Raw genomic sequence first — 131,166 nt, forward strand, 5'->3', positions numbered from 1 at the left:
AGTATTAAGTTCCGCCAGTGATAAGTAAAAACCTCGGTAAAGAGGGTGGCGATGCGCCGATAGTAGTTGTATTGATCGAGATATAGTTTACAATGACCCCGAGTGTACATATTTGTACCCATAGGTAGATACTAGTCCTTCTTGGACAAGAAAGAAACTTTCCTAAAGATAAAAGAAAAATATAAAGTCCTTATTTTATATAAACACTAAACACACTTTTCTAAAGATAAAAGGAAACTAACAAACTCTTCCTAGTTGATAGATAAACCGCCATGCTGCATTCTCCTTGAACTCGGTCTCTTCTGGATAAACTTCCTTTAATTAATTAATTTCCTCAACCGAATCTACCAAGAATCTGACTGCTGGCGACTTGATAACTCCCTTCGGCTGATTCCAGAACTCTGAAACTGGTACTAACTTATTGATGAAAAATCTGCGCTCGGTGGTGTTGGTCTGTGTTGGCGCGAACTAAGTCGACGAACAGAACAGCCTAGAAGATCTGCTTAGCTCCAATGCAGGTCCAAAGGTTAATGAGATGCTGGCGTGCCAGTCAGTTTGATCCTGCAACTGACAAGATATACAAATAGCATATCAATGAGTCGATCGGTTGACAAGCCGATGTCGATACAGAGTCTGACAATGAAAGGATTTTGAGCTATCGACTATATGTTTGATGAAGAGTCTGACACTTGATGCAAATAATAATGTAAAGACAATCGGCTAATGATGATGTAATAAAATAACAATATAATCCATTGAACCAATCGGCTAATAATGATTTGATAGAACAAGCGTCGATCCGAAGGTTAAAGCATACATCGGCTGAAAGTCCAATGTTATAAAATCCACAAGATTAGATAAACAATGAAACCTTTGTTGCAATCGACTAAATCCAACTTGTATGCAATCCTTGTAAGCCGATGCAACGTCCAGATAACTCATCGGCTGAAACCCTGATGAAACCCTTATTGGCAATCAAGAAGAAGGCTAGAGATTATGGTACTAAGCACGACTTAGTAGATCAAATATAACTAATGCAACATTAAGTATGAAAAGAAACATAATATCTAGACAATCAATCCCTTGACTGATTTTCAGGGTGGTGGATAATGTTGACGGTCATTATCAATCAGTTTCGACCGTCAATATTACCAAAATAGGAGAGAACTAGTGATGCTTGCATGCATAAATATGTTAGAACAATAATATTCCACTAGTATTAGGTTTACTAACCTTTTGCAGAGAATGACCATAAAGTGGAGGAGAATCGACATCAACACAAATGATAAATCAATCGGACGATGTTGAGAAATAGACTTATGTATGAATGGGCCAAGAACTCAGAATTGACACGACACAATAGGCCAAAATTCACAAGTCTACGGAGGAGAATAACAGAGGAGGCCACCTGCCGATTTTGGGCCAGGTTGGGCCGGCCCCTGGTTCGGCCGAACTAGGAGGTTCGGCCAAACCTCCCTCTCCACCATTGGATGTGGGGTTTGGCAGGGGCGCTCCAGATCCTCTCCTGATGGCGGTTGCGGTGTACTTCAGACATTTCGCAGCAGTTACAACCGTCATACCTACCTATAAAAGGACTTCACCTTCTCACTTCACTCACACACCTCAAGCAAGAGCTCTCTCATCTCTCTCAAGTTTAGTTTAGTAGTATCTAGTTGGTGGAATAGAATTAGAATAGGAATCAGGAGTCCGGAAGTCTTCGGAAGAGTTCAGGTATGGTTCTAGCAGCTTTCCTTTCCTCTTTTGTAAGCTTTGTACTTTTATTAGAATACTCTTCTATATACATTTATGGTATTGAAATACTTTCCGAGTATATGAGTACCTACTTTATATTATGTTCTTGTTATACTGAATATACGGCTAGCTTATCTGGGAGATGCTTTGGTGCGGGTATAGTGTTTGCTTATGTAATTACTCTATGTCATGACGATGATATTATTCTCAAAGTTCTTCCCGATGGGCAAAACCGACGCCCTTCGTGGACGAATTTCCAGTTTCCAGCAGACAAGGGACGAGTCCATTCCGGAAGCATGGGAACTACTACAGGAGTACGTGGCCGCCTGTCCTCATCATGGGATGGACGACTGGCTGATCCTGCAGAACTTTTACAATGGGCTCACCCCAATGTCCCGCGATCACCTAGACGCGGCAGCTGGAGGAGCCTTCTTCTCTAAAACGGTTCAAGGAGCCGTTGAACTCATAGAGAAGATGGTCTCCAATATGGGTTGGAGCGAGGAACGACTCCAGACCCGTCAGCGAGGCATGCACACCGTCAAGGAGATGGAGTTACTTGCTGCCAAGCTGGACCTCCTCATGAAACGATTGGACGACCATGAGAAACAGCCACAAGGCACCGTCAAGGCCTTAGACTCACACATCACGTGTGAAGTCTGCGGTGGCACGGGTCATTCTGGGAACGACTGCCTGGAAACCCGTGAGGAGGCGATGTACATGGGCAACAACAACAATGGTTATCGTCCACAAGGAGTTCAGGGGTGGAACCAACCACGCCCATATTATCAAGGAGGAAATAATAACGGTAACTTCTCTAACCAACCCTCCTTGAAAGATCTTGTTTTTGCGCAAGCTAAAGCCACTGATGCGCTAAGCAAAAAGCTTACTGCCAATGATAAGATCTTAGAGAACATAAATGTCAAGCTAGATGGCTTTGCTTCCACATTTCAAAACCAGCTGAGCTTTAATAAGATGATAGAAACCCAGTTAGCTCAGTTAGCATCTTTAGTCCCTGCAAATGAAACTGGGAGGATTCCGGGGCAACCCGACTCCTCCATTGAAAATGTTAAGGCGATCACGACAAGGGGAGGTAAGTCCACTCGTGATCCGCCGTATCCTAACCCTGCAGGAACTAATGGGATGTCAAAAGAAACGCCATCTAATGACTCGGCTGACAAGGAGATTCAGCCAGAAAAGACGGTGCCGCAGGAGTACTGCGACACGCGGTTGCTGCCATTTCCTCAATGGAGTAGGAAACCGTCAGTGGATGAGCAATTCACTCGTTTTGTTGAAGTGATCCAGAGGATTCACATCAACGTGCTGTTGTTGGATGCAATGCAAGTGCCAATATACACCCGTTATCTCAAGGACATACTCCACAACAAGAGACCGCTCCCAACAACGGAGGTGGTCAAGCTGACGGAACACTGCAGCAACGTCATACTCCACAAGCTCCCGGAGAAGAAGAAAGATTCGGAGTGTCCCATGATCACCTGCTCGATCGGGGCACAACAATTCGTCCAGGCCTTGTGCGACATTGGAGCCAGCGTCAGCGTCATGCCAAAGGACGTCTTCGACAGACTCAACTTCACGGTGTTGGCACCAACGCCGATGCGCCTCCAAATGGCTGACTCATCAGTCTGTTACCAAGCAGGGATAGCGGAGGATGTGCCAGTTAAGATACGGGATTTCTTCATCCCGGTTGACTTTGTGGTGCTAGACATGGACACGAGGAAGGAGACGCCGCTCATCCTGGGGCGTCCGTTCCTTAGCACCGTAGGAGCCAACATTGATGTGGAAACTGGGAGTATATGTTTCCATATTAACGGGAAGGAGGAAAAGTTTGAGTTTCAACCGAGGACGGAACAATGCTCCATGGTCAGAATCAAGTACGGGCCAAACCCGCAGAACATTCAAGAGGTCAAAATGGAGCCACCCAAGACGGATAGCCTGGTAAGGTTTATGCAGAACTTCCTGGAGAAGGAAACAACAATGCCCAGGAACCGTTATTGGAGGAAGCCGGTAAAATCACCTGTACCGGCCAAGAAGTTTGAGCAGCCGGCTCAGAAGAAGCCGGTAAAATCAAAGAAGGTGTGGAAGGAGAAGCCAAAGACGCCCGCTCCATCACCTCCTGAGACGGGTGGAAAATCCATGAACTGAATCGAAAGGAGGTGCGGTCTTGCATGTCGGACTTTAAATGACGCGACCTTCACCAACAGGTAAATTGGTATGTATCCGCATATTTGTTTTCAAAATTTGAATTTTTGCATCACCACATGTTTGAATTTCAAAATTGCATTTAGGGTTTTTGAATTTTGAGGAAGTTCTTCAAATGAAAATTTTCAAAGCAAACTAAAATAAATTTTTCAACGAAAATTCACTGTGCCACGACCGCACTAACCGTTGGATTCCAACGGCCGAAAGTGGGGCCGGTTGGGCCCACCAGGCGTTCGGCCGAACCCACTGGTTCAGCCGAACCGGCTAGGCAACAATTACATGCTATTTTTGGTAGGGTAATGGCTAGTGGGTCCGACATGTCATTTCTGACTGTTGTGGGTACCCTATAAAAGCCAGCCGGCCGAGAGAGGGAATTCCACCCCATTTCAACACATTTTCATTCCCTCTCCAAAGTTTGCTCTCAAGTTCTTTCAAGCTTTGATAGTTTTCCTCAAGTTCAAATCATTTAGTTGCATATATACAAGTTGCTTTGGTGAAACTAACCGGCGGGTGAAACTCTTATCATTTCTAACCCCCGCCGAGTTAGCCCGTTCTTGCTCCATTGTGCATTATGAGGAGGCGACTGTCTCATCTGTTCAAGGGGTCGGGCTCTCCATCAAGTCGTCGTGACGAGTCTAGCACTCGCTCATCAGCTAATGTCTCGATGGAAGACGCTGACGTTCCGCGACAACTCCTGAGCGACGCTGACCTTGACCTTGTCAGTGATCGGGAGAGACAAGCCTACTACATGCTGAGCGATTGGGAGTATGCTCATACGCGAGAACACTCACCGGAGTTGCTAAAAAAGATAGGTATGGATGTTGAATTTCGTTCTATTTGGAAAGCTGTTGGTTGGCAGAGATTTGTTGTGGTAGATGAGCCCGGTTCTCGTTTGCTTACTTTGCAATTTCTGTGCACCTTGAAAGAAATGGAAGATGGTATTTCTTTTCGCTTTTTCCGTAAGGAGTTCATGCTCACATGGAAAGGCTTGAGTACACTTCTTGGTTTTCACGATTACTGTAAAATCGATCTCCAGAAAGGAATTTATGGATTCGAGAAAAATAGGTTTTGGGAAGATATTTCTGGTGCTCCAATTTGCAAGAAACCTAGAGCAAATGATATCCATAATCCTACACTTAGGCTCATGCACAAATGGATTGCTATGACTTTGTTTCCTAGAAGTGATCTGAGACCCATTAGGGGAGATGAATTAATTATCATGTTTGCCATGGTTAGAAAGATCAAAATTTCTCCTGTGAAATGTATGATAAGGCAATGGTTAGAAAGTATAAAGTTCTCTGCTCCTGTTGAATGCACTTCTCTGATTAGTCGGATAGCAAAAGGGCTAGGGGTCGTTAGTGACCAAATTGCTTTTATCTCAGCCGCTCGTCCGCTTATTGATGAGGCTTATCTAGTGCAAGGGCATATTTTGAAACATGGAGTAGATGGATCTTTGATATACCTTTTCCCCAGTTGTACAAATGAAATCCCGTTGCCAAATGCGGGGTATCATTTGTACAACTGCCATGAACTAACCATTCCCCTGTAGACCATAGAAGAATCTCGTGCAGGTGGAACATACAAGGAGACGCACAACATGACAAGGAACGAACAAGGAAGTTCATCATCCTCGACACCCGTGCAGATGTATGAGGTAGGTTGGGCACCAACTAGGGATGCACCTGGATGGACCCAAGCTCCACGCCATAGCATTGGAGTCTCAACCTGGGCAAGCGCCAGTGAGGACCGGTGGCATACGCCTTATGACATCCACTAGGGGGACAATCAACCTCCCAAATCAAGTGGTGTGCCTCCATCTCCAAATGAATGGCGCTCAAGTTCCTCTCGTTGGGACTTGGGTGAAATTACTTGGAGAATGGACACCCTTAATGTGCAGACGGGGGAGATCCAGTACAACCTCACGGAACACATAGCTCAAACGCAAGAAATGGCAACAATCTGCTGATGCTCACATCAATAACATGATGCAGCAACAGCATGATGACCTTCAGGCGTACTTTCGATTTCAGGGGTTCAATCCTTATTAAGGACCCTGAGCGAAAGCCAAGCTTGGGGGGAGATACCTCTCCCCCCACTGAGGTAACTTGTATCACATTGCATATTTCCCTTTCCAACTGCATATTTGCTTTCCAATTGCATCTTATAAAACTTGAAAACAACATAAAAATTTGCAAAATAGAAAATACCAAAAATATAGGATAGGTTTGAGTCATGCTAGGTAAGACAAGCTAGTTCTCTTTGTTGAAATGATGAATAGTTGCTCTGTTTTATATCTCTGATATATGGGTTCTTGGTAAATACTCTCTCAAGGATTAAATATAAGTAGCCACTAATTATCCGGGAACCGGAGGTAAATAGGCTGCACTTGCTGATCTAAGTCTAGGTTGTTGCGAGATATGAGATAGTAAATATGAGTAGTTATGATCCTAATACTAGTTTGACTTGAATTCCGGATGTTTTTTTTTTCAAAATGATAAATTGAAAGTTCCTCATTTGATATAAATTCCTACCAGAGCCCAAAAAAAATGTGCTATCATGATTAAAACATATACATTTTGGTTGCTTGCCATTCCATTGAACTTTGTCAAATTCTTGTGACTTGTGTAGATACTTCTCAAGCTCTATGATCAAGATCATACACCCACATATATGCACATGCTAAACTCCTACACTGGGAGCGAAGCAATATTCCATTCCATTTGCATTTTTCCACTAAAATAAATTATCCATGCTTTCATGTGCTTTCTTCTCCTAAAAAGAAAAAAAATCTTTTTGAAAAAAAAAGAGAGGAGGGAAAGGCATGGTTATGAAAAAAAAATAAAGTTATGCTCCATCAAGCATGAGCATGATGTTGAAAAATAAAGTTGCGGGGTACTTCAGACATTTCGCAGCAGTTACAACCGTCATACCTGCCTATAAAAGGACTTCACCTTCTCACTTCACTCACACACCTCAAGTAAGAGCTCTCTCATCTCTCTCAAGTTTAGTTTAGTAGTATCTAGTTGGTGGAATAGAATTAGAATAGGAATCAGGAGTCCGGAAGTCTTCGGAAGAGTTCGGATATGGCTCTAGCAGCTTTCCATTCCTCTTTTGTAAGCTTTGTACTTTTATTAGAATACTCTTCTATATACATTTATGGTATTGAAATACTTTTCGAGTATATGAATACCTACTTTACATTATGTTCTTATTATACTGAATGTACGGCTAGCTTATCTGGGAGATGCTTTGGTGCAGGTATAGTGTTTGCTTATGCAATTACTCTATGTCATGACGATGATATTAGAGTAGTATCAGGTAGTTTAGACGTGGTGTCTAGATTACGGGATATCATTATTTGGGGTTATATATTGCGGATGAGAGGTGGGCCGCTGATGGTGGCAGCTCAGTACGGGTATTCCTCCGCGCCTATATATAATCCTAAGTTAATTTCCTGGGGAGGGTATTCCTCCGTATTTAGCCCTGGTTAGATGGTCATGACGGGCTGTTGTAAGGAACTCGGTAGTCAGGGGTGGCTTCTCGAAGTACTAGGAGGGCATCGGATAGAGGGTATTAACTAGTATATCAGTTAACTAGAATGTATGTATACTATGTATATTAGAAGTATAGGAATAGATTTCCTTTCTCTTTTCTTTCCACCTAGCTTAGATAAATTATTATGAGGATAAGTAGAAATGCTTGTGTGTCACTCTACCCTTGGATTATCTTAACCCCTTCTTAGAATATGATTATCACAAGTAATATATAAATTATTAGTTAAGTTCTCTCTACGTGATCTTCCCACGGGATAAAATAAATACGATACCCTTGGAATACTCTCGGGTGAAATGCTACAATGGTATATCCGTGCGCTTGCGGATGAACTCTGTAACCATAATATACCAGAAGTATTTCTGCGCCATTGCTGGGCATTATGTTTCTAGTAATGTCGTTAAGAAATGCCAACAGATAACTTAGCCAATCTAATCTAGTAAAGCGTTTTAGCCGATACCGGCATAAACCCTAAACCGAAACTTAGTCGATACATGTAAATAGAACTACCAAACAACTAGATTAACTAAGATATATATGATAGATAGGTGCTTACATTAACAAGATCAGAGTGTCGAAGCCCTAGTCCTACCGATGCAAACAACCATGACAAGTATAAACTCGTCGAAAAAGTAGAAAAGTAAAAGGGGTGGCGATGCGCCGAAGTTTATTGATCTGTGGAGATAGTTTACAATGACCCAGGTGTACATATTTATACCCATGGGTAGATACTAGTCCTTCTTGGACAAGAAAGAAACTTACCTAAAGATAAAAAGGGAAAACATAAAGTCCTTATGGGGCACTAAACACATTTTCCTAAAGATAAAAGGAAACAAACAGACTCTTCCTAATTAATAGATAAACTGTCACGCCGCATCCTCCTTTAACTCAGTCACTTCTAGATAAGCTTCCTTTAATTGATTAATTTCCTTAACCGAATATAGAAAGAATGCGACTATTGGCGACTTGATAATTCTCATCGGCCGATTCCAAAACTCTGAAGCTGATACTGACTCTAGGCCAATAATGACTTCGGGGCTTACCAAATTTCACTGTTAACATGACTAGGCCGATGATGTCTTCGGGGCTTACCAAATTTCACTGTTAACAAGATCAAATAAACGAAACATGGTGAATGTGTATCAGGGGTTCAGATTTTACTATGGATCAGGTTGACGAGGAGCAGCGCACACCCCAAGAACAACGCTCAGTACTGGACGTTATCGTCAGCACGCAGCCCTCGAGCATAGAGGAAGACAAGCCGTTGTAGTAGACCAATCAGCGATCACGCAAAGCGCTTACCAAGAACCTTATTGGTACCTTCTTCCAGGGCAGGACGTCAAGGGCGATGGTTCGGGAGACCTCCTCTCCTGATCACAGGTACACATCGGCAAGAGGAACAGAGTAGACTACGAGCGATGACATAATACAGAGAAGGAGACAAACCCTAGATTGGTTTTCGCGTATATTGCGAGGAGGCGGTGGCTCGGTTTATGTACATATAACAGGACGTGTGATCAGGGTGTCTACATGATCTCCAAAACATGTAACCGAACCGAATAATCCGCGTGTAACTTATCTGGACTCCACGCCGCTCCATGCATCGTTTTATTTGGTGCGTTTCCAAAAACAAACACCGAATTTTACAGCAAAAGGAAGCCACGTCCACGCAAGGATGAGGAACCAATTTGGTGGACCATTCACGCGCAGCCCTGTCATGTGAGGCGAGCAAGGGCGCACGTATTTCTCTAGTTCTCTCCATCACACATACCTCAAGTGGTTACGAGAGCACTCTCCCTTTTAAGGAGATATCTCTTCTAGAATGAATGTACGTCCTCGTGCATGCCTTTTCATGATGTGGGCTTCTATGATTGAATTAAACTACAAATGAGCTAAGACCAATCTATTAATTCCAACATATTCTGATCACATTCGATTTGACCACATTAGGATATTATATAATTTTGTTCATTCCAAGTTTCAAACTTCACAGTGAAACGAAATTATGATATCTATGCTTTAATTTATTTCATTTTAATGTCATAAATACTACTTTCTGTTTTAAAATATAATATAATGATTTCTAGAATACAAATTATGTACCACAATATAAACATTACTGCACTGATATCCATGACTCTTATCATTTCAATGATTCTACAACCAATCAGATGCTTGCAAAGGCAATTGATCGAAGCAATTCAAAATTTAAAAATTGACAACTGAATGACTTTTTGACCTAACATTAGTATTTGCTAAATAATGTAGAAATTTTTATATTTTGGAATGGAGAAAGTAGTTAATTTGCCCATGTGTTACTACGAAATCTTTAAAAAGAAAAACCTTTGGTATTCATTTTAATGCCTAAAACTAAGTACTACTAAATGAATGGATGAATCCCTATGATGGGCGAAGTGAATCCATGCAATGGTAGCCAGCTGAGGTCACAAGGTGGTCATGGGAACTGCAACGGATCCGCCGGTCTCTCGCAGCTGCAATTGCATCTGCTTTAGACACAGATCATCACGAGCGTGGGCGTGCCAACGATCAGCCACGCGCTCGTCCGCCGTCTTTGGCATATGCAAAGGCCCATTTGGGATGTTAGGCTTCTTAGTCCAACTATTCACAAGATGCCGAAGAGGGCTGAATTTACTCATTTGGGCTAGGAGGGCGCAATTGCATGTGCATCTATCATCGGCAGAAACAAGAAGTCAATATTTACTCTCTCAACTATTGGCAGAATATGCTTCGCCATCACTCAACCACAAAACCAGATATATCGCCTACCCCAACTATCAAACTGGTTCATTTCACCTCTCTATGTGGTTTGTCTTACGTGATGCTTGCGTTGTATTACAATATATGGTTCTGATGTGGCGTTATAGTATATGGTACTGATGTGGCATTGCAACACGACCCACCGATCAGCAGGTCCAAAGAGATAAGGGAGGCAAAATATATTTTGTTTCAGTCATATAAGACACAGCGCAAAGAGAGGAGGTAAATATACATATTCCAACCATGCAAGGCACGGCCTGAAGAGATGAGGGATGCAATGTAAACTTATTCAAGGATGAGCACGGCGGGCTGATCGTGCCTTCGGGTCGGCATGACATGGTATGGCCCGATTCTTATTGGATCATGCCTGAGCCGTAGGTGCAACCTGTGGGCGAGCACAGCATAACACAACGAGTTGGTCAGGGCGTGCCTTGGTTGGCAGCCCATTTGGCCATTTTATGGGTGCATGGATGATGGATTCTTTTGTGTTGGTGCAATAATAGGCTATGAGAAGGCATGCGATAGAGCAGGAGCTCGATGAGAGCACCGCCAGTGCAGGACCTCGATGAGGCTCAGCAGGATGGGGGCGAAAAGGAAGAGGATGCCAGCCTCTGACCTTGGAGGTCGCTTGACGGCTTGCCACGAATGCCAGGCTTTGACCTTGGAGGTTACTTTTGGGGTGGGGGGGGGGGGGGGGGGCCTGCCACCCACAGTGGTGAAGCTATATAGTGTTTTGGGGGGGGGGGGTGCACATGAACCCCCCAAATTCCTAATTTCTCACTTAAAAAGACTAGAATATATAATATTGTACTTAAATTTTTTAGATTCTCAATGGTAGCACACCCCCTTGTTTTGATGCTAGCTTCGCCCCTGGCCGGCCATGGCGCGTCCAGGAGAGAAGGGAGAGATGTGGATGAAGAAGATAAAGACATAGCCAGTTATATGTGTCTCATATCTTATTTATTTATTTGATAACTAGGCAACCACGTAGACGTCATGTCAGCTAAAACCACCTCTAAATTAGCCGATGTAATTATTTTATATTGGTTTTAATACTTAATGAAGATGATATATACAATTTTATGACTAAAGATTACAAATTATATTTGGCCAATAGTTGTGATCGTCAGCTAAAACCACCTGTAAAACAGGCGAGGTAATTACTTTACACTGGTTTTAATACTTAATGAAGATGAAGATGATATATACAATTTTACAATTAAAGGGTAAAATCATATTCGGGTAATAGTTGTGGGAGTTAAAATGCACCTTTTCCATCGGCGCTCATAAAATATCCTGAGTGCTGCTATACATACGAACTTCTGTCTACGATGTTTGTACGATGAAACACCCTTCTCTCTCTGCATCAGAACGAGACAAGAAGACTGACATGCTCCATAAGTCCACGTTAGCCGTCCGTTTGATCGTAGGAAGATCGTACTCAAACGTATAGCAATTTCCATAAAATATCTTGTCTAGCCCAAATTGTCTTTGACGTACTACCAGTCTTACCTCTGCTCCGGGTAACCAGCCAAAAGCTCTTCAAACGCAGTGGCAAAAGACTAAAAACACTTGGACAATCCAACAATGCATCCGGTAGTACTACTAGAAGTGGAATGTCGCGTCATTTAATTGGTTTTCAACATCACCGCAAATCAGAAATCAGGAGACAACAAAATAAAGGGAGCGCTAATAGCAGAAAACAAACCCTAACTTTACAACACTTATGGCACATAAACGCATAGCGAGAACACACATTAAGGGTAGACTTATGTTGCATATCATTGAAAAAAACACGCTGCCTGAGAAAACTGATAAGACGTCCAACACTTGCATTACGAGAATATTAGGGGAGAAGGTTAAACAAATCAACCAGTTCTGTATTGAAAACATATGTGAAGTTGTAAAGGTACGGAAGAAAATGCCAAATAGAAAAAGTCTATCCGTTGCAATTTGTTTACAGCTTCAACACTTCCAGTAAAAGAGAGTATAAAAGAAGTTACAGGAGTGTTGAAAATGGGCATCAATGGTCATCATTTGATCAGTGCCAGTACTTAAAAAATTACAGACGTAAAAGGAGAACTTAGAAACCTGAACAGCAGACATTCTTCAATTGAAGCTAATTTAAGAGAGCACTCACCTTAAGCTTGCTGTTGCTTCTTCTCAAGAATCTTCTTCCAGCGCTTTTGATCGAGCATCATTGTCATGTCTTGCCAGCTGATATAAATAAGTCAATGGGCAGGAAATATGTCATCCAACTTGAATTGCACAATGAATCAACTGAGTGATATGAGCACATATGGATGCACAATGGCCAGGTTTCCATAGATTAACATATGATTGGCATGCTCACATGGGAAAAAACAAAAACAACTGTTCCAAAAAGTATGCTAAAATAATCAACTGGTGAATATATATGATACTAAATTAAGATGCTCAACAATGTAAAACATGAAAAATAATAGCATTCTAGTTCATAATCCATGGCCACACGTGCATTTTCAGCCTAAAATTTGTGAGGTTTCATAGAATACTTATGCCTTATAACCCAAACCTGAACAGACTCAAGTAATGCTTTATACTCCATCCGTTCCAAAATATAAGGCACAACCACCCTTAACCCAAAGATCAAGAAATAATTATTATCATCTCATAGTTTGGATCACCCTAATAAATATAATGCATGCATCCAATAGAATTAGAGATCTTGAGAGTGGAGGACTTAAAAAAGCAATAATTTAATGGAGAAGAGGTCCTAATTAATTGTATGCATGCATGCATGCATGCCTTATATTATGGAACATAAAAAAAAGTAGTTGTGCCTTATATTATGGAACGGAGGGAGTACATGAGAAACAAATGGTAGGAGTTTGTTTGAAATCATGTGACCAATAAGTATATAAATAACCATGTTAGAGTCATGTAGAGATTACAGAAGTCATTTAACTTATTGACATATTTTTAACTTTTTAGTGTAAAATGGTCAAGTAATGCCAAGTTAATTGACCACCTTAACAGTGGAGTACCCACGAACATATGTACCTCCTTAAAAAAGGTGAATCTACATTCTAGATATCCCCTCATGCATCCTTGGCCAAGACATCATTGACGTGAACTGATTTGAACTGTCAAGTCAGCCAGGCCAGGTCAACAAGTTTCGGCTAAGATGCGAATCACGTCTCACAGCCCTGAATTCCCAGCTAGGTGCAACTAGTCAATTGACCAATTCCAACTTCCCAAACATTGGTTGGACCGGCACACTAGCTAAGGTAGATGGCCAGGCTCCAACCACAACATGGGAGTAAGAGACCACAGGAAGAAAAAAGTTATTCACACATTGTGAACATCTGAATATAAATTACCCTCGTGACCTCTGTGGACGCATCAAAAAATAGTGGATATTTCACCGACTTGTAGACTAATAGAAGGAAAATGTTATTCCTTAGCTATACAGAAATTTAATAGGAAATATGCTATCTGAATTATTCACTTAATAGTTGTTTTAAGTGGCATTATGACAATGCACTTGGGCCCACAAATTTGAAACATGACATGCTAATCTTAACTATGAAGTTATCATAATTGCCTGCTATGGCTAACGTCTGCTAGCTACTGTTAAAATGCTACACACCGCAATGCTTGACTGATGCACTCTTCTCTATGTTACCCGGAGCCAATCCACCTCACATTGTTATACCAGCAAAGAAATGCCAACCCTGGTAATGTCACTACTTCTCAATTGGATTTACAGAAGTGTTATGCCCATGTTACCCTGCTGTCAAGTCATAAAGTTGAGTCAAGGTACCCCTGGACTGACTTGGCAACTTGGTCGACTAGTCCACGACGACGACTCGGTCATGTGAAAACAGGGGATTCACTTATCACCTTTACTACTATTATACTGTACTAAGCACTATGTGTTGTATAAACTATGGACTATTGAGTAGCCAGCAAGACAATGAGTTAACAAGAAATAAAACTAAAGTACTAAACAAAATGTGCCAATTAGCATGGTAAATTGATGATTTGCTATGACTAATCACGACTAATCGCACAACTTGCTATTTGGTCGAGTCGTAGCCCTCTAGTCATGTGGCTTGACCAACTTTACAACTAATCTATGACTAACCAGGCAACTTGATTATGCACGTCACAAACATGTGTAATAATTCAAGTGTTACTCAGTTCACAACAGTGAAGGTTGTTGATGGGGGTGGTGGAGGAACGCGACTAATGCCCTCCAATTCTGATGTAATTGGTTGGCCAGTTAGGTCACACTGTGACATAAATCACTAAAAGTGTGGGAGGACCAAACAGTACCATCTACAAGAGTTTATAAAAACAATGTTCAAACCGGAAGAAATCATAAATTTGATCCCAAAGATGGACCCTTTAATCAGTAGATTGAACTGAATTTCAGCTAGTGAAGATCATATTTACTTGTAAAAATATCACATATAACACACACCAACACAAACACCTTATGTTGATATATGCACGGGATCAAATAAGCACAGGGCATTTAATAATGGCTGAGGCTCTATCTGTTCGCAACAGCTTACTCAATACTAAAGAGTTTTGCAGAAGCTTCATAATTTATATATTGTGGGTATAAAAAACAAACTTTTTGTCAAAGAAAACACTGCTGAGCAGAACCCAATAAACATTTGGTAATTATTAAGAGGTTCCAATACATATACTCTCAATACTTAAATTCATTCAAATGCATTGTGTTCCTTGATTCACATTAACTTAATTGCTTTCCTTTCCTGTGCATCTTCAATTCAGAATGAATTTGTTTTTTCCTTGAATACACAAAAGAATTGCACGCCATCTCATTAAGAGAAGTTACAAAGGAAGAGGAACACATCCAAAAACAATCACGCCACGCTTAAAAACTAAAAAAAGGATCAAACCAACACCACAAGGATGGACTAGGTGCCTATTGCTAGTGACCGAACAAGGAACTCACGAAGCGCAGAGGCAACAAGCCCAGCACCACAGGCTGCTCTCTTCCACAGTAGAACCTGAACATTGGGGCTTGCCCCCTCGAATACACATTCATTACAGTGCTTCCATATTTTCCAGCTTACTAGAATGATCATGGAGTTGAGCCCCTTATTTTGGTCTTCAGGAACACGTCTAGTAGCACCACCAGTTAGAGAGACGCGCGGTAGACTTAGGGCCTGTTTGGGGGAGATTAAGATTCCGAGAAGCTGCTGCTGAGAAGCTAGCTGGTGAGAATCTAGAGAAGCTGGGAAAGCTTCTAGTTCATTTTGCAGATTCTACAATTACAGATTCTCAGAATCTGGGTAAAAAGTTGGACTGTTTGGGGGAGCTTCTGGCATCTGGAGATTCTAGGAGAAGCTGCAGCTGCTAGAAGCTCCCCCAAACAGGCCCTTAGGCTTCATTCGGCAGAGAGCTTTTCCAGCTTATACCCCTCGTTTTCCATGCGCACTGCTAAATGGTATTGTTTTTTGCAAAAAAAAACATCTATATGAAAGTTACTTAAAAAAATCGTACTAATCCATTTTTTTAGTTTTTTTAAAGCTAATACTTAATTAATCATGCGCTATAAGTTGCTCTGTTTTGCGTGCATAGGGGATTAGTTCCCAACAAGCTTTGCTGAACACAGCCTTAGGCATGGAAACCAACAAATTCAGAATGAATTTATATTAGGGCAATCTACTGTAGTATATCTCTTTCCATACAAAAAATGAGGTCGAACAGAACAAAAACGCATGGCACATTTATACCGACCAAACAATAATTATGGAGCCCCATCCTGGAAACTAGAACAAGAAAGCATAAGCATTTGATTTCATATGTTGGAGCTCCAAAATTTAAGTGCCAGATTTTATATTATTGAGTTGTAAACACAAGAGTTGAACAATTTTCTTAGTAGTTTTTAACAGAGGAAAAAAAACAATAAGGCTCAACTATGTAGTATATTCCATTATTCCTTACCATATTTCATAATCATCTATTGCTGTTATCTTGGGGTAATTTTACTACATGCATTTTGATTTTAGCACTGTTTGGTTCCTGAAACTTTTCCCTGTGTTGTGTTTACATTAAGAAATATAATGGGGGTAAACAGGAAGCAGGGAAAAACATTGTTTGTCACCTCATTCATGTGATTGCCATATTTATACCCATGATCCAATTTTACGCTTTGCACGCATCTGTAATAACGGTTATCTGCTAGCAACTAGCATGCCAAGCAAGTTACGTAATCTGGGTTAATCATTTATTAAGAAAAGAATAATGTATGATTATATATCTAAATAAACTTTCATTTTTCATTTGCTAGCTATATCAGCATGATTTATGCATCACATGTACAGCGGTAGTTGTTTTTCACCTCCAAAACCTTTTTTAAAAAAAGATAATTCACTTAAAAAACATATTAGCTCCTAATGCATATGCTTTTGCAATTAAAAGAAGTCCATAATTTCTATTATTTGATCAATTGCTTAGATTGATGTTGAGCATCTTGAAATTTGGATTAAAATTCCTTTTGGTTGAAGTCAACTAAATAGTTGCATATGTGCTGCCACAATGTTTCATCTAGTAATGACAGATTTCCTAGGTCCATTGCACTACATTAGGTAGCACAAAATTAGGTCACATAGCAAGAACATGCATGGGAACAACTTTCACCAAATTAAACTATATACTTGTCCATGTAACCTTTAAGAAAGTTCACTTTAAGACACAATTGCATCAATCACAACCAACCTTTTGCAAACGTGATATTGCATCCAATAAAGATTGAAATACACAGTTGACAGCCACAATAGGGCAGGAAAACGATTTAGTGGCAATGGCTAGGCAAAGCAAACCATAATGTATGCCACTTATAGTGACCTTCCCATAGCACACGATAGTACACACACGTTGCCAGAATAGAAGGTAGTTTACAAGATAAAGATTGAATGGATTTATTTATTACTCATGCATTGGATGAGAAGAAGAAATTTCAGGGAAATTTTTGTCTTGGATGGAAGGTTTTGCTATGGATGAGGAATACCACCAAAAAAAATAAAAAATCTACTATTCCCTGTACAAATATACCTAACTGGACAAACACCTAGATCCAATACGATGCATCCACGAGGGGTATCAAGCACGCAAAGGGAAATTATCTATCTACACACACACAGTAGCACCCACCTAGGGAGTACATGGCAATCAATCGAAAGAAGACGATAAAATTCAGATGAATCAAGACGTCGGTGGGGGAGGAGCGGGGGATGGAGGAGTTGGAAGAGCTTACTAGTGGGGGAGGGACTTGATGTTGGAGGCGAGGGCGGAGGCGTGGTGGTGGACGCAGGCGGCGGCGCCGAGGGCGAAGGCGCCGGTCCAGGTGGTGACCAGCCGCTGCGGGTCGGAGTGCGGCACCCCGGAGTCGCCCCTGTACGCCCGCGCCCAGTAGTCGTCGAACTCGCCCATCCTCCTCACCGGAAAACCTCGGCCTCTCTCTCTCTCTTCTCCTCCTCCGGCCGGCGGCGGCGCTAGCTCCGGGAAGGGATTGGGTTACCACGCTTCAGGAGAGGATGTCCTCTCCTATGGAAGATCGCCTTGGGCCCACGAGAACGTCCCCGAGCCCCGGCCTCATGCTCATGGGCCCATTGGGCCCATGTGGATATGGCTGAATAGTGAATATATCTATTTGATTTTTGAAAAGACTAGCTAAATACACGTGCTTTGCTATGGATAAAATGCATTTTTTGTGAAATGTTCTACCCATTGTTCTGCTATGGAAAATATTCACCTTGATTTGATTATATAGATCGCTATCCATTTAGATTGATTATTAGTTTTTAATATAAAGAAGCTCAGGGGTGATTTGTAAAATTTATAATGGGAGTAGTTGGGGTGGTAGATTTACCGTCACCACCACCAGAGCCTTTTAAAGTAGTACAGATTTTGAATAGGGTTTACAAGTCGAGTAGGAATTCATACTAGAGAGATTTTCTTCAAGCAAAAGTTTTAAATACAAATAATTTTCCTAGAGAAGGGTTTCAATTTTCACACGAGAGTTTTGAATATATAATGGTTTATTAGTTTTAATTGATTTTTCTATTTGTATTTTTTCCAAAATATTTTCATTCCCAGTTTATAGTGAAATTCATCTGTAGATGTTTTACTTTAGAACCTCCTATTTAAAAAAAGCGGGAAACTCATCTTCAAAATTCATGCTAAAAGGAAAGTTAGTAATATGAATTCAAACTCTAATCAAGAAAATAATATTAATTCTTGAACTTGAATTTAATCACTGACATGTTACCAACATACTCCCTTCATATGATAATATGATATTATAAGGTGTTTTGATTTTTTTCTAAGTCAAACTTAAGTCCATCTATGTTTATAGAAAAACGTAGCAATATCTACAATATCAAATTAGTCTATTTAAATATATCATTGAATATATTTTTTATACTATCTTTGTTATGTGTTGAAAATGTTGTGGCATTTTCTCTATAAACATGGTCAAAACTTAAAAAAAGTTTAATAATAAAAAAGGGTAGAACATTATATAATATAAAACAAAGGGAGAGGGAGTACTTTGATTCCTCGTCTTACCTTTGTAAACCATGAGCCAACATTCTCCTGTCATCCAGTCATCCTCTTTAGCTATCATCCAGTCATCCTCTTTAGCGACATTGACTATGCTGGAATTGTATTTGGGCTTTTGGCCCATACGGAGAGTAGTTAAAAGAAAATTCTCAAAGGTCCACCTTGTGGGAGGTATGCATGTGAACTTCGGTATTACCTTGCTAGTTCAAAGATAGTGGTACAATTTTAAAAGAGGTGGTGTCTCCTCACCACTTGATTAATGTGTGTGGTTGAGAACTAGATAACATGCACTGCTTGCTCACCTCACCTCATTGCGATGGGGGCGCTCAGCACTTGCATGGATGGTGCGCTAAATTTTGACTCCTAGTAATGGTCACAATCTATCTAGGAGTAGTTCGGTTATGAGTTGTGGAGATCATATATGTCTTGATCAGATGCTCTAATATCTTTATCATTTTGAGCTTGAGCCAAGCTTCAAGCAAGTTAACAAACCTGAGCTAAAATTTTAGCCATGTCAATCATGTATGCCACCTCGCTCTGCTCACTGCTTGTGCTTCGCTCCACCCTATGCTTCATTTATGATAGGAGAGGAAAGGTCCTATTGTGTGGCAACTGTACCCAATTCTTTTGTTCGCCTGCTAGTGACGTCATCCCTCTTAATGCGCAAACAAATCGATGTTTTATCCCTCTTAATAGTATGTCATTCCTATACTCAAATGCAAATAGAAGGGAATTATGCCAATAGGAAAACCTTCATGTCATCTTCTATATATGTCTTGAGCAAGGTTTTAAATAGCTGGCTAAGGCTCTTAGCGGTTGAGCCTTGAAACAGCTAAGGGCAGCTTTAGCTGGCTATAGCTACAGTTAAAGCATTTAGCAGTTTTGTAAAATATGAGAAAAAATTCAAAAATTTGATAGAATTTGAGCTAAAAGTTGACATATCACTTATTTCATTGCACATAGAGTTCATCACCAATTCAAAGTTCATCACAAATTCATACTTCATACATAGAGTTCATAGTTCCTAACTCATACAATCATACTTTCATAGTTCATACTAGAACATACAGATACCGGGCACTTGAGTTCATACTTCATAGTTATAAATTTAACGGTTTATAGTAAACAAATAAACATGCCACTTGAGTTCTTGACACAAATAAGAAACAGTTCATCACAAGAAGTCAGGAACATGACCATTAATTAACAAAATAAGAACAACAAGTTCGTAGATTAGAATATTGCATTCCACTAATCAGATTCAAAGACACCATGAGACTTATCAGAATCAGAGGATCCCTCTGAAACATCTCCAGCGCCATTGCCATCACCATCTTCTGAGTCAGATGATGAAGGTCCGGGCTGCATTGTAACATCATTCATCAAAGAGTGCACACTCCTGATTTTCTTCTTTTTAGGGCGCACATGCCTCTTCCTTTTTCCTTGAGCCTGTGATGTTTCTCCCTGTGATGCTCCATCTTGTGGATCATGTTCAGCAAGCTCATTAGAAAGAGGTACAATACCAGTAATGAACTCATTCTCATTATCAGCCACAACATCATTTACTTCCTTCTCTAAAGGATCCCTGTCTTTGCTGCCTCTCTTGTTTCTTATAGTTTGGAGTTAAATTTCACAAAGACAAGATCTCTCATCCTATCATGAAGTAGCTTGTTGCGCCTCTTTGTATGGACCTATGAATACAAATTATAGATAGATAATTTAAATTACTAGAGTAGCAATGTCAATGTTTTGGGGCAATAAGTAGCAGGTAACTCAATTCTCAAGCAATCATACCAATCTGAAATTATTTCTCAAACATATAAACAGCTAAACTATCAACAAATCTAAATGTCATGTCATGGTGAGTTCTAAGCTTTTACCTGTTCAAATACAAACCAATTCCTCTCACAACCTGAGGAGCTACATGTCAAATTCAAAATCCTTGATGCCAATATCCTCAAATTGGGAATGCTTGTGCCATGGTTCAACCACCACTTTGCTGCACAACAAGTTAAAGTTAAACAACGAAGACAAAAAAGAAGATGATTTCCGGCAATCATATTAGGTTCAGTTCTTCACTTGGATTAAAATTCTTGTTTCTCCTCTGCCTCATGGCAATTTCCTTTCCAAATGTCCCTTGTTGTTCTTGATACATGTTGAGTTCTTTAATTATAATGTCTTGGGTTGCCTCATCCTTAACCATCTTTGAAACACATGTAATCACACTTTCTCTAAAGGATCCATCATGCTCAATATCTGACTTATTTGGGTAGTAAAAGTATGGGTTGGGGGTAGGAGTCGCCGCTGCTGCTTGGGGGCAAGAGCCGCTACCGTCGCTGGTCGCAATAGCCCCGCCGTCGCCGGTCGCAATCACTGCCCCTGCCGCCACTCTATGTCACAGCCACCGGGAGAAGTGGAGACTGCACGAGTGGGGAATGGGGATGGAGGATTTAGGGTTTAGGTATGGTCTTTGGACCTTGTGGGCTTCATAGGCCACACATGTCAAAAGCCCATTTTCATTTTATCTCTTTAGCCACCGCTAAGTGCGGCTAAATTCCGGTGTTTTAGCGGCTATCTCCGGCTAAATGCAACTATTAGCGGCCGATAATATGTAGCATCAAACTCCGCTATAGCTGGAGATTTAGAACATTGGTCTTGAGGGATGTCAGTGCTAAAACCATTTTGCTTTGTATTCTTCAAATGATTGATACGGTTACTTGTAGTTTTAAAAGGCCTCACATTGTCCATCACGACAAAGCCTTCACTCACTATTTATTATCGTATTTGGTCCTTTAGTGCTAAGCACCTTGGCTGTCAGCTTGTCCTTCACCACCGCATGGTCCACTATGACCGAGCGACCGAGCATTGCCTGCTCTTCACTATCTTGCCATAGTACAGTGAAGTTGTTAGTTCCAACGATCCAGTTGTCAACCTCCACTTGTTACAAATCGATAGTATATATGAAAATCTATGAATAAATCAATGAGTATTAATCAACACCACAAGTGGTATATACTTAAATATAAGCTCAAATGGAAAGGTCCCAATTAAGTGTATGTGAATAACCTGAATCAAATACATGCATAAATAAGGTATAGGATTTGCTCTACGTAAATCTATGCATACAAAATATTTGTGTGAAGTAAGAGTATGCATAAATAGAGATGAGATATTGGGAGTTTATTGTCATGACCAAAAAATTTAGCCAATTTTCATATTATTTTGTGTATTAAATGTCTATCCATGAATCAAGCCAGGGTAGACAAAATGGTAAATTAATAAGCAGATCGAAACGTAAATAAAACATAAATATTTATAGAAGAGGCACTTAGTCCTCACACTTAAAAGAAATTAGCAACGGAAAGATGATCCTACTGTGACTTCAGCTCCATTCTACATTAGGGTATAAGTCTTAGCCCTCTAATTCTGTCTTTAAAATTTAGGCACTTAACTTCTAAAAGGGAGGAAATATATTAAGGTTGAGTACCAATCACTATACTCAGCAAGTCACACCAATAATATAGTTGTGCAAGGGAAGAGAAAGGGAGGTTTATGGATATTTTGTATAAAGACAGTTGTGTACATTTGTAGTTTAAAACAGTAAAATTTGATAATTAAGGCAAGATTAATCTCTACTAAACTACATTACACCACGTTGAATAAGCCCAACCAACAACCTGAACTACACCGGTTCATTATGTCAAGTTAATTAAGGAGCAGGACTAATCATGGTGAAACTGGTCGATCGCTCATAACTATTCGACTAGTTTTACTTTGGCCAGCGATGTATAGTTGTACTCACAAGACACAATCCCCCGTCATGTCACCATGCTTGGCCTGACACATCACCATGTGAGTGATTGTGACAAGACCCTTCACACAACTTACCTCAAGCCATTTACATCACACTGTAGGTTTCGCCCCTACCCTTGGCGCCACTAAGGGATGGCAGTGCCAGGGGCCACCCCTATCTCTTCGGCTCGACGAAGCCTGATGATTGGGAGGCAGGGAGGTGGAATCCCTGGCACCGAACTCACCTTCCATGGCCAACGCATCTGGTGGCAGCACCAACAACCATAAAGAAAACAAGAGGAAAGGCAAGGTTGCAGTTGGTTTCCGATAGGGGTAAAAACAGATCGGATAATATCCGATCCGATCCGCTCTGAATTCGTCCGAAACAAGGATATAGTATAGGCTTTTAGAAATCCGGTGGATATGGATGTGGATGCGGATAGTATGATGCGGATATGGTATCTCTAAAATCCGGCAGATGTGGATTATCCGACATTTTGGTCGAATTATCCGATAGGTTGTTTGCCAAATAATCCGAAATTATCAACATATGCAACCACTCTATCTATTATATATAACATAAGTTGGTACATCCAATGGGCTAATTCATCAATTAACATAGTTTTTTTTAGTCTAAGGCTTTTATCGTCTCATATCACACTCACGTAGCTACTCCCTCCAGGTTGATAATACTTGTCGTTTTGGACAAGGACACGGTCTCCAAAAAGCAACTTTGACAATTATTTTCCATTATAATATGTATAAAAGTGTTAACAAATATATGATTTTATTAAAGTACATTTTAAGACTAATCTATACAAGTAGTCACCATATTTGAAAGACAAATATTTTGAAAATGATTCATAATCAAAGATTATAAAGTTTGACCTCACCCTTATCTAAAACTACAAGTATTATCAGCCCGGAGGGAGTATATTTTATATTATGGACATCGTGCATGTTGTTTAGCACTTAATCATATAATTATTACGATGGGTCATTTATTGATTATAGTATTATTGTTCCTTGCATTGCTAACTCGATGTTGCATTGATTGCATATACACGTAACATCAGATAAATTTAATCCATTTCCCAAATTGGATCTTGGCCTCAACCGGGGGACCGCACCAAAGATGTCATGTGTGTTGAACACCATGCACCACAAGAAAAATGCTTTGTAGAAACATTTTTCAAGTACTATAGACACACTTTTCAAATTCCTTTACAATACTGTAGAGGCATTTTAAAAATGCCCAATAAGTGCCTTATGGTGAATTGTCTCTACAAATGAAGATGCATTTTATAAAATGTTTATAACATTGTAGAGGCATTTTCTAGAGACATTAAATTGTATCACAACCATATGAAACCAATGTAAAAATGAGAATAAAATAGTTTCCCTTGTTTTTGCCAATCCTTGAACTCATGACCCGTTAAACAAATCATTCTTATCTTCAAGGCATTAACCAACTCAACCCCATGTCATTCATTGTATGTTTGTGCCTTAACTTACTTATATATTTAGTCATTTAGTATATATTTTTATTCTAAGAAGTATCTCTACATAGTTTAAAGTGTCTCAAGCAAATGTCTTTACATGTTAGGCACATTTTAAAGTGCCGAAAGAATGCGTCTACAAGATAAAATCTAATAAAATGTGCTGAAAATATTTCTAAAGTGTCTCTAGAGTAAAAGTTTTCTAGACAATTTTTAAAGTGTCTCTACACTATAAAACTCCTGATCTTAGAGGCAATATGCAAAACACCTCTACAAAAGTGTCTTTATATAAGGTTTTTTGTTGTAGTGATGGCCACCAGCGCAACCTCTTGGCCCTTGCCACCGCCACTTCCAGATGTCATCATCATCGTACATCATGGCCACCAGCACAGCCTTGACCCTTGCCGTCACCATTGCCACTGAGAAGGAGGAATTGGGAGTGTGTTGAGGTTGCCTGCTTTTCCCCCGTCAGATCTAGATAACAACCTCATCTCCTGCACGTCCATGATGAACTGGGGCTGCCACTCCAAAGAGGGGCTTAGTGACTGGTGCTACCGTCAGGAGAGAAGCTCGCTATCCATGATTGCCGGTGTAGCCATGGCCCTCGCCGCTGTCATTGACAAGGAGGAGAAAGTGAGAGGTCTTCGAGGTTGTTGGCTTTGCCCCCACCAGATTTGGATGTTGAGCTTGCCCACGACGATCTCGGGTCATCGCTCTTGACAAGGGCTCACCGCCTAGGGCTAAGGAGAGGACGACGATCTCATCCAGAAAGGAGAGAGAGGGTGTGGAAGGTGACCTCGACAAGAAAAGAAAGAAAAAGGAAGGGTGTGGATTGTAACATCTTGTTTGTGTTACTTAAAAATGTTGTAACACTTTTTGGCACGCTAAACACTGGTTATGTACTACTAGATACTCTTGCAGTAACATGACCTATAAGAATACTTATTGGTTGTGTTACTGGAAACTACAATAACACCTTTTTAGTTATATATATAGTAGCATAAACTACAATAACACTTTTTTAGTTATATATATAGTAGCACATGCTTAGCCCATCCCCAATCCAGAAACTATCAAGTAGTTTTCATACTTACCATGTTATATAGACACTACATAAAAACTATATATCTAATGGATGGTGTCTCCAAATTAAATTATCATCCAATCATCTCTCTTCTCTCTCCTTTTATCCATCTATCCCCTTGTTTTCATTCTTGGTTCTTGTGTAGAGATGGTTTCTTCATCTTTTTATCTCTCTTCTCATTAACTCTTTTGCTGTATTAGATTTTTGCTTATATGACAATGTATTTAATACTATGGGCACTATATGACATCGAGGGTTGGGATGACCTTATGTTACTACAACCCAGTCCTAGGGTAGAGACCCTTAAGCCTTAAAGCAAGTTTAATAGTATAGCTAACTAAAGCTAACATATATAATGGGTTAACTATAAGGTTCACTCTATTTTTTTCCCTCTCCTCTCTCTTTTTTTCACTATGAATTTAATATAAATTTCTTGGAGTAAGTGCATAGCTAATTTCTGCATGAGATTTCAAGTTTAATAGTATAGCCAACTACTAGCTCCAAATCATCTATAGCCAATTTAATAGCCCATTAATACAATAGTTTCCTACAAATATATACTACACCAATAATATATAGTCATGTCTCATACACACACAACGTTTAGAATCCCTGTTACAGCTGGCTATAAATCTGTTGCCCGCTTTCCTTCCTTCTCTTCTCTTCTCTCCTCTACATGTGCTTACAGCCGACTTGTAGCTTGCTATTGTACTCGCTTTGAGAGCCAACACTATTCACTTTTCTTTATCTTTCCCTTCCACATAAGTTTATACTAGTTGGCTTATGGTAAGTACTATAAAATATCTTTGTCGGAGGCGTAGTTGGATATGGCCAGAGAAGAGAATTGAGGTGGTCCAAAGTGAAAAAAAAAGAGAGAGTAAATTTAACTAGTCCAAAGCGATAATATTGAGAAAGAAGATGAAAGAAAAAGGGGATTGGAGAAACAAATAAAATAAAATCATTTGGATTAGTATGCTAGAGATAGTGTAGATGTGGTGTATCGTTTATATCACCTCTTATCTTACATTACATATAGAAAATTAGGGATTTTTTAAGAGTACCTTTGAGTGGATGTTGGCTGTCTATGAGATGAGATCGTACAGAGGAGATCAATTTGTACTACAGGTGGTAGCAAGTGTAGTAGGTGTAGTAAAAGGGTAAATGTGGAAAAGGAATTCGTGGGACTGTTTAACTTCGCAGTTAATGAGGGTGTAATCCGTAATTTAATCACGGGAGCAAGCCTGGCACTTGGCCCAGTTGGTTCAGGGGCGGATGCTAGGTTTCCGTCAAGACGCCGTCGTGATGTGGAGGCCATAGATCACTCCCGCCGCCGCCGTCCTCTTCATCGAGCAAAGCGTGAGACACAGAAATCACCATGTCCCATGCCATCACTGGCCGCCCTTGCCTTCCTGCAGTCGCGCTCGCTTGCCTCTCCCCTGTGGGCTGCGACCAGAAAGCTCCTATGACTCTCCTCTCAAATACTAGATATCTTAAAGCTCCTAGCTTTGCCGCAACCAGGGCGATTTGGACTCCATCGACTAATCGTCTCGTGACACGTATCTGCAAACCTAATTGATCCACGCCATTAATTTTTGCAGAAAAGCCCTTATAATTTTGGTATTTACGATTGAGTCCATCGAATCAGAGCCGTTCGATCTCACCCGTGGACATAATCTGATCGTCCGTCTCCTATCTAGATGGTTCTGTCCTTACCCAGACGTGGAATCCACGATCTCTCGTCTCTCCACGTCGCATCCCAATCCCCATCTCCCTTCTCGCTTCATTGACCGGCGGCGCCGATGCTCCTCCGCCGCGGCGCCGCCTCCTCCTCCTCTTCCATGGCCTTTCCAGCGCCGTCGTTTTACCCGTCCTCCAACAGTGCTTCCCTGAAGTGTACGGTGGTGGCTGCGCTCGATGGAGGGGCTCAACGGCGGTTTCAACATAGCCTTGAGGTCGGGGACCTGGCGGCGGCGTCGGAGCCTCTAGCACAGGGGTTTGGCAGCGGCGGCTGCTGCTGGAGGTCCCAGCGATTTGAGGTCGCTGCGGCTCCCCCAACAGTTTTTTGGAGGTCTTCGACGTGGTGACGACGCATCGAGTTCGACGGGTCACTGTCGCCGCCGGCGGTTAGGTGCCTGATTAGCAGCTCCCTGTGTTTTCCCCTTTCATCAATGGGCGTGTGATTCGAGCGATTACATTGATTTAAATGTGGATTTCGAGTTTCTACTGTCTACTGGGTAGGCCAATGGCATAGAGGAGGATTAGGACGAGAAGAAGCTGTCCTCTCTGTTGCCTCTCCTGTACAGCCCAACATACTACTATCATATTGTCTGTAGGTGAGTTTTTGGAGCAAATAATGAGTTCTCTTTGATTGATTTTTTTGCAAATAGGTGTGTGCCAAACAGGATCTCTTTGCACTGAAAATTTGTTCTATCTCAGAGCAAACATGGTGCCTAATGAAATGATTTATGTATGCTGTCATGCAGCTAGCACATGCAGAAGATAGACTGGCAGGATGAGGTGGTGGTGGTTCTTCCCCAGACCCGTCATTGCTCTGGTTGCATTTATTACCTTTTGGGTTGTTGTCCTATGAATTGAGCCTAATTAGTTGATATTCAACAGCTGGAGGTTATATTTCCTTTTTATATTGCATCTTCTTGGTTGTTCAACAGCAGTGATAGCATTTGTTCCCTTAGTGAAACAGCTATCTTGTTGTAGCAGTGATAGCTTTTGTTCCCTTAGTGAAATAGCTTTTGGCAAATTGTACTATCTTGTTGTATTGGCTAGATGAGTGTCCTAGATGTTTAATATGGCCCGAGGAGTTTGCTAAGATGTGTGACAGAATTCAAAAATATATTTCAATAGAATTTTTGTTGTTACCTCTAAATAAAAGAATAATGTTCTAAATGATAACTATATTATGTTGAATCATCTCTAAAGAGTTCCTTCTGTTTTTGTTCCCACTGGTTCCATTTACATGGTCATGAAGCAGTTTGCTTGCTGGACCTTTTGCGTCGCTTACATGGCTCCTCCCATTATATCTGGCTTTTAGGTAAAGACTATTTATTTCTTTGATTGTTGGATAACTAAGCCAGGGTGATGTGAATTGCTTCTTGCTGATTCTACTGTATTTAATACAAATTTTTCCTATCTTTTTAACAGTGCTTCAGAGGGCAATGAATTCTTCTGAAGTTTTCCATTGTTACCTGTTTTCAGTTTCAGTAAAAAACTAAGCTCTTCAATGTAAATGGGACAACAATTTGAATAGTTACTATAAGATCTTTTGGGATCAAAAGATTTACTTGTTGCAGGCTTAACTTTCATTTACATTGCAGAAACTTATCATTGGTAGATAAGGATGTGTTAAAAGGGGCTTGCTTAGTACAACTCAAGGCGAGGCTAATACTAAGGTGAGTATGAATTTAAAATTACAATATCTGAGTTCAAACTATTTGGTATAAGATTGTAGTTTAAGATGTTGACTGCTAATAATTTTAAAGTTGTAATTGCATAGCTCACTGGCCAACCACGTGCTATAATGGAATATTTTTTTTAAAAAAAATTGTAAGCAAGTACTATTAAATTGAACTCTATGTTGTTTTGCAAATCATCCTACCATGTAATTTATGATGATTCTCATGATCACTAGGCCAAGTAGCTCTACAATGATGCACTACAAAGAATCCTTTTACACAAATTATTTGTGGGTTTTCAGCATATGGGTGAACAGATGGCTAGACTTGCCCTATTTTTAGAGTTCAACATTTACTAGCTTTGTAAAATATTAGTGTTGCTTATTAATGAAATTATTATATACCCAAATTAAGAGCAATCATTTCATACTTTTATCCATCGCATGAGCTTCTTGTGCTACTTCCTTGCCAACCTCTGATTCATGTTCTTATGTAGCCATTCAGAACACGATAGCCATGACAGCCAGGCAAAGGCAACAGAAAAAGGTAAGCTGCAGGAATTTCTGTTTTTACCTCACCATTAAACATTTGCCTTTCATTGTTTGTACCTTTTTATGATATGCCATTTGCATGTCTGATGGCCACAGATGGTTCTGAAATTCAATTATATTTTTGTGTAACTTTGCAAACAGATCGCCATATGCCCATATATTGCCATTCTTTGTAAATGGCAGGCGTAGACATCAATCACTCAGTCCAGTAATTGTATAATAGTAGTATTTCCTTGTTTTTATCTTATCATGTGAAAAGTCCCCTATAAAATTTGGCTTTCTCACTATTATTGCTTTGCAGAATTAACATGGCAAGTTTTGTACAGGAACTACATATGCTTGCATTGAAGTTTCTTTGGGGAACCAGGAGATGCTTTAATCTTTATTGATGTATTGTCCTATGGTTTGTTGGATAGTCGATCTACAAAATTAATCCTAGCACTCCCAATTTACCTACAAGAGGTATTCTTGGATGGGTACAACATGTTAGTTTGGTTCGGTTTTGTCAATACAAAATCATGAGGATTTCTAGATGTGTATATTCTGTGATATTATCTATAATTTGATATATATTAAATTTATCTGATTATACATGAGTTTATATATGCGACACCATTACGAACTGCTACTATAGTCTCCCCGTGTTCTCTTCATACACATGAATAACATATATGGTACAATAAAAGAGAATTGTAGTTTTACAGCCTCTGTGCAAGTAGCTTTTTAAGTTTAAATGGTAAATATTTAGTTTTCCCTTAAGAGAAGTTTACCAAAAAAAAGTTCTTTCAACTGAGATGCTTATGATGTGTGCTTGATGTCGCCTTAGTCAATCTTGATAGGCCCAAGATCCCCGCTCAATCTTCAAGGAATAGGTTTACTTCATGATAATTCATGTCTCATGTTAATATTGGGAGAGGCAACCCACTATGCTCAGCTCATGGATCTTCAGGAATGGAGCTGCCAGCATCTTATTGACAAACAAATACAAGGTAAATATGCATTGGAGATCCTTTCTGTGATTTGCTCTCTGATGTTCTCCTTAGAGAGAAAGAGAAAAAAAAAGGTTAATCCTTCCTATTATTTCTTTTTATTCATTAATTATATGTAATTACCATTTTGACCAAAAAAAAGAGCACTCCATCTGATCATTTTCTAAACCATACAGGAAAAATACTCCATGCACATCAACGGTTAATGCTTTTCTATGAGCTGGTCTTAATATCTCAAGGCTGCACTGTGTTAGGCTGGAGCACCCCGGTCCAATTCTTTTGCCTACCAAATAAACTTACCAACACCAGGCCAGTTGAGTGCTGCAATGTGCAAATTAAACAATATGGTCTCTGTAGCCTGCTCAGCAGGAAAACCATTTGAAATACCTGTGGAAATATCCCTAAACATGCGTTAACCATGATGATCTTTTTTTTTTAAATACTGTACGGTAGGTAGATCGATATTTGTCAACGCCTTAGCTATACTAGAATACGAGGGGCATCTAAGAGAAAAATACAAATATTGAAGGCTCTCATGGTAGTTTGGTAGCTAATTAATCACATAGGTGATGTATATTTGTTTCTAGCATTTATATCAGTCCATTGATTCACAGTGGATACTCAGTTATTGCATTTAGATGTCTCTTTTCAGGAACCTTTATATTTAAGTTCCTTTACATGGCTATTTTAAGAGTCCGCTGATTTGATTAGTAGCATAACATAGACTGAAGTGAGGATCTGTTCATTAATTTGAGTTCCTTCTACTGATTTAGTAACATCTCTCTATGTGCTGACTTAAGTCTCCAAACTTTTGAGTTCTACTTAGTAACATCTCTAATATGCTGAGTTAATTCTCCAAACTCTTAACTTTAAGAATGATTTTAGCAGATGCTGGGTATTGCATTTGGTGATCTGAATTGCCGAGGGGGATATGTTTCTTGAGTAGAAAGTTCTCATAGTGAAGAGTCAAGTCCCTACTTAAAACTAATGAATCTGAAATGTAGTTGGTTTTTCGTACCATAGTTGATCAATGCAATACTATTGTCTCATCTGACTGGGTTTTTGGCCAATGCTAGAGTTTACAGATACTATTTTAATACTGCAGTCCTCGCAAACAAGATTATGAGAAACTTAACCATGTACTATTTTCAGTTAGTTTTACATAACAAACTGCATCTTGTGCCCATAGATGTTGGATGAATCATACTATGCTTGCCATCCCTACTATGCGTAGTGAAATTGTTGTATAAATTATCATCTATCCGGAACTGCTTCTGGGGACTTTGGTTATAAAAAGAACTATTTAGGTTAAATATTGTTCTTATCACGCTGTAGGTACATGAGGAATTAAGTATTGTTATGTAATCTTCTTGGACAAACCTTTTTCTGTGAGTTATAGCCTTACATGCTACAATACCGGGCAGCGTAGCGCGCGAACTCACTCTAGTTAAAAAAAAAGCTCCTATGACTCTACACCACCAGACGCCATATATACGAGAAACAATTCATTCTCGCCGTATTGAGTTGGTGGCAGAAAACTCACCATATATGGTCGACTATTGATGACTAATTAGTTGAAAAATATGATCTATACACAAAGATGCATATATATCAAAGAAAGGCTATATATATACGCAGAAGAACCTATAGCAACGCATGTCAGTCTAGTATATACGCATGCAGAAGAACCTCTGGGTGTGTTTAGTTCACTCCAAATTGGAAGTTTGGTTAAAATTGGAACGATGTGATGGAAAAGTTAGAAGTTTGTGTGTGTAGAAAAGTTTTGATGAGATGGAAAAGCTAGAAGTTTGAAGAAAAATTTTGCAACTAAACACGGCCTCTACAAGGGCCATGTTTAGTTACTTGTCAAATTTTTTTTTGACGTGTACGGACATACATTTGAAGTATTAAACGTAGACTAATAACAAAATAAATTATAGATTCCGCCTGTAAACTGCGAGACGAATATATTGAACCTAATTAATCCGTCATTAGCAAATGTTTACTATAGCACCACATTGTCAAATTATGGCGCAATTAGGCTCAAAAGATTCGTCTCGTAATTTACATACAAACTGTACAATTAGTTTTTTTTCGTCCATAATTAATGCCCTATGCATATTTCAAACATTTAATGTGACGAAAAAGTTGGAAGTTTGAAGGGGACTGCACACAGCCAAGAACACAAATGCAGGCCTGTCTAGTAGATAGCCTCAAATACAACTTAACCAATAAGAGCATGTGGGAAAGCACAGTCCATATATACAAATATATATATGCCATCCAGTGTTGTTAATGTACATGGAGCAAGAGAAACTGATTTCATATACAAATGTATATGCAGTAAAACTAAGTCTGATTATAAGTTGCATGCAAATTATGCAGCGGCAACTGCCACGCCATCGGTAGCAACAACGATGCACGCACAACGGCACAATTCTGCACAATTCCTGATTATATATGAAATACATCAGGAAGCACTCCTAGCTCGAATACTTGAAAGAACAAGGTAAACAAAATCATTTCTTTAGAATACATTCAAGAATATATATGATTCTCAGCATCATATTGCACATACAAGTGAAACCAAAAACTCAAAACTAGAGCCTAAACTAACGCTTGTAAATACAACCACATAGGAGTCAGAACATCTGCAGGCATCCCCTCCACGAAATATCCTGTCTTTCTCTAATTAATAGCAATTAGGAAATCCTTAAACTAGTTAAGTAACTAAACGTGAAGAGAAATAGAAAATCTAGCTCTAGAAGATCCTAACGGGTGCTCGTGCTGGAAGGTAGCAGCGGCGACGACGACGGGGCGTTCCTCCCGATCAAATGCAGAGGCGGCCGCGTTTCTGAATCAAAAGCAAGAGGGGCGGCGACTTCACACACAAGGGTTCGTGTAAGACGGCCAGTGGCCGGTGGGAGCGCAGCGGGGTCGCCAGACTGAGGCGCCGCTGCACAGGACGTCGATTCGCCGCTGCATGTGGAATCGCCGATTAGAGCGAGGGGACGACGGCAGAAGGCGCGGCCCGGCGGCGGCAGTCTTGCATCCCTTGTTTTTTCAGAGGACGCTTGGGCCAATCGAACGAGTCAACATGCAAGACTGCCTTGCCTCTCGGGATCATCGGAATAGACTAAACTGCCCCTCCACGTCAATCAATTAAAAGTCTAAAATACCCATAGCAATGGATGGTTAGAGTTGATTCCTAGTACTACACTATTAGGGGTAAAACGGTTACAGAAATTTCCGATCGACTGGACGCCGTTTCTGTTTAAGGGGTACCATTTCCGACCGTAACTTTTTTTTGGCTATTTTTAAATTTTTGCTTTTTCTAATTTCTTTCTGCATCATATTAATGTCGATACTGAGTTGTTTAAATAATAAATATGGTCAATCACCGGCCGATCGAGCATCGCTTCCGAAGAGATGCTACCGATTCCGACCGTTTCCGATCGTTTTCACCCCTATACACTACTACCAAACCCAGTGGGGGTATGGTAAAATGGCCCAAAATTAGATGTGGTAACTACCCCTACTATAAAACTCAAGGTGCCTACAAATCAGGCATCCGATTTTTGTTTGAAAAAAATAAGCGCTGTTACAACAAGTAGATCAGAATTGTTTCACTAAGTAGATCGAAAATGTTTCAATCGTTTGAAAAGTTGAAACACAATCAAATCACCTCATGGAATATTTTGCTACAACGTATGAAACAAACGGTTTCCAAAAAAACGGGTGTTGTTTCACCATATATAAAAATAATGTTTCAGCAAATAGCGAAATGATGTTTCAATTTCACTGCAACATTTGATCTATACTTAGTGAAACGTCATGAGTACACTTGCTGACATTGTTGCTGGAACAAAAATAGAAACGAATTCCCTTAATAGATCGTTTCCATAATATGTGGATAATTTGTTGCAACGGTGCATATGGTGGGGACAGCGTGGGAAGCGGCGGGCGCTCGATTTTTTTGGCGCTGATCGGGCGCCCGATCGCTGGCATTTTCCTATAAAACTTGCCCTTATAGCTTAATTATATTATCCTTGCTGTTAAGGAAGTCTTGGATCCCCCTCTTCACGATGCTAAAGTTCACAGCTGATCTATATATACCGTAGTACTAGTATATATTTGAAACAAGAGATATGTTACCCAGCAGACAGGGCAATGAAACGTGTAGGCGATGGAAGGGGAACTGTGGAAGTCCAACAAACACGGGGGCCACATCTTAATGAATTGGAGCAGATGCAGATCGAGATAGTAGAGCCCTAGAGATTAATTTGTGGCAGAGGGGGGGAGTTCGATCGTATCCAGGGGAATCAATGATGGCCATCAATACCTACCGTGCCAGGCCCGGCCAGGCCAACACCACACCCCCTGTGGCAGGCGAGACACACGCATGCTTTCCCCCTGCACCCCGGCCGGCCGGAGCTCCGCCGGGCCACCATCCACCACAAAGTACCTAGTTATTGCAACCCCCCACCGACGCCATTATAATGGCCGCAGCTGCAGCAGACCGCGCTACCTTTGGCTTTGCACATATATCACGGTATGATCGTCGATCGATATCTGCGTGCATATGCATATGGATGGAGGAGAGAGATGGACGGACCGGGGCTGGAGTCCCTGGACCCAACCACCAGCCGGCATGGCACCATGCAGGCATGCATGCAGCAATTAAGCCAACCACCTCTCCTTTATCATCTTCATCATGGATGCACGGCCGGCACCCAATTCAATTCGGTCGTAGCTAGCATAGCAGCTCACCCCCTCTCTTGCATTACCATTCTACTCAAATACCCAGTAAAGGTGGTGTTTGAATCTTCTAAAGATAAGCATTAAATGTTTCACGCAAAAAAAAATTAAATTGAGTTTAAATTTTTCGCACGAAACGTGCCATTTAGCAGCTTGAAAAGCATGCCATTTATTAAGGGTTTCACCCATTGTTCCCAACATATGCTGGGCGCACGGAAAACAGAACAGTCCGTTAGCGCATAATTAATTAATTATTTGCTAATTTTGTTATAAAAATGGATCATTATGATTTTTTTAAAGCAACTTTCGTATAGAAACTTTTTTAAAAAATACACCATTTAGCAGTTTAAAAAGCGTACACGTGAAAAAGCGAGAAGTGGTAGTTGGGAACACAAGGTTTCGAACGCAGCCTTAGATGCATAAATACTATAAATATATCCATCCTCATTTGAAAAAAAGAACTAGAAAATGAAATATGCTCAAGACTTTTGGATTGAGCGAGTACTAATTTGTCTAGCAACCTCTAGAAATAAACTCTTTAGAGCAGGTACAATAGCAGGCTATAAGCCAGCTATAACCACGTAACGAGAAGAAAAGAGAAGAGAGAGAAAAAAGCGGGCTACTGATTTGTAGCCAGCTGTAACACGGACCCCAAGACGTTATGTGTGTATGAGAGGTGGGACCGGGTATTAATGGTGTAGTATATTTTTATAGTTAACTCTTGTATGAATGAGCTACTTCCTCCGTTTCATAATGTAAGACTTTCTAGCATCACTACTAGAAAAAGTATTTTTCCACGCGGCCAAAAGTGATTTTTGCAGGCAGGGGGTTGGACTGCCTGTAGCCCAACGACTGCGAAAATCGGTAATTTTCATAGTCAGGTCAACAGCCCGCCTGCGAAAATCCATTCAGAAAAACAAAAAAAAAATCACGGGCGGCGGCTTCGCCACAGCCGCTGCCCTCCTCCGGCGTCGCCGCGCCGGGCGTCGTCGTCGCTGCCGCCCCACGCCGTTGTCGTAGCCGCCGCCACCGCCCCGCGCCGTAGTTGCCGCCGCCGGCCTCCCCCCTCCCTCCTCCGGCCAGATCTGGGAGGGAGGGGGTGAAGAGAGGCCGCCGCCGCGGCCCTGCACGTCGTCGTCGCCGCCGCCCCGCGCCGTCGTCGCCGCCGCTGCCCCGTGCCGTAGCCGCCGCCGCTGCCCCCGCCGGCCTCCCCCCTCCCTCCTCCGGCCAGATCTGGGAGGGAGGGGGGAGGGGAGCCGCCGCCGCCGCCGCCCTGCGCCGTACTCGCCGCCGCTGCCCCCGCCGGCCTCCCCCCTCCCTCCTCCAGCCAGATCAGGGAGGGGAGGGAGGGAGGGGAGCCACGCCGCCCCGCGTTGTAGCCGCCGTGGGAGAGGCCGGCCTTGGAGAGGTGAGGTGAGGAGAGGGCTGGCCGTGGGTGAGGGAAGGGGTGAGGTTTTGAGACTTAGAAAAAATCTAGGGCTCCTATCCAAGTCTATTTATATTCAAGTCTATTTTCGCAGGCGGACCACTGAAGTGGCGCCTGCGAAAATCGCAGGTGCCGCTTAAGAGGTCCGCATGTGAAAATAGATTTTCGGGCTGGCACATTCACCCCGATTTATATTTTTGTAGGCGGTCATTTGGCTCTAAGGTATGTCCGCCTGCGAAAATGAGACCCCCCACGTCGGGAAAAATGCTTTTTCAGTGCATCGCCCTTATTCATATAGATACTAATAAATCTAGACACATATTAGCATCTCTATGAATGTGGGCAATGCTAAAAAGTCTTACATTATGAAACGGATGGAGTATTAAATCAGCTATAGATGATTTGGAGCCAATATTTGGCTATACTGTTAAACTTGCTCTTATTATTAGAGAGATTTTTTTCGTTTGTGGGGGTATATAAAATTATACTCCACTTGTGTATAGTGTATTCATTCATTCATGTAGTTGTTTTAATTTACGCATTTATATATATGTGCTTCCCAGCAACAAAAGAGGACACTATTAAATATGCTAATTCATTGCTTGACCTGGCCGGCGGATGACATGGAGGTAGTTGACAACATAATGGCATATAGTAAAAGATTTCAATAGAGAAATTAATAAACCATGCATGGCATGCAATAGTTTGCATGATATATAATTCTAATATATATATAAACTGTATAGAATAGTATGTTGGGGAACTCTACTTGGCAAGAATTTAGAAACTAATTTTGTGACAAACTGCATATAGCATAATATAATTTGCTCTAAAAAGAGCAGCACTTACTTTAATATGTTTATAGTAGAACCATGACAATAGTAGTAGTAGCTTTTATCCGTCACACATTGAGGTCTTAAACTAGTAGTAGTAGCTTTTATTTATTTGGCACTTGTCTTAATTTGACCTGTTTCCATCTGAAACTTCTCCTGCTCCCAGCTGAACCAGAATTATATAGGACGACTAGCATATACTCTTTGCCGGCCCGTTCCGGAACTCGGAGAGAAAAATGTTTTGGAAACAAAATGAGATCATGATGAATAATCTCCGGCAGCAGGCATCAACGGCACCAACCGAGGTTGCTGTAGCACTCCCAAACAACATCTCCCTCGATTGCATCCTGCCCTTCCTTTTCTGCCCCCTTTTGGGGGCTAAGTGAAAAAAAAAGGTCGCATCATGGTGTGGCATAGATCAATAATACTTCCTCTGTCTCAAAATAAAATCATTTTTAAGGTTGGCATGGGTATTAAGAAAGTAGGTGAGAATGATTAGAGGACGTGTGTGATTGGTTGAAAAGAGAAAGTAGGTGAAGAAGAATGGTTGTGATTGGTTGAGAGGAGGAGGTAGGTGAAGAAATAGCTTTATTTTGGGACAAGACACTGTGCTAGAAATAGCTATATTTTATGACGGAGAGAGTAGATAAGCTAGTCCCGACCCCCCTCCTCTCCTCTCTTGCCCCGCCCATATAATCCCCAAACATCGCTTTCTCTTGGAGTAGGAGAAGGGTAGTAGTTTAAGCTATAGCTCTAAAGACATCACCATGCAACATTACATGCGTTATTACTATACCTATCCACCACCTACACATTTTGTCATCTCCCTCTCTCTTTCTCTCTGATCTGTCTCTGATGTTTATGCACATATACAAGTTAATAGTTCTGTGGATCTAGCAATCCCGGCTTGTTTGTTTTTGCTGCTTTGGTTTGATGATAGCTAGATATATCGAGAGGGAGATGACCAGTAAGCTTGGAAGAGGAAGAAAGAGAGCTGCTAGGCTTGTTGCGGTCTTTTTGCTTGGGTAAAAAGAGGTATTGGCGTGCCTCAATCCGAAGGCATGGCTGATTACAGGCACCTCGACCGATCTAGCGCATGCAGCCATGTTTCTTGGATTGAGCCGCGTCAATATCTCTCCTTGCATCCTTACTTCATGTACTGTGTCATGCTCAAGCATATGTCCCCTCTCCGATCTTCCTACCTCGTCGAGTTCGTCGGATCAGTTCCCAAATTAAAGGTGTGTTTTGATAATTACTCTGGATTGCTACTTAATTTAATTGCTATATATATATATATATATATATATATATATATATATATATATATATATATGCTTCATCTTTTCTGGGGTTCACGAGTCACACAGACTAGCTGCTTTAGAAGTAGTACTATGTATTGTGCATGATGTTCACAATTAAATCTGCAATTTTTTCCATGCTGGAGTGTTTTTATAGGTTTGCGGAAGGAATTAAGTTGAATATATATAGCTATATAATTATATATATATTTATCTTGCGATCCTGAGTCTTCTGACATTTTCCATCCAAGTTGTAGGTCTGATGCATGGCTTATTTCAAGATGTAGTTTCTGGTTTGCTTACTAATAACATCTCTACAGGTATTCATTAATTAGGAACTACTATACTTTACCTACTGGAAGGAGGATTTGTTTAAATCTATAAATTTGTGCTGGTTGCATCCTCAACAATAAGTTACACTGATCTCTCTGAACCAAGTACTTCCTCTAGCAGATAATATATGAAGTTAGATTTTTTTTTCAAGGTCCAATGCATGGCTTAAATCATAATTTTATATTAGATAAATATTATAAGATCTAATAAGTTTATGAGATTACAACAGTACTTATTGGTGACGGTCAAAATTTGAAAAAAATCTTATTAGAAATGTTAAATTAATATTTGTGACCGGTGGGAGCATGTATCTATCTTAATTATGTGTTTTGGGATGCTTTTATTATATTTTTCTGCATAATAAAATATTTTTTGAGCTCTTTTCATTCTAATCCCCCCTCCCCCCCCCCCCAACCTGTGTGTGCTCCTAAAAAGATTGTTCCCTCTTATGATAAGTAATACTCCATTATTTCAAAATTAAACTAACGTATGCCATGTAAAGAAAAATAGAGGGATTATATATACGGTTATGCTTCTAACTTCACACAAGTTTATAACTATACTAGTTAGGCACTTCGTAGTAGCTCACGCATAATTAGACGGGAAGATCTTGGATGAATTGTATTGTTATGGCTGTAGATTTGCATTTAACATCGTTCTGCATATTAAAAACCCAACTGTTCTGAATGTTGGGTAATTTAGAGCTCATCTATTATAAGCTATGGGCTTAATTATGACAAGTTGGCATATATTAACTATGAACTATTAAAACATAAAAAAAATCTGTAACTGATAGTCTATACTGAAGTAGAACAAAATAATTACAATTTTCAATTTTATAAAATTATTAAAACAAGAAAAATGATGTAATTGAGACCCCAAAACCGCGTACAACTACGTATTATTAACAATTTTTTTATTAAATAATGCAAACTCTATAATTGAGTCTCCAAACACGAAACAATTCAATTTTTATTAATTTCGAATTTTAGACTCCTCGAAGCCCTTGTAGAGCAAAAGAGCTGCACGTTAACTCCTCACACTACTTAAAAAACCATTTTTTCCAAACGGTCAGATCCTATTTTTGCGTGTGGTTGAGCCGCTCGTCTGCCCTAAAGTGTCTGCAAAAATCGTTATTTTTTCATGCAGGTGGCGCAACCGCATGCAGTAATTTGATTTTCGCGTGTGGGTGCTTATGTCGTCCTCACGCAAAAATAAAAAACAAAAAAAAACAAAAATCTCAAAAATCAAAACATCTTGCCGTCGACGCTCGTTGTCGTCGGTGCTGCCGCCCGCCGTCACTGTCGCCAAGTCTGTGTGGGGTTGGGCGCCTCTCGTCGTCACCGCCAGATCCATGCGGAGCCAGGTGAGGGACAGCCCCCGCCATGCCCGTCGCCTGCTGTCGAGCCGATCGTCGTCCACTGCCGCAAGCTGTCGCCATCACCAAGTCCGCGTGGGGCCCTGCTTCTTCCACCGCCGCTGGATCCGTGCGAGGCTAGGTGGGGGACAACCGCCGTCGCCAAATCCGAGTGGGCGATGGCACCACCGAGCCCGGGCGTCGCCCGCTGCCGAGCCACCAGCCGCTACCCACTATCGAGTCGTCGCTGCCGCTTTGGAATGAGAGAGGGGAGGAATGAGAAATGAGAGAGAGAGGAGGTGTGAATGATTGAGAGGAGGTTGGAGAAGAGGGGAGATAATAAGGGACTTGGAAAAAATTGTAGTGTTGAGAGGGAAAAGAAGGCAAGTCAGAATTCTAGCGGATCCCCTTAAGAGGCCTGCCCACGAAAATATATTTCTCATGCGGTCCTTTAAAAGATCCATATGTGAAAATATGCTCATTTTTTCATGTGGGTAAGTTAAGAGGTCCGCTTGCGAAAATCGATTTTTGCATACATACATTTTAAGGAGCCGTATATGACACGGTTAATTATGGTCCACTTGCAATTTAAAGGGGTCTCATTCACAAAAATCATTTCTATAGTAGTGTCACTAGCTGTCGTCGTTGATAATTCATGTTTTATTTGTGGTTTCTCTCTTTTCTATATATTTAATATGCTCTATGGAGAACTCTTTAATTATGGGAAAATAAGATCGATACTTGAATAAAGATATATATAGATAGAGAGAGTGAGTTTTCCATTCTTTTAGGTTGACGGAAGGATTGCTATTTTTTTCTACAACTAGCAGAAAGACCAAAATGGAAACGAATGGACATCAGGATATACAATTTGGCTTGGTAGTGGTACGAGTTATCTCTTGGTGTAGCAAGAAGGAATTTTTTTATATTTATATTTATTTTTTAAAAATATTTAAAAAATAAATTACCATTTTAAAGTTTGGCAAAAATATACTCCTCCCGCCCACCCTAATAGAGGGAGAGAAGGGTCTAAATGTAAAATTTTCTGCAACACATAGCATGCAGTATTTGTATGATTGTAAAATTCTCGTATGATGTCGGATTAAGTTAAAGTTTACATGAAAATTATATAGCTCGACAAGATCTACAACTTTGTAGTTGATAACTTTTTCATTAAAATAATTTATGGGTCCAAATATTCCTTAGAATGTCTTAGATTTATTTTTACAAATTCTCATATCTACATTTTAAATCCGATGGAGACAAGCTCTATAGCAAAGATGTAGAGCTCGACGAGATCTGTAATTTTGTACTTAGCCATTCATTCATTTAAAACTATTTACAGCATCAAATAATCAATATTAATTTTCAGATTAGTGAAAACCCATGAGAGGGGGCTAAATACAAATATAAATATAAATATTAGGACCCATAAATTATTTTAATGGAAAAGTTGTCAACTACAAAGTTGTAAATATCGTCGAGCTCTACAATTTTTATATAAACTTTTAACTTCATCCGACATCATACGAGAATTTTACAATTAGTACAAAACTACGTCTTATGTGTTGCAGAAAATTTTACATTTAGATGGTGAGAAGGATCTAAATGCAAATATTTTTGAACCCCGTGCTGCTACATCAAATAAATCGCTCTCTATTAGAGGGCGGGAGGAGTATATTTTTGCAAATATTTGAAACGGTAATTTATTTTTGTAAATCTTTTAAAAATAAATATAAATATAAAAAGGTTCTAGCAAGAAGCAGCTGTATGGGTGGTGTGGGTCAATTGGGTTGGGCTGCAAGGAGGAGGGGTTGGGTTGGAAGAGGTCTATAATAGTTGAATTGGATACATCTGCTTTACGCATTTTTACATATATCTTATTGAATTGAATTCCTTTTTGATGAAAAAATAAAGAGCAACCATGCTTCTACGGTAGTTGTGACTAGGGGTGAAAATGGTACGGAAACGGACGGAAATCATCTTTTATCGGTTTCGTTTTCATATTTTTTTCGGAATCGAAAACCCCGGATACAAAAACGGTATTGAATATTATCGAAACCAAAAACGAACCGGCGCGAATACGGTAACGAAAATTTATCGGAAAAAAACCCCTCAAACTGATAAATCCAATTGTCAAGTCTCAACGGTCAACAATTCATCGTAAAACACAATCATATAAGTCCAATTGTTAAGTATCAACAGTACATCACAAAACACAATCTATGGAATAAATTATCTATCTTTAAAAGAGTAATGCTATTGATAAATTCTAATGCAGGAAAAAATATTCTTATGTAATTTTAGATTTGCATAACAAATATTTTTTGAAAAAATAACAGCCAAACACCATGGTATTCAATATTCAATGCTTAAAAAAAAAGAATCCAGGGTATTTCAGTCACAAAAATTCTAGTAATTCCGAGAAAATTTCCGAAAAGTTTCCGACCAATTCTGAGTTCCGATGGAAACTGCCCTTCTCATTTTTTAGTCTGTTACCGAGAAAATATTTCTGAATTCATTTCCGTTTCCGGAAAATTCTGACCGATAGATTCCATTTTCGAAAATAGGTTCGGAATTCTGAAAGTTTTCGTACAGTTTTCACCCCTAGTTGTGACCATATGGTGCCATCAGATCTGGCCTGCATTCATCTTGGCGATTAAGGCCTCGCAAGACCAAGCAAAGTAGCATGCATCCCAATAAAAGTAAATACCAATGTGATCTTGACATCCGGTGATTTCCGGCGAAGCGGCGTACTAGATTCCGGCCCCCATCATTTGGCTTTTAGATGGAACAAGCCAAACGGCATATTTAAAAAAAAATTATGAATAAAACTTTTATATACATGTGCTAAGCGATTTAAAAGCAAAATCTGAAAAATAAACTTCAATAAAAAAACATCAAAATCAATTTCAAATTTATGGTTGAAAATTTAAATTTTGGCTGATAAGCATAAGCGAAAAGATGAGGCTGTCGATACGACGGCGGGTTTCAGATTGATGAGTGTTGATCCCAACTGTAGGACCAAGCAACGTAATTGAGAAGAGTTATTGTTCCACATAGTATGTGGTATTGAAACCTTGGAAACTGAAGCATATAAGTAGATGATAGTATAAACAAACTGAATATAAATGTTGTTAGAATGCATTTTGTCGGACCAAAATGCTGCAGTTTGGTGGGAAGGAAATTGGAGGAAATGACTGATTCATGTACATCAATACAAATTGATGGGGGTAGAGCCGTAGAGGGATCATCAGACTGCAGGAGAATTTTTGGGAGGAGGATACATGGGGCAAGAGAAATAAATCTACTCATTTATTGGTTCAAAACATAACTGGAAATGTAAACCGAATTTATTCAAGAAGGGTACAATCTATTTGTGCAAGTACCCTATATATACTACTTAGATAGCTTTTCAGACTGAAAATGTAATAGACAACCTTATCAGAGTGCTTAAATTCAGAGCACAAATGGTAAAAGAGAATAGGCAAATAGGCATTCCTTCCCTACTCCTTCAGAAACATTTTTCTCAAAAAGAGAAATAGCAAATTGAAAATTGTAGTATCCGGAAGAAAGTTTACCATCACTACCATGCAGGAACAATGCGCCATTCTGCTATTTTTCTTAAATTCTTCGTGCTTCCCAATTTTTACTTGAATTTTCGAAGCAAACTTAATAGTTTTAAAGCAACGAAAACCAATTTCCGAGTTTATAAAAATGATAAACCTAAATATAATCCTCTCCTTATCTTTGGGCCGAATCTGACCCAAAGCTCTTACTCTTTCAGCCTGTGCAAAAGCGTCCACTTCTTATACCCCTCCACTCTTCTTCCGAAAAAAATGCATACGAGGTCCCTTATTTTTACATCGGATTACAAAGTCATCCCTCAACTTAGGGTGTGTTTAGTTCACGCTAAAATTAGAAGTTTGGTTGAAATTGGAGCGATGTAACGGAAAAGTTGGAAGTTTATGTGCGTAGGAAAGTTTTGATGTGATGGAAAAGTTAGAAATTTTTTTTTAAAAAAAATTACAACTAAACACGGTGTTACAAAACCAAGTCACTCTAGATAGTTTTGACCGGTTTTATCCGATATGGCAGCTAAGTCAGCGTGAGACCATATAAACCCCACATGTGAGAGTACCCTCTCTCTCCCTTCCTCCTTCCCCATCTCTCTCTCTCCCACTTTTCTCATTTCAAGAAAATTTCATCTGGGCAGGCCAGCCGACGGGGCGATCGAGGCGGGAGAGGAGGAGGTCCGGCGGCACGGCAATGCGGGAGAAGGGGCAACGCGGTGGTGGCGGCAGCGACGCGGGAGAAGGAGTAACGTGGCGGCGGTGGCGGTGGCGGTGGCCGCGACGGGGCGCGGAGGAGGAGGCGGGGCCACCTGCTGGAGCGTGCGGATGCGGCTCCGTCGTCACCGCCGGCTGTAGAGCGTCGGCGCGGCTCTGTCGGCCAGGCGCTGCAAGAACTAGCGGGAGTGCGCAGGAGGAGGAGCCAGACGATGAGGTGGCGGCGACGATGATGTCCGGACAGGTTGGTTCAAACATGAACCTAGACGGCGAGCTCCGGAAGATCAAGGACCGATTCGCGACATGGAAGAAAGACTACAAGTCTCGGTTGAAGGAGACCAAGGTAAATCTTCAGAAGGTTGGTGAGGAGAAATGCCGGAAAAGATGGCGGGGGAAGAAGAGCTCAAAGTGAATGCATTTAATCTAAATCCGAGTGCATTTCGCTTCATTCCCTGCTACTGCATCAATGAAGAGACAATGGAAAAGACTGGGGAGTGAAAAGATTGCAGCCTCGATGTTGAGGTTCTTGTCTTCCTCATCACAAGGCTGACAAGATGACGACGACGATGAGCTCCATCGTCAATGGCGGTGCTGGTACTCGTCCGGAGTTCAGCTTATCGAAGAAAGGATTATATATGTGAAAGCAAGAAGTCTGTACATGCATATTAGTTCTTCGTTGTCAGTGCATGTATGCCATCTTGTATGTAGAGAGATGAACCTGAGATATGGAAGGGTAATTAAATACAGATTATCCGCCATGAGCGAATAGAGATAATGTAACATCAGTCCTGTAATATGTGTACAGTAAAAAATCATCGAATTTGCAAGGTGTTTTTACTCCATTCCTGCCTTGTCTGCAAATATCTTGTCTCTGTCGCAACTGAAGTCTGCAAAAAGATTGTTCCTTCAGAAATCTGAATGATGAACTCTGGTGTACTTTTTCCCTCTTCTCCCATCCCTCGTGGGTCTCCTTCTCCCCGTTGGGCCGCAGCCGCCCCTAGGCCTCCTCGGCCCGCAGCCGCAGTGGCCCAGCTCCCCTTCCCCCCTCCTCTCCCGCACGTGGTCTGCGTCCACCCTGTCGGCCCACGCCGCTCGCCCCTGCACGGACCAGCCGGCCCAAGAAGGCGACGCGTCATCGTCTTCCTCCAGCCGCGCCTGTTCCTCTCTCCCCCGGCCGAACCCGAGTGCCGCCACCACGCCCATCCGCCTCCTCGCTCGTTTCCACTTCCGATTGATTGCAAAAATCGTTTCCTGGCATCGTGGTCGTGGGCATTATTACCCCCATAAAATCCCTTTCAGCGGAGCTTTCAATCGTCGGTTTCAAGTGCAACAACTCCACCACGGCCGGCCGGCCGGCAAGCTTCTCCCTGCCGTTCCCGTCCTCCTCGGCCTATAAGGCCTTGGTAGGCACGTGGGGAGGATTTTCCCGGGAAACGCCACCAGGGAGGGATTGGGTGGATCCCCTCCCATCACCATAATCCCCTCTACCCTTCCGTCCAGATATTTATTCCTTCGGTCATTCTGATTACAAAGGAAAATTTAACTATTTGCCACTTTTAGGTTTACCAATTATTTAAAAATCCTTCAAAAGGTTTGTACTTAAATTTTTTTTTTGCCCTGCTTAATTTTTTTCCCCTCTAAAATGGTGGCATCTTAATTATTTGCCACTTTTGTCTATCTGGCATGCCAACACCGTGTAAAAATCGACGTGGGACCCACTTATCAACCGCACAATTCTCCCCTTCCTCTCTCTCCGGTCTGCTTGTCGGCGTGCTCCTCTCTTTCCCGGCGGCGGTGGTGGAGCGCCGGCTTGCGGTTGCGGAGGAAGAGGGGGAGCCAAGCGCTGCTCCTTTCTTTCCCGGCGGAGAACCATCTCGGCGGCAGCGACGGCGTGCTGGCTCGCGGCGGCGGAGGTGGGGGAGCCATGGGAGGGAGAGCTGAGCGCCGCCGCAGTCGAGGATGGGTGTACGCGCTGTACCAGACGTGCGAGATCGTGCTCGCGTTGTTTGCGCCGACGATGGTTGCCGTCCTCGCCGAACGCCTGCCTACCTTCCTCGCCGGCAAGCCATGGAAGGAGGAGGGGGAGCCGAGTGCTGCCGCGAGTCCGACCTCCGCCTCGCCGTGCTCAGCCGCAATCACGGCCTCCAATCGGCCGATGTGGCGTCCCTCTCTCGCCGGCCGTCCACCGACGACGTTGACGGCTCCGCATATCTGGTCGACCCGTCCCCGCCGCCAACGACTCCATCCCCCGCAGCTCTGAGCTTGCCGCGCTCTTGGCGAATCGCGCGGCGAAGCGAAGGTCGGACTCCCGGCAGGGCTCGGCTCCCCCCTCCTCCTCCGCAATCGTGAGCCAGCACGCCGCCGCCGTCGCCGGGAAAGAGAGGAGCAGCGCCGGCAACCGATGGGCAGACCGGAGAGCGAGAGGAATGGAAGAGTTGTGTGGCTGACAAATGGGTCCCACGTTGATTTTTGAACTGTGTTGCCATATAGGCATACCACATAGGCAAAAGTGGCAAATAGTTAAGATGCCACTACCTTAGAGGGAAAAAAAAAAGAGCAAATCTAATAAGAGTATTTGGATAATTGACAAATCTAAAAGTGGAAAGCTAATGTTCGCTTCAGACTTCAAACTTAGGCCAAAGAACATTCAACACTGCTACTTAATCTTCATATCATAGAAAGTGCCATGATAACTAGAAAACATATAGTCTTGAAATTTAAAAATAGCTTTACCGAAAATTTGAAATATCGTAAATAAAAAAGTAAAACTTCCGGAGAAAAAAAGAAAAATCTGAAGACTGCCTCAAAAGATTCTAAAAATTCTCAATACCACATAAAAAGATCTAAAAATTGCTTGATATAAGGGAGAGTGTCGAAAAAATCAATGTACTGAACTGGAAAACTAAAACATTATAAGGGTTACTTTGCATCTTTGTTACTTGCATACATTGCCAACCTGACGCGCTCACGTGGCATTCACGTTGGCATAAATAATATGTGACATGTTTTTTTACCAGATTTGCACCCTCAAACAAATTGAATGATTAATTTGAGCAATTTACAAAATGAGTGACTAAACTATACCCACCTTACAAGTTGTTGTACATGTGGGTGTATTTTCCTAAAAATAATGGTGAGCTGCTAACAAAATGTCAATCAAAATGTCAATGGAGACCAATCATTCACCCATTCGCAACACCTGATTTACTCATTTTTAACATCATATCCATCAGCACGATCAACTAGGATAAGTACACTGAAGACTAATTACATTGCATACAAACAGAAACTAAGAGTTCCAAAAATCCAAATTCTCCATAAGTGCAAGAACAAAAGCACATTACTGCAAGGCTATTAGTAGCTCCATTACCTGCGAGAGGGAGAAATGCATTATTGGCAGTGCTCTGCATTGGGCACTAATCCACGCTATGAATAGGTAGCCTTCAAGCAAGGAAAATAAGGCTGCAAGAGTTACAGAACCAATTTTGACATGCAAATCCACTATCACGCACATGTCCAGACTGAAATTACCGGAGCTAATGGTTAAAGATTAATCAGTAACTTTCTGAAGTTATTAGATGTATGTCGTACCTCATTGTGCACATGTATGATCTAGGACTAAATATCACAAGAAGTTGAAGTCAGTACTGCAGAAGTGCATATCATTAGCACAACAAATCAACAATATGAGTACAAAGGACTATCTAAATGTAGACCGCACCTTTCTACGCTAACATATAGAGAGCAATTGATTTATGCCCTAGTATAAATTCCGAACAGGGCATGTCAGTCCTCACTCAAGTTTGTTTCCTCTTTTGAATGTGAGGTGAGTAAAATGCATAGCTCTCAAAAATGAAATAGCTTACAAAAATCAAGCAAATTTTAGAACTTTCTATGTGGTATTCAGAATTTTCAGAATCTTTTTAGGCAGTCTACAGAATTTCTTATTTTCTCCAGAATTTTTTTATTAGCTCATAATGATTAATTCATTTACTGAAAACAGGGCATGGCAGTATCAATTGATTGAGGCCATGTCCTGTTTGGACTTTTCTCTATATGTTTGTAAAATTATGAACTCTTTTCAGTAAATGAATTAATCAAGAACACACAGAAACGTATTTTTGAGCTTCCATTTTTATGAAAACAACATTATCTACAATTTTTTTTATGAAAACAAAGACAATCAGTTTTCATTTGGATGTTTAGCAGCAAACATAATAGAGAAAATTCTATTTATGCACTTATAAAAATTCCAAACAGAACATGGCCTCATTCAAACCTGCTTCCTCTTTTGAAGGTAAGTGAGTAAAATATAGCTATAAAACATGAAATTTCTTTTAAAAGATTCAAGTTCTTTAATATTTTTTTCTGACTTTACTAACTCAATTGGACCTTTGAAAGGTAAGGTGTAATCTGTTATATGAACGCAAACAAACTTGATTGCATTCTGCGCCCTAGTGCAATTCAACTACAAGCAATCACCAAAAATTATAACGTTAACTCACCCATAATACACACATACTGCTTGGTGAATGGAATAAAAAATAGAAGCAGTAGCTGATTCACGAGGAACAAATTAAGCAGCCACCTTACCAATAGAAACGAGCTTGGCAGCTAAGTGAGCTAGGTTGGCGAACAAGCCCTTCGGCCTCTGGATCCCCCGAACTGCTTCAACTAGACAGAAGAGAAGATCATGTGAGAAGACGAGAGCGGCAGGGACAAACCACCAACTGCTTCAACAAGCAATGATGTAACATCAGTAAATCTTTTTTAAAAATAATGAATTTAAACATATTTCCAACTTATTTTCAAACTTGAAATGCAATGCTTGGATAATAAAATTTGTGCATGGTTTGTTTATTTATACACGTCTAAAAATTCTAGGCATGATTACGATTAAATCTTCATTTATAATATCTCATCTCTTTTCTTTCTATAAAGCTAATGTCCACTAAACACCTAAAGCTCAACATGCAAGCATATAGTAACTATATCTACAATTTATTTCATTTTAAAACTAAACATATACATGCTAAATCATCATTTTCAAACCATTTTCATAATATTTTAATCCAAATATTTTCATCATTTCTCTATTATCTAAAATATATCCCACAACAAAGCATAGGGCATCATCTAGTTTATATTAACTCTTCTGTCCACACGAACAGCAACGAGGAGAGGAGCAAGGGGTGTACTGGTGCCGTGGATCTGGGCTTGAAGAAGACTGCTTGGACTCTATGCAGCACGTACAACGGGCAGGAAGGGAGGAGGCTCTGGCACCATGGAAGAAAAGGAGGTGGCGCCGGCACAGGGGAGGAAGGAAGGCGGTGCTAGCACAAGGGAAAGAAGGCAGCGCCCGCACCAGCCACCAGGGAAGGAAGGTGACGCCTGCGGATGAGTCTACAAGCGACGGGAGGAGAAGGCCTCTGCAATGAGAGGAGAAGACATTATTTATGGCGACAGGAGGATGCTGCAGCGACGGTGGGATGCGGTGCAGTGGGGGAGGCTGGAGGGTACGGTGGGAGGCACCGGCACGGTGGCGCACAAAGAGAGGAGGAGGAGAAGGTGCGCGACAAGACGATGAGAGGCGGAGCGGGCGCCGCTCGAGTTGAGAAGAAAGGAGGCAGAGGAGTGGTAGATTTCCACTGGTTAGGGTAGTAGATCGATTTCCCTAGGGTTTGGGGTGTAATGGGTCGGTATATCCACCTTCCTGGGGCAAGCCGAATGTATTTTTTAGCAACACAGGTCTTCCTCCCCCTCGTGGTGGGCTTCCCCGAAGGGGCCGGGATAACGGCCTTTTACACCCAGCTGAACGAGGTCTAAAGGGGCAACCTCCTCCCCTCCCTAGCCTTTGACATTTCTGGGCTCTCGTGCCCCACAAGCACACCTCCTCGCTCTCTCTCTCTGTCTCTATCTCTCTCTATCTCTTTCTCTCTCTCTCTCTCTCTCTCCACCATGACCACGAGCTCCGGCCACCCCTCCCCTTCGACCGGAGGAAACGCAGCACCCCGGCGCTGCCACCCTTGGTGTTGCAGTCACCTCCTGTTCCCCGGGCTCCCCTTCGTCGAGCCCAAAACAAGCTAGAAAACCGTTCTCGCTAGTGACCAGTGGTGACGCCATCGCCTTCCTCCTCCGGCAACCTTTCCCGACTCACCGAAGCATTGTCCCGCTGCATCGTCGTCGCCGTCAATTACGCCTCGTCGATCTCTTCCTCGAGCATGCCTCCATATCAAGTTATCGTGTGTATTCAATTCCTATGAGCAATTCAGATTACCTTTTTTTTTTATCTTGTTCTTGCTTGTTTATTTGATTTGCTTGCAGTCATAAGGTTGATTTGTACCAGCAAGATCAACAACCCACGGAGTGGTGTATCGATCGCTAAGGCACAACACAATAGCGTCTCGTACGGTTGTAGTAAGTTCTCCCAAATTGGAGTTATCATCAACTCCCCAAAAGATCGGGCCAATCATAGCCGTGAGTGTATTGAGTGCAGCTCAGGGTTTATCAAGACCTCAGGAACACCATCCCCTCCGTTGAGCACGTCGTTCGATGAAGTTGCGTCGCCCTCACCGACTCGAAGAATGTTCTCATCTCTGCTTTTACCACGGACCATCTCGGGGAACCCGGTCCTTGGTGAACTACCTGTTTTACCCATGGGTCTCGACAATCAGTTGCTCGATCCTTTCTCTCCTCGAGCGCTGATGTATTACACATAATTTAATAGTACAATAATGATTAAATAATTTGGAAGTCTCCATTTAAATTATAGCTAAATTTTGGATGGTCGTATCTTGGCCATACGAGGTCCAAATTGACCCGTTTAAATTGCTTAATTTTTTATAACTTAAAGGGCCCAAGCATGTTATTTTTATGTAATGTGATCATTTCTTTCTTAGAGTTTTAGTCTTGTTTTGTTATCGGTGTAGTTGCTATCATTTTAGAGGTTCCCATCTCGCAATTTAGGTCCATCGTTTGTGGCAGCAGAAATCTGTTCGTTGACTAAGGTCAGTCACGCTCACCTTGAGCATATTGAAACATAATTTGCGAAATGCATTTTGACTTAAATTATTACATTCGCTTTATTAAATTTGTTGTGTTATAACTATTTTGTTGTCGAGAGATCGTAGCCGATGCCCCGACTTGAAACAAGAACTCGTCGAAAAGTAAAAGAAAAGGGTGGCGATACGCTGAAAGTTGTATTGATTGGATTGTCTCCCCTATTACAATGGTCTGGGGTTTATATTTTTACCCCGAGTACAAAACTTGTCCATTACGGACACGACTCGAGCTTTCCTAAAGATAAAATACAAACAAGTCCATACTACGGACTCTTACCATATCTCTAACTCAAACCGATATAAATATCCTAATTAATAGATACAATTGCCTTAAATGAGCTCTATCTCTAAACGACAATGACGGTCATCTCAATCGAGGCCCAAACCGAGCCCAAGTCAGGCTAGTCGGCTACTTGTCAAATCGGCTAAATCAGACTCCGACTCTATTTCCAACCGATGCAACGCCCAACCGATGCGCAATCCATATTTGGCAAGATCCAATCTTTTTTGATTCCCCTTCAATTCCAACTCAAAATCCGAGTCTATCTTGCCAAATTTCGCTGTTAACACCTGTTGGTATTTCTTAACGATATTACTAGAAATATGAATGTCTAGCAATGACGCTAGAAATGGTCCTGGTATATATATGGTTTACAGAAAGGATCCGCAAGCGCACGGATATACCATTGTAGCATTTCGCCCGAAAGTATTCTAAGGTATCATATTTATTTAATCCTAAGGGAAGATGTAAGATAGAACTATTCTAATAATATATATATACATGCCACTTACATAATCAAAGTCTAAGTAGGGGTTAAGATATTTATTTGGGTAGAGTGACATGAAGCAAAGCATTCATATATCTCATTTAATCATTTCTAAACTAAGCATAAGAAGAAATAGAAAAACAATCATTTCCTATAATTCTAATATACACTCAATTTTAGTCTACATCTGTTAGTATACAACCATATAGCCAATACCCCTAATAGTGCACTCCTGGTGCTTCGAGAGACCACCCCGGATTGCCGAGTTTCTTACGACAACCTGTCATGGCCGTCCATCCGGGGCTAAATACGGATGAGTACCCTCCCCAGGAAAGTTTCTTAGGATCGTACTGAGCTGTCACCATCAGCGGCCCATCTCGACTGACTCGTAGCATATAAACACAGATAATGATACCTAATAATCTAGACACCATGTGTACATTATAAATACTACACTATATCCCTCAAGATGACATAGAGCAACTGAATAATCAGACATTAAACCCACACAACTGCACCTCTCTGGTAGGCTAACTATACGACTGTACCGATACAGACATAAAGTAAAGACAATACTTAGATAAACTAAAGTATCGAGAGCATATGAAGAAGAATATTTCATTAATTCCAAAAGTCTTACAAAAGAAAGGAAGAATGCTATTATAACCTTACCGAAATTCCTCCGAAGACTCCGAGAACTCCGAGATGCTATTCTATTCTACTCCACTTAGCACTAGAATACTAAACTAAAGTGTAGAAGAGATATTTGAGCTTGCTTGAGTGTGTTGAGAGAGTGAATGAGCTCCTCCTTTTATAGGGTTGTTATGACGGTTGTAGCCTATGCGAAATGACCAATATGCCTGCAACCATCATTGGGGAGCGATCAAGAGCGTCTAGGTGTAAGGCCAGCCAGAGCCGGCGTCACCAGGGTTCGCAGCAGGCCTCCAAACTTCCCCATGTGGTTGACAGGTGGGTCCCTATGGCGGTTGTGACAGTTATGACGGTTTCCGGTACGGTTACACACGACAAAGTGGGCCCATCTTATCCATAGGCTTGCTTAGGAGTGAGGTTTTCTCATTTTCTCTTTATTTTATTTGCTCAATTCCTACACTCAAATAAAGTCCAAGTACAAGTGGAAATAGATTATTCTAAAACAAAATATGCATTGCAAGCATAGCTAGTTCTCCTTTATTTTAGAAAATTGATGGTCAAAATTGGTTTATAATGACCGTCAACAACACCGACCTTCAAGCCTCTGCTGAAAAGCGCATTCCGTACAACCACCTATCTAATGGGTAAGGCTTAATGCATCGATTAGTATAATAATAAACAAAAAAGATACGTATAGAGGCGGATGAGGTCCTAGTATGGGAAGAAGATTTACATACTTCCAAGAGTTCCCTAGGGGATGTGATCCAAATTACATTGGTCTAAAACAAAAGAAAGAAACGACAAGACAACAATCTTCCTCTTTGGTCTCCAGCTCCGACACCTACTCCCCCGCTCGAAGGAGGCAACTTTAACGGTTGCCTCCACAATAGCTACGCGCACAATGGCTTCACTCAGGGACCTCATCCTGCACAACTTCCAAGAAAAAGGTTCATGTCGCGGGTATGCTACGATGCCAGGATATACTCGACCACCTTGAGGACGCCACCTCATGTACATGAGCAGGCAGCCCGACAAGCCGTTCTTATGGCGGTCAGCTCCATGACGCGGTGGCCGATTGAGCCAATGTCCATGGTAGAACAATGCATGTGCCCTAGGTAGGCTTAGTGAAGTGCCAAAGCATGACGCGCCGTTTTGCATCAAGTACTGAATCGACATGTTTTTCACAAACCACCCAATAATCAAAGACCACGTCTAATCATGGCAAACCTTCTAGAAGCCATAAGCGGTTTGAAGGAGGGAGAAGTTAAAGCAGAGCCCTGTCACGTCACCTGGGGGCCGCAGGTGGCCCACACCATGCTGTGTTCCCTTGCTTCCGAAGGAAGCCCCATGGCAGACCTCGGCTCGGTGACGAGGCCAGGGGGCTACTGTCGAAGAATACTCGGGGCACATTAGGACCCATCATGGCTACTATGTGCCCTCCATGGAGTGCCACATGACTACCCCGAACTCCGAAGGTATGACGCCCGTGTGTGTTAGCCTGGAGGTAGCCCTGAGGTAGGAAGGATGCCCTAAAGATAGTGTCAGCTCCGACGTTCTTTGACCGGTAGTTAATGGGCTAGGACCCCGAGGTCATCCTCGGGGCTAGAGGCCTATATCAGCTACGCCACAACAATTAAGGAGGTATGACCTGACCGTACATGCTCCCTTACTGTGTCATTCTGCATTAATGACAAACGGTGTGGCTGCTGTGGAGAATTGTGGGCCGTCGTGGACGATAGGGCGTACCTCCCTCCACTTGCCAATGCCACCCCTGGATAAGTGGTGATAGTGTGGCTTCGTACTATGCTACATGTCTCGCCCGCTGTTTAATGACCCCCTAGCCAGCCTCAAAGGCTAACAAATGGGCCCAACGATGTCCAGGACACCTACCTTGATCATCCTACACCATGCGTCAGAAGGAGGAGAAGGTGTTCGCATCAACGGGGCCCCTCAAGATGGGCCAATGCAAGATCAAGATTACCAGTTGCTGATGTAGAATCACGCCGCAAACCTTGAGCACGTTATATGCAGCCCACGGCGGCACTCGGAGACACGCCACTGTAGGGAGTGATAGATGCCACTGAACGAACAACTGGGAGGGACCCCGTTAGGGTGAACATACATCGGTTTGTCCTAGGCTTGGCAGGCCAGCTAGGACGTCCTCTAACACCATAGATACGAGAGATGACGAGCAATTGGGGACTTGAGGAGAATAGACTTGGGATAGGTAGCAAGGAGGGAGATGTAGAATATAGAGGGTTTGGATACTAAATTGAATTTGACGATGATTGGTTGTTTCTTCAGTCGATCTTAGCCCCCTTATATTTATAGGAGGGGTGGACTCTTCTTAAGGTCTTTCACATGTCTAATTAGGCTTAGAAATCAACTAGGTCTCGATAAATCCTAGTCTAAAAAAGGAAACACGAGAAATATCTAAATTAGACTCGAACCCTGTGCTGAAGATCTGACCGCTCAGACATACGGTCTGACCGACCACATTAAGTGGTCAGACAAACCTTCACCGGAAAGCTCCGATATTTTTCAAATTTGGTTATCAACGTCAACTCCTATACATTGAGTCATGCTTGTTTGTCCAGGCACTGGGGTATCCCCTTACTATTATAAAATAAGGACTAATGCCTCCAAAAAGATGGGTTCGGGACCTAGGACAAGAGGAGACCACCTCTGTTAGCCACTGGGAAAAAAACCTTGAAGAACACCCTTAAACCAAGTGATCTAAGCAAGAACACAAGAGTAGAGTATTACACTCCCAAGTAGCTTAAACCTATCTAAAATGCTATTCCACTACACCTGAGCTCAACACCTGCACCATTGCTGAATCTCAAAGGGAGCGTATCGTGCCTTCCCGCTAGAGTGGCTCATGCTCCGACACCGACCATCTATTGGGGAAAAAAATTGGTGTAGCACGGATGCAAAGCATTACCTTTGCAACCCTACCACAGATGGTTGACACATGGACATTATAACGATCCAACGACTTTATCTGCTCCGTACCAAGCGGTGGGACGAGGATGCGCGGTTCCTTGGCTCGGCTCCCAGGCCCATCGACTCTCTCCACAATCCCCTTCCTCACGTGTTCTCCTATGCCTTCCTCATCTTCCATTGGACCTACTGCAGCGGCATGGCCTCCCCTTGTGGTGTCAACTCGAACAAGAATCCCACCCGCAAGAAGGAAGCCTAGGCCATGTTCATGTACACCACCGGAGCCTACAACGTTCTCCAATTTCTTGTCACGGTTTATTTTGATCATATCATGCGATGGGAATGATCTTGATCCATGGATCATCAGTACTTAGTGACACTGAGAACATGATGGTGTATAACTAGTACAAGCAGGAAAGAAGGGCTCAAAGGGGACGCACTGCTAGTGGTGGCAATCACAATACGGGTGCCGACACCACAACGCGCACCAAGAAGTACGCCGTTTAGGACATGGGCAGTGGCCACTTCAGCATGTTCTCCCATGACCAAGGTGGTCGCACTCCTACGATGGTGGTGCCACTGGCGTTGCAGATGGATCTTTGTTTTTTTCTACCACAGATCCTCGTTTTCTGCTATGTCCATCTTCCTTGTGACGCCGGGTGCTTCTTCTGCTGCGTTGTCCACAAAGGTTTCTCTTTTCATGGTGGTTGTAGTCGCCAGCGATGTAGTCGCTAGCGATTTGGTCGTGCCTGAAGGCGAGTCGTCCCGTTCCACATCTGCACAATCCCCTTTTGGGAGCCGAGCCAAGGCATGCCATGTGCAGCCTTGTCAGATAGTGCCAAACAAGGCAAGCTGTTGGATTGGTATATTATCCACGCGTCGGACATCCGAAGTGGGGCTGCAGGCAATGTGGTTTGCACCCGGACTGCACCAAATTTTTTCCGATCCATTGCACTCTCTTTGTCTCTATAGACTCCTCCCCTTTCTCGCTGCCACCACACTTCCTCTCCGTGCTTACTGGTGTGACACTTCCATGCACTCTTCTCGTATCTCCTAATCATTCTCCTAGGCTCTCCATCCCCACACCACACACCACAGCATTTTGTCCATATTTCAACCCCTCTTTTCTCGGTCTACTCTACCATATATATCTCCCAGTAGTCCCCCACATACACCAGATGAAAGCATAGCACCAAAAGTACAAGAACTCCTAGCATCAGATGCCTCCAGTCCATATATAGCCCTTTGGAGAGCAAAAAGGGAGAACAACCCAGACAAAAGAGACAGCCATGTACTGCCCTTGGCCTTAACCCCCACCACCACAGCCCCTCACTGCCTTTCACCTGCAAAAACCACTTGCAACCCTCACAAAACCAAAAAACGCCAGCAGCCAGCTTCCCTCCCCCCTCCAATTTTAGCAACTTCTCCCTTAAAATCTTCCCCCCCTTGCATTGCACCTCTCCTTCTCTACCCACACCACCCCCGCCGTCTCCGCCGCCGCCGCCACCACCACCGATCCTTTCTCCGGTGCCACCTATGGAAGAGATGATCAAGCCGGCACCGGCACCGGCGTCGTCGGAGAAGGAGGTGGTGGCTACTGCTGCTACTGGAGAAAGGAGGCATGAGGAGGCGACGGCCGGGAGAGAGGAGCAGGAAGAGGAGGAGGAGGAGGAGGAGGCGCCGGTGGTGCTGAAGAAGGGGCCGTGGACCACGGCGGAGGACGCCGTGCTGGTGCAGCACGTCCGGCAGCACGGCGAGGGGAACTGGAACGCGGTGCAGCGGATGACCGGGCTGCTCCGCTGCGGCAAGAGCTGCCGCCTCCGGTGGACCAACCACCTCCGCCCCAACCTCAAGAAGGGTTCCTTCTCCCCCGACGAGGAGCTCCTCATCGCGCAGCTCCACGCCCAGCTCGGCAACAAGTGGGCGCGCATGGCCTCCCATGTAAGTAAAGCCCCAAATCTCCGGTTGATCGATCGATCGAGCTGTCTGTTGTTTTCCATCTCAAAGTTGTTGATGTGATGTGATGCGTTGTGTTCTTTGTTTTGTCCCCAGCTGCCGGGGAGGACGGACAACGAGATCAAGAACTACTGGAACACGAGGACCAAGCGGCGCCAGCGCGCCGGCCTGCCGGTGTACCCGCCGGATGTGCAGCTCCACCTCGCCTTCGCCAAGCGCTGCCGCTACGACGACTTCTCCTCGCCGCTGTCGTCGCCGCAGCAATCCGCGGGGAGCAATGTCCTCTCTATGGACGCAGCCGATGCCGCCGGCGCCGCCTCGTCCGGGTACACCAGCGCGCGCCCGCCGCCGCTCGACCTCGCCGGCCAGCTTGCCATGGGGAGCCGGCCGGTTCAGCTCCTCGCCGCGACGCCGTTCTCCGCGCCTTCGTCCCCGTGGGGTAAGCCGTTCGCTCGGAACGCGCAGTTCTTCCAGTTCCCGCACTCGTCGCCCGTGTCGCCGACGACGCCGACCGGGCCGGTGCAGGTGCACCCGGTCACGCCGGAGCTCTCGTTGGGCTACGGCCTTCACGCCGGCGACCGGGCCAGACTCCCGCCTGTCTCGCCGTCCCCGGGTGCCAGAGCCGAGCTCCCTTCAAGCCAATTGCGCCCGTCGATGGCGCCGACCACAGCCGCCGCCGCCGCCACCGGCGGCTTGGTCGGCGGAGCGCTGCAGGATCACCCAAACGCGGCGAGCCTCGAGGCCATGCTGCAGGAGCTGCACGACGCCATCAAGATCGAACCGCCGGCGCCGCCGGAAAACAGAGGAACGGAAGAAGAAGAAGGCGGCGGCGGCGGCAATCTGCGCGGCGTAAGTGGTGAGTAGTGCATGTCGCGCGTGAAGCATTTTCCTCACATTTTCCACTCATTGGATGCATCTCAAGTTCTCTCTCTCTCTCTCTCTCTTTTTAAGTGTGTTGCTTTATTGTAGAAGAGAACAAATTGGCATGATTATGATGTGAACACATACATAGATCAGAGGATGAACCTTTTTGTTTGTGCTTCCAAAATCTCCATTTGTTTTCTTGCTGAATTCTACCTACTTCCTGAAAAGCAAATTAAACAACACCAATTTCATTTACCTCGACTCACAGATCACTCTAGAGTTAACCTGCTTAGTGAGAAACCAAGAATGGGAAAAAAATATATTTCTTACCAGCAAAAACAATAGTACATATTAGTTTTAGGAGTTAGCAAAATCAGAAACAGGACAGCTCTGCTTGGAACCTTCTTTTGCTTTTCTTTTTGATAGTTTTAAGGTAAGTAGCACTGCATCTGCATGTACTGATGTACAGAGGCTTCAGAGGATTTCTTTTTGTCCTTGCAAGACAGTGACAGCCTACAGTGACTGCCTTTGATCTTGTTCCATGATTACTTTTCCTTATCTTACCAAGTAGTACTTTAATGCCTTTATTTCCCTTTCGACTTTTTTTTCTCTCTTTCTCACTCTGCATCTGCCGCTTTCCTATACTACTACCTAATCTAATCTGCAGCCAATTCATGCTTCCTTTTTGTTCTTCCATGATTGCCTTGCTCATCACCTCCAATAACAGTACGTCACATTGGTGTCATATGATTCATAGGTTAATTGATTATCATAATCAAGCAAATATAAATAGGATCATATCTAGGATAAGAGTACTTTTTGGGAGATTATCTATAGGCACCTATCCAACTAGTGCTGAGCAGAATCGATCAAAAATTAATTCTGCGTAAGTTAATGAATCAACTAGTTGAGTTGGTACCAAGAATCGAAATCGTGCAAAACACAAAAACTTTCTTGAAATAATTTCAGTTCCTTCATGAGCAAATTTTTGACAAATTGATGCCCATCAAGTCTGAAGATTTTTGCATCGTGGGGTTGCATTCTGTACTAATTTCACTTCAATTTCCAGGTGACGGCAAACCGGAGGTAGAGCTCAAGGACGACATCGAGACACTCTTCGACCTTATCATACCGGCGACGTTCCCGGCGGCGGCGCCGGAGCCCGCCGCCGCCGCGACGGCCGCCTCCGCCGCGCCCAACCACTCCAGCTCCGTCTCGCAGCACAGCAGCGACGACCAGGACCACTCCAACGGCGCCGACGTCGTCCTCGACCTGCCCATCCTCACCGGCGGCGGAGGCGGCTCGTCGGAGCAGGACGACTGGAGCCTCGACGGCGCCGCCTGCCAGTGGGACAACATCTCCGGCGGCATCTGCTGACATGAATTTCGATGATCAACGCTGCGTCTGAAACATTCTGTGATCCCAAGAACCGCTCAAGAAGAGCTCTTTTTTTTTTCCTTTTTGCGAACATTTTTCTTGGCCTTCTTTTTTTTTTTCATGTACCTGGGGTTAATTAGGTTGTATCGATCGTGACTGAGCAAAGTGCAAATCTTCGATGCCCCCAGTGAGGCTTTTAACTTCGTTTTTTTTTAATTACAAATGACTCGGTCTGAGCTGATCATATCAAAGTTTTTATCGGCATATATATCTAGTATCTCTGTTAAGACATTAACTGCCTGATTATCTTGTTAGAATGTTATTGTAGTGATATGTTCTTCCAAGCATGCAAGAGGCAAAGATTATAGCGATCGATTTCTGTGATGTTTTGATAACGGTCTTGTTTCAAGCTGGCAGTTGGCAGTAGGTACACGCTGTGACTGACTAGTACTTGTCCCAAAAACGGGAGACTGCAGGAGCACGGAGAACATCCGTGTGTTAGGCTGTGATCAATGTGTTGCTGCCTTGTTGGAGACCAAGGCTCAGATTGGCTGGCACCTGATCGAATCATCCAGCAACCGAGTCTGTGACTAGATGCCCTGCTAGAGCATTCAGGTGTTGTGCCTAGCTAGTTCGTGTACTTTTGGGGATATTGCGAATGCACGAATAAAATTTGGGGAAATGAGATCAAAGTGCCCTCCGCTGCTTTAGTTGTAGTTTTGTTTTTGATAATGATTTTTTTTTTTGGGGCGAAACACACTATACGCACGCTTATATGCAAGCACGAACAGTCACCTTATGAATACATACATGCGTACCCTACCTCAATTTGATCCCCATTTAAACGATATGATGTATTTGGCCATAATTTAACTTAAGTTACAGTTACACTACCAATTGCAATAGAATCAGGTCCATTTTATTTAGTGGCGGTTTTTAAAAAATGTTGTAGAATGAAAGTCATGCTAACAATCTCCAGTGTCCAGAAATATGGTTATCTGCATCTTAGTCGGTGCACAGGCTGGAAGTTACACTTGGCTATAGGAGCTCCTTAGGAGCATATACTCTTAATTCTCTCTGAAACAAATTGAGAAAACGAGCTTGCTTATCTGTGTAGCATCAGCTTTGGATGGGTACCCCAAAAAAGAAAAAAAGGATGGCATTATGGGAAACATATCTTAGTGAAATGTGATACACCAATCTCATATTTTACAATAACAAAATGTCAAATTCAAGCAGTAGCAGGTGGTCATAAATCCGTCGTGAGATTATAGTGGCGAACCATGCAAAAGGTGGCCTCTGCTGCCTTCCGGTGTCTCGTACGCAGCAGCGGCAGCGCTGGTCGAAGAAAAAGGAGCAGTTGGATTGCATGATCAGCAAGTACCCTCCCCATGCTAAATACGTGTTGCCCATTCTTTGCTCCTTGCTTCCTGCCATAAGTTCCTCCCAAAGAGAGGCTTCTCTCTTGTTGTGACTCCTTACTGCTCTCTGTCACGGACAGAGTCCTTTCATTTCTTTTCACTCTGTTTTTTTTTCCTTCCTTGGGGACAAAAGAAGCTTCTAATGATTCTTATGGGACTAGACCACATAATGCAACATAGGCCAAGGACATAGCACTCAAATAGGTATTTTCCACTATATTTTTTTTGACACCATATTTTCCACTGTATATTAGTATAGCTTCAAGCCTTTAAAGGTGGTTTCAATCTTCTTTGATACTTTCTATTTTAGCCCTCATAGTTTTTCAATTTATGTGAAAGTCCAAAGTGTTACACTAAACACCCAGAACCTAGAAACTAGGCCATGTTTGGGGCAGCTTTTAGCTGCTGCAGCTTCTCCCAAAATCAGAAGCTTCTCCAAACAGCTCAGCTTTTGGTCCAGATTCTGAGTAGCTGTAGTTATAAAATCCAGAAAATGAACTAGAAACCAGAAGCTAGAAAACCCAGTTTTTCCAGATTTTCAAAAGTTGGCTACTAACCAATTGTTTCTCAGAATCTTAAGCTTCCCAAACAAACCGTAAATCTCTCCTCTACCCCTCCACTCTCCCCTCTCTTGGACCCTGCCTCCTATCTCCTCTGCCCTCTCCCACCACCTGACACTAGCAGAATATTTTGGTTCCATGATTTCGGTTTAATATATAGTTAAAATATTGGATTTTGGTTTTCTGATTAATTTTACCACCACTAGAGTATATGGTTCAATGCAGAACCATCGACAAGCTCGTGCTGGCTGAGTGACCGAATAGGACCAAAAAAAATTAGGGGCCCCATTTTTTCTAATTTAATTCTATCTTAATGTGTTCCAACATGTTTAAAGCTCTTTGGTTCTATTTTTAAAAGACAAATTTTGCTATAGGACATAACGACTTACTGTTTTAGCTGTAGGACACCGCACGAAGTGAGTATTGGGTAAAGACAAATATAAAAAGAGGAACTTATGGACTTGAATCAGACATTGGGTTGACATCCAAAATAGAGAGGAAAAGAGGAAGCAAACATAGCTAGATCACGAAAGAAAGCTCTTGCAAATGTAGCTAGCTACGCCTTCTCCTCCATTTTTCCGGTGGCTTTTACCACCCGATCTGCCACCATCGTCCAGTGCAAACTATCTAGTAGGCCAAGATTCTCCCGACCTACCCTCCTCCTTAGTCTCTAGCGGTTCTCGGTCCATCGGCGCCATCCTTCGCCTCTTAACCACCCCACTCAACTTTGCCCCCCACTGTCGGACCTGCCCACCGCCCATTGCCAACCCTACCGCTCCAGCGCCGCCACTTAGCTCTCCTCCCACCCCCACTCTCACCCTGACCCAAACCCCCAAACCCTATCTGGTTAGGTCACCACCATCTCGTTGCATGGAATCGCTGCGACTCGTCAGAGCTAAGGAAGAAGGATGCTAAGCACGAATCACCCAAAATCTATAAGATTCATTCCCCAAATTTCCATTGAATGCTACTTAGCAATCCAAACAAAAAAGAGAAAATCTCTCGTATACCTCTGAAATTTTACCTAATCCCTTCTATACCCCTGAATTTTGCTTATTTTCTTGTATACCCCCAAAATTTGATTTTGATCCCTTCCATACCCCTCCCGTCAGCTGACCATTAGTTGGCCATCTAATTTCTATAAAAATAACCATTTTACCCTTTGGATGAACATAGAAATTTATGAATTACATTATTAAAAATGTAAAAGTTTGTCGCATGAGACTATTGTAGTTATGAGTTTTTTTGTGCGATACATTATTTATCACAAAATTTAGTTTTAGATAATAAAATAAAAAAATATGTATTTATTTTTAAAAATCATAAAAATGAGGAGCATTCATACAAAGATAGGACCACCAATGCTCACAATATTTTTTTTATGAATGCTCCCGATCAAAAAAAATCAATTGTCCTATTAAAATTTCAAATAAATATTTTAATCTATTACATTTGTTTTATTTTCAAAATTTATGTAAAAATTTCCTGCACTAATTATTTAGTCTCATTAGTTTCATAAAATGCACATACTGTGCATTCAAACAAAATTTTCAATCATTTTTCAAGTTTATATTCAAATCTAAAGTATTAAGGGAAAAAATGATATTTGCAACCAAACGTAATAGTGAAATGAAGGAAAATGTAACGGTAGGGACACGGAAGGGATCAAGTTAAAATTTTAGGGGTATAGAAGGGATCGAATAAATTTCAAGGGTATGAAAGGGATTGAGTGAGTTTTCATGGGTGCACAGGGAATTCACTTAAAAAAATATGGACAATATTGAGACTAAACAGTACATGTACACCAATTAGTTTAACCTGCTACCATTCTTATATATCTGAAAATAAATGATATGCATGCATCATCTCTCTCCCACGTGGGAGTATGCAAGAATGCAACAGCTCCTAATAGATAAGTTTCAAATAAAATCTTCTTTTAAATTATTTATCCGATTATACTATTATATTAGTTCTAATTAAACATTTATAATAAGAATTTACATGATTATATTCTAATTAAAAAAATATATGTTGTAAATTACTTTATTATGTATGTAGTATTAATTTTATCGTATATGTAAATTATTTTTAGATTTAATTAAATTACTTCTTAGATATTCATAATGGTGTGAGTTATTTACGTTTATTTTAATTTTTAAGTTAGTTCTATAATTTGTGCTGATTAAATTAAATTTCTCGATAGACTCATATTTTTACCCTCGTAGCGGAATTAGTTTTATTACAATGATAACTTACTTTCATTTTGTATTAACCTACTTTTATGATTTATGTAAATTACTTTATGCTTTATTGAATTTATAAATATCTAAAAATTAATCTAATCAAATTTAAAATTAATTTAAATATATGACAAAAGTAGTTTACAACACATATATATCTCTTATTAGAATATAGGCAAATTTTGCTAGATGAAATTGTGACTTCATGGTTTTATCTATAGGACACCGTACAAAGTGAGTTTTAGGGGAAAGACATTCAGTAAAGATGTAAATTGGCTCATGGGTACTATGCCCATTAGAATATTTATTTCTAGCTGAATATGAAACCATATGAAAGTTATAAAATACCCATGGGCACACATGTCAGGTCAACCATCTCTCAATCTCTCTCTCGCACATGAACAATGAAATAGGAAAAGCATCATGGTGGTGTCGCCGTGCCATACTCTTCGAGGTGTATGGCGAGGTGGAAGACATCGCGGCGCACACCTTCGTCTCCATGTAGCAGGAGTGGGCGTCGTCTACCACGATGGCCATGGTGCTGATGACGGTGAGGGGGTCGAAGGAGCCGAAGCCCTGAGTAGCTTGGGTGGGGGCAATGTGGAGGAGAGATGCCCAAGTCTGGCACGAAGCCTTGCCTTGATAGCCTCGTTGCTCCGTGCGAGCCCACTCCATGCCTTGCTCTTGGTCTCCGCCTGTCGGAGCCACTCCTAAAGCTCAGTCCAGCGGCCTCCACCTCTACCTCCTTCTCCTGCCACTATCGTGCCGTGGTAGCTAATGTCGCGTTCCGCATCCACTCGAAGTCCATCCACACCATCGTGTTGATCTCTACGCTCTGCTCTTGCTCCTGCTCAACACCATCGGCTGCAGTATGCTTGGCACTATCATGCTCTAGCGCATTCTCGCGCCCCTCACTCCTCCTTGTATGACTTTGAGAGAGAGATAGAGATAGGAGACCTGATATGTGGGTCTAGAGGTATTTTAGAATTTTCACGCTATTTCTCTCCCCTACTCTACTAGAAATGATTATTCTAATGGGCACGATGTTCATTAAAAAATTTCCACGTTTACAAAGTACCTTCTCCCAAAGTCATTTTATGTGGTACCTCAAAGTTACGATGAACTCTAACAAAATTTGCCTAGAATATAATTATGTGAGATTGTATTATAAATATTTTATTGCAATGAATGTAACGGTGTGAATTAGATGGTAAATTAGATAAGTATTTTAAAGAAAAAATATAAGAAGGAAAAACCTACATACATGACCTAACAAAAACACTCAATCAAACATTATCCCATAGCGCACATGGCTACCAATCAAGCCTCGTCTTACAAGACTAAATATTGTGTGTGTACTACTATTTAGATTTTGTGTTAATTGTAGCATATGTATCAACTTGCCTGCAGCCCATTTGTCGAATGGTTGGTTGGCACGACACAACTTTTAGACGGGTTACACCGCGACAAACGAGGGTGATGCGATTGCTCGCGTTTGATCAGTTACGAAGTGGGATGCAAATGCAAGCGATAACGAAAAGGGAGCATCGCTTACGAAAATCGATCCCAACCAATCTGCTGCGCGCGCGCGCGCCGCCAAGGCCACTCGCAAGTCGCAAAATCATATACCTTCATCGGCGTACGTGAGTGAGCTCGAGCAACTTAGCAAGCACACCGCACGCCGCGTCGCTCCAGACCCGGCCGCCGGCAACGGTGACATCGGCCGCAGGGGCAATTACTGCTCGATCGTTGCTCCACTCCTCGCCATGGCCCAGGGATGCCGATGCCAATGCCATCATAGGCAGCGCTGGCGCTGCTGCTACACTTGTTAATAAATGGCCCGCCTGCTGGCTAAGGAGGAAGCCAAATTCCACTACGATGCGGCGAATTCTTGAAACTTCTTTGTGGCGATCGAGGCCCGCTTGTTAATGGTCAATATATAGCGGCATATATAAGTCCAATTGAATGGATGGTACACCCCTACTGTGTTTCCCTTAACATCATAGGAGGGGTGGGTAATGGGTTACCCTCCCAGCGATAACTAGGGGAAATTTGTGCTTCTTCTCACTGATTCAAGTGTTTTACTTGATTTGTGTGTTCCTACCAGAAATTCACTTGATTTACGCGAGCTTAGTAGGACCGCGGTGTCACCAGTGCTGGGTTGTGCACTGGTTTGTACACTGTTACCGTCTGGTGAAAATCCTCTATCATAATATTACTACCATTATAGTCACTATAAAATGGGTCCCACCCTTCTATTGTCTCACACGTCAGTGTCTGTAATGGAAATGTAATTATGGTAGAGGATGTGAACCCATCGCCGTCGCCATGTGAGGGGGTGATGCGAGAGACTGACTACTAAGTCCCACATGGTTTCTACCTTGTGCTACCATGTTGACATGGTACATGGGCAAATGTGACAAATAGTTGAAAAAAACCACCACCTTGGAGGGAAAAAAAATAAAAGCAATTTTAAGATGAGCATTGGATAATTGCCAAATCTAATAATGGCAATAGTTAAATTCTCCAATAACTAGGGTGCGTTTAGGAGAGAAGGTTGGGAATTTTCTCTGGCGCATGTAAAACGTGATAATTCATGAGAACGTGTTTAATTATGTATTAGCTATTATTTAAAAAAATATGATTTTTTAAAACAACTTTCCTATACAAATTTTTCAAAAAAACATCATTTTACAATTTGGAGAACATGGGTACAGGAAACAAGAGAGTAGGAGTTGGGAACATGTAGTTCCAAACACACCGTAAACATGTGGTTCTCAACCAAAACCAAGAAAAACCAGAGAAATTTTACCGAAAGTTATTTTTATTTAATTTCTTTCAACTTAGCAAATACTCCACCTGTCCCAAAATATAAGCATTTTTAGCTATGAATCTAGATAACTGTGTATCCAGATTCATAGCCAAAAGTTATTACATTTTAAGACGGAGGTAGTATATCAGATTGTTTTCGTTACACGACCACAAGTCGACGACGATAAACCCGGTTACCGCAGTAACCGACGGTAAGAAAAACCCAGCGCGGCACTCAACTGCACGGTACATTGGTACTACTCCGGCCTTTATTTGCCAAAGATCAAATTCTATTCATCTCAAAAGATATACTCCATCATCAAATTTTGACGTCAGTTATCCCAACATCAAATTTTGGCAGGATAGAGTAATAATAACATGGCCCATCACAGAGGATGGGCCATGGAATGGTCCGTGCTAAACGGTGTCTGGCACTAATGCACTGCAGTCTATGAAATCTACGCACCACAAAAAAGTGTATAGGAACGGTGAAGTCGAAATTTTGTTTATACTATGGAAGAAGTGATAGTTGTGTAAGCAAATTTTTAAATTCATTTACTAAATTTTAAAATTCAAAAGAATTTTCAGCCTTATGCCACAAAAGCATGTCAGGGCCACGTTAAATCCGATGCAAGATTGAAAAGTGACGATACTTTAGAGTTGAATAGTGTTCAATTTTAAAATTAAAGGCTGATCCAATCTTCTGCAAAAGCTTGGGGGGGGGGGGGGGTTCTAAAATGGACATTTTCCTTGATATAGGAATACGTTTGATATATTTTTATTTTATTGCTTACAGGTAAGTAATTATGATAGTGAATGCAGTTTGCTAGATCTAGAGTTCTAGACAGAAACATGATATGCTTCCAGTACCCTGTATGAAGTAACAAGCAATAGAAAGCACATGAGCAGCCTATAGCAATATTAGTTCAATCATGACAACCAGGCCATATTGACATGTTAATCATGTACTTATAAACAGATAACAAGACCAAGGCATAATCTTCCATTAATACAATGCAACTACATTAGTTACGCATAGTTGGCAAAAAATTTAATGTACATTAGGCAGTAGCATAGCACATATCACATTCATAATTCATAGATTGATTTGACTTGAAAAGAAAAGGGGTTGTATTTGAAGCACATATTACAGAAGAGCAATAAAAATGAAACCTACTCAATTTCGATATGGTGATGCAAGATTATATATACAAATCTATGAGATGGTAGAAACTGACTCACATATAAGGGAAAATTGCAAATATTTTTTATCACAAAGGGACGCTATACGATTGGCAATATATTCTATAAGGATGTTTCCTGAAATTGAAGTATCGAAAAGTTACAAATTCATAATTAAGGAACAGACTTATATTAAAGATATTAGAAGTCAGCAGTTTATGACAGGAAATGGAATCACAAAATCACCAATCAGACAAGAAACATTGCATGGAGTCCAGTTCTTCCGCTTATAAACACCATTCCACATTCTTCCTTATCGTAGTATTCCATGTGCAATGTTTAATGTGTAAATGTTTCATTGCCACAGAGCACTGTTATGTTATCTTGTTGCAAATATCAGGTGTATAGAAAAATTGAACATTTAATAACTAACTTTACAAACTGAGATTGTTAGTAAAAAAAATCGTGCAGGATAGGAGAACATACCGTAGCAACTAATACATTTATAGCAATCGACTAGTTAGTTTAATCTGATTTGATTTAACAGGGTTGTAAATGGCAATCCAAAAAAGATGAGTATAAAGCAACTTTTTTTTTTTGCTTCACAAGGGGCAATTTACATATCAACAATTAAGTGTTCCCAGTCATCTAGAAATGCGACTAAATGCAACATTAGAGCTTCATTCAGATAGCAATACAAGGACCTATGATCAGTATAAGAAGCTAGAATGCTAGAGCAATCCCAACAAATGGGGCAAATGAATCCCAATTGCACAACTACTAACCTTTTCAGAGGCCAACCAATGTCTGAAACTTTTGACTTCACTAACTGTGATCCAAGTTTTCATCACCCAAGTATCACAAAATGTCCTTGATGAAGTCGAGATTGAGCGTGTCGCGGACAATCAGAAACATGCCAACCATGAGTACCACCAGTATACCTGACGACATGATCCTCTGTTCGATTTCACGGGGGATCTTCTGCCCACCACGGGCCGCCTCGAGAAGGATCAACGCCAACGTCCCACCGTCTAATGCTGGCAATGGCAACAAGTTTATTGCAGCAAGGTTGAGGTTGATCACCGCCGCAAACTGAAACAAGCCCTCGGCGCTTGACCTGGCCACCTCTGCACCAACCGCAATGATTGCAACTGGACCAGACACCTTCTCCGCCGTCTGCGAGAAGTTGAGAAACGTCTGCCTGAGGCCGTCGAGCACCGTGGCGCTCAATGCGGTGAACTCGCGCAAGGCGAGGACGGTGGCCTCGGCCAGGTTGTTGGGGTGGACGCGAGTGACACGGAAGTAGGGCGAGAGCTGCACGCCAATGCGGCCGGTCCCGTCGACGCTGGTGTCCGGCACGACGGTGAGGTCGATGGACCTCCGGTCGCCGGGTCCTGGCCCTGTTCTTGAGACGATGACGGAGACATCCTTGTTGGGGCTGGCCTTGATGAGGTCGACGAGGACAGGAACGGAGGGGTCCGGCGCGAGGCCGGGGACGGAGAGGATGACATCGCCGGGGAGGAGGCCGGCGCGGGCGGCGGCGGAGCCGGGGATGACCTCGGGGACGAGGACGCCGGGGAGCTGCGCCTGGACGGGGACGCCGACGGTGAGCGCCTGGGCGTAGACGATGAGGAAGGCGAAGAGGAGGTTGGCGGCGACGCCGGCGGAGACGACGAGGAGGCGGTCGGGGACGGGGCGGTTGCGGAGGAGGTCGGGGTCGTCGGGCGGGAAGCCGGAGTCCGGGTCGTCGTCGGGGAAGCCGACGTAGCCCCCGAGCGGGATGGCGCGGAGCGCGTACTCGACGGGGCCGAGGCGGAAGCGCGCGAGGGCGGGGCCGAAGCCGACGGAGAACTGGGAGACGTGGATGCCGCGGGAGGTGGCGGCGAGGAAGTGGCCCGACTCGTGGACGAGGACGATGGCGGCGAGGACGGAGGCGGCGGAGGCGACGGACTCGACGCTGGCGAGGAGGTCGGACGGGGCGGCGGCGGAGACGGAGATGGGCCTGGAGGAGGGGTGGCGGTGGCGGCGGAGGAGAGGGAGGTGGGGGTGGAGGGATAGAGGAGGAGGCTTGAGGGTGGGAGAGAGGTGGGTGGTAATCCGAATCATGGTGGGAGGGGGAAGGGGAGGGGAGGAAGGCGGAGGAGTGGATAATCTGGCATTCTCTTCTTGGAGAGTTTGAGGCGCGTGGGGACTTTGGTGGTGCGCCACCGCCGCCGGTGAGAGAGTGAAGTCGGGAAATGTTTGTGTGGATGATAAGCGGGTGACGCTGCACAGCAGTAAGCCAGAAAAGTGAGCATATGTTTTTCTTTTTCTCTCGTTTTTAGGCGCAGAAGCCCGAAATTCATTTCTCCTGTTGGGCTAAAAGTCACACTTATATGGGCCTGGGAATCTGGGACGGGCGTGGGTCAGCCCGCTGGTAATGATTAATTGGTCCATTCAGATTCAAGTAATCAAAATTCGAAAAAGGCTATTTATACTCCCTCCTTAAAGATCAGATCCGATTGTTATTCCTCAACTATAAAACCGGGTATATTTACTCCTCCAACTATTAAACCATGCAAAACTATACTCTCTCAGTGGTTTTAGAATGGTTTTGGCCACATGGAGTCCAATGGATAGCCCAATAATTAGAGAAATTAAAAACTAAAGTGAGGCTCACCTGTCGGTGACTCTCCCATCTTCTCTTATCTATCCTCTCTAATCCCCATTCTTCTCGGCCTCCTGAAGGTCGACGCTAGTATTGTCAAGACATAATAGGTATCAGTCGGCTTCGATATCGAAAGTAGTCTTGGCCGTGTTTGGCTTTAATTGGGCCAAAAACACTAGACGCAAAACTTACAACCCAATTACACCCAACACTTCACATAAAGAAATAAGTTCACTTTAGGTCCATCATCTTAACGACGAGTTTAAATTGCGTCCTTGTAGGATCAAGGAGGCCGACTAGAGGGGGGTGAATAGGCGGTTTTAAAACTTAATGGCACTTAAATAAAACTAACCTAAGTTGCTAGGCAAGGTAAGGTGCAAGGTTAACTAAGCAACTAAGTTAAGTTTTACAAACCTAGGTGATATGGGCTCAAATATGTCTCTATGAATGTAAATAGCACAAATGTAAATGCAACAAATAAATGAGACAAGAGACAAGGAATTTTTCACCGAGGTTCGAAAACTCGCCGGTTTCCTAATCCATGTTGAGGCGAGCCCAACTCCACCACTCAACCATGAAGCCACCGCACGCCCCCTTTGTCAAGGGGTGGGCAAGGCGAGAGCCGGCCCACGGAGAGGACTACCCAAGCCTCGATCACTCGGGGTAGTTCTTCCTTCACTCCGAAGGTGGTGAACTCCAAACCACTCACAAACGGCGCCGGGCCTCCTCCACAATCTCCTTGGAGAGGTCACTGGGCAACACCTACACAAGCCGTCTAGGAGGCGGCAACCTCCAAGAGTAACAAGTCTAGGATGCTTGCCGAGGATGATCAAGTGCCACACTAGCTAAAACAATGAAGCAATGCACTTGGATTGGCTTAACTCACTCTCTAACACCTCACTAGATAAACTAAGTGCACAAGGGTGTGAGAGCTCTTGCAAGGGTTCAAGATAATGCAATGGAGTGCCAAAACCTTACCTTTGCTGCTGGGGAGTGGGTATATATACCCCCAACCACCAAAACTAGCCGTTGGAACCGAAATCCCAACTTTGTGCTCTGCCGGTCAGACCGCCGTTGTGAGGCCGGTCAGACCGGACTACTTTGTAATGGCTAGAAAACTAGCGGTTACAGGGCAATCATTGAGCCCACTCAACTTGGCCGGTCTGACCGCAGTGTAGTGGCCGGTCAGACCGTCCACCGCTCGGTCAGACCGCCGTCGGCTCGGTCTGACCGGTTGTGGCTCTGGCGGCTCTGTATCGCTACCAAAAACCAGACCAGTGCAACAGACCAGTGGGGCCGGTCAGACCGGCCTTACCACGCCGGTCAGACCGGCTAACAGACCCGGTCAGACTAGCCTAAGGCCCACAGTTAGACCGCAGGTCACTTTTCAGCTCAACCGACCGTTAGTAAAACGGCGATATCTCTTGACTCGGGTCTCGGAATTTGGCGTTCTTGGACTCAATGGAAAGCTTATTCAAAGGGCCATCCAACCCATGAAAAATCCATCCAACAAACACAACTTAAGTCAAGGATAAAGGGCTCACACTCCAAAGGATATCCACCGGACATACCCACAAGATGTCACTCACTCCTATTGGACATGCCCACTTCTCTCTTGGTTTAGGACTTGAGAAAACTCATCACACTTGGTTAGACAAGCCCACAAAATGCACCTACATGCATATGAACTAATATGGCACAAGATCATCCACAAGCTCGCTTCATAGACCCCTCTTGATAGTATGGCGTCTATCTAGCAAATCCGGTCTACACCAAACACCAAGACCGGGAAAAGACTAAGAAAACATTATTAGCTACATTATACCTTTGCCTTGCGCCATCCATCTTGGGGTCAAGCTTGAGCCGAGATCAACACTTGTGACCATCCGGTTGAACCATGTTTATGCCGAGGTCTTGTCCATCCTTTGTCAAGACTTTATTCTCATCACAAGCTTGACTTCATTCTTGCCAACATGACGATGTCCTTGGCTTGGTGACCACTAACCCATGGTGTCATTCATTAGCCTCATCGCAATTAGATCTATTCCTTTGCACGGCTCAAAGGAAAACATTAGTCCCAACAAATCGGTTGGCATCCTCCACTTGGTGACCAACCGGTTGCATATGAAAGATATGGATATGTTTGTTGAGTATTCATTAACATCATAAGTGTCATATACTCGTATGCAAGCTCAAGTGCAAAGATCCGATATATATAATAGGTGAACAACATGGATCTAAAACATGCACAATAAATGTATAGGATTTTTGCTCCCCCTAAGTATATGCATACAAAGAAATATACAAGAGAGACAAGTGTATGCATAAGTAAAGAAGAACCAATGGGGGTTTATCCTATACACATAGAGAAGGCATATGTAGTAATGATGAAGATAAACAAAAAAAACACATACCTTCATGATCTCCATGTTCTCAATGTAAAGGAGACTAAATAAGATAAGACTCAAGTAAACATTAGTCTCACACTTATATAACAATAACATGAAAATCATATATATGAACCTATCAAAAAGTAGGAGATAAGAAGTGATACATATCGCTTTATCTCCATGAATTTCATCCTTGTTATGATTAAGGTCCATCACCAAAGAATGCATATCTACCACATCTCATTATCAGGAAATAACCTTGTTGAAAACTTATGTAAAAGAGAGGTTAATCCCATAAACATCGGTTTATCATCTATCACCAAAGTAACAATTACACAAATTGTTTAATCCAAGATCTTTCAATCTTTTCTATCTTTTGTGATAGATAATAATCTGATATAAACAATACAAAGAGATGAGATGAAAGATAATTTCAAATCAAGGTAGAGATCTTATAATGAACAAAATATAGAATAAGCTCCTCCTCAAGATGTGCATACATATGGATATGAAGGAATGCATATGCACATAATCAATCAAGATCAATGAGGGAGCTCACACTATATTTTGGATCCACAAGAGAGACCAAGTTAGAATATGTGAAGTTTAATACATACCTCCCATCATTTTTACTTTCATATCCAAATAAGACTAGTCAAAGAAAGGCTCATAAAACGTTAGTCTCATATAGTTAGATTTGTCATTAATCACCAAAACCAAATTAAGGCACTTGAACTTACAGTCCTTGAAACCATAATACAAAGTATAACGCATCTCTCAACTTGCAATATAGGTGTACACGAGATCCTTAGGCAATAGAGTTATTGGTTTTAGCTGACATGACGAGTTGACTACGGTCAACCTGTCTTAATTAGCACAGGACCCACATGGGCCCCAGATGTCAGTGGCCAACTCTTCTTTCCCTCCCTCACCCCTTCTCTCTACAATCTCTCTCCCTCACGATGGCCCTACACGAGATGGTGGCGCGTGCATTTGCCGGTGGATAAAGGTGGCGAGCGATGGGAAGAAGCATGGCAACCAGTAGGGGTGGGCGTTCGGTTTATTAGCTTGGCTCGGTTTCATCAGTTTAAAAGATATTCGGTTTTCTAGTTATGGCAACCGAGTTGTTTATAAAAGAATAGAAAACCGAGCCAAATAAACCGAGTTACTTCAGTTTGGTTGTTTGGTTTTACCGAACAAACCGTAGGAACACGTTGCCATGAGTTCCAAAGCACACAATACTTAAGAAATCGCTTGACGGCACATGCAATGGCAGTTCAAGAGACAAGGAGTTTTCTTACCTCACATACCAAGACTGCAAGAGAGTCATGAAACTTGGAGAAACCTGGCAACCAGTAGACTTTAATACAGAGACATATGTGGTAGTTGTACGTGCACACGCTCAGATCAATCGTCTGGAGGGAGTTGGACCGGCGCAACGGCTGCGGCGATGGCGGTAAGGTAGCCATCCAGCCACGACTTTGCACGATGACGAGACGACGCCGAACAACGTTGGGTTTTCTAGGAGATGTATTAGTGTTAGATTAGTAGGCCCTGAGCCCAATTAAAGAGCTGTTGGCCTTAAAGTTTGTACGTTGCCAGGTTTGTGATAGGTTTCTCCGGTTTTCTCATATTGTTTGGTTCGTGAGAATTGAAAACCGTAGATAACACCGAAGACCGATCAGATGCAAAACAGAAGCCGAAGGATAAACCGATGCCCGAAAAAACCGACACTTCTGTTCAGTTCGGCTCAGTTTTATTCGGCTTGCGGTCTTCGGGGATTCTAACACGTTGTAGGGTTCTTAATCTTGAGGGGCTACTCGAGCCGCTGCGCGGCGAGTTTGAGGCCTTCTAGTCAGCCATAGCTGCGGTTGCCACCCGTCCAATCCGCCTTGCTCGCCGCCTCTCTTCCCGTTGGTGACAGCCTTTCTCTCCATCACCCGACGCCCGCTTCCTAGCTTGGAGAGATGGGTCCACGGGAAGGAGAGGAAGAGGGGAGGAAGAAGAGTTGGCAATTGACATGTGCCAAGCTGATTTAGCCAAGTTGGTCACAGTCGTCGTCACGTTAGAGCATCTCCAACAGCTTCTCCATCCCACTCTCCAAGCAAAAAATTAGCTATTTTGAACAAAAATCATACTCTAACAGCCTCTCTATAGAATAGCCAAGCCAAATGACTTGCCAAACTCCTCTCCTCAATGGCCAAATTTAGCCGGCCCAAATTGCCTTGCCATTGGTGGGTCCCACGCGATACGTCTTCTCTCACTTCACTCTACGCGTCGTGACTGCTGCAAGCGGAGAAGGATGTGGCGGTGGGGCAGCACGATGGCAAGCGTCACCATGGCCTCCCGCTCGCCGGCCGCCGGCGTCGAGGGCATGAAGGGAGCAGCAGCAACGAGGTGTTGTCATCGCCCGAGCTCTCGCCCATTCCTGTGCCTCTCCTCTCCAATCTCTCCATCACATTCACGCGCCATTGCATCATCGATCGAGCATTCGACTCAGTAGGGAGCTGGAGCCAATGGCCACCGCCACCCTCCACATCGGCGGCGACGACGTCATCCTCGACGTGGGCCATCTGGCCGGGCAGGCGAGCGGCGACGATGGCGACGCGGTGGACAATGCGTTGATGAGGCTCCCGTGTGCTCTCGACGCGGTCGGCGTCCTCACCGGCACGATGGCCGCCGCGGCTGCCAGGAGTGGTGGAGGTGTGGGCCGCGATGTGGATGGCCAGGGATCGCCGACAGCCAGAGGGGAGCTCGACGGCGCTCGGCTGCCGGGAGTGGTCGGCGGGGATAGGGAGAGTACCTCGGCGAGCGTTGGCGTTAGGGGACCGCCGTCCGTCGGCATGCGTTGGCAACATCGGTCGACGCCTCGACGGGAAGTCGGGAAGGAAGGAAAGGGGAAAAGAATGAAAGGGAAAGAAGAAGGGGGGAGAGAGAGAGGAAGAAGAGGGGAGGAAGGCTGACATATGGGTCCGATTTTATTTTGGAGAGGATTAATAGAGAGTCTGTTGGAGAGTCTGTTGGAGTGAGTATCTAATTTGACTGTCTAAATCAGAAGGAGAGTTGGCCATATGTATGTTTGGAGAGTTCGATTTGGAGAGACTATCGGAGAGACTCTTAGCCAGAACTAGGCACTGCCCCCTGTGACCTTGGACACATTGGTTTTACAAGTTAAGAAACATAATTTAAACTTGATGTCAAGATGATGCATCATGATAACCCGGTCCACAGGGGTACACAGGGTGACCACTCCTCTTCCCCTCTCTGCATATGCGTCAGCCGCCAGGCGACGGCGGACGGCCACCGACAGCCGCCGCATGCAGCTAGGGTCGTGCCCGTGCGTGCCGGCTTTGGCGGTGGCGTGTGGCGATCACCGGCGTCCTCGGAACGAGCAAGCCAACGACGCGAGGATGGGACGGGACCAGGGGAGGAGGGCAGTGCCGCGGCCTGCAGCGGTTGCGTGCAATTTGCAAAGCAGTCTGGAGCTTGGTTGCGCTGGAGATTGGAGCAGCCGGGTGGGAAGGAGACGATCGAGGGTGGATCATCGGATCCTGTTTCCGACACCACCACAGTAAAGGAAGGCTCGTTCCCAAATCCCATTTTTATCTGTTGGTGTGTAAAATGAGAAATCAATGTACTTCAGTTGGTTCAGTTTTTTTTTTTACTGTAAACTGTGGACTTTATCACTGCAGAGACCAAAATGAAGGAAGTATGTGGATTTGAAATCACACTCTTCTTGTTGTAAGAACACCGAAATTAATAAGCATCATGTTCTGGATCCATCAAAAATGCCTCTCAAGTCCCATGAATCTTTTCGTATGCTATATATTTGTCAACATAGATTATAGTTTGTCAATTGTTGTTTCATTCATGGATTGAATTTTTTTTTCTAAATATGAACCTTACATTTAGCTTTTAGATACTTCCTCTATCCAAAAGTCTAATACCTATTTCATTCTTTGGTTTTCCAAAAGTCTAAGACCTATTTGTAATCTCTATGTGCTAAATTAAATTGTTGACCGGAACCCAAGACGTCCTTTTAGTACTTATTGTCGCATGCATGTGTGTAGTTCATTAGTTTTGTCACTGGGTGGATGAGTTAATTACTTCTTAGTCATGGTGATAAAAGAAATATGTTTTTAGATTTTTGGATGAAGGGAGTATCTCTTAATTTCTGAGATATACATGCATTTAAGGTGCTCGATAAACACGTAGCTAAATTATTTTATTGTTAACTAACCTGTAATCTCCCTATGTTAATTTGTGGTGTTTTGATATTGTGTATATTGTTTTCTTTTCCATTTAAGTATCCCATAGTAACTCTGAATACCAATAGAAATCTTCCATCTTCCACAGTTTTGCAGTGCATTCCATTGTATGCAGGGGCGGATCCAACGTGGGTGCAGGGGGGACTCGAGTCCCCCCTCCACCCACAAGACCCATGGATACCTCCCGGAGCACCCCCTTCAATTTTTCACCATAAATGATAAACTAAAGGTCCCTAAATGGCTGGATGTAGAAGAAACTGTGTAATTGAGCCCCTCCAAATTTTTGTTCCTGAATCCGCCCCTATTTGTATGGGCTTAAACATAGGAATTTCAGTAAAGAAAAGAATGTGATAGTTACAACCTTTTCAATCAAGATTCAGTTATCAGCGGTGTAATGAGATATATGATTATTCCAAATTCCAATGCAATGTGCTTGCTTGATATTATGTGAAATCACATATAGGTGAATTTAGCTTTGGATGTGGATTTGTACTGCACAGTATTTAACTGCAGGCAGCGCACGCTATCCTTTTTTCCCACTCCATACAGTTCTACTATTCATTATTGAATGTATGGGAAGGTAGCCTATGCTCATGTATCAACAGAGTATTTTCATTGTTTGTTTCTTGCAGAATAAACCATGCACATGCTGACGAAAAGTGACAGTCAGCATGTATCATGCATCCCGTGAGAGCTACTATGCACTGAAAATTGGTAGTGTTCATTCTGTGTTACATATTGCTACTGATGACTTGATTTTTATTTTATTTTTTCAATTAAAGCTGAAATTAAACCTCCCATTCTAGCTGTTGTTCAAGACAAAAGGTCCATCTTTTGCTGTTTTGTTCCATAGCAATAATGTCAGAAAAAGCCTACATAACATGTACAATACAACATCTCTGTGTTAGTTATTTCTTGCTTGATCTGTGAAGTGAAATCAGATTTATGCATGATTCTTCTTTGTGGTTTATCAGCTGGGATCACATGATGCAGAAATGTCCAACTTTGGTCTTGTGTTATGCTACAATAAGGTAAGTCATTCTTTGACAAGGGGAAGAAATTCCAGCATTCATCAAAATTAGTAATATTTAGTAAGGAAAAGTAATACATTGTATTGAAAGGGTTTCCTTTGTGACCTAAATTACAGGTGTAACATGTTTGCAAGTGTAAAAAATTACTAAGCTTCCAAGCATGCCCTTAGATAGTACACGCAATGTAATGTTAACAAAAAAATTGGCCATGAACGTCGTGTTGAATGTCAATTTCATGAGCACTTTTAGCTTCTTTTATAAATTCCTACTTCCATTGTTGGATACAGATTCAAGATGATAGATGATAGACTTAGATGAGCACATGATAGGGTAATTACTAAGAAGGTAAAATGGTTATGAATTAAGACTACGCAGGTAGTTGGGAGACTATTGTAAAAGACTAATGACTTGTTTTTTGTTGCCTTCTGATTTTTCCTTTTCAGAACAGTTTGCAAATGGAAGTTAGCATTATAGAACTTGGAAGCCATCTTGATTGTGTGGACAAACATACCAATTCCGAAGCCGTCTTTTTAATCTAGTATATCATGATGCCATGGGGTTATTTGGCCTAGCTTATTTGCATATGTCAGAAAGAACTAGGGAATTGTGTTGGGGGGCACAAATAGCCATTTTATTAGTTCTCTTCTTTTCATTGTATAGTTGGCCTGGCAGATTTTAGCTGATTGGCTGAAAATATGATCCTGTTGCTTCATGCTCATGAGAAATAAAGGGACCAATTTGTTGATATGCACTGCAAAAGTCGATGGTCGATGCTATTCCTGACTTGGTGTAGAGAATCACGGACCTCTATAGTAAACTAAGTTTTTGTTCTAATCATTGGTATTAGTGATTCTATACGGTCAAATAATTCAGTTTATACTAACCAAGCCTCATTGAAATGCCCAAAGAATTTTGTCGCCTTCTTACTGACAACCGGAAGGACTTAATTCTGTCATCTTGCGGTAATATTCAAATTAAAATGATGAACTAAACAAGGAATTATAAGAAATCATACATACATATTAGGAGACAGAAACTTTGGCATGGGAACACTATGTTCTTAAGAAGTGGTCCAACCTTCAGAAGAGCTCTGATATTTCGAGTTTTCAGGTAATGCTTCTTTCCCACTACACCTGAACATCAACGGTGTGTTGTAGCTGCTTCAATCTTCAGACTTTTGTATGAAGTTTCATGGTAAACATGTATCTAACTTTCGTTCCAGCTGTGCACCTCTAAAGCTGTACTCTGTAAAACATGCATCTACTCATTATATTACTTTGCATTTGATTTTCATCAAGTGCATGTGCTACTTTAAAATATTTTCTGTTAAGTCAACTGATACGTAAATATCTGTGTGAAACTATAATACTCTAGAGTCTAGTGGGAAGTATTTTGTAGTTAATGTATATGTATCAGTTCCAAGGGGCTATTATTAAGTTGTATGTATTGCGATACTCTAGTAGCACCTCTAGTCCTGGGCCCAACTCTCTATAGAAGCGAATTTCAGGTCTAGTTAAAAAAAAATCACTTGCTAGCCCTCGTAAAAAAATGTGTTAAGAATCGACCTATTAAGGGCGGGCGACAAGGGCTTCAAAGTAGGATTAAGGACCGATCCATACGACGCTAGTCCGCGTGTTAGGGGCCAGGTTACGTGGCTTTTCTTAGTCGGTTTGGTTGAGGCTTCTTCTTCTTAATGTGGGGGTGGTCATGCCTCCACTGATCGAGTTTTTTTAATACCAAGTTATATATGCTTAGTAGTAACCAAATCTGTGGGATGTTTGACTGTAGTACAGTGAAATACAGGAGAAATCTGGGAGTTAGTATTAATGAGGACTTCTTGTTGTGGTTTTCTAACTATGGGCTACCACAAGAAATGATAAATAGATATCTATTATTGAATCTGGAGATATAATGTGATACTAAAGCATAAATAGTACTGCTGCACTGCACCATGCAAGGACAAGTGGTCCAGTATAAGAAAATAAGATTATGGCCAACAGCTGCATGAACCTCCATGTGCAGCTTCAAAATAACCGGCTGCCTTTGAATATTCTACTGCTTCCCCTCAACAGAGTCAACATTAGCCATATTGTTTTGGTTGCAAGTTGCAGCTTGCAACACTCATTTCTCCTGAGAAACCCAACCTTCTTGCAGGTAGAGGAACAAGGAGGGAGATGGCTGGCCTGATTTCTTCAGGAATCATCAAGTGGACAGCAAGCAAGCTTTCTTCACTGGTTTCGGCATCACCTGGAGCATCAGCATCCAATGAGCAGAGTTCTGCACTCAGGGATGTGAGGACGCTGCAGAGGACGATGGCGAGGATCCAGCGCACACTTGCTACCACCGATGAGCACAGCATCAGAGATGCATCTGAGAGGCTTCACCTGAGGGAGCTTCAGCAGTTTGCCTACGATGCCCAAGATGCAATCGATCAGTACAAGTTTGAGCTTCTGCGGCGAAGGATGGATGATCCAAACAGTCATGGAGATGGCAGCAGTAGCCGTAAACGCAAGCACAAGGGGGACAAGAAGGTACCACCAGTTCTTCTCCTGTGATTTTTCTTTTCCTTTTCCGTTTGATTCATCAGAAAAGTTTTGCAGATTTACCATTTTAGTGAAATGCAAGCATGTAGATGGTTGGTCTAATTACTCATGTTACCATAGGTAGACAATATTGATTCTTGAAGTATATTGACATATTCCATTATCTCTAACATAAGAATCATCGATAAAACCGTTGCTAGTCTGCAGCTGTTGTCATGTCAACTACAGTGAAATAAATGAGCTAGGTAAAAACATGGGATTGAATGATTGTAATAATTTAATGAAGAAATTATCAAATAAAAAATAAATTTATAAAAAATGGTTTGTTTTTAGCAAAATCAAAGGCACTTTCTACAAGCAACTTACTAGATATGAGAATATTGTCTATGTGAAATAAATATTATTTTCTATTTTTTTATTCAAGTATTTTATCTCCAGGAACCTGAAACTGAACCGGAGGAAGTTTCAATTCCTGATGAATTGGCTGTCCGGGTAAGAAAAATCCTAGAAAGATTTAAGGAGATCACAAAGGCATGGGATGATCTCCGTCTGGATGATACAGATACAACAATGCAAGATGAGGAACATAGCATGCTCCCACTGCCTACTACCCCATATGTTGACGAGCCCACTATCTTTGGTAGAGATGAAGATAAGGAAAAGATAATCAAAATGCTGCTCTCTGTGGGTGGTGCCAATGAAGGAGATGTGTCAGTTCTTCCCATTATTGGAATGGGTGGAGTAGGAAAGACAGCACTTGTTCAACTAGTGTACAATGATCGAAGGATTCTGAACAGATTTGACTTGATGGGCTGGGTTCATGTCTCAGAGAATTTTGATCTCAAAAGCATAATGCGTAAAATTATCGTGTCCTTCATGAAAAAACCATGTCAGATGACACAAATGGATCAGCTCCAGTATATGCTAATAGAACAAGTTGTTGGCAGAAAGTTCTTGCTGGTTCTTGATGATGTGTGGAATGAGAGGAAGGATATTTGGGATGCATTATTATCAGCCATGTCACCTGCACAATCAAGCATAATATTGGTAACTACCCGCAATACAAGTGTGTCAACAATAGTCCAGACAATGCACCCCTACAATGTGAGTTGCCTACCTTTTGAGGAATCCTGGCAACTATTCAAGCAGATGGCCTTTTTGCACCAATATGAGAGTATGAAAATAGATTTTGAGGTTATTGGCAGAAAAATTGTTCAGAAATGTGCTGGCTTGCCTTTAGCAGTGAAGGCAATTGCCAGTGCACTTCGCTTTGAGGAAAATGAGGAGAAATGGAATGACATATTGGAGAGTGAACAATGGGAGTTACCAACAACAGAGGATACTGTGTTACCGGCGTTAAAATTAAGCTATGATCAAATGCCAATCCACTTAAAGCGGTGCTTTGTTTTCTTCGCATTATTCCCTAAGGGGCATGTTTTCTTGAAGGAAAATGTGGTATATCTGTGGATATCTTTGGGCTTCCTTAAACAGACCAGCCAGACAAACCTTGAGACTATTGCAAGGTGCCTTGATGACTTGATGCAGAGGACTATGGTTCAGAAAATACTATTTGATGGAGGACATGATTGCTTCACCATGCATGACCTTGTACATGATCTTGTCGCGTCCATCTCATATGAAGATATTTTGAGAATAGACACTCAACACATGAAGTCTTTGAATGAAGCATCAGGAAGCCTTAGGTATTTATCTCTGGTTGTGAGTTCTTCAGACCATGCGAATTTGGATTTGCGTACATTTCCAGTGTCAGGAGGTATCAGGATATTTCAAGTTGTAAATTCTATGGATGACAATAGAAGATATTTTTCATCCTTCTTCAAAAATAACAGAAGATGCTTCTCCAAGTTGTTCTCACATCACATTAACATTATAATTGATAATGAGCTATGGAGCAGTTTTCGGCATTTGAGAACTTTAGACTTAAGCCGCAGCTCAATGACAGCATTGCCTGATTCAATTAGAGAACTGAAGTTGCTCAGGTATCTAAGTATTTTCCAAACAAGAATCTCCAAGCTCCCAGAATCAATTTGTGACCTCCTTAATTTGAAGACCTTAGATGCAAGAACAAACTTTCTTGAAGAGCTACCACAAGGCATTCAGAGGCTGGTCAACCTCCAGCATCTCAATTTAGTCCTCTGGTCTCCCCTGTGCATGCCAAAAGGAATTGGAAATCTGACCAAACTACAAACCTTGACAAGGTATAGTGTTGGAAGTGGCAATTGGCACTGCAATATTGCTGAACTACATTACTTAGTGAATATCCATGGTGAATTGACCATTACAGGATTAGGTAGAGTGACCAAAGTTGATGATGCTCAAACAGCCAACCTGATTAATAAAGAGCATGTGCAAACTCTAAGATTAGATTGGTCTGATGGATTCTACTCTAGTGAATGTGATCATAATTCTAGTCATATAGATGTAAAAGCAACACCAGAATTAGCAGAGGAGGTATTTGAGAGCTTAAAGCCAACTAGCAACTTGGAGGAGTTAGAGGTAGCTGACTATTTTGGGTACAAATACCCAAGTTGGTTTGGAGGTTCTGCCTATTCACAATTGGCCAAGATAACTTTATGGAAGCAAGGCTGCAAGTTCCTTCCAACATTTGGCCAGTTACCTCAGCTGCGTAAACTTGTAGTTATACGCATGGAGGAAGTAGAGAGAATCGGGCAGGAGTTTCATGGCGAGAATTCCACAAATCGATTCCCAGTATTGGAGGAATTGGAGTTTGAGAACATGCCGAAATGGGTGGAGTGGACTGGAGTTTTTGATGGTGACTTCCCTTCACTTCGTGAGCTGAAAATCAAGGACAGCGGTGAATTGAGAACCCTTCCACATAAATTATCATCCTCTTTGAAAAAATTGGTCATCAAGAAATGTGAAAAGCTGACAAAACTGCCAACTATTCCCAACCTAACAATCTTACTTTTGAAGGGCAATCTTAGCGAAGAAATACACAATAGTCTGGATTTTCCAATGCTCCAAATATTAAAAGTGTGTTTCTCGCAAAAACTTGTGTGCCTTGAACTTAACAATAAGAACCTACCAATCCTGGAGGTACTAGCTATAAGTGGATGCCGGGGGCTATTTTCTGTGGTAGGATTGTTCAGCCTTGAATCCCTCAAGCTTCTGAAAATAAAAGATTGCCCAAACCTGCAGTGCCCTTTACAGCCACTTCAACAGCAGCTTCAGCAATGTATTATCACGAACTGTCCTCAATTGCAGGAATGGATTGAGTGGCAACAGTCTCTAATAGACAAGGAAGATAAGGTAAGAGCTTTTTTTTTTTATCTGTGCTTTCTTTGTGCCTTTTGTTTTTTGTTTTCTTCACTGAAATTGATGTATTTTATCCTCAGCAGCAACCAGAATTTGATAATGCAAGTTATGATCAAGAGGCTATTGGTGCACTGAGCGACAATAGTGAGGATGATGTTGAAGTTTTCAATGAAGATGAAGATGACGATTTCTATGATGAAATGCTAGAAGTTGGGCAGTCAAGCGGGACAGCAATTAATGACGATGATGGAAGTAACGATGCTGTTTGAAGTATGAGAGCAATATTTTTGAACATCACGTGCAAATGATTTTGTTTGCATGTCGTTCTCCAACTTCAACTTGATTAATCCAATTTAATGTGCTACTTCCTATTTTTTTTAAAAAAAACTACAGTGCAAAATATACCAATTTCAGGGCGAAAAAAATATGTGACATACATTCCATTAGCTGGATAGCTATGGTTTTAATGTAGGAAAAACTGTTATATAAGTGTCTTACAAAATATTTCTGAGCTCTCAATCTTGATAACAAATGAAAAAAAAAACTCATAGAAGTAGGAAACATGAACCGTAAGTAGAAGTACTTAAAAAACATGTGGTTTGAGCTTTCTAATTTTATGACAAACTTGGCTACCATCACGGATTTCCAGTGCTGCCTCAAATTTCCCTTTGGTTCAGTTGCATTTCTCGGATAAACAAGTTTTCTTGTTAGCGACAATTGCATATTTTTTTATTAATAATTTCATATTTTTGCAACTAATTGATTGTCACTATCACTATTCATGCATCATGTTTATGCGTCTGCAGGACTGCAATTTGTCCAGTTGCCCATCTATGGTGACAAATTGCAATTGTCTAGAGCAAGACAGGGTAGTAAAAGGTACAGCTATTTCACGCGTACCCCAAGTTGAATGTGTATGCAACCTTGGTTGAATGATCGTTAGTTATGAACCATACGGCAGGTAAGATCCAGATTTAGCCGTTTGGTTAAATATCGATCCAATACTAATGCAACTTCTCTGCATTGAGGCAGTACCAGATACATAAGGCGTTAATTTCTCAATTATCAGGAACGAAGAAATTGGAGGAAACAAATTAAAGGTTAAAGACATCACCATCAACTTTAACAAAAAAACATCTTTGCATAAGCATCTACTACATCCAGCAGCATGAACATATAGTGTTTAAGGTATCGGACATGGAAGATACTTAAATACTAAGCCAAACGGTTCATATTTCAAAATTCAGCTAACACCTCAAACAGTTTCACTAATCATGCAGATCACACTTCATGCCAGATGTTCACTTCTTAGACTTCTTTGGTGCCCTGCATCATTAGGAAGTTGCACACGATAAAACTTTCTGAAAACAAGCATACATATTTGCAAATGGATGGTTCAATGCTACTTACGCCGCAGTTTGAGCAGGCGCTGCTGGAGCAGCTGGCTCTCTTGGGCCCTGTTTGTCATCATAAAAGTATTAAAAACACATGGCCAGCAAATAATCAAATATGAACAAGCCAGGCAAATATGCTTTACCATGGAACATCTTCAAAAAATTAATCATGATTTGACAAGCTTATTGTAACATGAATGACGTCCCAGTGTCATTTAACATGAATGATTTGACAGCATTGCTTTACTAGCATTTTTTATTTGGTGGAATAAAATATATTTCAATATTGAAATGCAAATGCTAACACATTAGATATTCCAATGAAAAAAAAATAAATTATAACCATAGAAATCGTCTCACCTGAGCCAACCTCTCCTCACGCCTGGCAATCTTCCTCTCACGGCTGGCCTTGCTCTTGGCACGCTTAGCCTCAAACTGGTCAGAGAGTGTCTTCTCTCTTGCCTTCTCAGCCTTAGACTTGTGGATACTTTCCATGAGAACACGCTTGTTCTTGAACATGTTACCCTTGACCTTCATGTACATGTCATGATACATGTGCTTGTCAATCTTCTTGGCCTCACGATACTTGCGCAGCAAACGCCTGAGCACACGCATCCTCCTCATCCACAGGATCTTGGTGGGGAGCCTAGCCTCCCTGGTACCCCTACGCTTACCTGCAAAATGGCAGAATAAGGAATACGCAGAGACATTTTCACACTAAAATAACAATGAACTTAATTGTACACAACGCACCATAGCCAGAGTGACGTCCCTTCTGCTTGGCCTCATGGGCTCTCCGTGCACGGGACCTGGAGTGAATCTTCTGGGGCTTCTTGATAATGAACCCATCCTTGACCAACTTACGGATGTTCTGACCTGCAAGCACAAAGGAAAAAAAAATCAGATAGCCTTCCAAGAATTTCAGGCATGTGATATGAGTCACAGATATATACAGGGCAACAAACTTTAGTATCTAGAACAGGGCAACATATCCTATGTACACAGGCCCTCACGTGTACACACGTGCACACCAACTAAAAAATGTCACCAAAAAATCTAGAAAAAATCATACACATACTTTCAATTGTATTACACCTAGGGTTAAAATCTTAACGTCAAATTCATTATATTTTAGCCGTAACAAAAAAAACAAAAAATCTGACAGTTTTAAGGTTGCAATTTTGTCAGAATTTTATCTTTTTTGTTATTCTCTATGTAGAATGAATTTGAAGATGCGACTTTGCACGTAGATGTAATACTATTGAAAGTACATGTATGAATTTTCCTAGAATTTTTTGTGATAATTTTTAGTTGGTGTACACGGTGTGTACACACGAGTGCCTGTGTGCATAGGATACGCTGCCCTAGAACAGTAAATAATTAATAGGATCTTTTATTGGTTCTTGCAGGAAATGAGTTGTGACCTATTCCAATCGAACATTACACAAACTCGCTTGCAGATAAGCTACACCATAATTCATACGCCCAGACAGGATCATACCACAGTTGTACAAATGGTGATGCAGAATCAAAATGAACCAACGAGCTTTAGAAGTTGGAATTGCAATTGCAAAACTGACAAAAGACTGATCCTTTAATGGTAATCATCATTTGGGCATGAATTGCCAGCATCCTAACTGATTTAGGTAACGAATAACTCAACAAAGAAGCACAAATGCACATGCATATCTAAATGCGCGAGGCATCCCCTTGTCTCTTTGTATATTAATCACTATAGAGGACAGTTAGGCACATTCCCAGAACAGCGCCTTGGATTAGAACCCCTAACGACAACCTTGATCAGTCGGTAACAACACTGCATGGTCCAATCTAGATAGCATACACTCCAAGGTAAATATACTGGCCATTTCTCTAATTTCCAAACAAATACACCCAGCACAACAACCTAACAACTCCTATAGAACTGGGAGCACGCGATTCCCACGAAGCAATTTCACCATCGTAACTTAACTAAAGTTTCGAGCACATAACAAAACTACTCGCTCTAATCCAACAACTAAAAGCTCCTACCAGAATCACGGGGGGCCAAAATTTTCGCGCGGATTAGCAGCATGGCTTCAGATCTAAGCAAATCACGCATCAACACCACACAAGTAGCAGGCACAGAACATCATACGGTAGGGCAAGGGGAGGGTTATGGGGGGAGGGACGAGGAGGGGAGTTCTCACGGGAGTTGGCCATGGAGATCTCGTTGACCTCATTGGGATCGAGCCAGACCTTGCCCTTGCCGCATTTGAGCACGCTGGAGGCGAGCCGCTTCTGCAGCTTGAGGGAAACCATCGCCGCCGCCGCCGCCGCCGCCGCCGGCTTCTTACCTGTGTGGAGTGTGTGGTGAGGGGGGTGCAACGGTTGGCCGCGTGCGGCGCCGGTGGTTTATATAGTGAGAGGGGCTAGGGTTTCAGCCCGAGCGGGGAGACTCATGGGCCTTGGGCCCATCAGTGTGTTGGGGTTTGCAGCGGGTATAAGTTCACTTTATGACCCTCAAATGTGATCGAAATCTAATCCATGACCCTAAACTACAAAACCAGATATTTCGACCCCCAAACTTCTAAAACCGGTGCAATTTGACTTCCTGGATGGTTTTGGGAGGCGGTTTTGCTGACATGGCGCCGTGTGGTGCCTACGTGGCAATATTGACCGAGTCTTCAGTCCACGTGGCGTTGACGTGGCATCTACATGGCGGTAGAATTGAAAAATATGCGTGGGACCCATTAGTCATTCACACAAAAAGAAATGTGGGCCCACTGACATATGGGGCCTACATGTCAGTCCTTCTTCCTCCTCCCTCTTTCTTTCTCTCCCCTTCTTCCCCTTCGGCCGGTGGCGCGCGGGGACAACGAGAGCGAGCAGCGGCGGGCGGCGGTGTTCGGTAGCGCGGGACGGGGCCAGCGGCGGGTGGGAGCCGCCGATGGCAGCGGTAGGACGAGGGCAGGAGCAGGTTCCAGATCTTCGGTGACGGCGGTGGCCGGCGCCTCCTTCAACCCCATCCACAGCCTCCTCCGCCCCTCCCTGCGGCGTGGTTGCCGGAGCCGGCGGTAGCGACCCCATCTCTCTCCCTCTCCTTCCTTCTCCACGTGGTGCGGCGACGAGGAGCGGTCACAGAGCACGATTCCGGCGCGGAGACGGCGATGGCGTGATGGAGACTGGCCCACTGTTGTCGCCGCCCTACTGTCACGCTACCGCTCCGCCGTCCTACTCCCTCGAGTTCTACTGACGCCGTCGCGCTGCTGTCGTGACTGCCACCGCCGTAGCTCTACTATCCCCGTGCGCCACCGGCCTAAGGGGAAGAAGGGGAGAGAAAGATGGGAGGAGGAAGAAGGACTGACATGTGGGCCCCACATGTCAGTAGGACCATATTTCTTTTTGTGTGAATGACTAATGGGCCCCACGCATATTTTTTAATTCTACCGCCACGTAGGTGCCACGTCAATGCCACGTGGAACGAAGATTCGGTCAATATTGCCATGTAGGTGCCACATGGCGCCACGTCAGCAAAACAGCCTCCCAAAACCGCCCAGGGAGTCAAATTGCACCGGTTTTAGGAGTTTGGGGTCGAGATATCCGGTTTCATAGTTTAGGGTCATGGATTAGATTTCGATCGCATTTTAGGGTCATAAAGTGAACTTATTCCTTTCCAGCGCCAGTCTGGAGTGACTGAGTGAGCGAGTGAGCGTGTCGTGCATGGTAGGATTTCTTTTTATTTTTTATATTCATTTTTTAAAAAAGATTTAAAAAACAAATTTCCTTTTCAAACTTTTACATAAATAAAATCCTCTCGCCCTACCATAGGATGAGATATATAAATCGTCCTATGGTAGAGCAATCTATATGATGTGGCACCCACGAGAGATGCGTCGTGGTGATTTTAGATGCAGTCCCTCCCAATGCCAGGAGGGGAGGCCGGTTGCAAAATTTCCATGGTGCGCTTCATCCATGACCAAACTTTACACTGCGACAATTTTGCATATTGCCTCCTGCCGACAATAAATTGTCCTAGGGGAAGCCATAGGGAGATTTATCGTCGAGAGAGGGCCACCTGCAAAATTGACATGGTGCTCCCTCCTGCGGGGTGCCACGTCAAATAGATTGTCCTAACGTAGGTGTTGACGGTCGTTAACTACAAACTTAGTGGTAGGTGTTTTATATTAACCATTTCCACTAGTTTTGTTACATTTATGTATGCAGGTCATTTAAAAAGAAAATACACCCACCATGCGATGAAAAATGAACCTCTGGCTAATCACACGCGAGTACAAAAATTGGAGGGCCCATAAGTCAATCAAAACAGACTTAAAGTATGGCCAAACCGTCCTCAACCGTCATAGGGGCCCACTGGTTAGCTTTTGGTGAAAGTCAGTGGAAAAATGTGGGACCCAGGGGTCAGTCGAACCATTGCTTCAGGTGAACCGCCATGGTCACCACTCATCTCCAATCTACACGTAGCAGCTCCTGGTTGCTCCTCAATAACGATTGTATGGGTATCGACCTCTCCAACTGCCATAAAACCGCCACTCCAAGCTAGAAAAGGAGGAGACCTTCACACTTCCAAAATGCATAACAAAGTAGAGTACAACTCAATTTTAGACTTTAGACTTTACTTTAGTATGTTGGCTTGAATAGAGAATGAGGGGAAGTTCCGGAAGGAGTGCCCCGAAATATTAAAGTTCCTCCGACAATTTTACGGAGAAGTGCCGAACTGTCGGCATTCTTCCAACGGAGTTTTGGAGAAAGTCGGGATTGCCGGCAATTCTTCTCTCGCTTGTACCTCAGCGGATGATTATTTTCTTAAAGTAAGTAGTTGAGTTTCTTTTACATTCTTTAATTAGTTTATTTAAGTAAGATATATTCTCATTGGTACGGGTTCGTCGCTTAGTGTGCAATATAGTGCTCTAGTACATACGCAACAATGTTAAAATGACGTTGATGCCCTTTTATCGAGTTTATTCACAATATATCAAGCCTTAATGCGGTGGGAGGGGATACATCCTCCCAGTCGTTGGATGTGGACACGTGGCGCCATCTACTTACCTGACCATATTTAAGAATGAACGATATTTGAGTAGGAAGAGAGAGAATAGTGAACATTTGGTGCATGTGCTAGAGGGTCAGAGCAGCACATGCACAGGCGAGGAGAGAGCTAGCACATCACGCAGCTTGCATACAGCGGGTGGACGAGTGCCCAATTTTTCTCAAATAGATCGGGCGCCCGATCCGTAGTTTCCTCCCATATTTATCCTTTCAATTGGTAAAAAGTCTCTCCAGCTCTACTGCATTCTGTACTGGACTCACAAATACCTTCCAAATCACACCTCGTCTGCCACCAACGGTAACGGTACACGGCGTCCTCTCGCCGAACAGCCTCTGATAACACCCAAATTCCCGGTGCACCAAAGCGCAAAGCCCAGCCACTTGAGTGTCCGCAGCCCACCCACCAGTGATCATCATCGTCGTTGGCAGCGACAGAATGGGGCGGGGCTCTTGGTGTCGCTGCCAATGCTGTTGGTCTCGCTGCCGGTATCAGACACGTACGAGCAGGAGACCCGCCAAATGTTCGTGGAGTGGAAGGCCAAGTACATGAAGACCTATAGATACGCCGGCGAAGAGGAGTGCCGGTACACGGTGTTCAAGAAGAGCCGCCGCTGCGTCGCCCAGGCCAGGGCTGCCGGGCCGACCACATCTGGCCTCAACGGTCTCAGCGCCCTCGCTAGAGAGGAGATCTACCACGGGCAGAAAGGGGCAGAAATTGTTCAAGCAGGAGACCCACCGGATGTTCGTGGGGTGGAAGGCCAAGTACGGCAAGACCTACAGAGACGTTGGTGAGGAGAACTGCCAGTACAGGTTGTTCATGGGCAACCACCGCGTTGTCATCCGGCTCAACACCACCGCCGGGCAACATGTGTATGGCCTCAACCAATTCGGCAACCTCACCAATGGGGAGGTCCAAGAACGCTGCTACCCGGAGATGGAGGACCGAGAGCTGATTGCCAGGTGCCAAACCGCCGTCCCCATCCCCGACCCGGGCTCGGAGCCCGTCCATGGAAGGCTGATTCGGTAGCAGGTAATCATCTTGCTAGCTGTTTTTGGTTTCTTTATTTACCATTGTTGTTTCTTTACATGTGGTTGATTACCGTTTGCATCTAATTATTGATTTTGTTGGTCAAATGCACTTGTTTTTTTTCTGTATCCATACGAACACAAGTAGGGGATCGGATGCCTTCTGCCAGCAGATCAAACACACACACACACACACACACACACACACACACACACACACATATATATATATATATATATATATTTTCAATGGTGTACTAGTTTGTAATGGCTTCTTACGTGCAAGGAACTCATGAGATTTTGAGTAGTGCCTTGGTTGGTAGACAAGGGAACAATATTCTAGAGCTAACCGCAAGTATGTGAAAATATATATGTTTCAATAATTAATTTAAAAAGTTATGTTCCATATGTGAAAAGGGAATGTTTCACCTGAAAATCGACTTTGTTGCTCATTTTCAGTTTTACTATTGCAATGGATTTTTTCTAGTGTTGCACCTGATCAATAAGTATTTCCTGATGTTACACTACATAGTTTGCAAATATTGAACATGGTATTTCGTGATGTCTCAATAATTCATGCATGATATAAAAATATTACAACAAATCATGTATTTGTAAACATACGTATGTTTCATATGAATCTTATTCGATGTTTCGCTTGTTGGTACGTAATGTTTCGTGTAGTGATTGTTAGTGTTGCAATCAATATTTCTTTTTTGTTGCGTCTCCTTGAAACATTTGATAGAATAAGTTGAAACATTTTTTTATGAGTAGTGGAACAACACTCAATTTTTTTTTCTTAAAATGTAATAAGGTAAGATCTTGCTGTAAAGATTTAACAGTAACGAATATAACAATGTGATTATATTTCAGATCGGGTAGATAATTTATGAGAAAAAAATATTTTAATTTTGTTATAAGTTGTAATATACTAGTATCAATATATTTGAGTTGGAAAAGAGATAATAGTGAACGTTTGGTGCATGTGTCAGAAGGTCAGAGCAACACATGCACATGCGAGGAGAGAGCTAGCGCAACATGCAGCTTGCATGCAGCGGGTGGGCGAGTGCCCAATTTTTCCCCAATAGATCGGGTGCCCGATCCGTAGTTTCCTCCCATCTTGATCCTTTCAGTTGGTAAAAAGTCTCCGCAGCTCTACCACATTCCATGTTGGATTCACAAATGCCTTCCAAATCACACCTCGTCTGCCACCAACAGAAACGCTACACGACGCTCTCTCGCCGAACAGCCTCCGATAATACCCAGACCCACCACTTCCCGGTGCACCAAAGCGCAAAGCCCAGTCGGTAGAGTGTCTGAGGTACGCAGCCCACCCACCCACCAGTGATCTAGTCTACCCCCACCCCACCCTCATCGTCGTCATTGGCAGTGACAGTATGGGGCGGGGCTCCATGGTTGCTCTCGCAGTGGCGGCGACAGCGGCGCTGCTAGTGTCGCTGTCGATGTTGCTGCCAATGTTGGACACATACGAGCAGGAGACCCGCCGAATGTTCGTGGTGTGGAAGGCCAGGTATAGGAAGACCTATATATACGTCGGCGAAGAGGAGTGCCGGTACGCGGTGTTCAAAGAGAGCCGTCGCCGCGTCGCACGGGCCAAGGCTGCCGGGCCGACCTCATCTGGCCTCAACGGTCTTACTGCCTTCGCTAGAGAGGAAATCTACCATGGGCACGGGGTCCAGATGGGGCAGGAATTGTTCGAGCAGGAGACCCACCGGATGTTCGTGGGGTGGAAGGCCAAGTACGGCAAGACCTACAGAGACGTTGGTGAGGAGAACTGCCAGTACAGGTTGTTCATGGGCAACCGCCACGTTGTTATCCGGCTCAACACCGCCGCCAGGCAAAATGTGTACGACCTCAACCAATTCGGTGACCTCACCAACGGGGAGGTCCAAGAACGCTGCTACCAGAGATGGAGGACCGAGAGCTAAGCGCCAGGTGCCAAGCCGCCGTCCCCGTTCCTGACCCGGGCTCGGAGCCCGTCCATGGGAGGCTGATTCGGTACCAGGTAATCATCTTGCTAGCTCTTTTTAGTTTCTTCATTTACCATTGTTGTTTCTTTACATGTGGTTGATTACCATTTGCATCAAATGGGGATTATATATGGATTTTGTTTCCCCTCCCAGGTACTAGTAGTCCTCTAATTATTTATTTTTGTTTGGTTAACTGCACTAATTTCTTTCTTGTATCCATATGAACACAAGTAGGGGATGCCTTCTGCCAGCAGATCAAACGCATATTTCAATGTTGTACCAGTTTGTAGTGACTTCATATGGGCAAAGAACTTATGAGATTGAGTAGTGCCTTGGTCGGTAGACAAGGGAACAATATTCTAGAGCTAACCGCAAGTATGTGAAGATTTTTGTTGACCTCTCTTTCGATATGATCAACCTTGGAGTTCAATTTGTATTATTACTAGTATATGGTACTCCCTCCGTTTCACAATATAAGTCATTCTAGCATTTCCCATATTCATATTGATGTTAATGAATCTAGACATATATATCTATCTAAATTCATTAACATCAATATGAATGTGAGAAATGATACAATAACTTACATTATAAAACGGAGGAAGTAACTAGGAATTCCACATGGTTTTACCCAAAGTTGTTGTATAAATGTGTAATTCTATTACCGACTGGAGTACAGTATGGAAGAGAATCAAGGGTTTGGTTTTATGATCAATGAGTGTTATAGAAAAACATATTTCTTTGATCAAACATGGACAGTTTCTCAGCATTTGGACTGAGATAAGCTTTAGCTGAGGAGGGGAAAAAAGTTACAGTGTGCTAATTTACTATCAGAGTATCAGTAGAGCGCCGGTTCTTCAGGTGAATACAGTTAGGCCACATCATTCCAAATCTTCCTGTCCCTAGGATCGTAGATGAACGGATAATGTTGCATTAGAGGGTCTGTTCACTTTGATGACATTTCAAACCGTACCATTTATTGATAAAGTTATAGAAATGTGCATATGTTTGGTTTCTTACCAAACTATGGTAAATATAGCAGAAATTTGACAACTGCACAATAATAACTAAAATTTGGTAGCATGAATGTTGGCAACAAAGTGAACGCATCCAAAATAGCTATTTTGCCAAAATTTAATTTTGATATTGCCAAAGTTTGGTAAGGTTTAGGGCTGGTTTGGTTTGAGGCCTAAATTTGGCTTACTAATATTTGATAATTTTAATAGTGTTGAGTGTCTATTTGGTTTGAAGCCAAATTTTGGCATGCCTAAGAAAATATGCCATTTCAATAGTTAACTTAGGCTACTTTGGCTTCAATCCAAACACAACTTTGCCTTCCCAAAATTTATCATGCCAAAATTTGGCATTGCTAAAAATTGGTAAGGCCAATTTAGGTCACAAACCAAAGTGGCCCTTATTTTTGGAGTAAAATACACCAGTGGTCCTTAAACTTGTTAGGAGGTTTCACTTAGGTACACGAACTTACAAAGCGCACATTAATATCCCTAAACTTGGTTTATTATATCATCCCGGTCCAAAGCCGCGTTTGACTGTGATCTTGCCTACATGGCACGTCACGTGGACAATGATATGGAATATTTTTTTTATTTTTTTCTTCCTTCTTCCTTCTTTTTTTTTTCTCTTTCTTCATTCTTTTCTATCCGGAAGGAAGAAGGGTCAAACGCGGCTTTAGACCAGGATGATACAATAAATCAAGTTTAGAGATCTTGATGTGCGTTTTGTAAGTTTGTGTACTTAAGTAAAACCTTCTAACAAGTTTAAAAACCGCTGGTGCATTTTACTCTTTATTTTGGCATCAATGTTAACAGCCCATATATAGAACCTTCCCGAGAGCCCCCTACGGTAAAAGTAAAACGCCTGACGGTCGTAGCCTCGCTGCCTCGCATTCACTCTAGCATCAGGTGTGATGCTTCCCCCTTTCTCCCTTTTCCCGATTTTCTTCAAACTTTTCCACTGCACCTCTTGGCTGCAGCTTCGATTGCTTTCAGTATCTAGAAATTTCTTCTTTGGCTGTGATTGGTGTTCTACTTTCTTCGTTGCCTCCTCGATTCGAACTTGCTACTTCCTTGCTGCCTGGCAGTTTAGAGTTTTGTATTTCTGTTTTTTTTTCCTCCTCGATTGCTCCAAATCGTTGGCTGTGTTACGTCCATAAAGACCGAGCTGAATGTTTTACAGATATTTGCATCACCAAATATTCTGGCGCTTTCATTTATCTAATCATAAACGATTGACACTCAGCCTTATGGATCACTGCTTTGATGCTCTTTATACATTACCTTTGCAGACAAAAGATAGCGATGATCAATTGGAAGGCAGAAGAAGGAAAAATGAAAGAACTCCCTGCAGCTCTAGAATGACGCTACACTGCTGCAGCCCCCCTCCCAGCTGTCCCCCATTAAAAGTTTGGACTTACAAAAATGACATGTGTTTACTTATGATCAGGGGCGGATCTACAGTATAATCATCGGTGTCAGGCGACACCGACGACTTTTGGCAAAACCTATAGGAAAACTGCTTATCCATATACTATAATATTATGTTCTAAGTATAATTAGCATACTATGATACTGATAGACACGTTATGACACCGACGAACCAATTTTCTGGATCCGCCACTACTTATGATCAATCAGACTTTTTGTACAAAGGGACAGAAAAACACCTGAGTCTTTCGTGCATCTTCTGAAAGCTGAGAACTGAAAACTGGTCAACTAAAAAATACTCCCTCCATTCCAAAAAAAACAAACCTGGGTTTCCATGTTCAACGTTTGACCGTCCGTCTTATTTGAAAAAAATATGAAAAAATTAAAAAGACAAGTCACGCATAAAATATTAAACATGTTTTATCATCTAACAACAATGAAAATACTAATTATAAAAAAAATTTATATAAAACGAACAGTCAAACGTTGGACACGAAAACTCAGGGTTTGTCTTTTTTTTTTTGAGACGGAGGGAGTATACTGCAAGAGAGCTGGTGTTGATAAAAACCAAATCATCACTTATGCCTATAATCTTTTATGTAGCCACTGCAAATCCAATAACACTAATCAGTCTCATTCTACCTTCATATCTTGTAGCCCAACAATGAGACCCAGTCATTCTTACTTTTGCTTGCACATTACTAGGAAAAGGATTTTCCTGTGCGGTAAAAACGGGTTTTCACGTGCGGGTCGCATGCACCCAGGGGTCCAAAAAAATCACGATTTTTGCATGGCGCACCCACACGCGAAAATCGCGTGCGGGGTGGTTATGTGCCCCGCACACGAAAATAAAAATCCAAAAAAAAAATAAAAATTGCAAAAAAAAGAATCGAAACCCTAGTAGCTGTCGCCACCGCCGCAGCTCATCTTGTCGTCGCCTTCACCATAGCTCATCGTTGTCATCGCCGTCGCGCCGCGGGGAGAGGCAGAGAGGCGCTGCGCCGCCGGATCCTGGCCACCTCGTCGTCCCATCATCGCCGTCGCGCGGGAGAAGGCGGGAGAAGGGCACCGCCGCCGGATCGGGCCGTGGAGGGCGGGAGAAGGGCGCCGTCACTGGATCCGAGCGGCGGAGAGGCGCTGTGCCGCGGGGAGAGGCGGAGAGGTGCCGCGCTGCCGGATCCCGGCCACCTCGTCGTCGTCGTCGTCGTCGTCGCCGTCGCGCGGGGGAAGGTGGGAGAGGGGTGCCGTCGGCGGATCCGGGTGGCGGAGGGCGGGAGAAGGGTGCTGCCGCTGGATCCGAGCGGCAGAAAGGCGCCGTGCCGCAGGGAGAGGCGCCACGCTGCCGGATCCCGGCCACCTCATCGTCGTCACCGTCGCGCACGGGAGGGCGGGAGAGGGGCCACGCCGCCGGATCCCGGACACCTCCTCGTCGTCGTCGGTGGCGGGAGCAGTCGGAGCCCCGCTCCTCCCCGTCGCCCGCGCACTGCCGAGTCACGCCTGCCGCCGCGTGAGAGGAGTGGAGAGGAGAGAGAGAGAGGTGGAGGTGAGGATAAGGATAAGGAAATGAGAGAGTTGGAGGGAGGATGGAAATTTTTTTTTGAAGGGTTGAGAAGGAAAAAGGAGGGAGGGTATTTTCCCGTGCGGTGGTGTTAAGATGTCCGCATGTGAAAATCAATTTTACCATGCAGGCCCGCGGACCATTAAGAGGCCTGCACGCGAAAATAGAATTTTGCATGCGGTCCTCTTAAGTGTCCGCATGCAAAAAATGGGAGAACGATTTTCCCATTCGCGATCAGTTATAGTCCATCTGCAATCTAAATGGCTCCCTGTCAAGGAAAATGTTTTGTGTACTAGTGGCAGCTGTTCCCCAACTTGTGCAATGGCAAGAACTACACATTTTGCAATGTATTTGGATGTGTTCTAGGTTCTAACTGATATTTTTGAGCAACGAGAACTCAAACGATGCCCCACTTCAAATGACTATACAAATATAAAGCTAGCCATCACTGAGGATGCTTTAGTCAACAATAATCTAAACAATGTTCTCCTCTCAGGTGCCCACAAAATCTCTTTATTTGTAGCAAATGTCCAAAGTTGCAAATGTCATTTTATCATCTATGCAATTTTCAGAATGGCTTATCGATATTTTTTTCTCATTTAACTCCATGACTCTACATACACTAATGCATTATTCAGACAAACTGGTCTAACGCGCGCAGGGGCGCGCATCAGCTACTAGTGCTTGATAAGATGGTGGATCCATATATAAGTCGTTTTTCTCTAATGGATAATCTCACCATGCATCTGCTGTCATTTGACATGATGCTAAATAGAGCCTCTTGGTCCTGGAAACATCTTAAATCTGAATCTCCTGTGGATGTTTCTTATCCTGTTTGTTACTTTTTACTTGTTTTATATAGGTTTGCCGGTGCATTGCTACGAAACTGAAACAAACAAAGTCAGGAGGTAGCGCCATTCCTGGAGATGAAGCACACATGTGGATCTGAACGTCACTTGTGTGTTTGTTGCCGGAGAATTTTAGAATAACAATGGTGCTAATGTGATATGGTAAATTTGAGATGACAATGTATTCATTTCCAACCTATGATAAAGATTGTTTCTCATGGGTGTTTTCGGCTATTAGCTATGTCAAACTGGCGGGCCTCCTAGGACAGCCGTTCGCCCGTTCCATCGTGATGACTCTTGGAAAGGCCTCTCCTGCAATTGTAAAAGTTTCATGGGCCTATTTGAATGAATTGCTATCTAATTTAATCTGCGGACTTATCGTAGGATATATATATATATCCTGTTTCTTCTTTGATTGATTGTTGGCGTGGCTAAATAAATCATTTCCTCGGCACTGCTATATATATATATGGAGATACAATTAAAGTTTGCGAAAATGTGTCAAGAGACTACAAAAGAATTTTCTCCACTGTTTTCAAAGGTAGCACCTGCTTCGCTGCAGATGGGCTATATAGTACTCCCTCTTTTGCGAATAGAAGCAGAAAACGAAGCGGCGTCGTGGGCTCGTGGGATTGCGGCCTTGCGCCTCCCTCCCTCCTAGCTTGCGCGTGCCACGTAGCACGCTAGGCTAGGCTGTGTCGGGGGATGGGCCCCCCTCTGGCCTGGGCCTTAGACGGTCACACAATAGGCCTAGGCCTAGGACCGGCCCTGCTGACAACACTTTCCAATACGTCATGAAGAATGGCCTGGCATCATCGGTATCCTACCCTTACGGAGTGGACGATGGTACATGCCACGCCAGCACCACACCTCGCGTGAACCTTATCATGCGAGGGTTCCAGGAGCTGCCACATCACGATGAGTTTCAATTGTTTTCAACTAACAGTTACCTACGGGCCTGTCGTCGTCTCCATCACTGATGGAGATGGCAACAAAGCTTTCAGGGACTACGATAATGGTATGTACCGGGACGAGTGTGGAACAAAGAATGATATCACGCGCTCTTACTCGTCGGTTACGACACCTACTAGTGGCGAATCCAGCATAAAAATTAAGGGTGGGCTTAAAGTCGAAGTCGACAAGACTAAAAATCAACCACGCACCCTTATACAACTCAAATTCAACAAATATGCTACCCCATCTCTAATTTCAAAGCATAATTCTCTATGGTATTCGTTGGGTTGGATTGGCAAAGATTTCATTGGGATAAAATTCTAGCAATTTTAACAATATATAGCCTCATCAGTGGGGGAGAGTTAGTAAAGTAATCAAGCAATGTTGTTTTCTTCTCCATTTCAAATCCACCAACTAATAAAGAAACTACAAAACTTAAGTCTTAATTTCTCATAAATGATAAATCTCCTGATTCAATATACAAATAGGATAGGACTCACTGTAGGTAGCAGCAGCACAACAGACTAGACGAGCAGCGAGAAGCGATATGGATTTACAATTCAGTCACGTGTGCCTGTGCCTGTTGCGGCTCACAGCCAAGCGCCCAAGTGCCCAACACCCCTTCGTCCGTCGTAGCCGTGGGCACTTGGGTCTTGGGCTGCCGTCGTGGCACCGTGCGCTCGCCGCACCTCGTGCCCACTGGCGCCGCCGCCGCCGCAAGCCCTCAATCGCAGTGAGCCATCCCTATCGCCATGTATCCAATCCAATCCCTAAAGCTGAATACCCAAAGAGCTAGGGCCTAATGGGCCATGCAGAATTGGCCAATTGGGCCTTTAATGCATACCACTTCACCCTCTCTCCAATCAGATCGCTCTCATAGGGCTCCTGTTCATCTTCCTCCTGATGCCCGACCTCTTCTCGTCTTCCTCCAACAGCAGCTATGAAAGATATCCTATGTAGTTGATATTTTTTTGCAAAAATTGGAGGGTAGGCTAGAGCCTGATGAAGCCTACCTGGTGGATCCGCCCCTGACACCTACTACTATATCCTCAAGAACTCATATGGACGATACTGTGGGGATGAGGGTTACTAGTTCCTACCGCACAATCGGAACTGCGGCATGCTGAATAGGCGCGGCTCTTACCCCCAGATGGGCCAAGCTTGACAAGTAGTACTACTGACTTTGTTAGGTTGTGCTTTAATATTAGCAAAAAAGTGTGGTCTGTGGTGTATTGCATGGGCTGTTCCTAAACATGCATGCACCTAATTAATCCAAATGTACTGTGTGGGATGGATCATTTATTTGCTGGTCTGATAGTTTGTTTAGTTCAAAAATGTATCTTTTTTTTCCTTCCGATAACGTTTCGATGCACCTTTTGGATTACGATTGAGATTTGGTCATGGACGGGTGAGAGCCGCATGGGAGAGGTGTGCGCAGAGCTAGGGCCACCTATCGGCACGGAAAAGAAGCGCCGTAGGGGCGTGGGATCGGATAGTGACTTTGTTCTGCCCAAGTAGACATTTACCACCTTTTAGTTGCAGCGACAGAGATTTTGACTGTTGCGCCTCGTGAGCCATGTGGGCCACACCCATCACCCACCCGCGTGCACTCGATCGATCAACCACCCAAACGACGCCAATGCAAGCAGCTCGTTCCCGAGTTGCCACAACACACCATGCATCTTCGAGTTCGACTCGCAGGCGCACTGCTGGTTGGCTACTTGCCTGCCTGGCTCGCTCGCTCTCTGCACCTTCTATGAAAGGAGGCAAGTGAAAGGAGGCAAGTAGCACAGTCCGGCCGCCCTATCACTTGGCCACAATGTAGCACGCAAGATCGTTGAGAAGCTCCACCGTTAGTAGCACTCAACGAGATGACGCACCGCGTTGCCTCTCGTCTTTGAGTTGCAAGCCAAGCTCCAGGTCTCAACATCTTCGCCGAAGCCACCGACGAAGAACTCAATCGCGACATGTGTCACATGATGACGAAGCAGAGCAACCTCACGTTTTGGCCCGTGAAAAGGCATGATGGCAACGGGACCCTACCGCTCCCTGTCTCCATCAATTGGCGCAACAAGACCTGCGAAGGCCAGCCGTGCCTTGGTCCAGTCATGTTCATGGGGGTGCTGTGGCTCTTGCTCGGCGTTCGCCATGACGGGTGCGCTGGAGAGCCACCGCGTCATTGCATGTAGGGGTGAACTACGACAACCCGGTGCTCCTGTCAGAGCAGGAGCTCGTGGATTGCGATCCAAGGAGCAAAGGCTGCGCAGGGGGCCTCGCCTTGAACGCTTTCTAGTACGTCATGAAGAATGGTCTGGCGTTGTCAACCTTCTACCCTTACATGGGAGTGGACGATGGTACATGCCACGCCAGCACCACACCGCGCGTGAACATGATCATTCGAAGGTTCCAGGAGCTACCACGCCACGACAATGTTGAGACCATCAACAATACGCTATTAGCCTATCAGCCAATCGGCTATCAGTCAACTGATTCTGCTTTTATTGCTGATTGCAGGATCAAATCAGCTGGCACACCCTTGATACACTTGAGGCTAGCCTTGGACCTACACTGGAGTTAAGCAGATCTCCTAGGCCGCCGTGTTTTTACATCAACAGTGGGTACAATGTTTTTCACCGAAACGAAATAGTTCAAAAAGCACCGTAACATGAGACTTGGACATATTGGAATGGATTGAGAGCGTTTGTTTCAAAAAAAAAAAAATCTCTCGGTGACTCGTTGGGTGAGCTTTTTGCATTTAGTGTCGATATCGGGTCACGTGGGTGTGATGTTTTTCACCGGAACGAAGTAGTTCAAAAAAGCACCAAAACATGACACCTAGACAAAACATGGGTATTTTGATAGTTTTATTAAATGTTGCATCATTTGCACGCACTCAATGTTTGTGTACAAACTTGTCCATATGTGGTTGGAAATTGCTATTGTCTGGAGTAAGATGCTGGGGATTAGGGTATGATTAAAACAAGAACTACTCGTTTAACCGCAGTTGAAGTTGGGAGGCAATTCTTAGGGATCTGAATTGATTTTTATATCCTGGTTAGCTTGATTGAACCAAATGCTACTTAGAAAATAAATACCCCCTCTATTCTATGTTTTTATGATGTTTGTTAGCTCAACGTCAAACATTTTTATAGCCTTACATATTTATTGCCGCCCACTGATGTTGTGATGTCAAAGAAGTTTGTCCTTGTCTATACATAAATTTGTTTTTGGGATAATGTGTGGCTGAAGTGGCTGTCTGCCCTATGGAAGATAGTCCTCCTGATCAGTGAAAGAAAAAAAAATCATAAGAGTTAACTAAAGATACTTATTATTACTCTATTATTTTTTTGCATAAGTATACTTTGATCCTATCTATGTCCATGGGCACGTGGTCCAGTCCAACCATGCGAACACACTGTAACAGTCTCGTATCCTTGATAGAAGGAACAAAATCTGAAACTGGTTTTGATGTTTTATGCTCACCTTGTTAGAGGCATGCTGTTTTCCCTAAATTTTGCCTCTTCGGTTACGATCAGATCATTGGTTTTCTCCTGTGCAAAATTGTACGAGTTGGAAGCAATGTTTAACATGAAATGCCACATATCTGAATTCTATTTTTGAACTATTAACAGGGAAGGAGAAAAGTAGAATAGACCTGCCCTCATATTTAGCAAAATGTGCAGCTGCTAGTGTACGTTTGCAAAACTGAACACTTACAGTGAAAATAGATTTGGAGTATATACCAGGTAGATGAAGGGACAACAATTTCTCTTTATAAAACAAACTACAATTGGACTAGAGATTTTTTTTTCTGGTTTAACTATAAGATTCCTTGCACGGTGTTCTAATTAAGTGATTCTATAGATTGAACTATGCTGTTCTCAACAGGGCTTGGCAATATAAAGCAATTCATGGTTCTACAGAGCATATGAACCACAGAAAATGGTTCTATAGTGGCCCTTTACAGACTAGATTAGGGACACAGAAAATGCATGTCACCATACAAGAATAGTTCTGAGCATTACATTGATATTCTGAAATGATGTGTCCAAGCAGACAATGCATTTCAGCTAGTGGTACTGTGTGCGCAGTTGTGCAGTTTTGACACTATAATAACAGGAATTGGTTGAAAACCAATATATGCCTCTTGTTGTAAGGAGGTTGGAAACCACAGCTTGTGCATTAAAAATTGCATTGCACTTGTCCACAAGGTCAACACCCTGAACTATATGTTCCTCTTGCCTTGTTAATCTGATTCATCTCTCAGCTTGCCTTGTTAATCTGATTCATCTCTCAGCTTGGTCTAACTCTGTCTTTGGATCAGAAAGAGCAGTTGAGAAGAGATGGCTGGACTACTAGCATCTGGAATCATAAAGTGGACAGCAAACAAGCTTTCTTCCTTGGTTTCTCCTCAAATCGTTTCATCGTCATCTGACGAGCAGAGTGCTTCGTTCAGAGATCTAAGAGATCTGCAGAGGACGATGGCAAGGATTCAGCGGACCCTCGATGCGATGGATGAACACAATATAAGAGATGAAGCCGAGAGACTTCGCCTGTGGGAGCTGCAGCAGTTTGCATATGATGCCCAGGATGCTATCGATGAATACAGGTATGAGTTGCTTCGACGGAGGATGGAGGACCAAAGCAATCAAAGGCAGAGCAGCAGAAGTCGCAAGCGCAAGCGCAAAGGTGACAAGAAGGTAATATTATCCCCTTATCCTAGCTATAACCAATGCTACATTTGGTTTATCAGAAAAAATAGTATGTGTTTCTTCTTTGATGAAATAAAGCTTCCAAATTGCAGAGGCCTCCTCTCAAAGTTTCTTGTATAAAAAGAAAAGCTCCCAGGCAATTTGTTTCTGTCAATAATACATGAGTAATCTGCATAACACCAGCTTCTTGCATAAGCAACTATTGACATAGCCATATAAAAGTATTGGGATAGTAGAGGAGCAAAAAAGGGTCCATAAAGGAGCATGTACATATGTGTGTTTTATTTAACTCTTGTTAGTACACAGTATACTACATGCCTTTGGATTATAATAATATTAGTGCATATACAGGAACCTGAACCATCCCCTATCAAAGTTCCTGTTCCAGATGATTTGGCAGCAAGGGTGAGGAAAATTTTAGAAAGATTCAATGAGATCACAAAGGCATGGGATGATCTCCGACTCGATGAGAGTGACGCACCAATAAGAGAGGAGGCCTATGACATCAAGATATCTACAGCCCCGCATGTAGGTGATTTTGACATAGTTGGTAGAGAAGAAGACAAGGAAAATATCATCGAAATATTACTTTCCAATGAAGCTGCTCAAGCAAATATGTCTGTTGTTTCTATTGTTGGCATGGGGGGATTGGGTAAGACAACTCTTGCTCAAATGGTGTACAATGATGAAAGAATCAGCAGGTACTTTCAACTAAAGGGCTGGGTGGATGTTTCTGAGGATCATTTTGATGTTAAGGCAATTGCAAGAAAAATTATCATGTCGTTCACTAGGAATCCATGTGATATAGAAGATATGGGTAATCTCCAAAATATGATAACGGCGCAAGTACAAGACATGAAGTTCTTTCTAGTTCTTGACAATGTGTGGAATGTGAAGAAGGAAATCTGGGATGCTTTGCTTTCCCTGTTGGTGGGTGCTCAGTTGGGAATGATCTTATTAACAACACGCGATGAAACTATTTCAAAAATGATAGGAACAATGCCTTCTTATGATCTTAGCTTCCTAACTTCTGAAGAATCATGGCAGTTGTTCAAGCAGATGGCCTTTGGATTTATAGATCAACATATGGATCAACAGTTTGAAGGATTTGGTAGGAAAATTGTGGGAAAATGTGGAGGCCTACCATTGGCAATTAAGGCAATAGGATCCTCTCTTCGCGGTGAGACAAATGAAGAGACATGGAAAGATGTCTCAGAGAGTGATCAATGGGGCTTACCTGCGGAAGAGGATCGAGTGCTGCCAGCACTAAAACTCAGCTATGATCGAATGCCAGTACAATTGAAGCGCTGCTTTGTTTTCCTTTCACTGCTCCCTAAGGGGTACTATTTCTGGAAAGAAGATATGATAAATCTCTGGATGTGTTTGGGACTCCTCAAGCAATACTGTACTGGGCGCCATGAAAACATTGGCAGGATGTACTTCGATGATTTAATTCAGAGGGCAATGATTCAACGAGCAGAATCTGATGAAAAACTGGAATGCTTTGTCACACATGATCTTATCCATGATCTGGCACATTTTGTTTCTGGAGGAGATTTCTTGAGAATAAATACTCAATATTTGCATGAAACCATTGGAAACTTCCGCTACTTATCATTGGTTGTCAGTTCTTCTGATCATACAGATGTAGCACTAAATTCTGTGATGATACCTGGAGGTATAAGAATCCTTAAGGTTGTCAATGCACGAGATAATCGAAGATGTTCCAGTAAGTTGTTTTCTAGTAGCATCAATGTTAAAATTCCTACCGAAACATGGCAAAATCTTAAACAACTTCGTGCATTGGATTTCAGTCATACTGCACTTGCACAAGTACCTGATTCAATAGGAGAATTGAAACTACTCAGATATCTTAGCTTTTTCCAAACACGAATTACCACTATCCCAGAATCAATTAGTGACCTCTACAATCTGAGGGTCTTGGATGCAAGAACGGACAGCCTTAGAGAGCTCCCACAAGGCATAAAAAAACTGGTCAACCTCCGCCATCTCAATTTGGATCTTTGGTCCCCACTTTGCATGCCATGTGGGATAGGTGGGCTAAAAAGACTACAGACATTGCCAAGGTTTAGCATTGGAAGCGGAGGTTGGCATTCCAATGTTGCCGAGCTACACCATCTGGTGAACATACATGGAGAGTTATGTATTACAGGACTACGGAGGGTTATAAATGTTGATGATGCTCAGACAGCTAATTTAGTCAGTAAGAACCAATTGCAAATCCTGAGATTAGACTGGTCTGATGGTGTTTGCCCCAACAACTGCAGTCATCCTAGCAGCCAAAATGATGTGGCTACCCCAGACCCAGAGCATGAGGAAGAGATCTTTGAGAGCCTATGGCCGCACAAGAACATCGAAGAATTGGAGGTAGTCAATTATAGTGGATACAAATATCCTAGCTGGTTTGGGGCTTCTACCTTCATGCAATTGGCAAAGATAATCCTATGTCAGCAAAGCTGCAAGTTCCTTCCTCCACTTGGGGAATTGCCAAGCCTCTGCATACTCTCTATGGAGTGCATGACAGGTGTGGAGCATGTGCGACAGGAGTTCCGTGGAAACATCACCACAAAGGCATTCCCAGCTCTTGAGGAGCTGGAGTTTCAAGAAATATTGAAATGGGTTGAGTGGTCTCAAGTTGGTCAGGATGACTTTCCTTCACTCCGCCTGCTAAAAATCAAGGACAGCCACGAGTTGAGGTACCTCCCACAGGAGCTATCTTCCTCCCTCACAAAGTTAGTTATCAAGGATTGCAGCAAACTTGCTAGTCTACCAGCTATTCCAAACCTCACTACTTTGGTCTTGAAGAGCAAGATAAATGAACAAATTCTGAATGATTTGCACTTTCCGCATCTCAGATCACTGAAAGTGTTACTGTCACGGAGCATCAAGCACCTTTTACTTGACAATCAGAATCACCCATTGCTCGAAGTCTTGGTTATCAGTGTTTGCCCACGTCTTCACTCTATAATGGGTCTTAGCAGCCTTGGGTCACTCAAATTTTTGAAGATACATAGATGCCCTTATCTGCAGCAACCATCTGATAAACCACTGTCAACACAGCTTCAGCGACTTACCATCACAAAGTGCCCATTGCTAGCAGACTGGTTGGAAGTCCAAATTTCGCACCAGCAATGCCAGGTATAGATCTCTATCACCATCTACGTACAAATACTTTATGCTTTAAGTTTTATTAGTGCATTTGCAGTACTAGGACCACTGTTTATTTTCTTTGTTCTTTTTTCTGAATTTTTTATTTATAATAATTAATGTCCCTTCTCTCAGTTACATGAGTCTAAAGATGCTTGGTATGAAGAGCAACAAGCTCTGGATGAATTGAATGATGCAAGTGAGGATGAGCAGAGAGAGGAGTTTGGGCTTTTGTACGAAGATGAGAATGGAGAGGACAGCGATGAGCAAGACCATGAGCAGTCAGAAGATGAGGAAATTCAGTACGGCAGTGATGACAGTAGCGAAGAGGATGAATAAATAGCTTAATTTGGTATAAAAATTAGAAAGAACACCGCAACCTATAAGTAATAATCACCTAATCAATGTCATGCTTTACAGGCCGGTGAGGAGCTCATACCATATTAGCTACATACATATTTTACCGTCTCTCATGGGTCATGTGGTGTGATTGTGTGAATTAAACAACCAACTATTATTTACCTTTTGCGGAGAAAACAGCTGCATTATGTGTAGTGGTTCCTGAGTGGTGTAATTGGTACTATTTGGACACTCATAGCAGCCTGGTTCCTTTTCTCTTATCGCTATAAGAAATGGCATGCAAACCTTCTACGTATTCTTTAAAAAAAAGATAGTTAAATAACGTATAAGAAATGGCTTTGGATTGAATCAGGCTAGTCACAAACCTGAAATGCATATAACGTATAGAAGTATAATAGCTACAGTAACAAATTATAGCCTTATAGGCCTAGTTCTAGGTTCAAACTCGACCAAGAGAACTGAATGGCAACAATACTGCATCCAATCTCCAGCTCAGCCAAGAAACTATGGAGAAACTAATTAGCTCAAATGTAGATTAATTGTGGATTTGCGCATAACCAAACAAAATTAACTCATTCTAAATAATTTTACCTACACATATCGCCGGCGGCGAGAACTGAGAGGCTCAGCGGGGCGCGGCATTTGTGCGGAGTTTGCAGCAGAGGCCACTGGGGCAAGAGAAGAGAGCCGCCCGGAGAAGATTCTGGCGCTGGTCCCCGAGTCCCGAGAGGCAGGTGCCTTAGCCGTTCGCCGTTCGTGCTTCCGGCGCCCGCCGCCGCCGCCGCCGGCAGCACCGGTAGCTTGGCCTGAGGAACTAGACGTGTGAATCGGACGGTGGGCCGTGGGACGGTGTGCTTGGACGAACGAGCACGCTGGCCCATATGGCCCAACGACGTAGATCCGGAAGGCCCAACAGAAGCTGGAATCCTGGAACTTTGATGGGCCACGAACCACGTTTGGAAAAAGTTCACTGCCGGTCTCTCATCTAAGGTTGAGTTTCGATCGAGTCTCTCAACCGCGAAACAATGTAACTAACGCAATCCTTATCTTTACAGAACAGAGTAAATGTAGTCCCAACGAAGACGGTTTCAACGTGGCATATTGATTTGTTCTTTATCTAATGTGGCGTCTATGTGAAACTTATACGATAAAACAACAACAACAAAAAAAGTGGGTCAACATGTAATCCATAGAGAAGAAATATAGTGTACATATGGCGGAACCTCTTTAATTAGGCTTAGACTTATTGGCTTAGACTTTTAAGTCAGCTTATTGGCTTATATGATTTATAAGCCGGTGGATTTACTGTCCTAAGTTTAATGGTGGAGTCATACATCTACCTCACATAAGTCAAAAAAGCTTCTCCAACCTAGCTTTTGGCTTAATAGTGTTAGAGTGGCTTATGGCTTCAAAAAAGCTAAACGAAAAAGCCGCTTGTTTGTTTAGTCTTAGATTTTTCTGCTTATAAGTTGGCTTATAAACCTAAACAAAGAGGGTCTTAAAGTGGTTTTAGAAGATGAGGGGCACTATCCAAACTCACCGTTATACGCGGAATCTAAAGTGAATTTTTCCTGCCACGTTTTGAGCGCTAGTATCCCTGAAAGAAAAATTGCTGCACCACAAATCTTCTCGTCTTGGTAAGTACTATAGCTGTCTGACAATCTTCAATAATCACTTGTTATGATTCCGACCCCAATTCCAGGTGAATTTCTGATGAACTTCAACAATCACTTATTATATGAATTTGCTATATGATTCTACCGCTATATGTACCAATCATAAGTAAAACACTAGTATACTTTACATGGTATGTATATTTCTATGGCTGTACTTGAAGCTTGAAAAAAGTGGAATCACAAGCAGCTCGATCGATCGATCAGTACACCGTGAAGATGAGATGAAGGCTACATATCAGCGAGCTGCCGGATGTTCACGGGGAAGACGAGCGGCGGCGAGCCGTCGAACGCGACGGCGGTGAGCATCCGCGCGGTGGCCTCGGTCGGGTGGTAGAAGTCCCAGAAGACGTAGCCCGTCCGGTTGGCGCAGTAGAAGCTGACCGGGGTGCAGCCGATCTTGGCGTTCATGTCCCCGAGGCCGCAGCACGCCGCCCGCGCCTCAGCGAACCCGTACGCCGCCGGCCGCTCGATGTACCGGAGCAGCGCCGCGCTGGAGTCGAACACCGCGTAGCGGAGGCCCGCGCGCCGCTCGCCCATCCCGCGCAGCAGCGACGCCGCCGCCGCGTTGTACCGCGCCGACGCGTCGTTGGCCTCGCCGCTGCAGCCCCTGTCGGCGCTCAGCTCCCGCAGCGACGGGCAGCAGCCCACCGGCCCCGTCCCCAGGAACAGCACCCTGCGTGCCCCGAGGTCGTACAGCCTCTGAACACAATCGATCGAACACCATTAGAACATAACACCATGAAATTGATCATTGATGATCGATTCAATTATCGGTCGATCGGTGACCTCGATCCTCACCTGTAGCTGGCCGGTGAGCGACTGGATGAGGGCGTTGACGAACTGCTCCAGAGGGTTGGTGGCCTTGGCGGCGGCGCTGGACCTGACGTAGCCGATGATGTCGTTGCTGCCGATGGTGATGGCGAAGAGGGATTTCGCCAGGTGGCTCGCCGCCTGGGCCTCGCCGAGGCTCTGCACCAGCGACGCCTGCACCTTGGAGTAGTACTCGATCTGCTTGTCGAAGCTGATGCACTGATCCTGCATTAATGTTTAACACCAGTATAATTAAAACCAATTTTCAACTCTAAAACAAATTGACTATGCCACTGTCGACAGAAATATGTAAACCATTTTTATTAAGGGGTTGTTCACATGATTTTTTAGTTTCCATCATGCAGTGTTTCACCAAGTAGATCAATAATGTTTCACCAAATAGATCGAAAATGTTTCAATCTTTTAAGAAAGCTGGAACACAATCAAATCACCCCATGAAACATTTTGCTACAATGTATGAAATAACAGTTCCGAATATATAGAAACATGAAACAAATCCGAGTACATTGAGAAAAAGTCTATATGGCATTTGCATGATTTTTTTAGGCTTTCATCATGTAGATTTTGAAGCCAATCGGGTGTTGTTTCATCAAGTAGATCAAAAATGTTTCAATATTTTAAAAAGTTGAAACACAATCAAATTATCTCATGAAACATTTTGCTACGACGTATGAAACAACGGCTCTGAATATATTGAAACATGAATGATTTAGCTATAAAAAATCATTCGACAGCCATTTAGCCTTCCTGTTTTATTAATTATTAAAAAAATGATCTCTATATTTAGTGCGTTGACGACTAACATACATACATATAATTATAATCCTACACCCTGGTAATCTATGAGAAAAGTTTGTTATTCCAATTACGTGTACGAGTTGAAACTACTTAGAACTACCTTGTTTGTAGAGTTGAAAACTCCGGCGCCACCTGAAGCAAAGTTGACGCCATTCACGTAGTTAGCACTGCTGCTTGACGATATGGTGAGGTACGGTGGAGATGTCGCCAACCCAAGGTTCTCAGCTGCAATGCACCATGCATATCAAAAAGGACCAAGTGATAAATTAATTTATGATCGGATACACAAGGATCGGAAGCTTGTAATAACATGAATAAATTAGCGTACTATATATATAATAAGCAGGTTCAAAATTCCGGACTGAAATTTTCAAAATTTTGGATCTATCGGCTCCCCCCCCCCCAAAAAACAAAACCAAAACTATTCCACCCTTTTTTTTTCCATTTTTTGTGAATTTGGCAAATTTTGTTTAAATGCGACCAAATTTTATTAAAATTCAAATTATTTCAGTACCCTGATAGAAATAGCCAAAATAAAAATTTGAACCCTGGTGATTAGTATGTAAGGGCTAAGCTGTGTAGAACGTACGTATGTACAAGTTGAAAATTGTAATTGCTAATGCATATATATATATATATATATATATATATATATATATATATATATATATATATATATATTGTATTTCTGACTTTTTTAAAAAAGCTAGCTGTTTTCTAGTTGTCCTCTCACACCCTTCTTTTTTTTCTCGTCAATAATGTAGAGGTCCCCTTCCAAAATGGAAACTTACATATTTTTTATGGTCTAATTCATGAGAAACTTATGCCTCTAGCCTATTGGAGCTCCACCATATGGCACATAACCTATACATAGAAGGTCAATCCAGCAAGCTTGCAAGAGATAAATTAAAGAAAACAGTGTTGTAGCCAAACTAAAGAATGATAAAATAAAATTCCAAATTAATTAACCACAGCATTTTTTTAGAACAATAATAACCAGCTTGTCAACATCAAATAGGTAAATCGCCTAAATCCGATCCTCAAATGTAGAATAATTAAGGACGTACATGTATGGCAATCTGACCCACGAAAGTGAAGTAGAGAATGACACCAAATTTGTTCTCAATTGATTGGCTTCGCCAACGGACAATTTCCATTTCACTTTCGTTGGGGGAAAAAGTTATGGCCAGGCTGAAAAGGACATATCGGAAAAACCCCTTGGCTAGATATCTGATATCACATATGAGCTTGACCTATCATTCATTAGGTAATATGTCTCCAGTTATCTTTAAAAAATATAAGTTGTCTCCACCTAAATTTATAGCTACCAAAAACAAAAATTAACAAAATAGAGAAGGCAATACTATGGTGTGGCTCCACCTAGTAGGTTGAAATCTAAGTGCAGACGAATATATGGAGAAACTACAAACTATAGTTCATTATAGTGTACATCCAACTATTGAGTGAACCTTAAAATTTATATGTGTCTATATATTTTTGTAGGTATAACAACCAAGGAAATAAACATATCTTGAGCGTACAAGCAACGTCGGATGAACACGTACAGAAATTGATTACAAGCTGTATGGAATCATCAACAAGTAGCCAACGTGCATCAATCAACATTTTGTCATTCGTTCTCAATGAATTTAGAAAAGAAAATAAAATTACTCCCTTCATTTTATAATATTTTATAATATAAGTCGTTTGATTTTTTTTTTCTTAGTGACTAAATTTACAGAAAAATATAGTAATATTTTAATAAAAACAAACTTTGTATCAAGATATATTCTATGTTAAATTTAATAAAACTAATTTAATCAAATATAAAGAATTTTGACTAAGAAAATAGTCAAAATGATTATAATATGAAATAAAAGGAGTGCATGGAAAAAATATCTTTTTATTTATGTCAATACAAGTAGCATGTCACACCATCACAGTTCATGGAAGATATTTTATTTCAGAAAAAATAAAACTCTGTAGAAGATATTTACTGCCGAACCAACTAGAGCCAACTGGTAAAATCTATGCGTTACCTTCTTGGTTGAATTTGCCTAGACAACATGCTGACTTAATTAGTAGCCGTAGTCTTGTTGCCTTTATTTTAAGCACGTTCTGTTAAGTACGTGTGCTAATAGTACGTGTTCAGCTAGCCTATGATAAAAGGTTGACTATATACCGTTGGTACGACGTCAACGGTAGCACACCTGGTGTTGTTAATTGTTAACATATAAAATTCAAATTACGCCACTAACAGATATTATAGAAAAGTATTTCTACCTACCCTTTTCATCTGAAAATATAGCTATTTCTAACTGGTTACCTGAATAAATTTGTGTCGGAGGAAGTAGAATCAGAAAACTTAATCAATTAAGGTCAGCCTGCACTGTTGGACGGTTGGTCATAGTGTGTTTTCTTTTTAAAATATGTGGCACTGCTATTAACTTCTCTAATAAAAAGTCAACACATAATATATACTTACCAATATATACTTACTAAGATACGTTGGACCATTCGTTTTGTTAAAAAATATGTAATTATTATTTATTTCATTATGATTTAATATATCATCAAATGTTTTTTAAGCATGATTTAAATATTTGCTATGTTTGCACAAAAGTATTAAATAAAACGAATGATCAAACGCTGATAAAAGCCAACGGTGCTGTACTTTAATAAAACGGAGGTAGTATATCGGATGAGTAGCAAACAGGAAAATCAAGAAAACAAGTCAAGCTAGGCGTAAAAGAAGATTCGACCAAATGCAACGTGACTATGCGAGACCAGCGCGGCGTGTTTGTTAGGGCGAGACGGCAGGCCGTCAGAGCAGGGCAATCGGTCGTTGTGTGTGCGCGGCTGGTGGGTCAGCTCGACGTCTCGCCGTCTGGGTCACACCGCGCTATCGCTCTCGTTGTCTCTAATACGATTCAATTTGGTTGATTACTATTATAAGAAATCATTTTTTTAGATTTCAAGCATATTTATTATTAATACAAGAAACACTTTTGTCCTGTTTAATTTGGTACTAATTTGAAACTTCGTGGGCGTTAGGCTAGCGCAAAAATTCTTTTGTGTTATGGCCTTCGACTTAGGAGCTCGCGGTAGTGAACACAATAACTCTTCAAAAATTGTTAGTATAAAATATAATAACTTCTCAAACTAAAATAATTATTATATTATCAATCAATCATAACATTTTACCATTTAGAATCCCTACCCACCTCTTCTTAACCAATCACAACCTTTATCACATTTAATTTCATCAATTTTTAATACATGTGCGGAACTCATCTCTAATGTAATAGTTACTAGCTAAGTATGTGTAGAAGAATGAGATCGGTCACCAGTGAAATGCAATGCACAATATAATGGTAATTAAGTCATGAATTTGTATGCATGCATGAGCCATGAGGCTGGATGCACGCAGGCGTGACGCATGAGGAAGGCATGCAGATTGCAGGATTGTACTATCATTCAGAAAAGGAAAAAAAAAAGGAGCTAGCGACGACGACGTAACGCACCGAGGAAATCGGGGAAGTTCTTGCCGTTGCTGAAGCGGCCGGTGGCCTTCCCCCCCGGGTAGTCGATCCCGTTGTGCGGGAAGTCCGCCTTGAGCAGCGTCAGCAGGTGGTTGTTGTTCCCCACGTCCGCCAGCGAGTCGCCGAGCACGTACACCGCCGGCACCGCCGCCTCCGCCGCCGCTAACGACGAGGCGGCCGCGACCAGGACGACGACGATGGCGACGGCGGACGACGCCGCAGCGATTGTGTTACCAGCATCCATCGATCGCTAGCTCACACACAGCTCGCTAGCTAGCTATAGAGTGCGAAACGACAGTAGAAGTGTAGAACGTACAGCTGATGCTTCTCCAGAGTCCAGCTGCGCTCGCCGGCTCGTCGTGCGTTGCGTGCGTGAGCCTCACTGGAGACGACGCGCGCTACCTGCAGATTTATACTATAGCGAGAACAACTCAAGCATTTTTCAGTCGTCCACCCATAAATATTGATATTTTCCCTAGAAGCTAAACTACAAGATAGCTAGCTATCAAAACGTGTGCGTGCATATATATGCACCGAGTATTTACTAGATTATGCAACACTGGTAACGACTCTAGCTTAGCTTGGTCTCTACACCAATCATAGACGATGCACCATGCACGTAGATTTACCCAGTTCCTGTATGTCGGTGACAAAATGTTTTATTTTTTAAAACATATAGTACAAATCCATGTGCTTATAAATACACGGATTTTTTTATGAATACTTCTAAGAGACTGAACCGGTATATCTTAAGATTGATGAAGTCATCATGTCGTATATTTTAAGATTTACGAAGTCATCAATAGAGCCTCACTGTCAATGGGTAAGTCATCTATCATTGAAAAACTAATTAGTCATAAATATGAGCACCTATGTCTAAGTCCAAAACTTGAACCCACGGGTAAGTAGTCTATCACTGAAAAACTAATTAGTCGTAAATGCGAGCACCCATGTGAAATCACCGATGGTAAGTTGCCTATCTTTAAAATCCTAATTAGGCGTAGATGCGATCACTCGTCTCAAGCATAGGACTTAAACTCATCTATGTCAAGTCTAAAACTTGAATTCGGGTGGGTAAGTTCCACCACAAGAAACCTAATTATCAGTTGAGCTACACGTACTCATCGTATTGACAACGCCAAAAAAAATTACCATACTATAATATGGATGGAGCTATTTCAGTTGTAAATTGTTATAGTAAGGCGGGAACATATCCTGTGCACAGCACACTCCGTGCATACCAACTAATAAATATCATCCAAAATTATTAAAAAGATATTCATATACTACGGATAGTATTACACCTATGTATAAATTTAACCACAAATTAATTCAATATATTTTAGCAGTAATAACAAAAAAAATTCTGATAGTTTTAAGACTATCAATTTGTCAAAATGTTGTCTTTTTTTTCTCTCTCCATGTATGATGAATTTGAAGATAGAATTTCATATGTGGATGTAATACTATTACAAATTCTTTTATTGAAAGTATATATAAATATTTTTAGAATTTTTGCGAATATTTGTTAGTTAATTAGTGTACATGTTATGTGCATGTAACATGCGAAGGTTTGCGGGTATAGCATATTTCGTAAAATAGACACGAACACATGCACAACTATATTTACATAGAGTAGTTAAACTGAATTGCTGAGAGTTTCCAGTAGCCCATGTGCTGCAAATAATACCACTCTATTGCTCTTTGAGATAACACATCTTCCCTAATTTGCTTCTTGAGTGTTACATGCGTCCCCATTAATCTCCCCGGTACACACGTATACGTAGCTAGGCTAGCTAGCTAGGGAGTATGAATGTATGATCGATCGATTGGGAGATTGGAGGCACAACGTTAACGTACGTTGTTGTCTTGCGTGTGTATGCGGTGTTTGACTGTTTGGTGTGTTCGGAGAAGACGGCATGTCAAACTGGCAATAGCAAAAGCGATGGAGATATATGATAGTTTCCACGTCCAAACGACCGAGCATATATGGAGTGGGACTTGACGGGATTTTATTTGGCTTGGCGTACGTATACCTCCGCCTCTCTATCTCTTGGGATGCGTGTTCACATATATATACTGCCAATCCTGGACGGCGATATGTATACGAGCTTGTGTGAAACAAATTAAATCGCTGTAGTTTTTTCCAAACACACCACTACGCACGGACACTGATGCCGCATATTCTATTGTAGTATATAGTAATTTGCTAGAACGCAATATGACCATTATTAATTTAACATTTTTATTTCATTTGGCATCTAAATTTTTTACAAATGACGTTTTTACCCCTACAACAAGTTGCATGCATGCTCGATATTTGAGTAAATTTTTGTACCAAAATTCAAAAATAAAAAAAATATTTTGGAAAATTTATGAATTGCAAAAAATTGAACATGAAAAATTGAATGATATTAATCTAAATTTTAACAGATTCGCAAATTTCGAAACTCTTCTTCCCAAACTGCGAAAAGGTATTTTTGCGGACCAACAGAATGGAATATTTCCAAATTTTAAAAAAACTCAATAATTGAATGAATTTAAACATTTTCTTGAAATTCCAAAAATAATTTTGAAAAGAAAAAAATTTGATGGAGTATTACAAAAAACAACCCCTTCACAATTATTACTAAGTCAAGAAAACTGAATGAACGGAATGTTATTTACTTTTTGCACTTGTAGTAGCTGAATTAGTTTCTTATATCAAGATGACCTTAGAGTAGAAAAAAATTAATGGCATTTGTACATATTTATTAATTTCCATGCATGTAAATTACAAATCACTAATTTTAAATATGAATCAGTTTGTTTATGAATATATAAAAGTAATATTTCTAAACTTACGTTTACATATGCTTCCCAAGGAAATTTCTAAAAATATTAGTTATGAAAAATGTAGATTTAGGTGTTTCTGCAACTATTCACCCCGCTCTGGTTATTATAGATTTAAGAGTTTTAGTCCTACAATTTAATGTAGCATTATCTGACCTATAGAATTAATTGTCACAGAAAAATACTTTTGGATTATTTTTGTTTTGTAGAAAATATTATTTTTATTAAGCATCTGACCTTTGCATAGAGTATATGCATATAGTAAAGAACCATTGCATTATTATTGAGTCCGAAAAACTCTTATCTTGCAATTCCATCCATCTCGATCAATATGTCTCTCGGTCCATTTCATAGTTGTGACTGAATATTTTTCTATTAATTTGGTTGTTCCAAATAGAGATATTATAACGGTGGAGGAACAAAACTACTTTAACATTCTACTCCATCCATCCCTTTCAAATTATAAGACGCTTTGATTTTTTTCTAGATTAAGGGCCCCTTTGAATCGCATGAATGAAAAAACGGAGGAATAGAAAAAACACAGGATTCTGACAGGAATGTAGGTGTTAAACAGAGGATTGAAAAATACAGGAAAAACATAGGAATGACCGTTTGATTGGATCACAGGAAAAACGCAGGAATTAGAAGAGAGAGATAGACTCAAAAGAATTTTTCCAAGAGGTTGGACCTCTTGCTAACTTTCCTCCAAAATCTCTATAGGATTACACATTCCATAGAAATTTTAAAGGATAGTATAGGATTCAATCATTTGTTTCAAAGGCTTTCATAGGAATTTTTTCGATGGGATTAAAATCCTTCAGGCCCCCTTTGATTCAAAGGAAATTCATAGAAATTTTAGAGGATTTTATTCCTATAGGAATTTTTCCTACAAAGCCCTTTGAATCAAAAGAATAAACCCTATGGAATCATATGAAATTTCTATGGAATGCCTCTTCCTATACAAGTTTTGGAGGAATTTTAACAAGAGGTAGAACCACATGGAAAAAATCCTTTGAGTCCTTATCTCTCCTCAAATTCCTGTGTTTTTCCTGTGGTCTAATCAAACGATCATTCCTACGTTTTTCTTGTGTTTTGCAATCCTCTGTTTTACACTTATATTCATGTCAGAATCCTATGTTTTTCCTATTCCTCTGTTTTTCCATTCCTGTGATTCAAAGGGGCCCTCAAATTTTCTACACTTTTCCTATAAATCAAAGGGGCCTAAGCTTCTTTAAATTTAATCAAAATTATAGAGAAGTACATCAGATAAATTAAGAATGACTATGCCCACGCGCGACCACGCGAAAGGAATCAAAGATACTAGCATGTGAAGCACCAAACTGCTAGCTGCATTCCGAACAGGAAGAAGGGGAAACAGCTAGAATAATGCACCGCTGTACTGTGTTGCCGAGCAAAGGAAAACGATATGCGCCCGCGCGAGACGGAGAATATATAAAAGGCGCAGCTAAATCAGGAGCCACACTGTTATGATCTATTGCTAAGCTTGCACTATGCGCAACCTTTTCCATGTAAAAGGCGCAGCTAAATCAAATCGCCGACGCGCGATCGATCGATGGAGACGTGACGTGCCTGTCTCGCGGTTCGGTGGTCATATATGCGATATACTTCATCCCTCCTAAAATAAATCAACTTCTAAAATTTAAAATTTATCCTAAAATAAACCAACTTTTACTCTCTTAGCTATTAGTTTGCAAATCTAAAAATTTTATTTCTTCAATGCCCCTTATCTATCTATTTATCGATATAATTTCATAATTAATTAGGGATATTTTGGTTATTCGTATCTCACCTTAAACCCACCTTCGGAATGTAGGGTTTGAGTAATTGTCGGACTGGGGTTACTAAGCTTGTGCATGGGTGGTCACAGCTAATGAGCTGAGCTTGTACTATCGGGCTGTTTAGTTCTGAAATCAAAAAATTCTCGTTCATCACATCGATTATTTGGACACATGCATAGAGTACTAAATGTGGAAAAAATAAAAATCAATTACACAGTTTTTTATAAATTGCGAGACGAATTTTTTAAACCTAATTACACCATGATTTGACAATGTGGTGCTACAGTAAATATTTTCTAATGACAGATTAATTAGGTTTAATAAACTCGTCACATAATTTTCTAGCAGAATTTATAATTTGTTTTGTTATTAGACTACGTTTAATATTTTAAATGTGTGTCTATATATATACAATGTGACACGTAAAGGCAAAATTTATTTTGACAACTAAACCGGCCCTATGTGCAACCTTTTCCATGTAATCTTGGCCGCGTGGTTGTGTATGTACGCGTGTACTTCTCAGACGAACTGGCAGGAAGATTCCAGCTCATATAGGCTGTGCTGTGGCCAGTCTGCGTTGACCCAGAAGCTCCTGTAAAAGAATATCTTTTTTGAAAGAAGTCTGCGAAAAGCTCCCCCATTATTCGCAGCGGAGTATGTATGTGGAGGCTACAATGAAATCGGTGGAGAGTTTGGTCGTGTGGACGACATGGCCTCCATCAACACAAGCGCTGGTTTGGCGATATTCGAGACTCGAGTTGCACGCTGTCTATATGTGGACGATGGACCAGTACACACCACACAGTGATATCACTTTCAAGATTGTACAGTATATGCTTGGTGGAAGACTGGCGGTGGCAGCTGGAGGCTTCGAAAAGGTCAGTGTGCATGTATGAGTGTCTGTTCTCGCCCTTTTGGCCAAACGGGTAGTTTCCGATCCAGCGAATATGTCAGAACTGATAAATATGATTTTTTTATTTATGTATAAAGTTTATGAATGTATTTTTTATTTAGGTATAAAGTTTATGAATGTAATTTTTTTATTTAGGTATAAAGTTTATCAATAGATTTTTTTTTCTTTTATTAATAAAGTTTATAAATGAAAATGTTTTATCTACGTAGAAAATTTCTGAATCTATTTTTTTATTTACGTATAAAGTTTTTCAACATAAATTTTTTCTTTTATGTCTAAAGTTTATGAATGAAAATATTTTATCTAGAAAGTTTATGAATATAAATTTTATCAAAGTACAAAGTTTCTTATTGTTCACTAATGATTTCAAGTACATGGTTTACAATTTAAGCTTAATTAAATTTGAAAAGATAAGTTTCAGAATCTAACATTAAAAATGTTGATAAGAAGGTTTTGATGTCAATTACTAGAAAATTCAAATACTAGAAGGTGTTGATAAGAAGGTTTTTCTATCGAATTTTTTCAGTATAATAGAATGTATTTCTTAATATTTAATCTAGCAAACTACAGTAATCACGCGAAACCCAATTACAACGTCCTCAAACTAATCGCCAACATGCGTGCAGAAGTTCTTTTGGATCGTCCAACTATTTACGCGCATGCATGCAGGAGTTTTTTCCCCGGATTAACTGGTCAACTGCCCTAGTAAACGTTAAAATAGAACGACGTGAGCGTTCGCAACAGTAGAAACACGCGAATGCTTGCGTAGATCAGCCCTCCCTCCGGTTCTGTGCAGCTTATCTGCAAGCGGTTTTCATTCTTTCCGATCCCCACATATAGTATATATGGAAAAACGCTTCAGATCGGTCGTCCGATCTTGAAAAAAAAATCGGACTCATCTTACTATAACTTTGCTTCATGCAGACTTTGTCAGGTCCTCTCTCTGTTACATACGCTTTATTTCTGAGCATTAATACGCATGAAAGAGAGATGAGACGAGGTTATTTGCATGTACATAACACCTTTTTAGCAAACTTGAAAAATAATTTTTCTTCTAGATTACTCATCCAATCTATGATCCGATTACACCATTGTATTCGTTGCAATTAAATCTTTACAACAAGATCTCATATGACTATATTATAATAAAAAAACACACATATGTTTCAACCAATTAAACTTAATGTTTCACATGTGAAAATTAGATGTTTCAGCTGAAATTCTATTATGTTGCACATATTTATTTAGTGTCACGATGCATATATCTTTCTTTAATGTATCTCATGGTGCTATTTGTATGTTTCAGTAAGTAGTTTATTGTGCTTCACTGGTTTATTCGTAAATGTTGCATATGTATTGGTTAAGTATTACAATAAATATTCACTAGTGTACTCACAATATTCCACTAAAAATGTTTCACCTAGTGTACTCACAATGTTTATATATAGATCTAATGTTGTAGTGAATTGAAAAATTATTTTGCAACAAATCACTCACATATTATAGAAATCATCTATTAAGAGAATTCATTTCATTTTTTGTTCCACAAAAAATGTTTCATTTTATATGGATCAAATGTTGCAGTGACTCGAAATATTCTTTCGCTATTTGCTGAAACATTGTTTTTATATAAGGTGAAGCAGCGTCCGATTTAAACGATTAAAACATTTTCGATCTATCTAGTGAAACAATTCCAATATACTTGGTGAAACAACGTGCAACATTTAAAAATAATTTAATAATAAGCTAACTTTTTTTCACCGGAATATATCCATGTGTGGTCTTGTTTTAAAGATTTAATTGCAACGGATTTAATGGTGCAATCGGATCATGATTTAGATAAATAATTTAAGAGAAAAAATAGTTTAAATAGTGTTGCATGCATGCATACTTGATAACGTTGGATGGCAGATAGCGTGCGCGCGGATCGGACGGCTCATGGATGTGTCCGATTATTCGTCTCGCGCCGTACGTCCGACGCGTAGCGTTCTCCGTATCTATGCGTGTTTTGGATGAATAGTTTCTTTTTTTTTCTTCTATTTTTTATTAAAAAATTAAGAGGCATGAGGCAGATACGAAAAATGTTTAATGAAAGTAAAATGGCCAAAATGACCAGGATGACATTTAAATACTCAGAAATAAGTCTAACCTTCTTTCCGCGCACTGTATACTACCATATAGTCGTGCTTTGCGCTACTTTGATATCCATCTTAAAACCCAATATATACGCACCGTTAATATGATAATAAGTCAAAGTCATGTTCATACGAAAATTTAGCTTTTATATCACCGTTTTAAATTAATTTATTTGCATACCGTTTATTGGTTGAACTAATTTTTGATGGAGATATGTTTTACTCCATGATTTGGTATAATTTTGTTTCACATATTTATAATCTAGTTACATTTTTTTCCACAATCGAAATTATTTTAGTATCCTTTTATTTAATTTTGTTCTTATAAATTTCACCTTTTAGCTCTTAAAATAAGAGTTATAACTTAATTTTAACCTCTTTTCACTATTACAAAACACCTCATAGCTACAGGTTCATTGGTGTTAGTTAATTTAAAACTGGCACCTATACTCCTTTTCACATGGAAAAATATAGAACCAGCACTTTTAGGCAACAATCACTGGTGGAGAAACCATCTTTACTTCCGGTTGGGAACCCCCTTTAATCCCGATTTTCCAACCGGGAGTAAGGATCCGGGACTAAAGATGGTGTCCATCTTTAGTCCCGGTTGAAATAACCGGCCACCAACTGGGACTAAAGAGAGGGGATCTTTAGTCCCGATTGATGTTACTAACCGGGACTAAAGAGACAATAGCGGCAGTACAGATGGTCCCTTTTTCTTTTTCTTTTTTCCTTTTTATTTTCTCCCGAATCAAGTAGACAAATCCCCAAATCAATCCCCAAATCTAACTAACATCCCAAATTCACATCACCAAATCCATATCACAAATCATAAAGTTACTTATACACACAAATCAAATACATCACAATATCCTAAGAAATTACTCAAATACATCACAGATCCAAACAATGAATCACAAATTTGTAACTTCTCAGTCAAATACATCTCAGTAAATCATCACAAATTAAAAAAAAAAAGAATGCCGCTGCCGCCGCCGGTCGCCACGAACGACAGGCGCGGCCCCGCCGGCCGCCGGCCCGCCGGATGGGAAGAGGAGGCCGGCTGGGAAGGGGAGGAGGAAGGGGAGAGAAGGGCGAGGAGAGGAGGAAGGGGAGGAGTTGGAGAAGAGAGTTAGAGAGGATAGATCTGGGGAGAGGGGGTGAGATTCGATCTGTCTAAGTTGTAACTGTGGAGGAGTCCCGGTTGGTACTACAAACCGGGACTAAAGTGGTGATCTTTAGTCCCGGTTATTAACACCAACCGGGACTAAAGATCCTCGGCCCCCTGACATACATCTGACAAGGGATGAACCGGGACTAAAGATCATCTTTTTTATAACCGGGACTAAAAACAATCTTTAGTCCCGGTTCTTTTTGGATCCGGGACTATTGTGGATTTTGCCAGATCGACCAAAGATAGTTTCAAAGTGCATCTAGGCCCCTAATGATTTTGGTGATTAATTACAATGCGATTAGAGAGGACTAACATTTTTATTTAAGCAAATGTGAAGGTTGTTATGTCCTCAATGAGTTAGCGTAATGCATATCCCGCCGAATACGTTGATGTGATGTGATGCGGCAAATGAGCAAATGGCATTTTGTACGTTTTCGTTTTTCTTGAGTTAATAGGAAAGCCACACTATTAAGAGGGATGATGCATTTACATACGAGGAGTGACCAAAGTGCTCAAAATCTTTTTTAAAAAGTGTTTCTCCTCAGTTTGGTGTGTTCTGGATTTTTTCGGAGTTTTCCGAAACTCATTTTCGGACTTTCCGAAAACACACAGAACCAGTTTTTTCGCTTCTGGAAATTTTCGGATATGTCCGAAAGTGATTTTCGGACTTTCCGAAAAAGACTGCGAAGGCAAAAGTGGTTCTGTATATTTTCGGACTTGTCCGAAACTGATTTTCGGATTTTCCGAAATTCTTCAGTAGAGTCATTTTCGCTTCTGTATATTTTCGGACTTGTCCGAAAGTTATTTTCGGACTTTTCCGAAAACATCCAGAACGATGTTGTTGGTACTGGAAATTTTCGGACTTGTCCGAAAAGTTTTCGGAATGTCCGAAAAATCCTTCGTTGACTTTGCTGTTGGTGCTGGGCTGGAATTTTCGGACATGTCCGAAAATCTTTCGGAATATCCGAAAATCTCAATTATTGTGCATAACGGGCAGAATCTGGGCTGTGGCTATAAATAGCCCCCTCCCCTCACTTGTGAGGGCTGCTGGTTCCATTCCAATCATTTGTGCCCTTGGCTTGCTCTCTCTCTCTAGCACTTTTGAGCCTTGCTTTCTTGTTTCCCCTCTCACCCGTGTTCGATTTGGATTTGGTGTGAGTGTGAGAGTTGTGGATTCAAGTTTGTGTGAGTGCTTGTTGTTGACTTCGTGAAGATTTGTGAGCACTTGCATCATCTCCGGGAGTTCTTTGTTTCATTTGTTACTCTTGGAGGTTGAGGACTCCTAGGCGGCTAGGTGTCGCTCCCGAGCCACCGATCTACTTGTGGTTGGCCGGGAGAAGTTTGTGAAGGTCGGATCTCACCTTCGAAAGGGAAGAGATACCCTTAGTGGAAGGAGGAGTGCTTAGTGCAACCTCTTGAGGAAAGGGTTAGCTAAGACCCGGCTCTTAGTGAGCTCCTCAACGGAGAGTAGAATCCCCTCAAGGATTCGAACTTCGGGAACAATCTCGTGAGCTTCATCTTTGGTGACTTTACTTCCTCCCTCTCCACTAGCTTTGCTTGTTTGAGCCGCTATAGGTCTAGTTGCTGTTTGTGCTAGTATATTCTTGTTGTAGGCAACTAGATCTAGGATTTACTTTGCTGTTTGTGCTGACTCCGAAAATTTTCGGATATATCCAAAAATTTCGGAAATATCCGATAATTACTGCTTCCGCTTTTAGTTGATTTTTGAATTAGCCTATTCACCCCCCTCTAGGCCTAATTGGCACTTTCAATTGGTATCAGAGCCTAATCTCCTAATTAGGCTTAACCGCTTGGAGAGATCATGTCGGGCCAAGCGGGGTATGGGAACGATGGTGATAAGGGAGCTAAGATCCCTTATGACTATCCCTCTACATCTACATCTTATGTGAGTACCTATAGCGGCAAAGCTCCGTACTTCAATGGTACGGACTATGCCGCTTGGAAGCATAAGATGAAGATGCATTTGAAGTCTATTAACCCATCTATTTGGAGAATAGTCGAAAGAGGCTATGTTTTGCAGAATCCCGAAGATCCCACCAAGGAGGACAACGAGAACGAGCACAAGAACGCTCAAGCCGCTAATGCAATACTTAGCGCCTTAAGTGGAAGTGAGTTCAACCGTGTGGATGGCATTGAGAGTGCCAAAGTGATTTGGGACACGCTTCGGAACTTGCATGAAGGCACGGATAGTGTTCGTGAGTCCAAAGTGGAGATCCTCAAGGGGCAATTTGAGAGATTTGTGATGTTAGATGGTGAGAGCCCAAGCGACATGTACGACTGGTTGAGCAAGATCGTCAATGAGATCAAGGGACTTGGCTCCAAGGACATGACCGATGAGGTTGTGGTCAAGAAGATGGTTCGAGCAATCACTCCAAGGAACTCTACCTTGGTGACCATCATTCGTGAGCGTCCGGACTACAAGACTCTCACACCTCATGATTTGCTCGGACGTATTCTTGCCCATGACATGCTCGTGCAATAGTCCAAGGATGTCATCCAATATATCAATCAAAGTTCAACCACAAGCATCAAGAAGGAAGACTTGGCGTTGAAGGCGAAGGAAGAAGAAGAAGAGATCCGCAAGAGCAAGAGCAAGGCAGAGATCGATGATGAAGAGATGGCTCTCTTCGTCAAGAAGTTCGGCAAGTTCATGAGGCGAAGCGGCTTCTTCAAGGGAGGTTCTTCCAAGCACTACTCCAATAAGTCAAGTGGAAGACATTCCGCAAGAGTGTGCTACGTGTGCAAAGAGCCCGGGCACTTCATTGCGGATTGCCCCCACCTCAAGGATGGTTCCCACATCAAGGAAGATAAGAAGAAGGGTGAGAAGAAGGATGAGAAGAAGGAGAAGCACAAGCATAGCAAGCGGGAACACTATGGTCAAGCTCACCTTGGGATGATCTTCGGCTCCGACTCCGAGTCAAGCTCAAGTGATGAAGAAGGAGTCGCCACGTTTGCCGTCAAGCCTTCATCACCACCGAGACTCTTCGACTACTCAAGTGATGAGGATGCTCCCATTTGCCTCATGGCAAAGGAGCCTAAGGTACCTTCTCCTCTCAAGTCATTTAATGTTGATTTTGTTAGTGACGAGGAGGATGAGGTTGAGAATGAGGTTATGGATGACGAGTTGCTTAAATCTATAACCAAGGAACCCATACCACACTTGAGTGAGTTGCTTGGGAGATTGAGGATCAATATGCAACACTTGAGAGGCAAGAGGAATTGCTCATTCGTGAGAAAGAGCGATCTCATGAACTCAAGTGTGAACTTGCTAAGGAGAGAGACAAAAATGAGGCTTTGGTGCGGCTTTACAAGCAAACCAAAGAGTCTCATGCTAATCTTGAGGTGGCAAACGCTCAACTTCAAGAGAGAGTGGATGGATTGGATAAAGCTTACCTCTCTCTTGAAGAGAAGTTTGAAACCTTAAAGAATAGTGTCTCTCTCCCTAGCAAGGCATCATGCTCTAAAATTGCCCCAAGCAATGAACCTTGTGCAAGATGCAAAGATATTGATATTGAAGCTTGTGCTACTAATTCTATTTCCTTGTGTGCTTTGCAAAAGCAAAATGAGAAGCTTATGGGACTCCTTCACAATGGCCTACTTAAGTGCCATATGGGTAGTAAGGCCCTAAAAGAGTACCTAGGCTATCAAAGGGACAACTTCAACCATGAGGGTCTTGGGTATGTTCCTCCACCAAAAGGAAAGGTGGACAAGAGTGTGATGATCAAGAGGCCCCAAGGTCTTAGCAACTTTGTTAAGGCCAAAAGTATCCTTCCTAATGATTGTGCTTCACATTGTTCTTTTGATGCATCTTATGTTCTTAGGAAGAATGCTAGTGGTCGTGTTGTTGCTAAGTATGTAGGTCCAAGGGGCAAGAATATTTCTATCAAGAGAGTACTTTGGGTGCCTAAGGCACTTGTTACTAACATGAGAGGACCCAAGCAAGTATGGGTACCTAAAATTAGAAATTGATCTCTTGTAGGAATATGTCTCCGGTGGAAGAAGTTGGGTGATTGATAGTGGATGCACAAATCACATGACCGGAGAAGAATCAATGTTTTCAACTCTTGATCCAAATGGCACTTCACAAGATAACATAGTCTTCGGGGACGATGGAAAGGGAAAGGTTATGGGATTAGGTAAGATTGCAATCTCTAATGATCTTTCTATTGCCAACGTTCTCTTGGTAAAATCTCTAAACTACAATCTTTTGTCCGTTTCTCAATTATGTTCTATGGGTTACAATTGTCTTTTTACCGATGTTGATGTGACCGTCTATAGAAGGAATGATTCCTCCGTGGTCTTTAAGGGTGTTCTCAAGGGAAAGCTTTACCTTGTGGATTTTTCCTCAAGTAAAGCCAAACATGAGACATGCTTAGTGGCTAAGTCCAACACGGGGTGGCTTTGGCATCGGAGGCTAGCCCATGTTGGTATGAGGAATCTTCACAAGCTTCTAAAGCACGATCACATCCTTGGACTAACAAATGTTCAATTTGAGAAAGATAGGGTGTGTAGCGCATGTCAAGCCGGTAAACAAATTGTTGCACATCACCCCGTCAAGAATGTGATGACCACTACAAGACCATTGGAGCTTCTCCACATGGACCTTTTCGGACCAATTGCTTATCTAAGCATTGGAGGTAACAAATATGGTCTTGTTATTGTTGATGACTTTTCACGCTTCACGTGGGTGTTCTTTTTGCATGATAAGAGTGAGACACAAGCTATCTTCAAGAAGTTTGCAAGAAGTGCACAAAACGAGTTCGACCTCAAGATCAAGAACATTCGAAGCGACAATGGCAAGGAGTTCAAGAACACGTGCATCGAGAGTTTCCTTGATGAAGAAGGCATCAAGCACGAGTTCTCGGCTCCATATTCACCTCAACAAAATGGAGTGGCCGAGAGGAAGAATAGGACTCTTATTGAGATGGCGAGGACCATGTTGGATGAGTACAAGACATCGGACCGTTTTTGGGCCGAAGCCGTCAACACCGCATGCCATGCCATCAACCGCCTTTATCTTCACCGCCTTCTTAAGAAGACTCCCTATGAGCTTCTTACCAGTAACAAACCAAATGTCTCTTACTTTCATGTTTTCGGTAGTAAGTGTTACATTCTTAATAAGAAGGCTAGATCATCTAAGTTCGCTCCTAAAGTGGATGAGGGATTCTTGCTTGGGTATGGGTCAAATGAATGCGCATACCGCGTTTTCAACAAAACCTCCGGTATTGTTGAGATCGCGCGTGATGTGACATTTGACGAAACTAATGGCTCTCAAGTAGAGCAAGTTGACTCACATGTGTTAGGTGAAGAGGAGGATCCGAGCGAGGCAATCAAAAGATTGGCTCTTGGGGACGTACGTCCTAGGGAGCCATAACAAGGAGCCTCTTCCTCAACACAAGTGGAGCCACCTACATCAACCCAAGCCGACGATCCCTCTATCTCAAGCTTGGATCAAGGTGAAGAAGGCGAGCAAGTGCCACCCTCACCGATCAACTTAGCTCGCCCAAGAATCCATCAAAGTATCCAAAGAGATCATCCCACCGACAACATCTTAGGAGACATCAACAAGGGAGTATCCACTCGTTCTCGTATTGCAAATTTTTGTGAGCATTACTCGTTTATGTCTTCTCTTGAACCGCTAAAGGTGGAAGAAGCTCTAAATGATCCGGATTGGGTGATGGCGATGCAAGAGGAGTTGAACAATTTCACCCGGAATGAAGTGTGGACTTTGGTGGAGCGACCTCGGCAAAATGTGATTGGCACAAAGTGGATCTTCCGCAACAAGCAAGACGAGGCCGGGGTCGTAATAAGGAACAAGGCGAGGTTAGTGGCACAAGGGTTCACCCAAATCGAAGGATTAGATTTCGGTGAAACTTTTGCGCCAGTAGCTAGACTTGAGTCGATTCGCATATTGCTTGCTTTTGCTACTAACCTCAATTTTAAGCTATATCAAATGGATGTAAAAGCGCCTTCCTCAACGGGCCTATCAATGAGTTGGTATACGTGGAGCAACCACCGGGCTTCGAGGATCCAAAGTATCCCAACCACGTGTACAAGCTCCACAAGGCACTCTACGGGCTTAAGCAAGCCCCTAGAGCTTGGTATGAGTGTCTTCGCAACTTTCTTGTGAAAAACGGCTTTGAAATCGGGAAAGCCGATTCAACCCTCTTTACTAAAAGACATGATAATGATATTTTTGTGTGCCAAATATAAGTCGATGATATTATATTTGGTTCTACTAACAAGTCTTTTAGTGAAGAGTTTAGTAGGATGATGACCAAACGTTTTGAGATGTCCATGATGGGTGAATTGAAGTTCTTCCTCGGCCTTCAAATCAAGCAACTCAAGGAAGGAACCTTCCTTTGCCAAACAAAGTATTTGAATGACATGCTCAAGAAGTTTGGGATGGAGAACGCCAAGCCAATTCACACTCCCATGCCATCAAATGGCCACCTCGACCTCAACGAGCAAGGTAAAGACGTCGATCAAAAGGTATACCGTTTCATCATTGGCTCACTTCTTTACCTTTATGCATCTAGGCCCGATATTATGCTTAGTGTGTGCATGTGTGCAAGATTTCAAGCCGCTCCGAAGGAGTGTCACCTTGTGGCCGTGAAGAGAATTCTTAGATATTTAGTGCACACCCCTAACCTTGGTCTTTGGTATCCTAAGGGAGCGAGGTTTGATCTCATTGGCTATGCCGATGCGGATTATGCCGGGTGCAAAGTGGATAGGAAAAGCACATCGGGTACTTGCCAATTCTTGGGTAGGTCCCTTGTTTCTTGGTCTTCCAAGAAGCAAAACTCCGTCGCCCTATCCACCGCCGAAGCGGAATATGTTTCGGCGGGGAGTTGTTGTGCTCAACTTCTTTGGATGAAGCAAACCTTGAGAGATTATGGCCTCAATGTATCCAAAATCCCACTCCTATGTGACAATGAGAGTGCCATTAAGATAGCCAACAACCCCGTTCAACACTCCCGAACCAAACATATCGATATTCGCCACCATTTCTTGAGAGATCATTCCACAAGAGGCGACATAGACATCCAACATGTGAGAACCGACAAACAATTGGCGGATATCTTTACCAAGCCTCTAGATGAAGCTAGGTTTTGTGAGTTGAGGAGTGAACTAAATATTTTGGATTCTCGGAATGTGGCTTGATCTATTGCATGCACGTTTGCTTGGTAGAATAGGTTTGCATACCACTTTGTGACAAAATGGTCATTCAATTCATGGATGGACACTAGTCATTTTTTTTGTGGAGATATTTGAATATATGTGTATGGGGATCTCATTTTTCAATGAATCTTGGTCCTAGCACAACTTGAAATAGATTCACACATTCCCTCTCTCAAGGGTGAATTATCTTGTCTCATGGTAATTCCCTCTCTTTTGATCCCTTGGATCGTCCATTTGACTTGTGGC

At 42.3% G+C, this 131,166-nt stretch overlaps 8 protein-coding genes, 1 long non-coding RNA gene, 1 other non-coding gene and 1 pseudogene across 21 annotated transcripts; 6 read left to right on the forward strand and 5 right to left on the reverse strand.

The window, feature by feature from the left end:
• Positions 1-1,989: 1,989 nt before the first annotated feature.
• LOC127769158 (small nucleolar RNA R71) lies at positions 1,990-2,096 on the reverse strand. The gene has a single exon (XR_008016724.1). It is a non-coding gene; the product is annotated as a small nucleolar RNA R71 (small nucleolar RNA).
• A 10,062-nt stretch (positions 2,097-12,158) lies between these two features.
• On the reverse strand, positions 12,159-17,907 carry LOC127769003 (uncharacterized). The gene is made up of 2 exons (XM_052294681.1): positions 17,579-17,907; positions 12,159-12,516 (listed from the first exon to the last, which is right to left on the reverse strand). Exons 1-2 carry the CDS (start codon positions 17,752-17,754, stop codon positions 12,441-12,443), a joined length of 252 nt encoding a protein of 83 aa, XP_052150641.1. The 5' UTR covers positions 17,755-17,907; the 3' UTR covers positions 12,159-12,440.
• Positions 17,908-26,961: 9,054 nt separating this feature from the next.
• On the forward strand, positions 26,962-30,843 carry LOC127767474 (uncharacterized). 12 transcript variants are annotated; one of them, XR_008016467.1, is made up of 6 exons: positions 26,963-27,593; positions 27,744-28,667; positions 29,167-29,216; positions 29,363-29,435; positions 29,548-30,210; positions 30,387-30,843. It is a non-coding gene; the product is annotated as an uncharacterized LOC127767474 (long non-coding RNA). The 12 variants fall into 12 exon arrangements; XR_008016465.1 differs by having other exon boundaries at positions 27,744-28,309; positions 28,420-28,500; positions 28,593-28,667; positions 29,167-30,210; XR_008016462.1 differs by having other exon boundaries at positions 26,962-27,593; positions 27,744-28,500; positions 28,593-28,667; positions 29,167-30,210.
• Positions 30,844-57,174: 26,331 nt separating this feature from the next.
• Positions 57,175-60,352, forward strand: LOC127768190 (transcription factor MYB65-like). Its single transcript, XM_052293728.1, has 3 exons — positions 57,175-57,867; positions 57,979-58,738; positions 59,816-60,352. The coding sequence occupies exons 1-3, from the start codon at positions 57,463-57,465 to the stop codon at positions 60,121-60,123; spliced, it is 1,473 nt and encodes a 490-aa protein (XP_052149688.1). The 5' UTR covers positions 57,175-57,462; the 3' UTR covers positions 60,124-60,352.
• An 8,562-nt stretch (positions 60,353-68,914) lies between these two features.
• On the reverse strand, positions 68,915-70,575 carry LOC127765617 (membrane metalloprotease ARASP, chloroplastic-like). Its single transcript, XM_052290561.1, has one exon. It carries the CDS (start codon positions 70,441-70,443, stop codon positions 69,196-69,198), a length of 1,248 nt encoding a protein of 415 aa, XP_052146521.1. The 5' UTR covers positions 70,444-70,575; the 3' UTR covers positions 68,915-69,195.
• A 10,195-nt stretch (positions 70,576-80,770) lies between these two features.
• On the forward strand, positions 80,771-85,291 carry LOC127768029 (putative disease resistance RPP13-like protein 1). The gene is made up of 3 exons (XM_052293543.1): positions 80,771-81,204; positions 81,655-84,507; positions 84,594-85,291. Exons 1-3 carry the CDS (start codon positions 80,848-80,850, stop codon positions 84,780-84,782), a joined length of 3,399 nt encoding a protein of 1,132 aa, XP_052149503.1. The 5' UTR covers positions 80,771-80,847; the 3' UTR covers positions 84,783-85,291.
• A 316-nt stretch (positions 85,292-85,607) lies between these two features.
• On the reverse strand, positions 85,608-88,272 carry LOC127768030 (60S ribosomal protein L19-1-like). The gene is made up of 5 exons (XM_052293544.1): positions 88,097-88,272; positions 86,661-86,783; positions 86,268-86,581; positions 85,924-85,970; positions 85,608-85,839 (listed from the first exon to the last, which is right to left on the reverse strand). The coding sequence occupies exons 1-5, from the start codon at positions 88,206-88,208 to the stop codon at positions 85,815-85,817; spliced, it is 621 nt and encodes a 206-aa protein (XP_052149504.1). The 5' UTR covers positions 88,209-88,272; the 3' UTR covers positions 85,608-85,814.
• A 2,620-nt stretch (positions 88,273-90,892) lies between these two features.
• Positions 90,893-91,983, forward strand: LOC127766313 (uncharacterized). Its single transcript, XM_052291391.1, is given in 3 exon segments — positions 90,893-90,897; positions 91,322-91,654; positions 91,656-91,983. Coding segments are annotated over 3 exon segments (666 nt in total).
• A 1,396-nt stretch (positions 91,984-93,379) lies between these two features.
• Positions 93,380-98,924, forward strand: LOC127765818 (uncharacterized; annotated as a pseudogene).
• Positions 98,925-104,120: 5,196 nt separating this feature from the next.
• Positions 104,121-108,410, forward strand: LOC127766314 (putative disease resistance RPP13-like protein 1). Its single transcript, XM_052291392.1, has 3 exons — positions 104,121-104,477; positions 104,841-107,648; positions 107,793-108,410. The coding sequence occupies exons 1-3, from the start codon at positions 104,121-104,123 to the stop codon at positions 107,994-107,996; spliced, it is 3,369 nt and encodes a 1,122-aa protein (XP_052147352.1). The 3' UTR covers positions 107,997-108,410.
• A 1,252-nt stretch (positions 108,411-109,662) lies between these two features.
• On the reverse strand, positions 109,663-115,245 carry LOC127766016 (GDSL esterase/lipase At5g55050-like). The gene is made up of 4 exons (XM_052291013.1): positions 114,847-115,245; positions 111,423-111,547; positions 110,492-110,728; positions 109,663-110,392 (listed from the first exon to the last, which is right to left on the reverse strand). The coding sequence occupies exons 1-4, from the start codon at positions 115,106-115,108 to the stop codon at positions 109,922-109,924; spliced, it is 1,095 nt and encodes a 364-aa protein (XP_052146973.1). The 5' UTR covers positions 115,109-115,245; the 3' UTR covers positions 109,663-109,921.
• Between the last annotated feature and the right edge of the window lie 15,921 nt (positions 115,246-131,166).

This window comes from Oryza glaberrima, chromosome 3 (genome assembly GCF_000147395.1).
Source record: "Oryza glaberrima chromosome 3, OglaRS2, whole genome shotgun sequence".
Classification (NCBI taxonomy): domain Eukaryota; kingdom Viridiplantae; phylum Streptophyta; class Magnoliopsida; order Poales; family Poaceae; genus Oryza; species Oryza glaberrima.

Bases quoted from the DNA above. Each gene is read 5' to 3' on its own strand.
- LOC127766016 (XM_052291013.1), bottom strand. From the start codon at position 115,108: ATGGATGCTGGTAACACAATCGCTGCGGCGTCGTCCGCCGTCGCCATC. The intron at 111,548-114,846 runs GTGCGTTACGTC...GGTGCATTGCAG, and splicing joins GAACTTCCCCGATTTCCTCG to CTGAGAACCTTGGGTTGGCG. The intron at 110,729-111,422 runs GTAGTTCTAAGT...ACATTAATGCAG, and splicing joins TTTTCAACTCTACAAACAAG to GATCAGTGCATCAGCTTCGA.
- LOC127765617 (XM_052290561.1), bottom strand. From the start codon at position 70,443: ATGATTCGGATTACCACCCACCTCTCTCCCACCCTCAAGCCTCCTCCT.
- LOC127766314 (XM_052291392.1), top strand. From the start codon at position 104,121: ATGGCTGGACTACTAGCATCTGGAATCATAAAGTGGACAGCAAACAAG. The intron at 104,478-104,840 runs GTAATATTATCC...GTGCATATACAG, and splicing joins AGCGCAAAGGTGACAAGAAG to GAACCTGAACCATCCCCTAT. The intron at 107,649-107,792 runs GTATAGATCTCT...CCCTTCTCTCAG, and splicing joins TTTCGCACCAGCAATGCCAG to TTACATGAGTCTAAAGATGC.
- LOC127768030 (XM_052293544.1), bottom strand. From the start codon at position 88,208: ATGGTTTCCCTCAAGCTGCAGAAGCGGCTCGCCTCCAGCGTGCTCAAA. The intron at 86,784-88,096 runs GTGAGAACTCCC...TTGTGCTTGCAG, and splicing joins GATCTCCATGGCCAACTCCC to GTCAGAACATCCGTAAGTTG. The intron at 86,582-86,660 runs GTGCGTTGTGTA...GCCATTTTGCAG, and splicing joins GGGACGTCACTCTGGCTATG to GTAAGCGTAGGGGTACCAGG.
- LOC127769003 (XM_052294681.1), bottom strand. From the start codon at position 17,754: ATGGGCGAGTTCGACGACTACTGGGCGCGGGCGTACAGGGGCGACTCC. The intron at 12,517-17,578 runs GTAAGCTCTTCC...TATTTATATCAG, and splicing joins ATCAAGTCCCTCCCCCACTA to CTGGCAAGACATGACAATGA.
- LOC127768190 (XM_052293728.1), top strand. From the start codon at position 57,463: ATGGAAGAGATGATCAAGCCGGCACCGGCACCGGCGTCGTCGGAGAAG. The intron at 57,868-57,978 runs GTAAGTAAAGCC...TTTTGTCCCCAG, and splicing joins GGGCGCGCATGGCCTCCCAT to CTGCCGGGGAGGACGGACAA. The intron at 58,739-59,815 runs GTGAGTAGTGCA...TTCAATTTCCAG, and splicing joins CAATCTGCGCGGCGTAAGTG to GTGACGGCAAACCGGAGGTA.
- LOC127768029 (XM_052293543.1), top strand. From the start codon at position 80,848: ATGGCTGGCCTGATTTCTTCAGGAATCATCAAGTGGACAGCAAGCAAG. The intron at 81,205-81,654 runs GTACCACCAGTT...TTTTATCTCCAG, and splicing joins AGCACAAGGGGGACAAGAAG to GAACCTGAAACTGAACCGGA. The intron at 84,508-84,593 runs GTAAGAGCTTTT...TTTTATCCTCAG, and splicing joins TAATAGACAAGGAAGATAAG to CAGCAACCAGAATTTGATAA.